This window comes from Grampus griseus, assembly GCF_964374135.1.
Source record: "Grampus griseus genome assembly, chromosome: 1".
Classification (NCBI taxonomy): domain Eukaryota; kingdom Metazoa; phylum Chordata; class Mammalia; order Artiodactyla; family Delphinidae; genus Grampus; species Grampus griseus.
In genome coordinates this window covers 157537807-157676885 of record NC_139017.1, presented here as the reverse complement: position 1 = coordinate 157676885, position 139079 = coordinate 157537807, and the positions used below count along the sequence as shown (strand labels likewise).

General features: G+C 46.9%; 4 protein-coding genes across 8 annotated transcripts; 2 read left to right on the top strand and 2 right to left on the bottom strand.

The window, feature by feature from the left end:
* Nucleotides 1–424: 424 nt before the first annotated feature.
* Nucleotides 425–17131, bottom strand: SYNC (syncoilin, intermediate filament protein). Its single transcript, XM_082670641.1, has 4 exons — nucleotides 17064–17131; nucleotides 10825–11968; nucleotides 3058–3182; nucleotides 425–1442 (listed from the first exon to the last, which is right to left on the bottom strand). Exons 1-4 carry the CDS (start codon nucleotides 17114–17116, stop codon nucleotides 1382–1384), a joined length of 1383 nt encoding a protein of 460 aa, XP_082526767.1. The 5' UTR covers nucleotides 17117–17131; the 3' UTR covers nucleotides 425–1381.
* A 28480-nt stretch (nucleotides 17132–45611) lies between these two features.
* On the top strand, nucleotides 45612–74126 carry NHSL3 (NHS like 3; the record flags this gene model as incomplete). Its single annotated transcript, XM_082662077.1, has 7 exons — nucleotides 45612–45843; nucleotides 67394–67564; nucleotides 67650–67705; nucleotides 67998–68121; nucleotides 68680–68796; nucleotides 68882–71416; nucleotides 71840–74126. The coding sequence occupies 7 exons, from the start codon at nucleotides 45612–45614 to the stop codon at nucleotides 71860–71862; spliced, it is 3258 nt and encodes a 1085-aa protein (XP_082518203.1). The 3' UTR covers nucleotides 71863–74126.
* A 298-nt stretch (nucleotides 74127–74424) lies between these two features.
* YARS1 (tyrosyl-tRNA synthetase 1) lies at nucleotides 74425–105083 on the bottom strand. Of its 4 annotated transcripts, XM_082676918.1 has the most exons (14): nucleotides 104917–105083; nucleotides 101652–101798; nucleotides 101340–101515; nucleotides 93706–93835; nucleotides 90453–90533; nucleotides 86206–86298; nucleotides 83360–83495; nucleotides 82797–82882; nucleotides 79555–79690; nucleotides 78688–78785; nucleotides 77632–77825; nucleotides 76950–77091; nucleotides 76772–76814; nucleotides 75184–75275 (listed from the first exon to the last, which is right to left on the bottom strand). In XM_082676918.1, the coding sequence occupies exons 1-14, from the start codon at nucleotides 104971–104973 to the stop codon at nucleotides 75271–75273; spliced, it is 1524 nt and encodes a 507-aa protein (XP_082533044.1). In that variant the 5' UTR covers nucleotides 104974–105083; the 3' UTR covers nucleotides 75184–75270. The 4 variants fall into 4 exon arrangements, with proteins under 4 accessions (XP_082533043.1, XP_082533045.1, XP_082533046.1 ...); XM_082676917.1 differs by lacking the exon at nucleotides 76772–76814 and having other exon boundaries at nucleotides 74425–75275; XM_082676919.1 differs by lacking the exons at nucleotides 76772–76814; nucleotides 86206–86298 and having other exon boundaries at nucleotides 74425–75275.
* A 272-nt stretch (nucleotides 105084–105355) lies between these two features.
* S100PBP (S100P binding protein) lies at nucleotides 105356–137073 on the top strand. Of its 2 annotated transcripts, XM_082673222.1 has the most exons (8): nucleotides 105356–105428; nucleotides 108376–108417; nucleotides 111347–111463; nucleotides 112227–113068; nucleotides 113720–113805; nucleotides 115311–115414; nucleotides 132167–132254; nucleotides 134473–137073. In XM_082673222.1, the coding sequence occupies exons 4-8, from the start codon at nucleotides 112229–112231 to the stop codon at nucleotides 134612–134614; spliced, it is 1260 nt and encodes a 419-aa protein (XP_082529348.1). In that variant the 5' UTR covers nucleotides 105356–105428; nucleotides 108376–108417; nucleotides 111347–111463; nucleotides 112227–112228; the 3' UTR covers nucleotides 134615–137073. The 2 variants fall into 2 exon arrangements, with proteins under 2 accessions (XP_082529348.1, XP_082529349.1); XM_082673223.1 differs by lacking the exon at nucleotides 108376–108417 and having other exon boundaries at nucleotides 105358–105428.
* Nucleotides 137074–139079: the final 2006 nt, after the last annotated feature.

Genomic DNA, 139079 nt, shown 5'->3' with positions numbered 1-139079 from the left:
TATAGCAAAGAGCTTTACTCCTTCCCGGGGGAAGTGAAAGACATAAAATGCTGAATCAGAGGTACACAGATTAGTCTTTGATAAAATAACATCTTTTTGAAGTCTATCTCTGGAGAACTACATGAACTTTCAAGAATGTCAGAGGCAGTGTGGCAGAGAGAATTTAAGGCAAAATTTAAATTTGGAAAAGGTGTTTGACCTTTTCTCATAGAGAGGTTGAATCTCCCCAGTATTTTTTTCACTGGGGCCTGTACTTAGAGGTTAGAAAAATAGGCTCTTGAAAGCCAAGTGCCATAACCAGGTAAAATGCCGGGTTCTTCAACCACCCAATTTAACGGAGTAGATCACTCTGACCCAGAATCATTTTCATGAGGTGAAAAATCAAACTCATCTTTGGGGAAATCTGGATTGGTTCTTTATTCTAAGTCAGTAGTTCTTTTTTTTTTTTTTTTTTTTTTTTGCGGTACGCGGGCCTCTCACTGTTGTGGCCTCTCCCATTGCGGAGCACAGGCTCCGGACGCACAGGCTCAGCGGCCATGGCTCATGGGCCCAGCCGCTCCGCGGCACATGGGAACTTCCCGGACCGGGGCACGAACCCGTGTCCCCTGGATCGGCAGGCGGACTCTCAACCACTGCGCCACCAGGGAAGCCCAGTAGTTCTTTTAGAGTATAGTGAAAATTACCATGACACAAGAGTAAATCTACATGAATCAGCACAGACTTAAAGAAAAGTAAACTTTGTAAAGGAATTCAATTAAAGTCTAACATTCATGGCACAAAAGAATTCAAATTGTAAACCCATGTACAGTTGACCCTTGAACAACGTGGGTTTGAACTGCATAGGTCCACTTACAACATACTTTTCAATAGTAAATACCACAGTACTATACCTGCAGTGGTTGGTTGAGTCCGTGGATGTGGAGGAACCTCGGATACCGAGGGCCAACTAAGTTATGTGCAGATTAACCGCCACATTGTTCAGGGGTCAACTTGAATATAAGGAAAATCGTCTGCCTTTTTGACTCCACCTGTGTTGCTGAAAAACTTTTGGGTCAACAGAAGGTAAGATACATTCTTCACAATACAGCAAGGTGTGTCCATACATTCTTCCTTTACTTTGTGCGTGTGGAGGGTTGTTGATGGGTGACAGGAGACTTATTTTTCCATTTCTCAGTGCATCGAAATCAGTACCAGCAGCCTATGAAATAGAATCCAGCTAAGAGTTGACTGATAGTATTCTGCCTCCAGCCAGCCCTATGATCTTTTTAAACAGGTCAGCCAGTATTTGTAACTTTCCCAGAGTGAACTGCTTGCCAAATCCCTGGCACTCCCTTCTCTGTTTAGAAAAAAGTATGTCCAAAGGGTACTCAGTGATCCTTTGCTAAGAAGTTTTTTTTGTTGGTTCTTGGTTACAGATTCGGCCATATGTTTCTAAACAGCCCCTGTAAGGTTGAGAGAAAAAAGGATAAGTTTAAACTTTCTGCAACTTGAAATAATACAGTATAAAGTTTTTGTGGGGGTTTTTTGTTTGTTTTTTGGGGGTTTTTTGTTTGGGTGCGCTGCATGGCTTGTGGGATCTTAGTTCCCTGACCAGGGATTGAACCTGTGCCCACAGCAGTGAAAGCGCTGAGTCCTAACTGGACCACTAGGGAATTCCCAGTATAAAGTTTTTAATAATGAATTTCTGAAGCTTAGTGCAGGCCATATTGAGGAGAGATTGCTAGAGTGTGTTTTGCATCTAATCAAGGATGATTTTGGGAGGGGCTAGCTAAAAAGTTTTTCTGCCCACGTTAACTTTACACACAGGTATTACAAGGCCTGAAATTCTGTAATTTCGATTCTTTGGATTAATCATTGTCTTTTCCATGTACTTTTCATCTTATCCACACAAAGGTGTTTAGCAGATCATTTTCTTCGGTTACAAGGTTCTAGTAATCTCCCAAACAATGGGCATAGTCAGTTATTCCTGGATGAAACATGGTAAAAGAAAATCCTAGTATGGGAGTTCCCTGATGGTCTAGTGGTTAGGATTCAGCGCTTTCGCTGCTGTCGCCCGAGGTTCAATCCCTGATGGGGGAACTGCAAGCCATGCAGGCTGGCCAAAGGAAAAAAAAATCCTAGTAATTTAGGAAAAGCATCAGTAATAATAGTTATTTGTGAATTTGTATACAAAATGTAGGATTAACTAGGAAATTAATAAAAATTTATGGATATTTATCTAGTATCCAACTTGATCTTTTTTAATCCTTAGTTTCTTTATCCAAGAGAATCTAGCACTTTATAAAGAATGTGAGGACATATTGGTATGTAAAGAACTTAATGGATAGGTGTGTTGCTTGTTTCACAAATTAAGCAATAATCATGTCCTTTAGTCTACAAACAACACCCTCTTCAGCTTTGTAAATGACTGTTAACAGATTAATTTAGCCTTCTTGGCCTCCTTAGTCATAGTTTGAATTAGGTACCCTAACTGCCTTCTCTGCTATTCTAAGGAAACTTTATGAATAGCATATGGGGTCACGTAGGGTGAGGAAAGTAAGAATGCACAGAGCCTAGATGTTTTATCCTGTTCTGGATTTCCTGATGATAATCAGGACATATTTTAAGTCCTACTAGAAATTGAAACATTCCAAATGAAGCCTGAATGCTTGAACCAGGCAACCTGGAAGTATGTGTTATCCCTAAATGACTGACTTGTCATTAGACACACAATCTTTTTTTAAGGCACTAGTCTTGTTAGGTCAGGAAAGCAGCAACAATGCAGACACTGCTCTTATAACCTACAAGGATCACCTTGCAGCTGTGTCTGGATTCCACCTGCCTCAGAAGTGGGAGCATTAGCCTGTTCCAGGCTCTTGGGTAGCACAGGCGTTTAAAAAAAAAGAGCCATTTTCCATTTGTTCACGGATGAGCATAATTTGAAAAATTTCCCCCAGTTTTCTTTTTTTTTTTTTTTGCTTTTCACTGTCAAGAGAAATTTCTCCTGAGCAACATCTGCCCTCCCCACCATTCCCTCAGCCTTTGTTAGTTGAGATTTGGGTAGCAGCAAAAACTGACTTGTATGTTGCGAGCTCTTCAGCAAGGCTGATCTTTAGCTGCTCCATCTCTTTGTTCTTCTGTTGCTGGAGTTGCACCCCGCTTCTTAGCTGCCTCTGTTGTTCTTCCATTTCCTCCAGCTGTTCCTGCGTGAGGACCAAGAACATTTCTAATGCACCAAACAACAAAAACCTGACATTGTCCATAATAGTATATTTCCTTACACATTGTTTAATCTTCATAGCAGTATTGAGGTTGAGAAATAGATTCAGAGAATTTGTGTTTTGACAGTGATACTGTTTTTGACAGTGATACTGTTCTGAAAGGAGTCTTGTCTGTTAACCACAGCTTACATCTTAAAATCCTGCAAAGGGTGGACAGAGGGACTTTTCAGTTTCCCAATTTTAAGAAGTGTCGGGGGCTTCCCTGGAGGCGCAGTGGTTGAGAATATGCCTGCCCTGGTCCGGGAAGATCCCACGTGCCACGGAGCAACTAAGCCTGTGCGCCACAACTACTGAGCCTGCACTCTAGAGCCCGTGAGCCACAACTACTGAGCCCGTGTGCCACAACTACTGAGCCTGTGCACCTAGAGCCCGTGCGCCGCAACAAGAGAAGCCACCACAATAAGCCTGCCCACCGCAATGAAGAGTAGCCCCCACTCTCTGCAACTAGAGAAAGCCAGCAACGAAGTCAGCAACAAAGACCCAACGCAGCCAAAAATAAGTTAAAAAAGTGTCGGGGAGGATTTTGATTATCTAGTGGTGAACTAAGAATTTTATAGACCCCTTGCTCTATGTACAAGTTTGTTTCCGTTAATAATCAGTAGTCTTTATAATGCCCAACAACTTCAGCAATTTAAGTTGAAAGAAACCAAGTCTTTGTGTAAGCAATTATTCTTTTTTTTTTTTTTAAATCACTACATTTATTTATTTTTTTTGCGGTACGCGGGCTTCTCACTGTTGCGGCCTCTCCCATTGCAGAGCACAGGCTCCAGATGCACAGGCTCAGCGGCCATGGCTCACGGGCCCAGCCACTCCGTGGCCTGTGGGATCTTCCCGGACCGGGGCACGAACCAGCGTCCCCTGCATCGGCAGGCGGACTCAACCACTGCGCCACCAGGGAAGCCCTAAGCAATTATTCTTGAATATTATATTTGAATCTCCTTGAAGTCAGAGATATCTTTACTTAGTACTTGCCACAACATGGCATGCAGATAGATGCTTTATTATTGAGGGTATCAGAGTTGTTAATTTCCTATATCCTTTGCTTATTACATCAGGACAATTCGTTCTAAAGTTGGAAGATGAAGGCGCTATGCCCTGGAGGCCCTCAGGGGTCTTCAGATAACTATTTCCCATTCTGCCAAAACCAGGCGGGATGCATTCTGTAAATTGTGTCTGCCTAGGATTAATGCCTGACGAATGAAGATGTCAGCAAATCAGTCTGTGCCTTGGTTGCTAGCTGACATGGATCCTCAGGATCCATGGGGTAGCTGGGAAGGGAAGAGAGCGTTGAAATTGGAAGGCACATCTTTAAGGAGCAATGACTTTACCTCAGATTTTGAAGAATAATACAATAGGAATCCGGTTTAGGTGCATACTGTCATTAGAAGGATCTAAATAATTTGTTCACTGAGTCACCCTTAATATACTTGTGGCCTGTCAATCTGCAGTGTTTTGATACTCTGGCTGAATCTCAACTTTCATCAACATTGTCAAAGGTCTTTTTTTTAGTGCCTAGCCATGCTTTGATACCACACAGAGATGTAGCCTTACGATCTAAGAGCATGTTATCTAAAGAAAAGCATCTGCATACCTCTGTGCCCCAGTTTCCCAAGCCTCACCATCTAGCAAACCTGTTGTTTGCTGGATATACAAAAGACCTGCTTGTGAAGGCTGTCTGCACCATCACTGATAAGCTCTTGACAGGGAGAAACTGTCACAGAATGAAGGAAGTATTGTACAGTGACAGAAATTAAGGACAATCTCCATTCTTAATCCTGGGTAGCACCACTGGGTTAACTTTAAAAACTGCTTTATTGGGACTTCCCTGGCAGTCCAGGGGTTAAGACTCCATGCTTCCACTGCAGGGGGCACGGGTTCGATCCCTGGTTGGGGAGCTAAGATCCCACATGCCGCATGGCGTGACCAAAAAAAAAACTAAAACAACAAAACAAAACAAACCTGCTTCATCATCTCAATCTTTCATAGGCTTTCCATTTTCTTTAGTCTGGCATTCAGACTCCTGCTAGTTGGACCCTTACTTCTAACTAGAACCTCCATTATTCCTGTAGTCTGCACTGTCCAGTATGGAAGTCACTAGCCACATGTGGCTATTGAGTACTTGAAATATGGCTAGTCTGAACGGCGATGTGCTGTGAGTGTAAGATACATAGCAGATTTCTAAGACTTGACACCAAATATATATATATATGTGTGTATATATATATATATATCAAATTTTAATGTTGATTACATATTATAGTGGTAATATTTTTGCTATGCTGGGTTAAATGTATTATTTTCACCTGTTTCTTAATTTTTTTTTAATGTGGCTACTAGAATTTTTTTTCTTTTTTTGGCCACGCTGTGTGGCGTGTGGGATCTTAGTTCCTCAGCCAGAGATTGAACCCACGCCCCCTGCATTGGAAACGCAGAGGCTTAACCACTGGACCGCTAGGGAAGTTCCCCTAGAAATTTTTAAATGACATCTGTGGCTTGCATGATACTTCTGTTGGAGAGTGCTGCTCTAGTCTGAACAAGTCAGATTTCTGTGCCTTTACTCCTGCCATTTCTGTCACCTAGATAGCATCTGTTCCCTTATATTGAATTTTTTTTTTATTCATGTCTAACTCCCAACCAGATTGTAGGTTCCTGGTTCTTAGTATGTCCGGCACCCTACACATAATGCTTATTGAGGTGAAGCATGCAGATAGTAAGCATATTCCATCTTTTGGCATTAGAAGTCTACCAATTTCAAGCTAAAAACTTTGAGATCATTCTCAGCAAATTCCTCACCCTGCCCACTGCAACCAGTCACCAAATGCTACCCATTTAACTTCACATCTCTCATCTCTCCTCTAAGTGGTGTTTCCAGGCTCTTTCAATCTACCCTCCACACTGCCACTTAGAGTACGTAACTACGTGGCAGGCACCATTAGCAGCACTTTACAGATATTAACTAGTTCATTCCTTGCAACAGCCCTATTAATCCCATTTTACATGTGAGGAAGCTGAACCACAGAGGTTAAGTCATTTGTCCAAAGTTTCCCAGTTAGTAAGTGGTAGAGCCAGGATTTGCCACTGACTTACAGCTCATACTCTTAATTGCTTTATTGCCTTCATATAGATAGATATAAAAGTAGACATAGATGATAGATGATTGATAGATGATAGATAATAGATAGATGATAGATGAAAGATAGATGATAGATAACAGATGATAGGTAGATGATAGATGAAAGATAGATGATAGATGATAGATGATAGATAGATTGATAGATGATAGGTAGACAAATGATAGGTGATAGGTAGATAGATAGATGATAGATAAATAGATGAAAGATAGATGATAGGTAGATAATAGATAGATAGATAATAGATAGGCTCTTAAATGGTCTTCAAACTGTTTTCCAGGAAACCACAGGAGGAGGCCATGCTGGAGTGACCTTGTCACTCTTTAGTTAGAAAGTAGCTCTACTTTTACTTGTTTTACATGTTGGCATTCCATATAAAATTGTTTTGGGGAAAGGGTCTGTGGCTTTGAAGAAAACCTTTTTAGGAAAACCACTGACCTAAAGAATACATAAAGCCGGGCTTCCCTGGTGGCGCAGTGGTTGAGAGTCCGCCTGCCGATGCAGGGGACATGGGTTCGTGCCCCGGTCCAGGAAAATCCCACATGCCGCGGAGCGGCTGGGCCCGTGAGCCATGGCCGCTGAGCCTGCGCGTCCGGAGCCTGTGCTCCACAACGGAAGAGGCCACAACAGTGAGAGGCCCGCGTACCGCAAAAAAAAAGAATACATAAAGCCCTTTGCAATCTGGTCCCAATCTACCTCTCCAGCCTCATCTCTCTATTTCTCACATTCCTTATGTTCCAGCCACACTGAGCTTCTCACTTCCCATAACAACGTCTGTGTTTTCATGCTTTTGTATAAGCTGTTCCCTCTGCCTAGAATACCCTTCCCTTGTCTACACAGTGAATTCATTCTTTAAGGCTCAGCTCAAACACCCTGTAGTAGTTGAGTGTGGACTTGAACTAGATGGCACAGGGTTACATCCTTCCTTCATCACTTCCTAGCTGTGTAACCCTGGACAGATGACTTCTCTGACTCACCTGTTTTCTTGTTTTTCAAATGGTGACAGCAGTTATACCTATCTCAGATGTAAGAATTAAATGAATTATTACATGTAAAGAACTTCACGTACATGCTAGCTATTGTTAATCCTCTAATGAAATTTCCCCCTTTTCTCCCCAGGTGTAATTATACCTGCTTCAGTACAATGCTTTATTCCTACAACTATTACATTGTCTATCACACTGAAGCATATTAATTATTTCATTGATTCTAAAACTCACACTTTAACATCTTACTTTGATCAGGATGCATCTTACAATCAAGTGTATTAGATTTTATGAAATTTTATCTTGCATCCTTCCTGGACTATAAACTTTTATTTCTTCTTTTCTTTTTCTGTTTAATTTTTATTTTTTGTATTTTTTGTTCATTTTATTTATTATTATTATTATATTTTAATTGGACTATCAACTTTTTGAGGACAGGGGCTGCCCCCCACCTCCACCCTACACCACAGCGTCTCATCCCTTGCCAGCACATAGCTCATTGCCTGGCCCATAGAAAATAGGCACTTAGAAGATATTTGTCAAATGAATGGATGATGGTGATGAAAGAGGCAAAGTTTATAGTCGTAAGAGTGAAGCGTACCCTTGAAAAGTAATCAGATGCCATACATGGCCTTTGGCAAACAGTTTAGGAAGAAGTCATTTCAGAAAGAAGAATTGGGACTTCCCTGGTGGCGCAGTGGTTAAGAATCCGCCTGCCAATGCAGGAGATACGGGTTTGAGCCCTGGTCCGGGAAGGTCCCACATGCCGCAGAGCAACTAAGCCTGTGCGCCACAACTACTGAGCCTGCGCTCTAGAGCCCGCGAGCCACAACTACTGAAGCCCACGTGTGTGTGCTCCACAACAAGAGAAGCCACTGCAGTGAGAAGTCCGCGCACTGCTACGAAGAGTAGCCTGTGCTCGCCGCAACTAGAGGAAGCCCGCGCACAGCAACGAAGACCCAACGCGGCCTAAAATAAATAAATTTTTAAAAAAGAAAAGAAAGAGAAGAATTAGCTCTTTCATACCTTTATTCCTACTTTAATTATGGTATGGCGATAGGAGACACCCATCAAGATTGTTTTCTATAGAATGATCTTTGGAAAGGTGCACAGATCATCAAATCTGAAACAAATCCAGTACAGTGACGAAAATCACTGGGGAAAAAGTTCTACAACTCTAGCACTATGTCAGAAAATTCTAATCCTGAAGATTCCTTACTTAGAGCACCACCATCCTAGTTAGTCTTGCCTGAAATCTAAGCATCCTCTTTGACTTCTCACCTCTCTGCCCCACTCATTCTGTAGCCAAGTTTATTCTACATTTGTTCTTGTATCCTTCCCCTTCCTTTTATTCCTGCTACCATTGTTTCCTTTTACCAATAGTAGCTTCCTAATTAGTCTCCTTGCCTTTGGGTCTCTAGCCCATTTTACACACTGCCACCAATACTGTTTCTAAAAGGAGAGCAACGATCATGTTAATCCCTTGATTAAATACCTTTATGGGGGCTTCCCTGGTGGCGCAGTGGTTAAGAATCCGCCTGCCAATGCAGGGGACACGGGTTCAAGCCCTGGTCCGGGAAGATCCCACATGCGGCGGATCAACTAAGCCCTTGTGCCACAACTACTGAGCCTGTGTGCCACAACTACTGAAGCTTGCGTGCCTAGAGCCCACGCTCTGCAACAAGAGAAGCCACCACAATGAAAAGCCTGCACACCACAACAAAGAGTAGCCCCTGCTCAACACAACTAGAGAAAGCCCACGCACAGCAACGAAGACCCAACACAGCCAAAAATAAATTTTAATGAATAAATAATAAAATAAAAAGAAGCTCTTAAAAATAAAAAAACCTTTATGGATGCAACTGACCACTGAATAAAGTCCAAACTCCCTAGTTTGGATTTCAAAATCCAATGTGATCTGCCCCGATTTACCTTTACAGGTTCAACTCACCTCTCAGTTTTTCACCTTTCACATGCAGCCAAGTTACAAATTATATTTTAGATCTATTAGATTAAATAAAATATATTAAAATTACCTTCACCTATTTCTTTTTTTATGTGGTTATTAGAAAATTTCAAATTATATATGTGGCTTGCGTTATATTTCTGTTGGACAGCACTGCTCTAGATCTTACCTGTACTTCAACACTTAGCTCAAATAACATTGTCTTCCGTTATGGGTTCTCTGATTTAATCCACGACTGTTATCCCATAGCATTCTTATTTGTACCTCTCTTAAATCACGTTACTTCCTACCCTGGGTTACAATTGTTAATGTAACATTTGATTGAGTGTAAGCTGTTAAGGTTAGTATTTATTTATGCAAGGATAATTAGTGCCCTTTCACTAGATTGTGACCCAGTAAAAAAGCAGTGCAGTGAAGGCGGCGGGCAGTGTTGGGTGAGTGAGGGGAGTGCATATATGTATAGTTTGAAAACGTTCAATATTATGACCAAAAAAACCCCACCGTTTTCATAATACAACTACAGAAAGCTTGACAAAATCTTCAGTGAAGTAAATGCAGCCATTTTCAACAGAGGACATGTTCCCTTAAGGATACGTCAAAATCTCTGGCAGGGCATAAGATTAAGTTCATCCAAAAAAGGGGGGTTCCAAAAAAAAGTACTGCTCTGAAAAGCACCACACTGTGGTCTTCTCATGGTACCCAGCAGCTCTTAAGTCAGCGCTTAACTGATGCATACTCTGAGCCTGGTGGCAGAGATAAGTAAAACATACTCCCTACCTTCCGAAAGCTCACAGTCTGTGGGGGAGAGAGACTTGTTTATGCACTTAGTGTTCATCTCCCACTCTGTTCTAAAAGGGATTAGAACTGGCTCACGATCAGAAATAGCTTGAATACAAGTGAAATGGTGACAAATGCACAAAAAAGGAAAACGAGGAATTGAGATTTATAGATTTCATCCCAGTTTTTTAAGACTGGAAAAACTTCAAGGCAGAGATCAGATAGGTGGGGCTTGAGGGTGAATATGGGAGAGGGGAGAGAATGAATACTACCTAGCCTCATTCCCTCCTGCTCTATATAAACCCAAGTGTGATTCACTTAGAATTGGAAACTTGCGCTGTGGAAAGAGCACTGAAATATTTGGGGGTGGTCAGACTAGAGTTCAAATTACTCCAACTCACTGGGCCTCAGTTTCCTCATCTATGAAAAATGATAATAGTTGACTTGGAGGATTAATGAAGATCAAGTGAGATAATTGGTGTAAAAGTGCTGTGTAAATTAAGAGTGCAAGATAACTTTCAGCCCTAGCACAGGCCTGAATGAATGAAATGCAAAATGGCGTAAAGAAGTGAGTGAATGGCCCAAGGAACAAATTGTTCTTCCTACATATGCTAGTATCCTTCAGCCCAAAGACATTTGGCCCCGATCCCCTTTTCCTCCCCAGGCTAAAAGACTGTACTTCCTTTCATGCCAAGTGGGCCTACCCTGTACTGCTGCACATCCTCGTCTCGTTTTTGCCTCACAAGGGTGGTCTGGTCCTCCAGATTCCTGTTTTGCAGCTGGAGCTGAAGGGCCTCTGCTTGCAGGGGTCGCAGAGCCTCCTTCATCTCCTGGATCTCGGCCTGGGTTTTCTGCAGAGCTCTGGCCGCAGCTTCTTTCTTCTCTAGGAGCCGCAGCAGCTGAGGCTCATACTCCTGCTCCAGGCCCTGGCGGCTCTCCGCCATGAGGTTCTCGAACTGGGCAGAGAGCTGCCGGCTCTCCTGGAGAAAGTGCCCATCCCTCTGGCTTGGAGGTGCTTCTAGTTGTTGCCGTAACTGCTCCTTTTGCTTCTGATAGGCATCCCGAAGCTGGGCTAATTCCTCCGAGAGCTGGGCTGCCTGGGCGGTCAGCACTTCCCGGAACTCGGCAAACTGGGCCACGTCCTGCCGGCGGCACTCCAGCTGATATTGGTAGGACACACATTCCTTCGTCACCTTGAACAGCTTCTGCTTGACCAGTCGGATCTCCTCCCTCAGCCCATCCCTCTCCAGCTCTGCCTGGGCGTGCAGTTTGTAGGCAGCCAGGATGTCGTGGTGGACCCGTTGCACCTCCTGCAGGGCTGGTTCCCGGAGCAACACAAGCTCATGGATGAGCTGATCCCTCTCCTCTTCCAGCTGGGCCACGGCTTGGACACACTGCTGGAAACGCCCCTCCAGCAATTCCAGGTCCTCTGTGCTCAGGCTCCCCTCTGTGCTGGGACTCGGCCCAGCTCTGAGGCTCTCCTCGGGGTTAGGTTTCTCCTCGCTCGGGACAGTCTTTCCCCCATAAACCATCTGCTCTGGGCTTGTAGTCTTCCCCGGCTTCACGGGCTCTTCCACATATAGCATCTCCTCTGGCTTTCCTGGCTCCTCCACATACAGGGCCTCATCAGGCGTCCTGGTCTCCTCAATATGCAGCGTCTCCTCAGGCTTCTCGGTCTCTTCCACACACATAGCCACATCAAAGTCACCTGTGTCCCCCGGGTAGAGAATATCCTCTAAGTTCAAGGTCCCTTCCAAAGACAGAGTAACTTCTGGGTTCCAGGTCCCCACCTCATACGGGGATTCAGAGTTCTCCTCTTGCAGAGAAGTGGCCTCTGCTCTTGTGTTCCTGCAAGAGAAATGACAAGGTGAGAGGGCAGCCACAGTCCTGGGATGGTTTGTGACTGGAGCCAGTAGGACACAGGCCTAATTTATATCAAATTCTCACATCTCAGAGAGCACATGTCTGCCCCTTCCCTCCATTGATCCACCCCGACACAGCCCATTGCTTAGATCTGACACCATCCCCATGATGTCAGTGTCGAGTCTCTGCTTACATACCTTCAAGGACTGGAAACTCACACCTAAGCTACTATATGTTCTACCATCATAAGAAAATTCTAGTGTTGAGGTAAAACCTTCCCTGCAATTTTTCCCTGGCTTTGATTCTTCTTTCTAGAATCAGACAAATCTAATTTCTCTTCCATGTAAGTTCTTTGAACACTTAAAGAGAACTGATTTATCCTTCAATTATTCCATGCATGCCAAGGTTTCCAGTACCCACCTCATTTGGGTCACTTCTTTCTGACAGGCTCCAAGTTGACAGGCTCGCTATCCCTTGGGGATGGGTATAGGAAGCAATACCCAGGTGTACTCTGAGCAGTGATTCTCTGGACACTATACTCCTATTGTTGCAGTCAAGACACCCTTAGCATATAGGGCAGCTCCATCATATTCTGGATAAATGCTGAGTTTGACTAAAATCCTGAAGACTTTTTCACACCAAGTGCTTTTAAACCACATCTCTTGTTCCTATAAAACTTCATCTTGTTGGAATTGGCCCATCCTTCTAGCCTGTCAATGCTCTTGAATTCAGATTCTGTGATTCTAACAGATGAGCCCCTTAACCCAGCTGCCCGTTGCCTGCTAGCTTACTCAGTTCCTGTGGAGGAATGCTCTCCTGCTGCTTTGGCCCTCAAGTGGCTTTGGTCTTTCCTGTTTCAAATGCATCTTACCTGCCTTGGATCTCTGAGCAATTCTTTGAAAATATAAAATACCATGGAAATAATAATAAATTATACTTTTAAAGGTCTTATATACACCAGGCCCTGTTCTAAATGTTTTACATATATCGATTCATTTAATCCTCATAACAATTCTATGAGGTGGTTACATTTATTATTCCCATTTTACAGATCAGGAAATGGAGGTCAAAGAGATTAAGTAATTTGCTCAAGGAAACTCAGATACTCAGAGTGCACCACTTACAAAACAGACTAGATTTGAGTGTAGCTTTCAATAAACTTTTCTTTTTTAAGATATAAAGTATAAATGAAAAGCCTCACATATCAAACAAAGAATTTGATTTGTCTTGAAAAGGCTTACTTGTGTCCAGGTTTTCAGCTCTATTTCTCAGCTCCAAGTTCCTAATAAAGACTACTTTTATGCTAAATCGTCTTCTCAGTCCTCCTCTCTACACCCCAGGAATCCCTGGCTTCCCTTTTGTATCTCCTGATGGCCCTCTGGAAACCACAAAAGTGTGTCTTCACCAGGCCCCAAACATCACTGGCCTCATTCAACCCCAGCACCTGCACCAAAACCTAAAACTTAATGACAACTCAACAATCACCTAGTCCATTCATTTCACTTTACCAGAGATGGAGTGCTTTTTTTGTTTTGTATAAATGCATGTATTTATTTATTTTTGGCTGAGTTGGGTCTTTGTTGCTGGGCGCGGGCTTTCTCTAGTTGCGGCGAGTGTGGGCTACTCTTCGCTGTGGTACATGGGCTTCTCATTGCGGTGGCTTCTCTTGTTGCGGAGCACGGGCTCTAGGTGTGCAGGCTTCAGTAGTTGTGGCTCGCAGGCTCTAGAGCACAGGCTCAGTAGTTGTGGCGCACAGGCTTGGTTGCTCCACGGCATGTGGGATCTTCCCGGACCAGGGCTCGAACCCGTGTCCCCTGCATTGGCAGGCGGATTCTTAACCACTGTGCCACCAGGGAAGCCCTGGAGTGCTTTTTTAGATATCTTCATCTGATGTTACTTGGCACCTCAAACTCAACTGCCACCAAATTATCCTTCTCCCTGAGCTTGTTACACCTGTATTTTCCAGCTCAGAGAAATATATCACCATACACCAGGCTGATGAGACAAGCAGTCTTTTTTTTGTTTTTTAATTGGAGTACAGTTGATTTACAATGTTGTGTTAGTTTCTGCTGTACAGCAAAGTGAATCAGTTATACATATACATGTATCCACTCTAATCTTCTAGATTCTTTTCCCGTATAGGTCATTACAGAGTATTGAGTAGAGTTCCCTGTGCTGTGCAGTAAGTCCTTATTAGTTATCTATTGTATATATAGTACTGTGTATACGTCAATCCCAATCTCCCAATTTATCTCTTCCTCCCCTTTCCCCCCTGGTAACCATAACTTTGTGTTTTATATCTGTGACTCTATTTCTGTTTTGTAAATAAGTTCATTTGTACAATTTTTTAAAATATTTATTTATTTCTTCTTATTATTTATTTTGGCTGTGCTGGGTCTTAGCTGCAGCAATGTGGGATCTTTAGTTGCGGCATGCAGTTTTCTTAGTTGCAGCATGCATGTGGGATCTAGTTCCCTGACCAGGGATCAAACCCAGGTCCCCTGTATTGGGAGCGTGCAGTCTTACCCACTGGACCACCAGGGAAGTCCCTGTACCTTTTTTTTTTTTTTAGATTCCACATATAAGTGATATTATATGATATTTGTCTTTCTCTGTCTGACTTAACTTCACTCAGTATGACAGTCTCTAGGTCCATCCATATTGCTGCAAATGGCATTATTTCATTCTTTTTTATGGCTGAGTAATATTCCATTATATATATGTACCACATCTTCTTTATCCATCCCTCTGTTGATAGACAAGTGGTCTTTAAACAGCCAACTCACTAAGAACTGACGTTTCTATCTCAGAAAGTCTCCAGTCTCTATCTCCCTCTTCACCCCATTGCCAGGACCCTCGTCCAAGTCATCATCCCTCACCCGCACTTTCGTACCAGCCTTCCCATAAGCCTTCTTCCTTCTCATCCCAGTCTGTTCTTGACAGTGCTGCAGCTTGCTATAATATAAAGCAAACTATCTTGCTCCTCTTCACCATATATAGCCAACTGCTTAGCATAGATTTAAGGCCCTTAAAGATGTGACCTCAACATACCTCTTCAGCCTCATCTCACATTACTACCCATAGCCCACCCAATGCTTGACAACCCGTAACATGCGTTAACTTTTCTACCTCCTACTCCTACCCCACAATGTCTAAAGGGTCCAGCTGAGAAAATACAGTTCACTGTATACCACCTGACTAGAGAACAGTCCTACACTACCTGGAAAAGTAGAGTTCCTAATGCCAGGAAGGATGCACCTGCTCAGCTAGCCAGACCCACCCAGATCCTCAACAGAGTCCCTGCTTTGCCAGCAGACGGCCCTTACATCATGCTCCAGCTGAGTACTCCACCCTGGAATAACGTAATTGTGTTCAAGGAAGTATTCTAAGCGTTTCCCATAAATACTCATTTATCTGATGCTCGTCCATTATCCCCACTTTATAGATTAGGAAACCAAAGCACAGAGTAAAGAACTCACTCAAAGTTCTACAACTCGTACGTGGTGGAGCCTGGCGAAGGCCAGCAGTCTGGCTCCAGAGCCGGAGCTCCTTTTTACCACTCTCGTCTTAGAACAGGCATAAGATCTGAAAGAGGTAAAACAACTACGGCAGGTACAGAGCTCGGCCCTAGCATTCAAAATATATTTATATCTATTTACCTAACAAATTTCTACTCATCCTTCAAAGCCTGCTCAAACTCCACCTCCTCTGTTAAGCATTTCCCAGACAACTCCCATTCTTGTGTTCTCAAGGCACTTTGTAGGCAGCTCATCTTTGAACTAAGTGCTTTGTGTTACAGAAGAGCATGTATCTGTCTCCCCTGATGGTCCATTTCCTAACAACAAGTACAGTTATTCTCTCTATATCCCAGGGTGGGGCTCTGTAGAAGGTAGGCAGGCAGCAACCAACTGAGCTCCAGGGAGGAAACTTGCCCAAGGTCAAGTGGCAAAGCTGGAAGTAGATTCCAGGTCTCCTGACTTGCAGGCAGTGCTGTTACCACACACCACTCAGTCACCCCATCCACAGTGCCAGGCCTCTGCTAGGTGCTGCCCTCACACTGCTGTCTCTCTCTAAGGAGCTGGGGAAAAGTAGATTATGGGAGGCCTAGGGGCAAAGGGGCCAGCTTAACTGAGGCCCCTGACCTCAGGTTTCCTTGGGCTCCAAGCAGCCTCCCTCTCTGCCACTTTGTCCCTGTCCCTAGAGGATTCCATCAGCTCCCAACCCATCAGGGATGTGACTGGGAGTGTTTGTGATACTGTGCAGGCATGAGTTGGTGTGTGACTCTGTGTGTACCCCTATGTGTGTACAGGTGAGTGCACATGTAAAACAAGGCTCAGCTTTGTGCCCTTGGTGACAGGGGAGGGGTGTCAGGTATGTGTGTGTTTGCACCTCTACCTCTTGGTACAAGAGGAAGTCCAGGGCTACAGGCTGCCCTGGGGCAGAAATGCTCCCTACTCGCCCCAAATCCTTCAGCCACAGGTCCCTTCCCCGCTAACCAGTGGTGGAGCTGACCGTTGAATGTTGGAGAGGGCCTCCCCTCCAGGGCCCCTGCCAACCAAGGCCCTCTTGCTGGTCTGGGACAGTAGATTCTCCCCCCAACCCCGCCCCGTCTAACACCACCCCAAGCCCCAGACCAGAGAGAACCAGCTGCTTGAACACTCTCAACTCCAAGCTGGCAGCCGCCCAACCTTGCGCGAAGTCTCTTCCACACGGCAAATTCAGCAACTGGAGGCTTCCATCTCCAGCTGCATTTGGGGTGAGCAACGAAAGAAAACGGGTAGCGTCTTTGGCCACTGGGGGCCGAATGGCATCTCACGGTTGGTGCCCGCTAGTGTGAAGCGGTTAATCCTCGCACCGCCCGTGGGAGGGGGAGGGGTAATTATAAAAAGTCCCAGACAACCGGAGATGCCAGGCCGGGACGAGACGCCCCGATCTCCCTTCGCGGGTGGCTCCGCCCCGTGCCCCACCCAGACTGGACCCCCGCCCCCGCCCGGCGAAAGGCGCTCGCGGGGGGTGGGGATCCGTCCAGCACCCCTTCCCCAGGGGGGGGCGACGCGGCCCCGGGACGGTCCTTTCCTACCTCGCGGCCTCGGCGGCGCCGTCCCCGCCGCGCCGGGGCTCCGGGCTGGCCATGGCTGCGCGACCCGGGCTGGGCGGCCGCGGTATTAATAGCTGGCCCCCCGGGCAGCCCGCGCCCGTCCGCCGCACTGCCAGCTGCAGCCGACACCGGATCCCGCCGGCCCCGGGCCGGGCGCGCCCACTTGGCCCAGGCTCCCGCCGCGGGAGGAGGGAGCGGGCCGCTAGGCCCGGGGGCGGGGAGATGCCGCCCCTCCCGCCACCAGCGGAGGGTGTGGGGGGAGGTATGGGGAGGGGGTCGGCGTCTCCAAAACCAATCCCCCTGAGGTCTTCCCGAACCTTCTTTCTCTCCACCCTTCCCTTCCGAGGGTCCCGGTTTGGGCGGGGCGGGGGGGCAGTGGAGGAAGGTGGCTCCGCAGCCTCAGGAGAGCGCTTGCCCCGCCAGACCGGCCCGGGAGGGGGTCAGGGTGTGGGGTTGGGGACCTCGAGGGACCCCGCACCCTGCCCGCCGCCCGCAGGAGTTCGGGGGTGTCAGCCGCCGCCCGGCGCCCTGCGATGCCCCCTCGCCTGAGCGCTGTGCCCCGCAGCTGTCGCCGAGGGCTGGTGGAGGAGGGGGTAACACTACACCCCGTACGTTTGCGGACAGTCCGGAGCCTGGGGAAGGGCGGTGGGAGGACTGCGTGGGAGGGTTTAAGCCTCTAAGTTTCAGTCCATATTTAACACCGCTTTCTGCCCTCACGCTGCGAGGTTTCCAGGGGTCTCTCCGCTTGCTCCACCTGTCACCCCCCACCCGCCCTGCTTCTGCCCACTGCAAGGCGTGCCCCCTCCCCCAAGTCCTTAGGCCACCAGTGTCAGGATCAAACTCAACACTGAAGGCTGTCTCCCTAAGCGAGGAGCTGCCAGGCCCCTTCCCAGACCTGGGCCTCGGGCATTCTCCCTTCTGATGTCTTTTTTCCACTTAGCCCCTGTCTGGGGGAGGTCTTTGACTCAATCGCAGAAGAATGCTGTTCACTGTAACCAGCAGAGGGGCTGGATGTGTTTAATCAGAGAGGCCTTGAGTAAAGGGGTGGGGGGGGGGGCGGCCGTGCGGAACGCTTGTGGGCTGTGCGTTGTGATCTGTGTGCCCACTGCCAGCTGTGTGAACACCACGTGGTTGTGTGTGTGCTCTGTGGAGGGGGAGGCTGTGTGATGGTGTGTCAACGTGTGACTCTGTGATGACCGTGGAGTACCTGTCCGTGTGGATGTACCCCACACGGATATGTGACTGTATAATCATGGGGGAGTGATTGTGTGTGTGGTGATTGTGCTGGTGGTGGAGTGTCTGTGTGGCCGGCTGTTATGACTGTGTTGTGGGGCGTGTGTATAGTTGTGTGCGTGATTGTGTAGTTACAGGAGACTGGGGACTGAAGTGTGTGGGAGGGAGGGCTCATAAGCAGCTGTGTGGAGTGTCTTCTGTGTGTCACTGGGGCCTGAGTATGTCCTCCTTAATCCAAGTTTCTGAGTGTGCTGCCTTTGGCGTATATTTATATCTCTCTGTGTAGTGCAAGGGGGTGGGAGATTAACACCCAGGGCAGCCAAATATACCCTTGTAAGGTATGCATGAGAAAAAGTCGAGTTTTGGAGGCTGCTGGTCATTTTCTGACTTACCTCTAAAATATCCCAGGGGAGGAGGTTGGCAAAGCCTCCGGGGCTGGTCCTTTGACAGCCACTGCCAGTCAGAGGGGAGCCAAGGGAGCAAGGGCAGGGCCTGCCAGCAGCACTATTTGCTGTGGTGCTAGGCAACAGGCAGCAAGGGTGGCATTAAGAAGGGCTGTCCCTTCCCCTCCAACCCTCAGCCCAGGACCTGGCCCCGGGCCGCCCCCAAGACTGATTCCTTAACCGCTCTTAAACTCCCCCTAAGCCCTTCTTTAGGCTGAGACACTGAATCCCCCAGGGTCCCAGAAGCACCTACGGTCCTTTGTTTTTGCTGTTCCCTCTCCCTAGAACACCCTTCCAGCTCTTCATGTCCTCTCTTCTTCAGGTCTCAGCTTACATGTGATCTCCTCAGAAAGACCTTCCCTGACGTGCTCCTCTCCCACATAAATATCCATCCTTTTACTGTTTGTCTCATCATCTTGTTTATTTTCTGTACAGCACTTACTGCAATCTTTAATAATACTGTACATTTTCCATTCCTTCCTTTTCTGCTTCCCCCACTAGAATGGAAACCCCATGAAGGCAGGAACTTTGTGTGTCTTGTTCACTTCTGTGTCCCCAGGGCCCAGCACAGGGCCTGGCATATAGTAGGATCTCAAAAAGTTGTTGAATGAATGAAGGAAAGGAGTATGGTCCTCCCTAGGCCAATTTAGGCAACATTTGATGCCTGCTGTGTGCCTGGCCTGGGCCACTCGTCACCAAGGAACCCCTTTGTACTCAGGGAAACAGACATACACATGTGCCCAGGCTGTGTACACCAAGGCAGAGGGAGGTGGGTGAGGCCACAGGACTCCGTTCACTTGGCAAACATGGGCACTTGGCCTGCGCTGGGTCCTGTGTCAGAGCAAATGGCCTTCTTTGGCCCAGGGCCCTGCCTGCAAAGAGCTCACAGTGTAGAGGATGCTAGAACTGTCCCCTGGGGCGACAAACCCCTGCAGAGAATAATGCTAAATCACTGAGCTGAGTGATGGGCTAGGCACTGAGAACCAAGGAAGCCAGGAATGGGAGAGATTAACTCCAGGACTGGGGACAACCTCACGGACGAAGTAACGTGGGCCTGGAAGAGGAGAAAGGGCGTTCCGGCGTCAGGCACAGACTGCTTGGAGAGACAAGCACAGCCACTCTGTCTCTCAGCCCCTCCACAAAGCCGAGTCCACGAAGAGAGGAGAAGCCCCTGGGCTGGCTACTCTTTGCCTACCCTTCATTCTCTGTGCTTCTCTGCCCTGCCCTGTGTCCTGGGGCTGACTACCACTGACAGTCTCACCTGGGCTCCCTTGCCTTACGGTTTCAGGTAAAGTTTGGCCAGTAGGAGACATTGCCAGGAGATCAGAGGGAAGGAGGAGAGTGAGATCAGGATATTTATAATACTGTGATTTTGACAGTTACTATGTTCCCCCACTGAAAGGCACAGCTCCCGTTGGGTGGCCTGCAACCCCAGGGCACGACTCCTGCCAGGTTCCTTAACAAGGCTCCCTCCCTTGCCCCTTCAGGCACTGGGGCTAGTGACTCTATCCCACTGTTGTGAGCCCCAGGGTGCTTCACCATTCCTGCCAACGCCTCTGTAAATAGTTCCTTCATTAAACCCTCTTCTGGCAAATGCTTTGAGTTTTCTCCCCTGCTTCCTGCTAAGACCAATAAGGTAAGAACTAAACTTAGGGAAGATGAGTCTTTGGCAGAGAATTTGGGGAGACCCTCTTTCTAAATCACCACCCAAAACCAGAATCAGCAAATGTTGTGAACTACTACAAAGCTACAATAATCAAAACAGCATGGTATTGGCATAAAAACAGACACATAGATCAATGGAACAGAATAGAGAGCCCAGAAATAAACCCACATGCTTATGGTCAATTAATTTATGACAAAGAAGGCGAGAATATACAATGGAGAAAGGACAATCTCTTCAATAAGTACTGCTGGGAAAACTGGACAGCTACATGTAAAAGAATGAAATTAGGGCTTCGTTTGTGGCACAGTGGTTGAGAATATGTCTGCCAATGCAGGGGACATGGGTTCGAGCCCTGGTCCAGGAAGATCCCACATGCTGCATAGCAGCTAAGCCTGTGTGCCACAACTACTGAGCCCGTGCACCTAGAGCCTGTGCTCCGCAACAAGAGAAGCCACCGCAATGAGAAGCCTGCGCACCACAACAAAGAGTGGCTCCTGCTTGCCGCAACTAGAGAAAAGCCCGCGCGCAGCAATGAAGACCCAATGCAGCCAAAAATAAATAAATAAATCTATTTAAAAAAATAAAAATTAAAAAAGAATGAAATTAGAACATTTTCTCATACCATATACAAAAATAAACCCAAAATTGGGACTTCCCTGGTGGTCCAGTGGTAAAGAATCTGCCCTCTAATGCAGGGGACATGGGTTCAATCCCTGGTCAGGGAACTAAGATCCCACATGCTGAGGGGCAACTAAGCCCACGTGCTGCAAACTACAGAGCTCACGTGCTCTGGAGCCCCCACAACACAGCTAGAGAGAAGCCCGCGCACCGCAATGAAAGATCCCGCGTGCCTCAACAAAGATCCCTCGTGCTGCAACTAAGACCCGATGCAGCCAAAAAAAAAAAAAAAGCTCAAAATGGATTAAAGACCTAAATGTAAGACTGGAGGGGCTTCCCTGGTGGCACAGTGCTTAAGAATCTGCCTGCCAATGCAGGGGACACGGGTTCGAGCCCTGGTCTGGGAAGATCCTACATGCCGCAGAGCAGCTAAGCCCATGCGCCACAACTACTGAAGCCCGTGCGCCTGGAGCCTGTGTTCTGCAACAAGAGAAGCCACCGCAGTGAGAAGCCCTCAGCAACTAGAGAAAGCCCGTGCACAGCCACGGAAGATCCAACACAGCCAATAAATAAATAAATAAATAAAACAAAGCTATTAAAAATTTTTTTTAAAATAAAAGACTGGAGGTCATGAAACTCCTAGAGGAAAACATAGACAGCACACTATTTTACATAAATCATAGCAATATTTTCTTGGATCTGTCTTCTAAAGCAAAGGAAATAAAAGCAAAAATAAACAAATGGGACCTAGTTAGACTTCAAAGCTTTTGCACAGCAAAGGAAACTATCAATAAAACAGAAAGACAACCAGCTGAATTGGAGAAACTATTTGCTAATGATATGACCAATAAGGAGTCAATATCCAAAATATGTAAATAGCTCATACAACTCAACATCAAAAAAACAAACAATCTGATTTTAAAAATGGGCAGAAGACCTAAATAGACACTTTTCCAGGGAAGACATACAGATGGCCAACAGGCACATGAAAAGCTACTAAACATCATAAATCATCAGAGAAGTGCAAATTAAAACCACAGTGAGGGCTTCCCTGGTGGCGCAGTGGTTGAGAGTCTGCCTGCCGATGCAGGGGACATGGGCTCGTGCCCTAGTCCAGGAAGATCCCACATGCCGCGGAGCGGCTGGGCCCATGAGCCATGGCCGCTGAGCCTGCGCGTCCAGAGCCTGTGCTCCGCAACGGGAGAGGCCACAACAGTGAGAGCCCCGTGTACCGCAAAACAAAACAAAAATAAAAACAAAAACAAAAAAACCACAATGAGATATCACTTCACACCTGTCAGAATGGCTATCATCAAAAAGACCACAAGTAGCTCTTTCCCATCTTGCAAGATGGCAGATAAAAGAGCTGAGAAGCCAGATACTAAGGAGAAAAAACCTGAAGCCAAGAAGGCTGATGCTGGTGGCAAAGTTAAAAAACTTAAGAAGGTTAAGAAGGGGAAGCCCCACTGCAGCCAAAACACTGTCCTGATGAGAGGAATTGGCAGATATTGCCAATCGGCTATGTATTCCCAAAAGACCTTGTACCAGAGGAAGTATTCAGCAGCTAAATCCAAGGTTGAAAAGAAAAAGAAGGTGACGGTTCTTGCTACTGTCGCAAAAAAAGCTGGTGGTGACAAGAATGGTGGTACTGGGGCTTCCCTGGTGGTGCAGTGGTTGAGAGTCCGCCTGCCGATGCAGGGGACACGGGTTCGTGCCCCAATCTGGGAAGATCCCACATGCTGCGGAGCGGCTGGGCCCGTGAGCCATGGCCGCTGAGCCTGCGCGTCCGGAGCCTGTGCTCCGCAACCAGAGAGGCCACAACAGTGAGAGGCCCGCGTAACGCCAAAAAAAAAAAAAAAAAAAGAACCTAATTAAGTAACTGGTCCATTAAAAAGAAAAGACCACAAGTAACAAATGTTGGTGGATGTAGAAAGAAGGAAACCCTCAGGGAATTCCCTGGCAGTCCAGTGGTTAGGACTCCGCACTTTCACTGTTGAGGGCCTGGGGAACTAGGATCCCACAAGCCACTTGGCGTGGCCAAAAAATAAAAAATTAATTAATTAATTAATTAAAATAAAAAAGAAGGGGACTTCCCTGGTGGTCCAGTGGTTAAGAATCCGCCTTCCAAAGCAGGGGACACGGGTTCAATCCCTGGTCGGGGAACTAAGATCCCACGTGCCGCGGAGCAACTAAGCCCGTGCACCACAACTACAGAAAAGCCCGCGTGCTTCAACGAAGAGCCCCTGCGCCGCAACTAAGACCCAATGCAGCCAAAAAAATTAATAAATTAAATAAAATAAAATGTAACATGTATTAAGAAAAAAAAAGGGACCCCTTGTACCCTGTGGGTGGGAATGTAAATTGGTGCAGCCACTGTGCAAAATGGTAAGGAAGTGTCTCAAAAAACTAAAAATACAACTACCATATGACCCAGCAATTCCACTCTTGGTTATATATCAAAAAAAAAAAAAAATACATGCACCCTAATGTTCATAGCAGCATTATTTACGATTGCCAAGATATGGAATCACCAGATGAATGGGTAAAGAAGATGTGGTGTATATATATGATGGAATATTACTCAGCCATAAAAAAAATTAAATTCTGCCCTTTGCAACAACATGGATGGACTTGGAGGGTATTATGCTAAGTGAAATAAGTCAGACAGATAAGGACAAATACTATATGATATCACTTATATGTGTAATCTAAAAATTAAAACAAACTAGTGAATATAACAAAAAGGAAACAGACTCAGAGATATAGAGAACAAACTAGTAGTTACCAGTGGGAAGAGAGAATGGGGAAGGGGCAAGATAGGGGTAAGGGATTAAGAGGTACAAACTACTGTGTATAAAATAAATAAGCTACAAGGATATATTGTACAACACAGGAATATAGCCAATATTTTAAAACAACTATAAAAGGAGTATAAGCTTTAAAAACTGTGAATCACTATGTTGGACACCTGTAACTTAATATTGTACATCAACCATATCTCAATTTTTTTAAAAATTATTTATTTATATTTTTTTGGCTGTGTTGGGTCTTCGTTTCTGTGCGAGGGCTTTCTCTAGTTGCGGCAAGCCAGGGCCACCCTTCATCGCGGTGCACGGGCCTCTCACTATCGCAGCCTCTCGTTGCGGAGCACAGGCTCCAGACGCGCAGGCTCAGCGGCCATGGTTCACGGGCCTAGTTGCTCCGCGGCATGTGGGATCTTCCTGGACCAGGGCTCCAACCCGTGTCCCCTGCATTGGCAGGCGGACTCTCAACCACTGCGCCACCACGGAAGCCCAACTGTATCTCAATTTTAAAAAGATTTTTTAAGAAACCATTTTCTACTAAAAAAAAAAAGTTGCAAACAGATTAAAATCCCATTTTAGGTGAACAGTGACCTCCTGGCCACCACTCCAAGCAGGGTCCCAACCCAAGAGGTCCCTCTTAGCTCACCTTACTCGGGCTTAGGCCTCTAGTTACCCTGACCAAGAGAACGGGTCAGGGAGGGACTAAGAGTGTGGGGAGGACTGGGGGGATAACTGGCAGAGGGATGAGCTGGGAAGTAGAGAGGCTCCAGAGGGCAGCAGGGAGGGGAGCCTTGGCAACTGTCTCCACCAGACCCCAGAGCACACCCTACATAAGCTTGGGAAGGCAACCCTGAACCTCGGTTCCCTGCCTGTGAAATACGCGACTAATACCGTCTTCACAGGACTGTCATGAAAAGTAATTAAACATGAGGCTCAGCACAGGAGTAATTGGAAGTGAACTTGCTTCTTGGAAGCTCAGAGTAGCACATTCCCCATTATTACTGGTGCAGGTGGAGGCCATTCTGCTGAGTTTCTTTTGCATGCCAAGAGCTCCAGCAGACCAACTAGACATGGGGAGGTGGATGGTGAAAGATGCCCTAGCCGGGCCCTCCAGCCCACTGCTTCAAGGGAGCCTGGTACAAATCCAAGCTTTGGAGGCAGCAGACCCGAGCCTAACACCTGCCTCTGCACTTACTGTGTAACCTTAGGAAAAATCACTCTTATCTCACAGAGATTGTTTTCTTGTCTATAATCAGATAACACTTTTGACCTCATGGGTTTGCTGTGAGGACAAACTGAGAACACAAAAAGCATTTACTCGAGTACCCGATGCAATGTAAGTGCCCAAATAATAGTAGCTATTATTTAGAAAACTCTCTTTTCTCTCTCTTACTCTCCCTGAAACTGCAACCAGGGACTGACTTACTGCAATATGTCCATTCATTCATTCACCCCTTTATTAGTTCATTTATTCATTTCAACATTTATTAAGCCGGACAATGTGCTGGATCCTAGGAACACAAGACTAGGAAATCATTAAAGCAAGACAAATATCTGTATTTTTTCATTGCTGTATCCCTAGCCCCTAGGCTTTAAATAAATAATGGCCATATGAGCAAATGGTTTTAGCTATTTTCTTGAGCACCTATTACATGCCAGGTGCTAAGTTAAACCTTTTTCTTTTGGGGGGGAGGGGGCGCCATGCAGCTTGCGGTATCTTAGTTCCCCAACCAGGGATTGAACCCGCACCCTCGGCAGTGAAAATGAGGAGTCCTAACCACTGGACCTCCAGGGAATTCCTAAGCTAAGCATTTTGTCTGCATTATTGCCGTGTATCCTCAGAACAGTCCTAGAGCATAATGCCTGTAATAAAGCTCATTTACAGATGTTTATGTAAAACTGAGGCTCAGAGGGGTTAAGCAGGTTAGATGACCAAAGTCACAGGTAGGAAATGCTGGCACTCAAATTCAACGTACTGCCTCCACTAATGACTGAATTTATTTTTTATAATCGTTATCATTATGCCTGACCTCCAGAGGCTTATAGTTCAGTGAGGGTCCAATGGCCATTTCCTCCTTGGACTTACCCCAGAGGGGCCCTTGGCATGGCCACACACTTGGGCAGAGTTGGGTTCAAACCCAGCTTTTCATCTCTTGCGAGTTACTTAACCTCCCAGAACCTCAGCTTCCACTTCTGGGAAATGAGGTTGGGTGGGCGTTAAATGAGAAAATGTGTTGGAAATGCCCAGCGCTTTGCCCAGTGTACAAGAGTCACTTGATAAGTGTTATTCTCATTATTTCCTCCTTCCTCCCTGCCCCCTCGGATCGCTGTGTGGGAGCCTCCTGTCTGCAGCCAACCAAGGGTGCAGAGGACGCCGCACTGGCGGTCGTCCCTGGAGGCAACGCCGAGCACTGCCTCCAGGGGGCGCCACCACACCGACCACCCCATCCCCCCGCCCCCCGGGTCCCGGGGGTTGCTGTTCCCACCGCGGCCGCGCGGGGTCGTCTGGGCCCGTGGTTTTCAGGGGCCGAGGGCGCGCAGGCGGCGGGGAGGTCCGAGCCCGAGCTGAATCAAGGATGTTCTTCGGGAATCACAGGGATAATAATAGGCAAAAATAATAGTGACGGCACCGGATCCAGCAGTCATCAGCTGTTACCGATTTAAGAGGCGCATTCGAGTGCTGGGAGGGAGGTTGTGAGACTCAAGGGAAGGAGCCAGGCTTAGTCTCGGGCTGCGTTCTAATCCAGACAGCCCACTTTCGCGTTCCGCTCTCTAGCCTTGGGCCTCTCTCAGCCTGCTTCGTCAGCATTTAAATGGGACCATAATAATATAGTTCTTGAGAGGAATAAATGAGCTCCTGGAGAGCTCATCCGAGAGCGACTTGGGAACGTGCATTTATTGTCATTCTCACCTCTACCCTGTGAGGGAGCTATTATTAAATACCCTTTACAGCTGAGGATCCTTTGGGGGCCTTTCCCAGGCTCCCTGCGCTGGGTCTCTCTCCTAGCACAGCCCACAGGCCAGTCCAGGAGCTCACCACCTAAACCCACCACTCAGGAGTGTCTCCTCTCCTCTCTGGAGGTGCGGGTTCTACCTCAGACCCTCAAGCTCCTCTGGACACTGCCTTTTCATGCCTAGGTAACGGCTCAGGCAAGTAGACTTCCTCTGGCTGGTCCCGCTACAAGCCCCCTCTCCATACCTACCTACCTCTTCCAAAACGCCATCCAGTCACCTCCTCCAGAAAACCTTTCCTGGGCTCTCTCCCCCCAGGTCCACAGCCTTTGCACGTGCTGTTGTCTCTAGCAGGAACATCCTTTCCCTCAGCCCTAAAGCCTGTTAGGGCACAGCTTAAATATCACTTCTTCCAGGAAGTCCACTTCCCCTGTGCTACTGCAGCCCCCTGTGCTTCTAAACAGGTTGCAGCATAGGGGACTGCTTATTCTGTGCTTCCTCTACCACCCTTACATAGTGATGCCTCCGAAAGCAGAAACCACACCTATTGAAGGCTCAGCAAATGGGACAAAATCAATGTTCAGTGAATGCATGTCCATTGAATGAGTGCTTAGACCCAACTGGGTCCACTCGCTGAGTGGAGTCTCAGCTCAGAGGCACATGCCTGGTCACAGAAACAGAGGCGACAGTCATGCAGAGTCACATGCGAGCATAGAGTCACAGTCAGACACAAGAGGCACGTGCACAAAGCCGCATTCATCTGTGCTCATTTCTGCTTCTCTGTGTCTGGGTACCTTTGTGTCCTAGGTATGTATTCAGTCTCTTCTATTGTGACTTGGGGTCCCTGAGAACAAGAATTGTGTCTCCTTTCCTAGCCTGGTAGCCCCTAGGGAGAGTGAATTGCCTCCCTCGGACTGGGAATCCCAGGGGAAGTGTACGTCTCCCCAGGTAGTTTGAGGAGCTGGGCCAGGGAGTGTCTTCCCTACCAGCCTGGGTGCTCTTGGATTAGGCTGTCTCCCACATCAGACTTGGAGCCGTTGGGACAGGGCCATAGCCGCCCCCCCCCCACCCCCGCACTAGCTATTCTTGGGCCCTCAGGACAGACTGGGTCTGATTAAGCTGGGTACTCCAGGAGCAGAGCTGGATCTTCCGCATCAGACTGGTGGCTCCTACGGGCATGGCTGTGTCCTCCCAACCCCTCTCCACCCCTGCCACCTGCCCATTCGCCAGGCCCTCCTCCCACCATGGTACAGTGATTGGGGCTGGATTGGGCTGCTGGGGCTTTGGAAGCAGCAGCAAAACTAACAGCAAACCTGGGAGAGGCTGGTCGTACAGGATCCCCCAGGAGGTGACGGGATCAGGGAGGCTTCAGCAGTGGGGGACCTGGCCCAGTGCAGGGTATCTGGGCAAGTCCTTCACGTGTCTTCCATTCATTCACCAAGCCTGTCCCAAGTCCCTGGGCCTGGCCCTGCAGCCACCACGTCTATTATCTTGTTTAATTCTCTCACCGGTCCAATCCTGGGAGGTAGGTGTGATCATCACCACGTTTCTAGGTGAGGAAACTGAGGCTCAGAGAAAAGCAGTGACTTGCCCTAAGTCACATAGCTGGGAAGTAGCAGAGGTGGGCTTCCCACCGCACAGGCTGCTTCCTTCCAGCCCAGGTTTGAGGAACACTGGGGAGGTAGAGTCAGCAGGGTGCAGTGACTGTGTGTGTGTTTCTGGCTTGGGCCTGTGGAGCTGGCTACGGAGATGGGACTGCCAGAAGTGGGAGTGCCTGGTAGGGAGACCGGCAACAGTGAGGAGAGGCAGGTTCCACAGACAGCCAACCAGGGCAGGCAGGAGACAGGCCAGGCCTGGAACCCAGTCTTCCCAGTTCCCAGCACCAGCATCCCCTCCCCAGTCAGCTCCTGGCACTGGAGTCCTGGTTTCAAGTCCCATTCATCATCTGACCCCTCTCTGGGCCTCACTTTTCCCATCAGAGGAACCAGGGCAGAGACCTGGTGGGGACTGTGGCCGGCACTCCTGCTTCTTTAAGCCCTTATCGGAGGAGGGTGCGGCCGGATGCAGGTGAGCAGAGTTGCCACATCAGCAGGGTGAGCCCCGCCCCATTCCCTCCCCCAGCTCCAGAGGGAGCCCCAGAGGACGGTGGGAAGTGGGTGGAGAGAGAGCGCTGAGCCTAGCTGGCTGGAAGGGGGTGAGGTTGGCCGCACGGGTGAGTAGGGGAGACGGCGTGTGCATGTACCTGACCGTGCTCTACCTGACGGAATGTCTGTGAATGCTTCAGATCATACAGGAGTGTGTACACAACGTGTGTGGCTTTGACTGTGAGCATGTACTCAAGTGTGCAGGATTGTGTGCAAGAATGTATGCGTGTCCCTGAGCGCGTCTTTGTGTGCCCGTGTCTGCGCGAATAGCTCTGGGTCTGCCCTCTTGTCTGTGTGGATGTTGTGGACAGGAGCTCGTGTGAATATGTCTGAAGGTGTGGATATACTTGAAGGTAAAAACGTGTGTGGATGAGTTTGTGAGTGTCTCTGAGTGTGTCTTTGTGTCTGGGGGTGACTCTGTGAATGTCCTGAGTGTACAGGAGTATGTGAATGTTTCCAGGGTGCCTTCGTGTGACCACGTGGACAAGGGTGTGTGTGACTCCGTGTGTCGCTAGCAGAGTCCTCTCAGATTAGGTCTGAACCTTTGTGAGTCCACATTGAGCAGCCTCCTCCCACTGACCCCTGATCCTTCAGAAAAGCCCGGCCTCTGTGCCTCACTCCTTCATGGTGACTCACCTCCCTGCCACCCCTGCTCCCCACCCATCAACCTCCTGCCTTGAAGGGCAGTCCCTCTCTTGTCCAGTTTCCCTTCTTCCCACCCAAAGCCTTCTGTGACCAGAAAAGGAGCCCTAACGTTAGCAAAGCAGTTGTACCTCCACTTGACAAATGAAAATGTGGGCTCAAAGCACTGCAGTGACCTGCTGCAGGTCCCATAGAGGGCACATGAATTTGACCCCATGACTCCTACAACTCAGGGTAGGACCCCTGGCCTCCTCCAGACCCATCAATGGTCCCAGTCCAGGGCTCTGAGAAGGAGAAAGGGAACTGACATTCAGGGACCCCTAGCCACTTGCTTGGCTGTTCTCGTGTTGTCATTTCATTCACTCCAGTCTTTTGTTGTTGTTGTTGTTTGTTTTGTTTTTGTTTTTTTTCTGTGGTACCGGGCCTCTCACTGCTGTGGCCTCTCCCATTGCGGAGCACAGGCTCCGGACGCGCAGGCTCAGCGGACATGGCTCACGGGCCCAGCTGCTCCGCGGCATGTGGGATCCTCCCGGACCGGGGCACGAACCCATGTCCCCTGCATCGGCAGGCGGACTCTCAACCACTGTGCCACCAGGGAAGCCCCTCATTCACTCCAGTCTTGCTCAGAGAGGTGAGGCAGCTTGCCCAGGTCACAGTGAGGGAGTAGCTGAGTCAGGATTTGAACCCAGGTCTCTCAAGCTCCGGAGCTCATACCTTTAGGGACAGTGTTGACGGGTGAGGGGTCAGTCTGGGGCTGACTGGCCATTAGTCCCTGAGAGAAAAGCACAAAGGTGATGAGACATGAGTAGAAATGATGAAGGTGGCTTGAGATGGTTCCCATGTGGCATCACGCCCAGAGCCGAGATGACACAGTCTCACATGAGCCCTGGGGGCTGAGCCGGACTTCCTGTTCTAACCCGAGTCTGGCTCCCTGTCTCGGGGCCCCCTCCCCTGGACGGAGCCCCTGGGTTGAGGGAAAACGTGACTAAGTGGGTCCGCTTGAGCAACCTCCCTGCTGGCTGGTCACAAGTGTTTGAAATTCCACTGCTCCTCTGACCTCTGTCCCCTGGAGGCTCCCCTTTTAGACCAGAAGCCCCGGCTCCAGCGGAGGCATCTGCAGCCACCTCGCAGACTGAGGGAGGCTGACTGCAGTGAGGGTCTCAGATTGATGGAAGTCCTGGATGCCCATCTGGAACAGGGATGGGAGCAGTGAGACAGGACAAGGGCCCAGAGGGAGTGTGGAGGGTGGACCCCTGGGGAGGCTGAAATGGGCTCTTCACCACAGCCTCATTTCACTCCCCCCAGCAGCTCCTGGGGTAGGCTTTACTCCCCTATTTCTAAGGAGAAAACTGAGACTCTGAGAGGCAGATACCTGGTAAAACTGGACTCAAATCTCATCTTTGGAATTCAAGTCCGGGGCTCTTGTTACCATTTGTGGCTCACTCTGGATCAGCTGGGAGGAGGCCAGAGAGGCAGGGACGGAGAGGCTGTGTCCCTTTGGTTCGTTTGGATGAGAAGGACCAGGGAAACGCTCACCCTGTGCTTCAGGAGACGGGGCTGAAGGAAGACAGGGGGAGGTGCCCCTCACCTGGGGCCTCACATGTCTCCACAGGTGTTCAGGAAGCAAACGGCTCCCCTGACCTGGAGTCTTGTCTTGGCCACAGCTGCAGGCTCCCAAGTCTGGCCCTGAGAGTCACAGAGGCTCGGTCCTCCTGGGACTCCACTGCTGTCTTTCCTGCACGTCTTGCCTGCGAGACTCCTTGCTGGGCTTGGCTCCTGCGGCCTCATGATACTGCACCTGGCTCTCTCTGGGTCACCCGCTTACTCCCTGAGAGAGGATCTGCTTCGTTCAGTGAATCTGACTCCTGGAGGGCAGTTTCCAGCCAGACCACTTCATGGGCCCCCGGCCAACTGAGTGAGGGCCAGGCCCACCTCTGGTCCAGTTAGGGGCAGGGCAGTTGGGCCACTCGGTTCAGAGTATAGTGACCGAAGAAATCCTTAGAAAGGACTGTGGGTGAGCCAGGCATCTAGAGCATAAACTAATCCCTTGAGTCCAGACCCTGATTTCAACCGCTTCTATGAAGTTGGGGACAGTGCCTTGTCATCTCTTTGCTCCTAGGGCCCCACACAGGGCTGGCAGGGCTGAGTTGTGGCGACTGTGCTGAGGCACAAGTGAGTGAAGTCAACCGAGGAGCCTTGGGGCTCTGGCCAAGGCTGTGGCTGTGCAGTGGGGCCTGCGATTCCTGTGCCCTTGTCCAGGGCACTCAGGATCACCATCACCTCCAACCGCCCTGGACTTGGGTCTCCCTCCCATGGGTCTGTTTCTCTGTGTCCTGGAGACGCCTGGAACACCCGGTGGCCACCCCTGCCACTCCAGACTCAGGGCTGTAAGCCACAGCCTCTCTGCCTGTAGGTCTGACTCTGTGTCCCTGACCCTGGAGCTCACAGCCTTTCTCCCTTGCCCCCTCGCTGCCTGGGTGTCCTTCTGTTTCCGGCCTCCATGTGTGGCCCTGCCCGACCCTGGCCTGGCCTGAGGGGAGGGGTGGAGGGGGTGGGAGGGTGTGCACAGTGCAGCTTTGTTCAGGGGATTGGGCTGGGACCGATGCCTGCTCTTCTGTTCCAGCGCCTGGCCTGAGTCTTGGCAAGCCAGAGGGGGAGCTGCCTCTCTGCAGCAGCAGTATCTCAACATCCGTGCCACTGGCAGAACGGGCCCAGAGCCACCATGGAAGCTGACCAAGAAGGCCCTTAGCTGGGCTCTCCTTCCAGGCTATTATTGATCCCTTGCCTCTGGCTCCTCCATCTCACGACCTGGGCCCTGGGCCAGGACAAAGCCAAGGATGTGGCTGAAATGGGTATACCAGAGACTGGGTAGACGCAACACTGGTCTGAGGGCTGCAGTTTGCAGTGGCTCATCCAGGAAACGAAGGTTTACCAACAAGCCTCCATTAGGGAGATAAGGAATCAGTGAGCGGTTGGGGCTCAGTTGGGGGGATGGGGGGGTCTCAGTGAAGGGATGAGGGTCTCAGTGAGGGGGATGGGGCTCAGTGAGGGGATGGGGGCTCAGTGAGGGGCCTGGGGGCTCAGTGAGGGGATGGGGGCTCAGTGAGGGGGATGGGGCTCAGTGAGGGGAATGGGGGGGTCTCAGTGAAGGGATGGGGCTCAGTGAGGGGATGGGGGCTCAGTGAGGGGCCTGGGGGCTCAGTGAGGGGCCTGGGGGCTCAGTGAGGGGGATGGGGGCTCAGTGAGGGGGATGGGGGCTCAGTGAGGGGCCTGGGGGCTCAGTGGGGAGGACGGGGCTCAGTGAGTGAGATGGGGCCTCAGGCAGGCAACACCAAACAGTCCTCAGCAACAAACTGTGAGGCCTTAGGGGCTAGGGAGCCAGGGCCGAGAGCAGGCCCTAGAAGCCAGTGAGAGGGCTTCCCCAGAGGAAGCCAGGATCTGGAACAGAAAGTAGAATGAAAAGGGGGAAAGGTTCTTAGGATGTTAAAAACTGAGGTGGCTCTTAGGGATTTCTTAGACTCTACACAATGGCTACACAGGGTACATATACTACCACTGCTCCATTCTGCATCCCCTGCGTCCATGGCAGACATGATTAATTGATCACGGCACTGTGAACCCAGAGCCATTTGAGGCAGCAGTTAGCATATGAAATTAAATCTATTTGTCTCCCCTGATTACTTCAACGCTTTTCTTTCCAGACAGGGAACCGGAGGCCCAGAGAGGATGCAGAAAATGCAGATTTATCCACCCATCCTCCCTGGAAGCACATGGGTCATTCTCTTGGAGGGTGAGGGAGGGCAACTCCACTCTGTGTAAGAAAATCATCACAAAAGGTGCTTCTGGGTGGAATTACAGGTGATTTTGATTTACAACTTTGTACTTTTCTGCATTTCCCAGATTCTCTTTGAGCATGAATTCAGTTTGTAATCAGATATCTCCCAATAATACTAAGTATCTCTCTTTTTTCTCTTTTAAACACTATGTGGTACCTGCTTTAGGCATTATCTAAATCAACCCCGACAACCACTCTCGTAGGGAGGTGTTATTATTGCTATTCCTGTTTTAAAGAGGAAGAAACCGAGACTCAGGGAAGTCTAGAAATTTGCCCAAGGTCACACAGCAAGTGGCACATCTGTGACTCTAGCCACATTAAATGCAATTGAATCAATCAAAAGTTAATATCAAGGATGGTCCAGGTCTATGGGAGAATGCTGATTGGCTTGCTTTTCTGTATAATCTACATAGGCTGCCCCATTCAGGAGGAGGGAAGTAACTTGCCCAATGTCACTCTCAAACTCAGTGTTTGTCCACTGTTGTGTGGACAAACAGCCTGGGCCCCAGAGAAGGCTGCTGAGCAGCCTGAGGAGAGAGTAGAGGCCTGGCATGATCCCCCGCTCCTCCCCAGGACCTGGACACCTCTCACTGCTCAAGACAATGGGAACACTGTGCCCTGGCAGAGTGCAGAATGGTAGGACACCGCCTGCCAAGGTCCTTGCTATTCCTCTCAGCATGGCACGGTGAGGAGAGGATGGAAGATGCTGAGGAATGAGATAGGGGTGCCTCAGAGCTGAGCCAACAACAGCAAGGGCAGAGCAGGGAGTGGGGGGGAAGGAGGGTCTGCCTTCCACTGGGGCTTGGGAAAGGGGCCATTTTGGCAGGACCATGGGCCTAGTGCCTCCCTCCACCCAGCTTTTGCAGGCGTCACCCACTGGTATGCCTGAGCCCCTCAGCCCCCTTGTCCACTGTCTCCAAACACCATCCCTTCCTGTGTGCCCAGAGCACGGGATGAGGACACCAATGGACCAGCCCTCCAATCTGTGTGACCCTGCCCAAGTCACTTTGTCTCTCTGAGCTTCCTCACCTGTGAAAGGGAGGTGACAGGTCCTACTTTTCAGGCAAGACCCTACTTTTTTTTTTTTTTTAAAGAAGATGTTGGGGGTAGGAGTTTATTAATTTATTTAAATTTTTGCTGTGTTGGGTCTTCGTTTCTGTGCGAGGGCTTTCTCTAGTTGTGGCAAGCGGGGGCCACTCTTCATCGCGCTGCGCAGGCCACTCACTATCACGGCCTCTCATTGCAGAGCACAGGCTCCAGATGCACAGGCTCAGTAGTTGTGGCTCACGGGCCTGGTTGCTCCGCGGCATGTGGGATCCTCCCAGACAAGGGCTCGAACCCGTGTGTCCCGCACTAGCAGGCAGACTCTCAACCACTGCGCCACCAGGGAAGCCCAAGACCCTACTTTTTAAAGGCAAGCATAGAAGCAAAGGACCCCAGCTGGAGTGGGTGAAGCAGCTCAGCAAATGCTGGCTGTTAATGTGACAAGGGCTCTCCTCTCCCAGCCTGCCCCACTCAGCTGGCAAAGTGAGGACTGGCCAGGAGAGCTTGCTGGGGAGGAGCCCTCTTCCTTCCTGCCCCTTTCAGCTGGGTATCAAGATCTGAGACCAGATGTGTGGCCGAGTGACTCAGCCCTTTCCTGCCTGGAAGCTCCTCCCTGCCTGCCTCACCAGGCTGGGCCAGGGAGGGTGAGACAGCAGATTGGAAGTGGGGATGGCTGGTCCTGAACAACCTCAGGGGAGCGGTGAGGACAGGGTGGGGGAGGGAGAGGAAAGGATGAATGAGGCTAGTGTAGCTTGGCCTGCAAGATGGGGATGGGATGGAGGAGAGGGTTTGATCGTGGGGCTGTCAAGGAAGAGACTGAGGGTGTCCTTGAGGCTAGTTGCTGACTCAACCCACAGTGCTCATATGCTCACCCCCCCCCACCTGCTTGCATCCCTTCCCCAGTATTTCCAGGCCAGCCCCAACCTGTTTGCCCCGCCCTCCTAGGCCTGCATACCGATGGGATGCTCCCTTTCTTCCCTGTTCTCTCCTTCTCTTTCTAGCCAACCGCCTCCACTTTCTCACCTCCCACTCAGGCAGGTCCTATTATGGACTCCCTGAAACACGTGGAAGCAGCTCTCTGGAAGGTTGCCTCTCAGTTGCTAAATCCCTTGCCCAACCTTGATCTCTCAGGGACAGTAGGCACTGTTGACCTGACCCTTCTTGGAGCTCTTTTCTTGGCCTCAAACACCACCCTGCTGGTTTCCCTTCTATCTCTTGAATGGTTCCCTCTCTGATCTCAGCTTCCTACTCTCTCCCTTAAAGGTATGTGTTCTATAAACTCAATCCTCCATAGTCTCCATATGGAGGCAGGATTAAGTGCGTGGACTTTGGCATCTTGTGGATCTGGGCTCAAATCCTGCCTCTGCCTTTTATTAGCAATGCAACTTTGGAAAACTACTTCTCTGAGCCTCAACTTCCTCCTCCATCAAATGAGTTGATATTACCTATCTCTTGGGGATCAAATGGGATAAGGCACATAAAGCTTTCAGCACTGAGGGACTTCCCTGGTGGTCCAGTGGTTAGGACTCCAAGCTTCCACTGCAGGGGGCATGGGCTCCTCCCTGGTCTGGGAGCTAAGATCCCAATGCTGCAGGGCGTGGCCAAAAAAAAAGTTTTCAGCACTGGGTCTGGCACTAGTCAGTATTCAGTTACTGGCGGTTGCTGTTAATATCTTTTCTTCCTGGTCAATTTTCCTCCGCACCCCACCCCAACTCCTACCTAGTAGGTATATCCAGCTGAATGTCCTAGTAGCACTTCAGACTCCAAATGGCCAAAAGCAAAATCCCATCCCTTCTTTTTCCTCCCTAAATACTAGCTTCTCTTCTTTTTTTTTTTTTTTTTTGGATAAAAATAATAACAAATGTTTATTAATAGCTTCTCTTCTTGATGCCCCTATTTCTTTTTTTTTCTTTTTAATTAATTAATTTATTTGGTTGTGCCAGGTCTTATTTGTGGCACGCAGGATCTTCTTTACTGCGTGTGGGATCTTCCATTGCGGCATGTGGGCTCTTAGTTGCGGCATGTGGGATCTAGTTCCCTGACCATGTGTCGAACTGGGCCCCCTGCATTGGGAGTGTGGAGTCTTAACCACTGGAACACCAGGGAAGAAGTCCCAATGTCCCTATTTCTGTTAGAGCCCTTGGGATGTCATTCATTCATTCAATGAAAAGCTATGTGCAGGGAAGACAGACTTGAAAAATCATTGTCTTTGCCCTTAAGGAGCTCATAGTCTGAGGAGGGAGACAAGCAATTTAATACAATAAGATCTATTAGAGGTTTGTATGGAGAAATCCATACAAACAAATCCTTACAATCCAGGAAGCCTTCCTAGAGAAGGGAGCATTTGAGTTGGCACTCGCAGGCTGAGTAGGAGCTTGGAAGGTGAATGAGTCAGGGAGAGCTAAGGAACCAGCCATGGGCAAAGGTGCGGCAGTAAGAGGTATGAGAGAGCAGAGAATGGCCAGGCCCTTAGAGCTGGAGGCTCATGGTTGGGTTTATTTATTTAAATTAAATTATTAATTAAGTTAAAAAAATTTTTAAAATTGATTTATTTTTAATTTATTTTTGGCTGTGTTGGGTCTTTGTTGCTGCGCTTGGGCTTTCTCTAGTTATAGCGAGCGGGGGCTACTCTTTGTTGGGGTGCGCGGGCTTCTCATTGCGGTGGCTTCTCTTGTTGCGGAGCATGGGCTCTAGGCATGTGGGCTTCAGGAGCTGTGGCACGTGGGCTCAGTAGTTGTGGCTCGCGGGCTCTAGAGCACAGGCTCGGTAGTTGTGGCGTATGGGCTTAGTTGCTCCGTGGCATGTGGGATCTTCCTGGATCAGGGCTCGAACCCATGTCCCCTGCATTGGCAGGCGGATGCTTAACCACTGAGCCACCAGGGAAGTCCCTAAATTAATTATTTTATTTTGGGCCACACCATGTGGCTTGTGGGATCTTAGTTCCCTCACCAGGGATTGAACCCAGGCCCTCAGCAGCGAAAGCACAGAGTCCTAACCACTGGACCGCCAGGGAATTGCCCACGGTTCGGTTTAGAGAGCTCACTTGGGGCAGCAAGGAGGACTGCTGGGAGGAGGCAGAAGTGGAGGCAGCAGGGAGACACAGGAGGAGGGGTAGGGTCTGAAAGTTTACCCCTGCTTTGCTCTGCATGCTCTGTGCAAACTTGGGAAAGTCACTTGACCTCACGGAGCCTCCATCCCTCATCTGTCAAATGGAGATAATAATAGGCACCCGAGGGGATGTTGGGGAGGGCTGGATGAGCTAATGGAAGGGAAAGTGCTGGACAAAGGCAAGCTATTGTTGTAAAATGTCCACCAGGGCAGGCTGGGTTCCAGCCACGCCCCACCTCAAAAATGGCCTCCTTGAGTCTTGTCTGAGTCAGCCCACATCCTCCCTGGCTCTGAGGTGGGGGGTAGGATGCAGGGGCACAGATGCCCACACAGCTGACTCTGGATCTTGGCTCACTGGCTGTGTGACCTTGAACCAGTGTCTTCCCTACTCTGAGCCTCATTTCTCCAGCTGCAAAAATAGGATTGAGAGCCTAACTGCAGGGCTGTTGGGAGGATTCCATGGCACCTGGTAGGTGATCATTAACTGTATAGTTCCCTGTTCCCTGTTCTCTGGTCCCCTTGTCCAGGGCCTGGCACCAAGCTGAGCAGAGTGGGAAACAGTAAATATTTAATAACAGATTGGCTGAGAGCTCCTGACGGGAGGGACGTTTGGAGGAGCCAGAGGACACCTGCTCCCCTAGCAGGGTCTGCACAGATGTCCCTGAGATCTAGGGGCAGACACATCCCAATCTTGAGGGAACTCTTGCCTTCAGTGACTTCCTGGGGAATCCCATCTAGCAGGGGTCCTCCCAGGGTACCCCAGTGTCTCCTCTCCTATCCTCTCTTATTCTGTCGCAGCAAATGGATGGGGACCTCATTCAACAACCGTTCACTGAGCCCCTCCCCACTGTCCAAGCCTGTGCCAGCACCAGAGGTTCAGAGACGAAGGAGGCCAGGAAGAGATGAGGAAACCTGCTCTCCAGGGCTTCTAGCTGGGAGGGCAATGGAAACATGTTTGCTATAATGTGGTTGTATGTGATGTGGCCAAGGACTGACTTTTGAGAAAATCAGACCTTAAAGAAGGGACTCAACCTCTCTGGGCCTCCATTTAACCATCTGTAAAATGGGGACAATACTTCTTATCTCTTTAGGGCTGTTGTAAAGATTACAATTATAAGCACTTAGTGCTTTTTATATAAGCACTTAGGGCAAGCCCTGGAAGCTGGTCAGTCCATCAGCGGAGATGCTTTGACAGTGATGATTGTAAGTCATGGCGGGTGTCTGCTGAGCGCACTGTGGGGCCGGGGTGAATCTGCACGGGGGAGTCAGTGAAGGCTCAACAAGAGGAGCATTTGGGCTGGTCCTGAAGGACAAGTACTTTGCCAAATGCAAAAATGGGGAGAGGGGGCTTCCCTGGTGGCGCAATGGTTGAGAGTCCGCCTGCCAATGCACGGGACACGGGTTCGTGCCCTGGTCCAGGAAGATCCCACATGCCGCAGAGCGGCTGGGCCTGTGAGCCATGGCCGCTGAGCCTGCGCGTCCGGAGCCTGTGCTCCGCAACAGGAGAGGCCACAACAGTGAGAGGCCCGCGTACCGCACAAAAAAAAAAAAAAAAAAATGGGGAGAGGGAGGTCAGGCTGGAGAGTGAAGGGCCCTAGGTGTCCAAGAGGCTGGGATTTACACTGGAGTCAACAGGAAGGGATTTAAGCTGCCAGAGGGACAAGATCCAGATATAGCATCAGAAAAGGTGCGTCTGGGGTGTGTGGAGAAGGGATTGAGAGGTTAGGAGACTGGGGGGAGCTGGGGTTGGAGCTGTGCCTGCATCACTTAGTCACCTGCCTGGTGCTCACCTGGGGTCAATGATTCAAAGGTTCCTATCCCAGGAAGACATCTGCCCCTTAACAGGAATTTATAGGGGCAACGCCTTTAGCCAGAAGAACAACCCGGGGAACCCAGAGCAATCAGACAGAAAGCCTGTTGGGCCAGCCCTGAGGTGCAGCCCCTCCCCCTGCCCTGGGCCTCCCCTTTGTGAATTTGTGTCTCTGTGGTTGTCTGTGGGCTGAGGCAGCAGAAAGAGTATTTTGGAGTGAGCCAGAGCTACATCCAAATCCTGATTCTGCTAACTGGCTCTATGACCTTGGTCACATTTCTTAACCACTCTGAGTTGCTTTTGTGGGAAGTGTTCAGACTTGTAATATTTTTAAATGCTTGTATGTAAACGCGTAGAAAAAATATATGCATACTGCCCACTACCACTAACCGTGGTGAGGTGGAGGTGGGGAACATGCGTAAAGAGGCACTTTCACATTTTACCCTGTTTATTGCTGCATGGCTTGGGCATTTTATAGATACATATATTCTACATTATCGCATTTGTAAAAAGAGGGGATAACAATGCCAACTTCACAGATTGTTGGAAGGATTTTAAGAAGATCCTACAGATATAATCCCTTTCACACTGCCTATGCAGAATTGACCCTCACCAAGTATTAGTTCCCTTCACTTCCTCTTGCCTGAATGTGTGTTGGGTTTTGTGCATCGGTGCTGCCATCTGTAACTGTTTGTTTATATTTATGTGACTAGGCCTTCTGTATATCTCTCTCTGATTTATGGGCCAGTGGGTATCTGTGTGTGTTGTTTTTGTATCAGTGGATGACAGTATGAGTGTCTGTGCATCTGGGAATGTGAGCATTTGTGTATATATGTGTGTGTGTCAGCATGTCTGTGTATAATGGGGTATGTTTCTGTACCTGTGTGTGTTTACATGTGTTTAGATATCAGGCTGTCTCAGTGTACCTGGGTGTTTATGGGTACTCAGAGGTATCAGTGTGTATCTGGGTTTGTGTCTTGGTGTGTGTCCATGTATCTGAGTATGCCAGGGTAAACTGGTGTGCATGTGGGTCTGTCAAGCTGTGTTTGTGTCTCGGCGTGTTTGTGTAGGCCCTGTGTGTGATCATGGGCCCCAAACATCTTGACCCCTCTCCCAGCTTCCAGAAGGCCCTGAGTGTGGGCACTTCCTTCCTAGCCCTGCCCTTGGGCACAGGGCCAGCCTTGCTGCCCAGGACTGGTGGAGTGGGTGTCTGCAAACACCTGGAGGCCCCACCCAGCAGCTCCCTACAGGAAGCCTTATCAACTGGCAGACCAGGCTGGTCATGCCCCTGTTTCGGGGGTGAGAACTGAGAACTGACCGCCCTCCTTGGACAGCAGTGAGCCCTGTGGATCTGGGGGTCAGGAAATCCTGGCTCTCTCAGCCTAGGTCAGTGTCCATCTGGCCAGCTTTTGTGCTTGTCAGATGCAGCCAGACAGTTGGGAAACAAAGCACATCTCCATGGCAACTCGCCTCTGCCTTTGAACTTGGGCAGTTCAGTGGTTTTGTGGCTCCTTCTTCAGGTCTGGCACTGGGATGGGGGTGGGCGGTGAGGATGAGTAATGAAGTTTCCATATATGCTCAATGCATCACCCCACACACCCCAACCCACTCCAGTACCTCCACTCACACTCTCCTTTTCTAGGTGAAATCAGATATTCAGATGGGGTAACTGGTGCCCAGAGAGGGCAAGTGTCTTACCCAAGGACACCAAGTTAGTGGCAGGACCGAGATGAGAAACTTGTTAGGCTAACTTTTAACAAGCCATTAGGCTGGGCTGGCTGGATAACTCATTTCGGTGCAGACCTCAGATAAAGCTTCTCCTGACATTTCTACCAAGATGCTAAAACTCTTACCATTTGCCCTTGCTTGTCTATGAAGTGTAGTATTTTCTAATTACTGACTAAGAGAAACTGTTGCAGAAATAAACTGAACGCTGGCTCTCTGTTAAAACAATAACCACACCTGTAACTCAGGATTTCAAATTTTTAGTCCATCAAAATGTTGGCATTGTTCCTGCTGATTTATTTTGTGTTAAGTAAATGTTATACATTTTGATTTATAAAAATAAATTCATATGTATAAAGCATTGCTTTTATCTGTTTTATCTGTCAGATAAAATTCAGGGGGCTTTTGTTTGCAGGGAAAAATAAAAGTTCCACTGCTAAAAGAAAAAGGTTGAAACCCACTTTTTTACACTGTGTACAGCTCAGAGAGTGACAGTCTGATCACAGAATAGCTGGTCAGTCTGGAAGCCTTGGAGCACAGAGCTGGTGCTCAGGAGATAGTGGCTGAAAGAATGCAAGGAATCAGAATTCATTCCACAATGGAGACTGGGCAGTGGCAACAGCAACCTTTCCTTTCTCTCTGTCTCCCCCTCCTCTCTCTCTTTCCTTCCCTCCCTCAGCCTCCTAGGAGCTGGCAGCAACTCAGAGCTGAGAGCCCACAGGACTCCATCTCCATTCCACACACATCACCAACACCTTGGGCATTATTTCACCTCTCAACCCAGCAGGGAAAATGGATGGAATTAGGCTTGGGGCCTGATTCTAAGAGATGCTGGGAGGATCAAAGAAGACCTCAGCAGGGAGGTTGTTTGAAACGTTGATACGCTGCCACAGATGCCAGGAGCCACAGAGTAGGGGCCACAGGAGTGTCCACTGTGGGGATGAGACCTGCAGGGTCTCCCCACGCCCCCAGGTTAGGGAGGAAAGAGGTAGAGGGCAACAGATACAAGGAGCCCGTTTCTATCTTCTCCCACTGAAAAGGATCAAAGTGTAGATTCTTAGTTCATTCTGAAACAGGAACCCCTTTGAGAATCTGTTAAAGCTGTGGACCCTTTCCCCAGAAAAAATGCATACAGGTGCATTTGAAGTTAAGCAGAACATTTCTGGAGGTTCCTGGAGGGCCAGCTGCGGCCCCAGGATAAATACTTTGCTTTTCCAGGGTCTTAACTGCCCACCCTTGAAAGCAGCAGGGGTGGGGCAGGGGCACAAAGCAAGTGATCAATTAGAACCCCCCCCCCCCGCCTCCCCCCCCACGAACACAAATCAGTTTTAAATTCCACCTCTGCCCAGAGGTAGCTGTGTGCCTGTTGGCAAGTCACTCCCCCTCTATTTACGCTTTCTTATCTATGGAATACGAGGACTATTAATCTCTCAACATCCTCGACTTTGCAGAACTGCTCTGCCCTCCAACTGGTCTAAGAACTGAGGGAAGCCAAAGGTGCTCCCACCCACAGCTGCATGATTTACAGACTCTGTCCCTTCCTGGTGTTCCCGGTAAAACGAGGGAGGCTCAGCCATACCTTGGCGTGGCTGCTTAGTCTGGAGTCTGTAGGTGGAGGCCAGGCCTAGCAGCGGACAAAGCTGGAGCCTATGGGAGGCAGGTCTCCCAAGGGTGGGGGGTCAGGAAGTGTAGGATGGGTGTGAGGGCAACATGGGGTGGTCCTGGGTTTTCCAAAAACAGAGGGAGCAGGGAATTCCCTGGCGTTCCAGTGGTTAGGACTCTGCACTTCTAAGATCCTGAAAGCCATGTGGCACAGCCAGAAAAAGGAAAAAAAGAAAGACAAAAACAGAGGCAGCAAAGCTGGATGGCCTCAGGGGCTGTAGCCCCAAGCTTGGTTATTGCTGGTTCCTCCCTGGGGACAGGCTGGCAGCTTCCTTCCTGGTCAGGTGACAGCCTGGCTCCAGGATGGACTTTGGGCCCTGCCGACAGTGACTGCTGGGAAGTCAGTTTCCTTAGCTGCCCAGAGGGCCAGCAAAGAAATGTAGCTGAGCTGAGCAATCATGAATCCAGAGAGCAGTGTTGCAGGCTAGCCCTTCCCAGCTAGCCCTGAGGGTCTCAGAAGCAGGCCAGTCCATTAGGCCAGGGGACAAGCAGTAAGGCTGGGCTGCTGGTCTGAGGGGTGGCTGGAGATGGGAGGTGAGAATGTCTGGGTGTTAAGAGTTAGGAGCAGTGAGGGGAACACAGACCTGACCTCTCCCCACTCCCCTTTCCTCTCCTCTTCTCCTAATCAGGGGACCCAATCTGTGAGTTGACTCCTCGGGGTTGTGTTTCTAGGGGACCTTTCGCTGAGGAATTATATGAGCCACTGGCAGGGCCAACTTCGTGGGCGTAGTCCACACGGCCCTGCTCTTAGAAAGGCCCCATGTTTGGTTGAATGCTCTGCCGTTGCCTTCTTGAAATTTTTAATATATTTTGAATAAAGGCCCTGCATTTTCATTTTGCACTGGCCTCTGCAAACTGTGTAACCAGTCTGGCCACCAGGAAGAAAGGAGGTGCTGAAAGGGTTGGTGGGGGGCAAGATTGCCCAACATTCCTCTCCTGATCGCCACTTCCAAAAGCCAGAGCATGTTTGCTTTCCTCTTTCCTCCCTACCAATGCATCCAGACTCTCCAACAGGCCAAGGCCCTGTGCATCGCTCGCTCTCCAAGTCTCAGCCCTGCCTATAACAATTTTCCTCTGATACTCACCAATGGAAGGAGAGGTAGGGTCCTTAGGGATAGTGCTAGGCTGGGCAGAAACCAAATGAATGGTGGTTAGATGGGAAACTGAGGCCCAGCAAGGACAGTAATCTGCCCCAGGTCCCCCAGGTGGTAGGGGGGAGGTGTCAGTGATGGCCCAAGTTTGCCACAGCTGAGCCGCTGGGGGCACTCGGGGGCTAAGGCAGGTTAGAGAGGTCACAATGCACACTCTAATCCTTCTATAATATAGTGAGTGTTGTCTATACTACAGCAGGGCTGACTGGGCTGGGTGGGGACCAGGAGAAAGCTATTTGACCAGGGTCAGGTTGGGCGATGAAGACAAATTCTAACCGGTGGGGTAATCATGATGCCCTTCTGGGGACCCAGTGAGGGAGTCTAAGAGCCCTGAACCCACAGCTGGACCCTAGGGCAATTTCTAGCTCCTGGGGACCAGGCAGAGACAAGACCTAGGTTGTCGATCTTAGCTCCTCTGCTGCTGACCACCTCTGTGCTCTTGGGCAATCACTGTCCTCTTCTGGCCTCAGTTTCCTTTCTGTACTATGGGGGTATCACTCCCTGCCCTGCTTCCCTCAGAGCTTGTTGTGGGATCAGATGATATGAAAGTGCTTGATCAGCTATAATAAAGAGCCAGAGGTCTGGAGGAAACAAGCACAGCATTTTAATGATTCTTAAAGGCTTCCTTTCCCTACCAGCTTCCTCAGTCACACTTGTCACCTGCAGAGGATCTCAAAGCACCTTATAAAGTTGTGAGTTTAATCCAAGATCAGCTCTAATCAGTGTTGAGCATCTCAGTGGAAAATTCAGACCCAGGCAGGAGTGCTCTGGGGACTCCCTGCCTGGCCCAAGGGTAAACTGAGGCACGGCTCTCCTCACCCCAGTCACCCAAGGATGAAGCAGGAACCCAGGAGGCATGGGTCCCAGCTCCACATCGAGGACAGATGGAGGCTGGGGGAAGATGGGGTGAGGAAAGGTGAAGGTGGGGTGAGGAAGGGGAAAGGAGCGAAGGGACGACTCCCAGTCGCCAGATGGGAGAGGAAGACCCACTGTCGGTCACAGGTCTCGGGTGGGTCTGACGTCTGTCTCTAGAGCAAAACCTCCAGTACTGCCCGGGTCCTGGAAAACATTCTCAGAATTCCCTTATTGCAGAAGAATTCCAGAATCCCCCATCTCGTCCCGGACCAAACTCAGGGCACCAGGTTCTCTTGGGGTCCAACCCCAACACCTCTCTCCCCCCTTTCCCTGCGCATCCCCATCATCGCCCCGTACTTCTCTGTTCGAACCCAGCTCTCCTCAGTGCCCCCGCAGAAACGGAACCTCGGTACCGCCCCCTCCCGGACCCGCCCCGCCCCGCGACCCCGCCCTCTCGGCCCCAGCCCGCAGTCGCGGCTTGGGGGCGCGGGACCACCCTCCCTCTGCACCGGACCTCGCCCTCCCCGAGTCCCCGACCTCCCGGACCCGGGCCGGAGGGCCGGAGGAGGCGGGGAGGGGCCAAAGGCAGCACCGCCCCCGCCCCGCGGCCTCTCCCTCCCGGCTCTGTCCCTCCCGGCCGGCCTCCGCGCCCCGCCCGCCGCCCCGCGGCCCCTCCCGCGCCGCTCCCGCCGCCCGCCCCGCTCCTCGCCCTCTCTGCCTCCGCCGCCCAAACTTTTCTGCGGGCGCGTCTCCGCGCGGCGGCCGCCTGCCCGCCCCCGGCCCATGGGCGCCCCGCCGCAGGGGGCCTGACCCTCGCGCCGGGTCCCCCGGCCGAGCCATGGCGGCCCGCGCGCCCCCCGCCGCACCTGCGGCCGAAGAGCCGGGGGGCCCGGGCGGCCCCCCGCGCAGGAAGAAGTCTCGCTCCGGCGTGTCCGGCCTCCGCCGTGCCTTCAGCTGGCTGCGGGGCAAGCGGCGCAAGAAGGCGGCAGGGACAGAGGGCGCCGAACCGGCCGCCCCCCGGGCCAAGAAGGCGGACGACAAGGCCAGGAGGGCCAAGGGTAAAGGCCGAGGTAAGGCGACCGGGCACCTGGGCAGGCGCCGGGCGGCGCCGAGGGTGCGGCCTGGGTGGCTCCTCTGGGGGTCCGCGGCGTGTCGGAGGTGGTGACTCCCTAGGCGCCGTTGCTTGGGGAGCGAAGAGCCCAGGGCTCAGCCCCGCTCGAGATGGAGAGGACCCCCCGAAGGGGGCAGGAATCCCCTGGCTTAAGCAGGAAGTGCTGGCCGCCCGGCTCTTGGGACGGTGAGGCGGTGCCCCCTTCCCCCAGTCTCACTCAGGTTCTGCCCTCTGCTGCTGAGTCAGGGGGTCAGAGTCTTGACTCTGGCCTGGGGCCAATGGGAGAGGCACGTGACCTTACATCTCTGGTGGGGGGGTCCCTCTGGGTCTGGAAAGCCAACTGCACTCAAAAGGTGTTTCAGTCGTCGAGGTGGATCCGGGTTTCCAGCCCCACAGAGGACCCAGCACGGAGCATAACATGCTTTAGGTTCTTAGCAGTGTTAGCTTTTCCTACCTGGTCCCCCTCACCACTCACCTGGGCCAAACCGCAAACATCCACCTCCTGGGGTGGTGAGCTCAGGATCTGAGCCAACTGCCCCACCCACCACTCCTTCCCCCCGCCTTGGTAGAAACGGTCTTGTGTTGGAAGTGTGCTTGCAGATGGGGGAAACAGGCCCAAGTTAATGGAGAGGCTGTACCTGGGGCAGCGGTGGTTACCTGATGTACTACAGCTAATTCCTTGCCTCTAGGCTCCCTCTGGCCTGATGGATGGGCAGCCTGACGGGAGGGGTGGCTGATCTGGCCCATCCCTACTGGAATCACTTTTCTTTTGGCCGCTTGCTTTGTTCTTCCCTCATCTTCCTCTCTGTTTCTGTCTCCTGATTGAGGTGGAGGGCATGAGTCTCTGCAAGAGGGTGGGGCTCCCTTGGGGCCAGCCGTCCTAGGAAGTCTACCTTTCCTGTGCTCCTGCTTCAGTGCTAGAGGTGAGGAAATGGCGGTGTGTGCAGGCCCATCCCATTCTGCCTGTGTTTACCCGCCCAGTGTCCTTTAACCACCTCCTCTGGAGGATAATTAGATGGAACACTTTAGGGGTCAGGAAGAGGGTGAAAGGCCTCTTGTGTGATTGCTTCCGGCCTGATCTTCCTTTTGGATATGGGCCCTGCTCCCCTGCAGCCCAGCCACAAACAGAAGTTGGGTGCTGGGGCTGAGATGACTGGGCCAGGCCCCATGGGAAGGTTTGCATGAGGGGTGTTTCCAAGGGCTCTGCAGTCCCCACAATATATGAAGTCTGTCCCAGGGCTGCCCCACTGGGATTCAATCTGAAGTCATCCCTATCACACTCGAGGAGGCATGGGTCAGAATTGCAGCAGGATGGTTTGTGGTCAGACTGTCAGGATTAGAGATAGAAGGCTAGTGGCATACCCCAGGGCAGTGGACACTTTTCCCCTGGGAGATCAGCCTGGGTGCAGGGGCTGGAAAAGCTGACTCTGTAGGTCCTTGCTCGGACAGTCTGGGTTAAGGGTCATTGGGTCAGTGGCAGGCCTCCCCCTGCCTCGTGTTTGGTATTGGGTAGCACTGGGCTTTCTGGGCAGCAGGTCGACCTGATTTGGGACCACGTGCATGGGCAACACCTCCCTGCCCCTGGCTGTTGTTTCCCCAGGTCTGAGGGTGGCCGTAGGTATGTCTGGAGGAAGTCCTGCTTCCTTTTGCTCCAACCTCCTATTATTCCAATTGTTTCCTTGTCACCTGCCTGGCCAAACTTCTTTTCTGTTTATTAAGAGAAATAAATCCAATCTCTCTAATCTCCACTGGCACTGCTGGTCAGGAAGGGGAAGCCCAAAGAAGGCTTAACTCTTTCTGGGGAAAATGTTTAGAATGAAGATTGGGGGAGATGGGGAGGAGGCACACACAAAAAATTCCTGGGAGGTCAGGGGCCTTTGCTAGGGAGGTCATTATCTCCCTGCTCCCAGTTGCTGAACCAAAGACCCATAGATGCAGGTCTTGGCTTCTTTAATCTGAGTCCCCTACTATAAAAGGGAAAACTGAGCTTGGGATAGATTTTGAGCCTCTGTTTTCCAGAACCCCCGTGCTCCCCGCACTGCCCTGCACAGACTTAGAAAGGAAAGAGAGGAAGTCTGACATTTATTTATTATTCTGAATGTGCCAGAACGCCCCCCCCCACCTCCCCGCCCCACATCCATTACCTCCATTATCATTTACGACCATTTGAAGATGGAAAAACTGAGGCTCAGGGACAGTTTTGAGCGATTGATTTGGCCACCTGGGATTTGAACTCAAATCATCTGACTTCCAAAACTGGTCCTGCTTTCATGATTCTCCCAAGGACATAGACCAGGGGGTAAGGCTTAAAGATCTTCTCATCCAACCCATTGTACAGATGGGAAGAGGCCCAGAGAAAAGTGAGGGAACTTGATAAAGTAGGAGGAGTATCAGAGTCAGGCAAGTTAATGAGAGTTCACATCCTGGCCCAGCGGTTAGCAAGCCCTGTGACACTGGGCAAGCAACTTCTCTGTGGCCTCACTGTTTCCATTACTGTCTCTTGAAGAGAGGGGACCTTCTCACTGGGCTAACCTTCCGGCTAGACATATCCTTGATGGGTCTGTGAGCTTTCCAAGATTCTTACAAAAGAGGATGTGAAAATTATTTGAAAGTGAAGTCACCATAGAAATGTAAGGGGTCGCTGTTATTGTGTTTGTGAGTTTATTCACCTGAGTTGTAAGGACCCAGTCTGGAAGGAATGGGCTTTGAAGCCGACAGGACAATTCTGTCCTGGGCCCTGGTCTGCCCCTCTCGGGCCATGTGACCCCGGCAGGTTATTAACCCCTCCAAGCCTCAGTTCTGCTACCTGTAAAATAGAGATAACAAATCCTGGCTTTACAGGGGTGTTTCAAGGATCAAATTAGAAAACAGACATGCAAGTGCATTGTGAATTGTGGAGCATGGTCCAGATGTCAGCGGGTTGCTGCTGCTGTGATGCTGAGGACTTGAGCATTAGCTAAGTTTATCCTGATTCATGTTTGGAAAACAACTCATTGGTTACACCTCAGATACCCGTGATGATGATGATTATTGAGGGGGGATCCACGGAAGGTGGAGTCTTACCTTTGTCCAGCGGAGGATTCAGGCACAGAAAAAGTAACAGACAAACAAACAAGCAGACATCCATATATTTCAGAAATATCATGTGGACTCTAGACAAGTGTGTGGGGAGAAAGTGTTTCTGGGATGGATGCCAGGACTGGAGGCTGGCAGATAATCGGGGGAGGCTTCCTGGAGGAGGTGAGCAGAGTGTGGAAGGAGGGCAGGGTGCTGACTAATTTGAAGGGGAACATGAAGGCTGCTATGTGCCAGACCCTGACCAGGCATTTTCATGAATGTTTTCCCTTGTCCTCAACAACCTGGGAGGTGGTCAGTTACAACCATTTATAGGTGAGAAAATAGGCCCAGAGGGTGAAAGTAAGTTGGTCAAGGTCATTCAGCTTCATTCATTTGAAAAAGACATATTCCTTACTAGATAGTGTCATGTACTGGTCAGGGTAATGCAAATATTTGGGACAAGACGGGCAAGGTTCTTACTTGCATGGACATGATGAACATAGCGTAGCACTGACAGAGCCACTCAATCTGTCTCCAGAGGCCATACTCCAAACAAGATAATATGAGGTTGGATGTGTTTCTGACTCGAGGGGAGTAACTGCTGTAGAGCTTAGGATCAACTTCGGGGAAAGGAGTATACAGCCCTCCCGAAGGTTTCTCTCAGGCAGTGGGCAGTGGCTGGGGGGGTGGGTGCTGGGGATGGCTCCGATACTGATAGTGAGAATTTAGGAGCTACCCTGCCAGGCTCAGCAGATTTAACCCCATGAACGTTGGCCACTCACTCAGGGAGAGCTGTGCTGGGCATGGGGTTATGGAGAGAATCCTGCGTTTGAGTTCTGCTTTGCCAAGTCCTGCCCCATTCTTGGCAAGACACTGTCTGTCTTAATAAAGATGGGGTTTAATGACCTCTGACCATTAGTGGCCCTTTCTCATTCTAGAATTCTATGAGTTTGAGAATGGTCTGGAGGAGCAAGCTGGAAGGGGGAACTGGGGGTGGGAGCTATGTTCAGGGAAGGAGAGCCTACCTTTGGCCAGTCAGATGGACACGACATCGGGACCCAGTGGTCTGGATGTCATAGGAAGGTGGGTGAGGATGCAGGGTGAATAATGCCAACTCTCCCTGCTGAGGAAGGGGCCTGTGTAGCTCTAAAGCAAAGTGAGGACCCAAAGGCACTTTGGTTAGTGGTCACTTTGCCTCTCTGAGGTCCGGGTGGTATCTGTTTGCCTTTCAATAAACACTCCATGTATTTCCACATTCTGTGCCATTGCATGTGCTGTTCCCCACCTAGTATGTGTTTCCCTTCCCTTTTCTATCCAGTACTTCTATTCATCCTCGAGGCCTGGTCCAGTGTCATCATCTCTGTGATACTCCTGGGGAAATTATTGCCCCCAGACTCTAGAGCAGGGTGCTCAAGAGATTTGGAGTTGAACAGCATATGCTTTTCTTTCTTTTTTTAATATTTTATTTATTCGTTTATTTATTTGGCTGTGTCGGGTCTTAGCTGCGGCATGCGGGATCTTTTGTTGCAGTGCGCGGGCTTCTCTAGTTGGCGCACGGGCTCTAGAGCACACAGGCTCAGTAGTTGCGGTGCGTGGGCTTAGTTGCCCTGCAGCCTGTGGGATTTTAGTTCCATGACCAGGGATTGAACCCTTGTCCCTTGCATCGGAAGGGGATTCTTTTTTATTTTTTTGGCTGCAATGGGTCTTTGTTGCTGTGCTCAGGCTTTCTCTAGTTGCGGCGAGCAGGGGCTACTCTTTGTTGTGGCGTGTGGGCTTCTCACTGCAGTGGCCTATCTTGTCGCAGAGCACAGTCTCTAGGCGTGCGGGCTTCAGTAGTTGTGGCTTGTGGGCTCTAGAGCGCAGGCTCAGTAGTTGTGGCGCACAGGCTTAGTTGCTCCGCGGCATGTGGGATCTTCCCGGACCAGGGCTCGAACCCGTGTCTCCTGCATTGGCAGGCAGATTCTTAACCACTGCACCACCAGGGAAGCCCAGAAGGTGGATTCTTAACCACTGGACCACCAGGGAAGTCCCAGGATATGCTTTTCTGGTCACCTTCTTCTTGGGGAGGGGCATCTCAGTGTCCTTAGCCTGGGGCCTTGGCTGATGTGATATGGGCAGGGCTCCCTCTGCTGTGGGATACATCAGTGGGGGAGTGGTTTCCATAAAGGAGTCTGGGTCCACCTTCTCCAAGCCCCTCTGAAGTGATGAGCATTGTCTGCCTTGGGTCCAGATGGGAGAGGGGGTCTCACTAATTTATTTCACAAATACTTATTAAGTATTTAATATTAGGTAATAAGTACCTACTATGTGCCAGACTCTGTCCTGAGGATGAATGAAAGACAAGGTCCCAGTCCTCGTGAACCTCACAGTTTGAGGGGGGTAGTAGACATTGAACAGGTAATTAAGGGTCAAGAAGTGTGACTAAGGAGGGAACAGAGTGATCTTCCCCGAGAGGTGATGCGAGCTAAAATGGAAGAATGAGGGGAAGCTGGGGTTGAGGGATTTGCAGAGCTGGAACCAGGCAAGGCTTCTGTTGGGGGTTGGGACCAGCTGGCTGTCGCATTCCGTGGGCACAGGCATCACCATACCTTACTGTTCTGAACATCCTGAGGGCAGGCCCTGGGCTGACTGTCTTTTTCCTCTGCCCTGCCCAGCACAGGGCCTGGCATTAAGTGGCTTTGGGTGATAGGTGGGTAATCTGATATGGGCCCCCAGAGCACGGGTATCTCCAGATCCTGGGCGCTCAGAGCTGATAGCCTGAGATGTCACAGGGAGCCCTCACGGCACATACAGATGGGCAACTGAGGCCCAGAGGAGGAAGTGACTTGCTCAAGGTCATACAGCCAACCAGTGTTGGAGGCAGAACAGGAGCCCACACCTGCCAGGCTGACCTCAGCTTCCCCACTCCTTTGTTCTGACTTCAAATGGAAAATCCCATCCCAGAAAGGGCCCTCGAGCAGGGGTGGGATGAAAGGAGCAGGAAGCCGAGGAGGCCGAGAAGGCCTCATCCATCCCCTCCCTTACCTCTGACACCTTCAGAAGGGGCCGGGTCCAGCTGCCTCTCCCCCTCCCTCCTCAACGGAGGCCCTGGATCCGCACCGGTGGCACAGGGCCCAGGTTCTCCTGGAAATCCCCTTCAGGCTGGGGGGCCCTCCCCCCACCACTCTCCCTTTCCCTGTGGCCAGAAAAATCTCTAATCTGTTGTCGGCAGAGGGCAGTGGGAGCGCCTCCCCTCCCCCACCCGCCCCTCGGAAATTCCCCTCACCCCGAACCCTCAAAGCTGTCTCAGCTGCTCCTGGCCTGTCACATGCTGAAGAAAACTAATGAGAGGCGGCATTGTATATTGTTTAGGCCGCAGTGAATGTGGCGGGGTGGGGAGAGCAGGTATACACACCTCTGCCTCCCATCTGGAGAACCCATGGACGGCCACCTCCAGTCCTGTGGCTGACTTGGGGGAGGAAGTGGGTGGAAGCAGCTTCCTTGGGCAGCAGGGATGAACTCGTTGTCCACCTCCCCCATGACTATACTCCCCAGGACTCTGTGCTCTAGTGTTCCGCTGTCCTGGGGGCCGGTTCACCAAAGGCTGTCAGCTGCACTCCCAGGGTGCTCTGTGCTGGCATGGAGGGGAGATGGAGACAGCTCAGCCTGCCAAGGGTTTAAACCCTGAATCTTCTGGCAAAGTGCATGCTTCCCAGGAGGCTGCTGATGGGGTCTGTTCCGAGTAGGACCTCCTGCCTGCTTTAAGATACCCTCTCCTCTAAGCCCCTAGCCAGCCGAGGCCTTTAATACTATCCTCCAGGAGGGTCACGAGACACTCAAGCCCTGCCTTGTGGTTCCAGGAGTTCTGGTCCATATGCCTACCATATCACCTACTTCTTCCCACCAGTCCTATCCCAGGCTCTCCCAGGCTCTCCCATGCACTTGACTCGTTGGTAGTACTCTTCCTCCTGGATCCGGGAGCAAGCACAGCCTTTGTAGTGAAAGAAGGTAAGACTGGGAGAGTGCCTTGGACTCTCTTGCCTGTGCCTCTTCACCTCCATTAGTGCTCAAGGTGCCATCATCACCACCTTTGCCAGTTTCTGTTCAACACGTAGGGATACCTACTGTGTGCCAGACACTGTGCTGAGCCTGGGGCTACTAGGAGGAGTGAGAGGATCAGTGTCCTTGAGGAACTTGTTTTCTGGTTGGAAAGGGACATACCAAAGCAAACTGTTGCCTTGAGACAAGTGCTGGGTTGGTGTTACACAGGGTGCTGGGGAGCCCTGAGGTGTGTGATCAGTTCTGTATCAGCGGACAGCATTAATGCCTGTGGGAGCCCCAAGAACTGGGCTGGGGGAGGGGGGGGGTCAAGGAAGACATGGAGGAGGACACTGTCTAGCAGGGCCTTGAGGACAGGCAAAGGTGGAAGAGGAAGGAGCTTTGAGAATGAGAGGGGTGTGGTCAGAGATGAGGCTGAACTGGTGAGCGGGGGCAGCTCCTGCAAGGTCTCCTGTGAAGGCCAAGTTACCTGCTACACTCCAGACATCCTTCTAAGCTCTTTGCATGCCTGTCCTCACTGAATGTATGCCAAGGGATTTGGACTTTACCCTTGAGTGTTCTCTCTGCCCCCCCATACCACCTTTCCCCTTTATGGGCCTCAGGTTCCCCACCTGTAAATTAAGGGAATTGGGCCAGCAAATCTCTGAGGTCTCATCGAGCTCTGCCACTAGGACCCTCTTCTCTGTGCAAGGCAGGGAGCCAGCTGCACACAGCATGGTATACAGTGTATACTCAACAAGTATTTTCTGCGTGGATATATAAAATACCAGCCCCTCAGGGACTACACTGTTGTCAACCTCAGTCTCTTAACAAGAGATGGGCCTCAGGGAGGGTGTGGTTCAGCTTTAACTCTCCCATTTTGCAGGGAGGGAACAGGGTGTCTTGGAGCCACTGGGCATGAGAGGCAGCGAGGTGTAGTGGAGGGGCTTGCTGCGGTGGCAGAAAGGATGAACCTTAAGGGGATTAGAACTGAGGGCCGTGGGCTTCCAGCCCAGTGCTCTTTCTCTGTCTATACCATGCTGCCCCTGGTTGGAGAGATGGCAGAGTGATCGTAAAGGAGAGTCCTTGCCCAGTATGTGGGCTCCTGGGCAGGTCCCTGGACACAGGGCACTTGTGAGAACATGAAGATGGGGGGGCCTTGGGCAACCTGGAAGGCTTTCAGAAGAGGTGAACCTTGGCCTGGGCTTTGAAAAACAAAGACTTATTTAACGGGAGATGAGAGAGAGTTAGGGTTAGATGCACACAGACATGTGCTTCCATGTATGTTTACCTATATGCTCCATTACTTACACATACCCCGCCCCCCAATGGTAGATAGATATGGGTATATCAGCAGACAATTGCACAGTCATATTGATACAGAAAAGCACATGCAATTACAGTCTTATAGACAAACGTTTTTACTTATATGCACTCAAGCAGACTATTACACACTCAAATACACAAAAAGCAGGGATATTCAGCCAGCTTGAGGGAGTCACAATTATATAGGCAAATACACAAAAGCACACATCCAGACCTATGTAAACAGACTCAATTATATGGATACAGGCATGCAGTCACAGATGATGACACAGAGAGGAACCCACATGTTCAGGGTCACAGATGCACAACTACACAGCCACATTCAAGAACGCAAATACAAATGCCCAATTACATGCCCTCCTTCAAGGTCATGGAGAGGCACAGATAAAGTGGTGGGGTAGGTAGCCTGGAGCAGTGGGTATTGGACTCAGTCTGGGTTTGAGTACTGGCTCTGTAGCTTAATGCTGTTTGACTTTGGGCTAATCATTTGATTTCATGGAACCTCAATTTTCCCATCTGTAAAATGGAGATGATAAAAGTACCTACCTTACGGAATTGTTTTGTGCATGAAATTAAGTAATGCATGAAAGCAGTTATCACAGTGCCTGGCACATAGGAAGCGCTATATAAAAGGGTTCTATTGTTATTTTGAACACCATTACTACAGAAATACAGTCAGATAGATGTATTTGTACAAACAAGCAGAGACAGGAGATACACAGACACGTGACACTCACGGGGTGGTGGTTGGTGGGCCCTAGCAGCAGCAAGGCTCCAGACCCCGCCTGTCTGGAGCCTGGGCCCCTAGTTCTCTTGGTTCAACTGCAGTCCTCAGAGGCAGCCCCTGGCCTGGGAGAGCGAGCGATCCGTCGGCCCCACCTGGACAGGCCCGGCCTTTCCCAGAGCACTGGGCGGGGCGGCTCAGCAGGTCTCCCAGGTCCTCAGAGGGGTGGAGCTTACGGGATGTGCGCCAGGCCCCGCCCCCTGCCGGCCCCTCCCTCACCCCGGCCATTGGCCGCAGAGCCCGGGGGCGTGGCCGAGCTGGGGCTGGGGGCGCCTGCGGTGGCCGCCCGCGCTTCTCTCTGCCTCCCTCCTGTGGCTGCGGGCCCGGCTGCCGGGCTGGTAGGGCTGCGCTAGGGTTCCCGCGCCGGCTCCCGCGCCCACCATGGGCAACTCACACCACAAGAGGAAGGCCCCAAGCGGCCCCCGGGCCCGCAGCTTCTGGCGGTTCGGGCGGTCGGCGAAGCGGCCGGCAGGTAGGGGCTGGGGGTGGGGGCGGGGCAGGCGGGGAGGAGGGTCTTCCTGCCGCAGCCGCCGCCGCCGCTGCTGCCCCCTCCTGGGGCTTGTTGGGTGTGAGTTTGGGGGGCCGGGAATCCCCCGCACAGACCCCACCCCTCACATGCAGACAGAGACACATGTACGCACGAATACCCGCGGGCGGGCACATGTACATGTTCACAATTTACAGTCACATACACAACACCCACTCAGATGTATGGACATGCAGACACAAAATCACATACACATTCACACCCACACGATCGCTGTGGGAGGCACAGATCCTGAGATACAGGTACATATACCTATGTATACGGTTTACCCAGCCACACGAACACCACCACAGTCGCAGATTCAGACACATTCGTGTAGGTACAGTTGCCCAACGTCTTAGGCACACGTAGGTACACACAGGTTCAAAACTGCACAACCAGCCAGACCCCAAAGCACTTATACATACACACACACACATACACACGCAACGCACGCACATTTGTTCCCCAGGCTTTAGCCCGCACAGGCTGAAAGTTTGCAGGAAGGAGGGGAGACAAAGGTTGAGGGGAGAAGCAGGAAACCAGGGGCTGGAGACTCGAGCCGCCTCCATCTGGCTTGATCGGGAGTCGGACTGGTTCTCTGGGCTCCCTCCCCACCCCCATCCGCACCGCCGCTGCCTCTCTCTGTCCCCCTTCCCCCCCCCCACCCGCGGTCCCCATGGTCGCTGCCGCATCTCCCCCTTTCAGTGCAGCCACCGAGCTGGAACGCAGCCCTTCCCAGCGTGCTGCAGGATCTGTCCGCGGGTCACATTCCATCCTCCAAGTCGGGGGGAGGGGGCAGAATGGGAAGGCCTCCAACCCCAAGGCTGGGAGCCAGGATTCCTGGTTCCCCCCAGTGGGTGTGGCGGTTCAGGGTATCCCCGGGTCCCAAGAGGTGTTGGAGGAGGGACTGTCTAAAGTGCCTAGTTCCTCCGCCTGGTGAATCCAGACATGGGGTAGGGGCAGGGTGGGGATCCACCCCCCACCCCGCAAGATAAGGGGTCTCCAACAGAGTCGGGTATCTGCTGGTTTTGGGGAATGAAAAAATCCTGGAGAAGGTGGCTTGGGGGGCCTCCCTCCTGTGGTGGGAGAATCCACCCATGACTTCCCAGGATGGCCTACATTCCTAGAGGTTCTGAATTGAGCCTGATGATCTCATCCCTCCATGCAGGGGGCAATAGAAAGGGCCTAGGCTGGGATTTAGGGTGTCTGGGTTCTCAGTGTTCCTCTGGTATGGGCTCTGTGACCTTGAGCAGATTGCTTTCACTTCTCTGGACCTTCCTGGCTCCTAGAGGGAGGTCTGTCTGTGAAATTAGGGCAGCTTAGCTTCGGTGACTTCTTGGGACCCTTACAGTTCTGGCTGGCTATTTCGTCGTGAAAGAGACTGATAGAGAAGGTGGGCTTGTCCAAGGTCATTGCCTGCAGTGGTTTGAAGAATAATCATGATTATTAAGAAAAGAATTAATTAAATTCTGGTACGCTCTCTGAGGTTCCTCAGAAGCTGGGTTGATGAGAGACTCCTGGACCTTCCAGTAGTCTCCCTGTCCCAGTAATCCTGAAATCTAGGTTGTGCCCACCTGTCTCTCCTCTTGGAATCGGCACCAAGGGGCTGGGGCTGGGGCTGGTGAATCTTCATCTGCCCTCGTATGGCCACTCTAATCTGATGGTTTCCTGAGAACCAACTGTGGATCCAGACTTGTGACCATTTGTGGTGGGGGAGAGAGAGATTAAGAGGGCTGTTTACAATCTCCTGCCCGCCAACCCTTACAGAAGAGGCCTGGGGCTTCTAGCATCTCTTGTGCTCTTCCAGTTCCTGCTGCAACTCAAGGGTCAACCAGGCTTTAAAGGTGTTCCTAAAAGCCCAGAAAGCAATGTCAAGGCAACATAGAAGAAAGCGTGGGGGGCTAGGGAATATTCTAGGCTATATGTTAAAAGGCTTTTGGGTTGCGGTCAGTTTTAGAAAACTGGGGAGCTGGTATTAAAGAAGTAACTGTAGGGTTGGAATTAGTCCTGAATTGTTGATTAGACAAGAGAACCTGCCCAGGGATGCATTTCAGCTCTGGGGTATGGTCGTGAGCAAAGGCATGGGGTTGAGACTGAGTGTGGAGGCTGGAAAGCAAAGTAGTTGAGGTTTCTTCCTTGTGCCTGGGAGGAGAAAAAGTGAATGTAAACCTCAATCTCTTTGTTTTTACTTGTGCTGAGGATTCTAAGGCTTCCCTGGCTTCAGCCTCTGCTGACACAGGTCCAGGTATGGGACTGGGGCTTGAGTGCTTACTCCTTTGATTAGTCTGTGAAAGGATGGGGGAAAGAACGCAAGGCAAGCAGAGAGGGCTGGAGTCTACAGGCCAAAGGGAGCCAGTGAAAGTGTTTGAGCAATTGAGGAGCCAATGAAAGTGGTATGTTAGGAAGATGGCAGGTGCAGGCAGGACAGGTTGGGGGGTGGGGTGGTGAGAGTGGAAGCTCATAGAACGGTCTGGAGGCTGTTGCAGTAATCCAGGGGAGAGGCTGATGAAGTGAGGGCTGGGGACATGTTGAGGGCTGTGGGAGTGGAGAGGAGTGGCAGCTGCAGAGACACTGCAGAGGAGGTGGCAGAAGTGATAGGAAGGACCTGGGATTAATCAGATGTTGAGAGTATGGGCCAGAGAGTGCTGTGAAGGCTCTATGCGTGAGGCTGCTTGGCTGGGGGTGGCAGCAGAGCTAAATGCTATGCTAAACCCTTTACTTTGATTAATTCATTTGTCCTCCAACGGTCTTACAAGCTGTAAGCTATTATTCCCATTTTACAGATGAGAAAGCTGGAGCTCAGAGAAGTTAAGTCACTTGTCCAAGGCTACTCAGCAAGGAGGTTGCTGAACAGGGATTCAAACCCAAGCCTGTCAGATTCCAAAGCCTGTGCTCTTAATTATTTTAGGTGTAGATGGATATCCTCTTATGACGGAGGGGCCTGCATGTCCTCCGGGTGAAGAAAGCCTGAGGCCCTGGGGGATTTGGACTCCGTATGGTGCACAGGTGGAGGAAGCACTGTGGAGGAAGGGCAGGGGTTGAGGACTAAGCATTGAAGCCGCCAAGAGCTCAGAGAGGGAGCTGGTTGGCAGTGGGAGGGGAAACTGAGTTTCAAGGAAGGGTTGGTCCCATGTTACAAATGCCCTTGGACCATAGAGAAGGGTGAGGGTGAATAGGGAGAGGCCTCCTCACTGCTGCAAAACATTGTAACCTGCTGGGATTGTTTGGCCTTGGTTCTCAGGAATCCAACTCAACCCTCCCAGCCCCAGGCCATCTAGACACTTGGTCCTGGGAGGTACGGAGAATTGGTGAAGGATGTGAATTGGGAGCTCAAGGAGCACCCCCAGCACTCTGTCCTCTTCCTGTTCCCATGCATTATACTGTCAGGCTTACACACATGGCCCTCCTCCTGATAGGGTTTATTGTTCCCACTTTGCAGATGAGATTGAGGGAAGGGACTAAGTCATTGGTGGAGTCAGACTCCGCCCTGCCTCTGGACCTAGAGCACCAGTGGCCGCAGCTGGGAGAAGACCTGCTCCTGTTACCTCTCTTGCCCCCTTTCTTCCTGTTTCCTCTCCCTTACTGGGGTGGGGAGACTTGTGACCAACTGTATGTCTAGACTTGCTTGTGGGAGCCCTGGGCTTCCAGATAAGGGGCTGGCCCAGCCCTCTCTGGTCTGAGGGATCTGAGATAAGCTGAACCCCCTTGCTGCCCCAGGTCCTGACCCAAAGTGAGGGACCATTCCCCTCCTTCTAGCGGCAGAGTCATACATGCCAAGGGCTCCTTAGAGATCATCTCCCCAACCGTCCCACCTCACAGATGAAGAAACTGAGGCCCAGAAGATGGCAGTGCCTGATTCAGGATCATGCTTCAACTGAGGGGCAGTGAGAGCTCAGGCCTAGGACATCTGACTCCCGGGGCAATGGGATATCTGGTGTGGGCTCCGAATTCCCTTTCCTCCCAAACAGGGGGCAGTTAGGGCTGCTAGGTAGGGCTAGGTCACTGAGGAGCTGATAGGAAGCTGATGTTAAGTGTCCCTTATCAGACCTTATCTTAATAATGGTTCTCAACTCCACTTGAGATTTGAAGAGAGCTCCAGAAGTGGATGGGAGAGGAGGCCTCTAGAGGCATGGGAAGAACAGCAGCCAATGTGAGCTGGGCTCACATCCTGATTCTGCCATTATTAGCTGTGTGACCTTGGGCAAGTCACTAACCCTAGGGGAGTGCCTCTGTATGGTGAGGAGGATTTAGTGAGAGACCATGTGTGTCTCAGTCAATTGGCACTCAGTAAATGCTGGCTTATGATTGGCGAAAGTGAAAAGGCCCCCATGCCTGGATAGGCAGAGGCTCCCTCTGATGACAACACTGTGTTTACACTTGGTTGCGTGGCTTTAACTTTCCCAGGCACTCTGTGAGGTGGGTGTTAGTCCCACTTTACAGATGAGACTGCAGCCCTGAGAGGCTGATTCATTTGTCCAAAGCCTGGAATCCAGACCTTCCGACTCCCAGCCTTTTTCTCTCCTGGCTTCATGGTGGCTGCCTCTCTGGCATCTATGAAATGAGGATAATCATGCCTTGAAGGAACAAAGGAAAGGGCTTTGGAAAGTCAGGATCTCACCCTGGCCGAAAAAGATTATTATGTTACTGTCGGCAGCAGATACTGACCCGGAAACTCATTATGACATTTACTAATATTATGGTAGCTAATTCCTCCCTGTGTTACTGCCTGTTCCCCCAGGCGCCTGTAGGACGGGATCCTCCCCTTTCTGTCCCAGGCGCTCCCTACCCACCAATATTTACCGTAGAACCGGCCTGTCAGCTCTGCCCTGGCTAGGCTGGGGCTTCGCACTGAGAAGAGGAAGGAGGGAGATTCCCCTCGTGCAGAAGTGGGGTGCAGAGCTCCCCCACTTTGGGCAGTGACTGAGGCTATGGCCCCCTCCCTCCCACGCCGACCCCTTAACTTCCTGAGACTTAGGGTCACTAAGGCGTTTGCAGTGAGACCCAGGTTCTGGGCTCTGCCACTTCCTGTTTGGGTGACCTTGAGCAAGTCACTGTCCCTCCAGCCTTGTGCTCATTTGTAAGAAGGGAACTCACACCTACCTTTCATGTTTCTCATTCGCTTTCTTCGAGACAGAAGAGGAAAGTGTTTTGAGAGAACCTAAAGCACCTTCACCTGAGAGTTGTGTTCACTTCCTTTTGTCTTGCCTCTAAGAGAATAAAATCTACGCATGCTCTGGATTCTGCTCCTATGGGAAGGCCCGGGTCCCCTCTGGGCCTTGGTTTGCCCACCAGTACAAAAGTGAGGGGCTGAGACTTAGGGGCCTCCAAACACCCTGAATCCTGGCTCCAGAGCAAGGCCACCTGGGCAGCTGTGCCCTCCCACTTCATTCCTCTCCCCTGAGTCAGGCCAGCCTGGCTGCGGGGCATGCCGCAGCCCCCGCCCCTTGCTCTGGAATGGGGCAGGTTGAGGCCTCACCCCGTGGAGGATGTTGCCAAGACAGTACATACGCATGCGCACAGGTGCACGTGGCCTTGGGGGGCGGGGGCAGGGGCTCCCTTTCCTATTCCTCTCTGTTTCCAGGCTCAGGGGGGCCCCAGAGCAGCGGGTACATACATCTGCCCTCGTGTACACGCAGCCACCCAGCAAGACCCTGCATGAATCTGCGCAGTGGCGCTCGGGTGTGGGGAGGGCGTGGACTAGGGAGGCGTGGGTGTGCTTTGTGGACGTGGTGGTGAGAGCACCCGCCTGTGAGGGATGGCCCCAGTGAGGCTTTTTGGAGGTGCGGTCTGCACACTTCTGCTGGTGGTCTGTATCTCAGCTCCTTCCGGAACTTGCAGGTGTGCTTCCTGGTGTGCGTGGCCTGGAGCAAGGTGTCTTCTCAGATCCAGGAAGCCTCCTCACCTGGGCAGGTAGGGGAGGCAGAGGCTGCGTGGTGAGCCTCAGTCCCAGGCTGCACCTCTGGACTGTGCTGAGGCTGAAGGTCCTGGAACACGGACTCCAAGTGTGGCCTTAGGCAAGGTCCTTCTGCTCTCTGGGCCTTAGTTTCCTTGCGAGGTGCATGCTCTCCATCCGAGGCTCGGGTTGCTGAGCCTCTCCCCAAACAAGCTACAGGTGTGTAGACCTGCGCCTGGGGTGGCTCAGAGGGACCTCAGGCTCTGGCCAAGGCGTGGGTGGGGGTCGGGGGGATGGGTGTTGCTGGGGGAACCAGATGTTATCAAGTGTGAGAGCCTTGGATCCTGCTGGGGAATTTGCAGCTGTGACCCTGACTGCAAGCTATGGGCCTGGGACCTTGATGAGCTGATGTTTCCCCACCCCTGACTTAGCAGAGCTCAGCCCTTAGTTTCCCTGGTTGGGAGAAGCTGAGCATGTCTTTGTCCTGCATGGTTGAAGGCTCCAGTTTTGGAACCAGCCAGAGCTTGGGAAGTCACCTGGCTCTGTGAGCCTCACAGGTCAGTTACCAGGAGAGTATCTTTGAGTACCTGCTTCGAAGGACTGTTGTCAGATCTGTGAGGGTAGAGACTGCCTTCCACCAGCACCTGGCATGGTGCCTGGCACGAATTAATCACCCTACAAGTGTCGGTCTACTGCTCTTTTCTGTTTGAGTGGGACTAATAAGAGGGATGGATGGGTATGGCCTAAGAGAGAGGGAAGAGGGGAGGATGTGGTCAAGAAACCTCAAATTTTGCGGGATGGTAGGGTCATCCAAACCTTCTTCAGAGGGAGATCAGGTTTGTAGCTGGCACAGTGGGCAGAACGTGGCTTTTGGATTCAAGTGGTCTTGAGTGTGAATGCTGTCCCGCCACTTACCAGCTTTATAATGCTTGCCCTCTCTGGTGTCCATTTCCTCATCTGTAAAACGGAGATAAAAGTGCTTACTGGGCTTCCCTGGTGGCGCAATGGTTGAGAGTCCGCCTGCCAATGCAGGGGACATGGGTTCGTGCCCCGGTCCGGGAAGATCCCACATGCCGCGGAGCTGCTGAGCCCGCGAGCCATGGCCGCTGAGCCTGCGCGTCCGGAGCCTGTGCTCCGCAACGGGAGAGGCCACAACAGTGAGAGGCCCGTGTACCACAAAAAAAAAAAAAAAAAAAGAAAAAAAAAGTGCTTACTTCTTGGGAATTCCCAGGCGGTCCAGTGGTTAGGACTCGGTACTGTCGCTGCGGGGGCCTGGGTTCAACCCCTGGTTGGGGAAATAAGATTCTGCAAGCCGCACAGCACAGCCAAGAAAAAAAACGTGCCTACTTCTTAAGGGTGTTGTTTAGATTTCAGTGATCTGAGGATATATACTATCTAGCCCCACAGAATTTTGTTCTCTAGAGAGCAAAGGCTCAGGTATCTGCATGAGTGGTCCCTGAGAAGTGGCACAGCAAATGGGGAAGGACCAGTAGGAGGATCTTGCAGCATGGGAGCCATTGTGAATTCTTAGATCCCTAGAGACTCAGAGAGAGAGAGGTGCTGTGAGAGAGGGGTGTCCTCAGAGTCTGGGGGACAGCACTTTATAGTTCACAGACCTTCTCTTCCACAGTCTCAGCTACTCTTTGTTTTTTTTTTTTTTTCTGGCTGCAGCGTGAGGCATGGCATGCAGGCTCTTAGTTCCCTGACAAGGGATGGAACCCATGCCCCCCTGCAGTGGAAGCACGGAGTCTTAACCATGGGACCACCAGGGAAGTCCCTCAACTACTCTTTTTGGAGTTGCCAGGGGGAATCTCTTTTAACACCGTCAATACTCAGCTGAACCTTTAGTACTGACCTCTTGGGGTTCTTTGAATAAAATCCTGACTCTGCCAAGGCCTCTGGGGCCCAACCTGACCTGGCTCCTGCCTTTTCTCACCTGCCATTCTCTCCCTTGCTCATCATATTCCAGCCACACTGGCCTCCTCTCTGTTCTGGGAAAACCACCCCACCACACCTGCCTCAAGACACCTTTATGCTTGCTGTTGCCTCTTTCTTTTCTTCCTTTTTTTTTTTTTAATATTTATTTACTTATTTGACTGCGCCAGGTCTTAGTTGCAGCACACAGGATCTTCGTTGCTGCGTACGGGGTCTTCATCGCGGCATGCAGAATCTTTAGTTGTGGCATGCAGACTCTTAGTTGCAGCATGTGAGATCTAGTTCCATTACCAGGGATCAAACCCGGGCCCCCTGCATTGGGAGCGTGGAGTCTTAGCCACTGGACCACCAGGGAAGTCCCTGCTGTTGCCTTTTTCTAGAAGGTTCTATGCCCAGCACTTGCCCTGGTTGGCTTCTTCTTTAGGTCTCAGTTCCAATAGCCTTTCCTTGATGCCCCCTAAAGTCACCCACTTCCTGTCACATCTCCTCAGCCCTCACTATCTAAAATTATTTTGCTAGTTTACCTCATTCGTATTCATCAAATATTTATTTATTTATTTATAAAAATTTATTTATTTATTTATTTATTGGCTGTGTCAGGTCTTTGTTGCTGCGTGTGGGCTTCGTCACGGTGCATGGGCTTCTCATTGTGGTGGCTTCTCTTGTTGCGAAGCACGGGCTTTCGGCACGCGGGCTCAGTAGCTGTGGCTCGTGGGCTCTAGAGCTCAGGCTCAGTAGTTGTGGTGCATGGGCTTAGTTGCTCTGCGGCATGTGGGATCTTCCCAGACCGGGGCTCGAACCCATGTCCCCTGCATTGGCAGGCGGATTCTTAACCACTGTGCCACCAGGGAAGCCCCTCATTGAATATTTATTGAACTCATAGTATGTGCCAGACACTAGAGATATACTGGTGAACAAGATAAAAGTTTTCCAATAGCTGTAGCCCCTAGTACTAGTTTAATAAATATTTGCTGATTAAATGAATGGATACAACAATCTTATAAAGAGGAGTTCTTAGCCTTGTTTCCATGTGAGGTCATGACTTGTATGTGATGGAGCTGGATTTGAACCTGGACCTGACTTCCCTCCAAGTACCTTCCCTCCTGCCCCCCACTCTTACTGCCCTCACCTGTAACTAATTCTGTTCTCCCCCCTGCCTGGTGATCCAAGAGAGTCGCTGAGTCACAGAGTGAGACCAGTGAGAAGAATCCTGGGCTGGAGGAGGGAGAGGTCTGTGTTGAAGGCCTGCCTCTGTTTGTGTGACCTTGGCGAGTTAGTGCTTTTCTGGCTGTTGATGTTACATTACTGAAGTGGGAAGATAATCCTTTGGAACGTCTGGGGCTGGACAGACACGTGAGGGGTTGTTAGCACCAGCCACTGTGATTCCGCTCTGGGCATCTCCCCGGCTTCCCAGCACTGTGTCCTGGGCTGGCTCCTGCTCCTCCAGGGACCTCTGCCAGTGTGTCCTTGCCATCCGCCCAGGCAGTCCTGGGCTTCTGCCTGGCTGCTGCATGCTGTGAGCCCCTTCCCCAGGGAATCACCCTCAGCAGCCAGGAGGACTTGGGGGTGGGCACCATGCCAAGTCTAGTCTAGTGGCTCTTCCACCCACCATCTGGCAGCCGGCACCCTTGCCTTAGCTCTGGCTCGTGACCGTTTAGAAAAGGACTTGGAGACAGGGGTAGTGGGCTGCCCCTGGAATTGAGTATCTTTGGCCCTCCTAGTCATCCTTTGCACAAGAGCCGAGCACCCAGAGACTCCGTGCCTCAGTTTCCCTGTCGGAGTCTGGGAAGGTGCCTGCTCCTGCCCTGCACTCGAGGGGCGGGGTCGGTGGATGGGCGGGAGCAGTGGTGAAGGTGGGAGGAGGACCTGGAGAGTAGCCCCTCCCCCTCCTCTGCCTGGAGCCGGCGCTCTGCGGCTGGGCGGGCAGACTCATCCCCTCCGCGCTGGGTTATGGTGAAGGCATCGCCCGGCGTTCTGGAGAGGTCAACGTAGGGGACGGTCCGAGTGGCGTCGGCAGTCATGGTGGTGTTCCTGGGCCGCCACCTCCCGGCGCTCCTCGGGCTCTTCAAGAAGAAGGGTGAGTGGGTGTGGCTGTGGGGGAGATAAGAGATCTCCGACACCCCCATTTGCCAGACCCTTACGTAGAATGGGGGATCAAGGCCGGGGAAGGCAGTGGGGTGGGGGATGCGGGCTGGTAATGAGGCCAGACTCCCCTGTCCGCCACGGTGCCTTTGTCCAGCAGCTTTCCTACTGCCTTTGTTTGATTTCTGCTTGTGTTTCAGAGGATGGCTCTAGGTGTCTCTGACCTTGAAGCCCGCAGTCCTCGGGCAAGATTGCCTTCCTCCAGGGGTACTCACGCTTTACTGGGTACATCCCAATACCTCAGTTCCAAGAGGTAGTGCACCCCCTCCCGGGTCAACTCAGTGTGTGTGTGTGAGGATGGGATGTGGGGAGCAGAGTAGAAAGGAAAGTAGTGCCCCTGGAAGTTGGGGAGCAGATCAGGAAAATCGTGTTTAGAGGCCTGGGGGTGAAGTTTTGAGGGGAGGGGCCTATCCCCTCCTCCTCCTAGGAACTGGGCTTTCAGGCCTGGATTAAGATGTGGGGGCCAGAGGGCCCCCAGTTTGAGTGTGATTCAGGAGTCTCCTCGGGAAACCTGGAGTTTAGTCTTGGCTCTGACTCCGATTTGCTGGGTGACCTTAGGCAAGACCTTTCCTCTTTGAGCCTCTTTGTGGACTTGTAAAATCAGGAGGTCGGGGAGAGGAGGGTCACCGAGAGACCTCCTAGCTCTGACCTTGTGGGATTCCTGAGGATTCCCTGGGCGGGAGCTTGGCTGTTGAAGAGTGCGCTGAGGAAGGCGGAATGGGCAGTTCAGGTGTCTGAATTGAAGATCCTGATCTTGGGGCGTGGCCCTTTAAAGGGCTTGTTTTGTTCCTGTCCCTCCACAAGGTGCTGCCAAGGTCACATGACCCTGCCAGAGCTTTTGCTTATGTTGTGGGTTCCGTTTAAAGGGGGGCTGGGGCTGCAAAGTGCTGACACAGCCCCTATTCCCAGGATTAGATGCCCAGCTCCTCCATGGGCAGGGCCTGTAACAATATCCTTTGTAATGGACCCCAGGCTCCTCTGCACCAGGGCCCTGGGCCTCCAGGAGAGGGGGATACCTGGGACTGTTCCCCAAAGAGAGGCTGGAGCTGCCTCAGGGGGAGTGGAGTGGCTGGGGTCCCTCTTCTCCCCTCCCCAGCCTATCCTTCCACGAAGGGACAGCTGCGTGGGTGATTAGGGGACCCAAGTGGCCATATCCTTGGCTTAGCCCACACCCCAGGACTTCCTGGGAATCTGGTTATGACCTTTGCTAGTGCCCACCCCCTTCCTAGTGTCCCATGTGTCTTTTTCTTGGGGTGTACAAAGAGGTGGTTTGTCTTCCTGTAAAGTGGAGCTCAGGATCTGGAGACAAGAGAAATGTATTTGCTATGGGCTGTGTGTACACTGGAGTGTCTTGCATGGGGCCCTGAGTGACAGTTGTGTGTATATTTGGGTACTGTTTGTGTATATACAGACTGGGGACTGTGGGTGTCATGTGTGTATGTGGTGGCTGGGTGTGCTCTTGGTTTTACTTGGATGCTATGTGCTCGTATACATACTGAATGAAGCCTGTGGGTGTTGTGTGCATATATGGTGGGCATGTGTGCCTTGGATATGGTGCCCTATATGGGGCCCTTTGTGTGGTGTGGGTGCTCAGGTATATGTACACTTGGATTATAGCTTGTGTATGTACTTGGGGGCTGTGTATATTGAGTGTATACCCCAGGACTGTGGGTTGTGAGTACAGACTGGGGGAAGTAGGCACTGCATGTATGTGCAGGTGCCCTGTGCACTCTGGGGACTGTGGGCGCCCTTGTTGCAGTGCCTGTGCCTTCCCAGGGCCCAGATACCTTTGGGCCTCACTTTCCTTCCTCCTCCATTCCCCGCAGGCTCTGCCAAGGCTGAGGGTGACAAACGACTAAGTGTGGGGCCAGGCCAGGGGCTAGGGTCTGCAGTGGATGAGCACCAGGACAATGTCTTCTTCCCCAGTGGGCGACCGCCTCACCTGGAAGAGCTGCACACGCAGGCCCAGGAGGGGCTCCGTTCCCTCCAGCACCAAGGTAACCTCCTCCTCTTCTCTCCAGCGCTACTTTCAGCTCCCAAAGTCAGGGGCCTAGCTCAACATACCTTTCTGATGCCTTTCAGAAAAACAGAAACTGAACAAGGGTACCTGGGACCATGGAGACACACAGAGCATCCAGGTGAGCCCTGCCCCCAGCTCAGTCTTGATGTATTCCTCTCTCCCTGCTTGACCTCTGACAAGTATGTCTTTGAACCCTTCTGGATCTGTTTCCTTTCTGTATCATGAAAGGCTAGACGAGATGCCCCCGAGGGCTGGTCCAGGGTAGCTCTAGCTGATGCCTGCTCAGTACTAGGTGATGCTGGGGCAGGTCGGTGGGGGGTGAATCTGAGTCAGAAGTTACAAAGGGGAGCCTGAGGAGGCAAAGGTAAGCCCCACTCACGCCTCTGGGCTGATCCTTCTTCCCCCAATAGTCCTCCCGGACCGGACCAGATGACGATAGCATCTCCTTCTGCAGCCAGACCACGTCCTACACAGCTGAGAGCTCCACGGCAGAGGATGCTCTCTCCGTCCGCTCTGAGATGATCCAGCGCAAAGGTATCCACTCACCAGCCAGGATTGTTGGGCAGGAGAGGGGGTGGTGGGCACCCAGCACCTGCAGCTTTCCCTTTTCCTCCTAATCTAGTGTTTCCCAAGACTGTGATTCAGTGGATTCAGTAAACATAGTACCCTGTGTCCTCTTGGAGGTTCATAATGAGCATTAACTGAAAAGCAGGACAGTGAAGAGTTGAGAAACCTGGTTTTGAGCCTAGTGTTGCTATTTACAGCTGTGTGATCTTGGACCAACCCTTTACCTCTCTGTTTGATGTTCTAGAAAAATGAGGATAAGAATACGTACCTTATTGGAATGAATGCCAAGTGTTTAGCATGCTAACACATTTAATAAGTGTTCGCTAAATGGAAATCATCATTATTGACCTAGTAAAGCCTTCCAGAAGGCTTGCAGAAAAGTGTCTAGCTTTGTTTGTTGCCCATGCCTACTTGACTGTGGAAGTCTTTTCTCAGAGTTCTTATTAATATTCTATAAAAGGTGTGCTCTGCAGAATGTGCCCCAGACCTGCTCTAACAGTTTCTCTCCCTGGACTCTGCCCACAGGCTCCACCTTCCGACCGCATGACTCATTTCCCAAATCATCTGGAAAGTCAGGGCGTCGGCGGCGGGAGCGGCGGAGCACGGTGCTGGGACTTCCACAGCACGTGCAGAAGGAACTCGGTGAGCGCCTGATGAGGAGGCTGTGGGCGGGCAGCCCTGGCCGCCCCCTCTGCTGACCATCCCACACCCTCCTTGTCCATTCCAGGCCTGCGGAATGAACGTGAGGCACCAGGTACTCCTCGGCCTCCCGGTCCACGGGACGTTGTACGCATCCCCACGGTGGATGGCCATCCGGCAGGCCCGGCCTCAGGGCCAGGGGCCAGGGTGTCCCTGCAGGCGCTGGAGGCAGAGGCTGAAGCCGGTGCCCAGGCAGAGGCCATGCTGCAGCGCCACATCGACCGCATCTACCGGGATGACACGCTCGTTGGCCGGTCCACGGGGGCCCGGCCCTTGCCGCTGACCCGGCCCATGTCCCTAGCAGTGCCCGGACTGACCGGAGGGGCAGGGCCTCCAGAACCCCTGAGCCCGGCCATGTCCATCTCGCCCCAGGCCACCTACTTGTCGAAGCTGATCCCGCACGCCGTGCTGCCGCCCACAGTGGACGTGGTGGCCTTGGGCCGCTGCAGCCTGCGCACGCTGAGCCGCTGCAGCCTGCTCTCATCCAGCCCGGCCTCCATCCGCTCGCTGGGCCACTTTTCCTCGGTCTCCAGCCCGCGGCCCCGCAGCCGCCACCCTTCCTCCTCCAGTGACACCTGGAGCCACTCTCAGTCCTCTGAGACCATTGTGTCTGACGGCTCTACCCTCTCCTCTAAGGGTGGCTCAGAGGGCCGGCCAGAGAGCTCTGTGGCCAACAGTAACGTGGCGCCCCCTCCCCTGGGGGGCAGCGGGAGGGGCTCTCCCAGCGGGGGCAGCACTGCCGAGGCCTCGGACACTGTTAGCATTCGGAGCGGTGGCCAGTTGTCCAGCCGGAGTGTGTCCCTACGGAAGCTGAAGCGGCCCCCGCCACCTCCCCGCCGGACCCATTCGCTCCATCAGCGCAGCTCAGCAGCACATGATGGGCCCCTGGGGCTGCCTCCCAAGCCCGAGCGGAAGCAGCAGCAACAGCTGCCCCGGCCGCCCACCACTGGCGGCGGGTCAGAAGGGATGGGGGCAGCACCCTGTCCATCCAGCTCAGCAGGCAGCTGGGTGCCTGGCTTGTCTCCAGGTGGCTCCCGGCGTCCCCCACGCTCCCCAGAACGGACACTCTCACCCTCCAGTGGATACTCGAGCCAAAGTGGTACCCCTACCCTCCCTCCCAAGGGTCTAACAGGGGCCCCTGCTTCCCCAGGCAAGGCCCAACCCCCTAAACCAGAGCGTGTCACTTCACTTCGATCTCCCGGGGCCTCAGTCTCCTCCTCCCTCACGTCTCTATGTTCCTCCTCCTCTGATCCGGCGCCCTCAGACCGCTCTGGTCCGCACGTGTCGACCGCCCTGGGTGACAGGTTTGTCATACCTCCTCACCCCAAGGTGCCTGCCCCCTTCTCCCCACCTCCCTCTAAGCCCAAGAGCCCAAACCAAGCTGCCCCTGCTCCAGCTGCCCCTGCTGTGGTCCCTGGGCCCATCTCTACCACTGCTGCCAGCCCTGAGACCCCACCTACTCCCCAGACATCCCTAACCCCGCCTCAGGCAGCTCCCGGTGCCTCCAAAGACCAGTCGCCCCCACCATCCCCACCCCCATCTTATCACCCGCCCCCGCCACCCACTAAGAAGCCAGAGGTGGTTGAGGAGGCCCTGTCTGCCCCAGAGACTGCTGAGGAGGCCCTCCAAGATCCCACCTGGCCCCCACCCCCGCCTCCTGCACCGGAGGAGCAGGACCTGTCCATGGCTGACTTCCCTCCACCCGAGGAGGCCTTTTTCTCTGTGGCCGGCCCTGAGCCTGCAGACCCTTCACAGCCCCCGGAGCCCTCCTTAGCTACTGTCTCTTTCCAGAGCCAGCCCTGTGGTACCCCAGATCTTCCTCCAGCTCTGCCAGCCCCATCTGTTGCTGGTTCTGTCCCAGGGCTTCAGGCCAAGGTCCCTCGGAGGGAACCAGGGGGCTGCAGCAAGGGTGGCGGCCTTCCCAGGGAGGATGCTGGTGCACCCCTGGTCACACCCTCACTCCTGCAGATGGTTCGGCTGCGCTCTGTAGGCACTGCCACAGTGGCTCCGACTCCAGCGTCAGGGCCGTCGGCCCCCCAGAAGCCACTGCGAAGGGCCCTGTCAGGGCGGGCCAGCCCAGCGCCTGCCTCTTCAGGGCTCCACGCTGCTGTTCGGCTCAAGGCCTCCAATCTGGCTGCCAGCGTGGGCCCTGTGAGTGACCAGCCCAATGGACCACCTGAGGCAGAGCCGCGGTCCCCTGCCTCTACGGCCAGCTTCATCTTCTCCAAGGGCACCAAGAAGCTGCAGCTGGAGCGGCCCGTGTCCCCTGAGACCCAGGCTGACCTCCAGCGGAACCTGATAGCTGAACTTCGGAGCGTCTCAGAGCAACGGCCACCCCAGGCCCCAAAGAAGCCACCTAAGGCCCCCCCGCCTGTGGCCCGCAAGCCTTCTGGGGGAGTTGCCCCCCCCACCTCCCCCAGCTTTCCTCCGGCTGAGCCCCTTCCTGCTCCTCCCACCAACGGGCTCCCCCATGCCGAGGACAGGACTAAGGAGGAGCTGGCAGAGAATGGAGGTGTGCTGCAGCGGGTGGGTCCAGAGGAGAAGCTGGGCCTGCCTGGCACAGGTACGGTGGGCAGGGAGGGGTGGGGTGTGGGTCCCATCACTGGTAATGGCAAACAGGTATCAGAAGTCCTGCCATTAGGGATTTGCTCTTGGATTCTGGTCTCGGGGTGCCTGGGAAGGGTGACCTGTCACCTCTGATGAGCTGCACTGAAGGAGCATGGATGGTGGGGCTTTGGAGTCAGACCTACTGAAATTTGAATTCCAACTTTGCCATTTTATCTACCCATCCTAGCCTCGGGTTCCTCACTGTAAAGTGTGAGGCAACGATACATTATAGTGGCAGAGGGAACGTTTGTAAAATGTCCAGCCCAGTGCTGCTGTCGTGGTCAGTAAAGTGAGGGGGTGAGGATGTGCCCTGGGCTCTCAGTGGTCAGAACCAAGCTAGGGGGTCCCTTGCTGAGTATCCCTTCTTTTCTCTCCACAGACCCACAGAAAGAGCTGGTCTGACCACCAGGCACCTTGCTGGCACTGCTGACCCATCCCAGGAATACAATCTCAGGGACCTGAGCGGCTCCAAGGATGAGAGGATACGGCAGACACTTAACCTAATAGGGAGGACGCCTGCAGCCTTAACCTCCACGGCCTTCAATATTTACACAAGCCTGGTGTGGCTCCTGTCCTCCAAGTCATCCGGCTCTCATGCCTTTTCCTGAATGGATTCACCTCTGGCAGCTGCCGCTTCAGTCGTGGCCTTAGCCTCATCTTGAAGGAGGTAGCTGGTGGGAGTGGGTGTTTGTGCCCCCTGCTGGCCTCAAGGCCACAGAATTGGGAACAGAACACCTCACTTGAGGTTTTTTTTTTTTTCCTTTTTTTTTAAATGTCCAAATCATGCACATGCTGTAGTCCAGAATCAAAGCACTTTTGAAAAGTGGCTGCATGTCCATCCTCCAGGGCCCGCGAAGCCACATTCCAGGGGCCTGTTTACATGGCAGCAGCATCAGTCCCCAGTAGCCAGCCCATGGCTGGGACTAATCTGTCCCCCTCCTCCGATCCAGTTTGCAACTTTTCTTAGTTCTTGGAGGTAGGCAAGTCGTTGTATTCCCACAGGCTTCTCCAGGCTGGAGGCAGGAGTGGGGCTGTGGAATTCCAAAGCACAAAAGGTGCAGTGGGGGTTAGCCCTCCTGTGCCTCAACTTACCACCAACCAGCCTCCTACCTTCTGGTTCTGCCAGGTGCTCCATGCAGGGGACAGGAAGTGGGAGACTGCCAGGGCCCAAATGGGTGGGGGAGAAAGAACCAGAGGGGAGGTCCACAGGCTCTCTCTGTCCTGAGAGAGTGGGAGAACAGAGTAGAGAGTCACGTCATGGGGCACTTGGCCCTGTTTTACTTGATCAGGTTGGGGTGGGTGGGCACGACTCTTCAGAGGCCGGAGCCGCAGGCCATGGCAAAGCTGGGTTCCTGTCAGCTCGACAGGAAGTACTGAGGACATGGATGGAGGGGTGGGTCTGGCAGGGAAGAGCCTATTTGGGCAGTGGGCCCAGACCCGGCCCTATGGATTATATCCTCTGACCTTTACTCTGCTCTGAGCATGTCCTTTCTGCAGCTGCCTTTCAGCACAGGTGGTTCCACTGGGGAGAGCTGACGCTGAGTGACAGGATGGGAAGCCAAAGAGGTGCATTCTATGACAGACTCTTCCCTAGTCAATGAGGGGGAACTTAGCGCTCCTAGCGGCGGGCTGGGTGGTTCCCCCCTAGACATCAGCCTCTGCTACTGATCTCTCCTCCAGGAATTTTGCTGACCTTCCCACTTTCAACCTGTGCCACCTATCTCGGTAAGCTGGTTTCCTCACTGGCCCCGGTGGCTCCACGGGGGTGGCCCTAGTGCCTCCTTCCACTGCAGCATGGCTGTCACCAGGTCACCCCTTCTGTCTTGATCCTCTTTCCTCAACGGTGACTCAGGCTTGAGCCGGGCAAGGGACCTTGCTTTTAGCTGCTTCTCCTCCACCCAGGAGAGAGGTTGACCCCCTCCCAGAAAAAGAGCTGGGAACACAGGGGATGTGGTCTGAGATCCCAGGTTCCTATGGCCCTCTCTCACTATTCTCTTCTCTCTGTAGCTATAAACCAATGTTCTTCCCTGCCCTTTGGGTAATGGAGAGCTGCTGCTGGGTATGTGTTGTGCCTGCCCAGTGAGTTGGGGAAAGAGGACAGTCAGTAAGCCCTCCTCTGCTCAGAGCTCCTGATTCAACCCCCCGGGAACTGGGAACCAGAAACCAGGACCAGGCCAAAGCTTCCATGACACCAGGCCCTGGCAGCAGCCTCGGAGCTGCTGGAGGTAGGAGGGAGCCCACCTTCTGTGTTTCTTTCCCTCCCCTTCCTATGTTACTGGAGCCCCTTGTCTTTAGTTAAGACTCCTCTGAGCTTGTTTTCCCACTGGGTGGAACAGAGTAGAAAGGAGAAGGGAGGACCTCCAAGAGGCAAATCCTTTTGTCCTCTTGGGTAAATGAGCTTGCCCTAGTGCACATGGAGACCAAAAGCCTCTGATTTTTAATTTCCATAAAAATGTTAGAGAAGTGTGAGTGTGTGTGTGTGTGTGTGTGTATACACATATATATATATGTATATACACACACATATATATATATATTTCTTTAAGTTTCTGAGTCTTTGATATGTCTATACAAACAATCTATTCCCTCTGCTCTGAAGCTGGAGTGATACACATGGAAAAAGCTCTGTGTGGGTTTCATTCGAAGATGTTAATTAATTAAATGATTAAAACTTGGCTGTGGCTGCTGCTTCTTAATGGGGTGGGTCAAGGTCGTGGTCTGGGCCCACATTTAGAAGGGACAATGTTCTGGACCCTAAAATGAGCCTCTTCTTTTTAACACTGCTAAAGGGGAAGTCAAGGTGTCTGCCATCCAGCCTAGTCCACCCCCGCTCCCATTACAGGGTCAAAAGTCCAAGATACAAACAGCCCGAGGCTGGGTGAGGGGCCCAGAAGCTGCTACACACTGTGTTCTCCTTTCCTGAGATGGTGCAGCTCACAGACAGGTCCTGTCCAGACACCCTTGTTCAGACATTTTATTTGAATTTATGACAATGATGCTTAGTGGTCCTGATTGAGATGCCTTATGGAGAAGCACCGCACCCTCCCTGAAGAAAGAACCAGGCTGTGCCGTCTAATAACACGCAGCTGGTTTAGGGAGTGTCCCCCCCAGCAGGATCAAAGGGCAATCCAGGAGTCCTGGGGCAGGCTCTGCCCCCAGCGACAAGCCTCAGGGTTGGCAAGCATTCGGGAAAGGTGCCAACCACTTGGTAGACCACTAGGTTCTCTGTTTTCCCTTCCCTTCCCTTTTCAAACCCACAGTTTCCTGTTGGGGAGAGGCTGTAATTAGCCCAGTTCAGGCACCAGATCCCAGCCAGAGGCATAGCTGCTGGGATAACGCTAAGAAAACTGGAAACCAATATTTTTCCAGTTACAAGGATTATGGCATAAACTTTTTCTGAGTTAACATCATATTGAAACCAGATTTGTCAGGTCAGCTGCCAAGGGAAGAAGGTAGGGCTGCACTCCCTGCATTGCCCCGTGCTCATCACTACCCGGGAGGTCAGCCTTTCCCTGCAGCCAGACAGGATGATCCTGGATCCTGGGGAGGCTGAGCTGCACCTCACCAAGTCTTGTACCTCACAGAGTCCCAAACTTCCTGCTTCAGTGTCCTGGGAGATGGGTAAGCAGATGATGGATGGAGCAAATTAAGGAGACAGCAGATGACTCAGGATGATGAGAGAAGGAAGGAAGACGCCAGGTTGGCTAGCTGATGTTCCCCCCTTTCAGTGATTTACAGGAGATGTACCCTAGCTTGGTCATGAAGTTGGTTTGCTTCCACTGTGCGATGCACTCCTCAGAAATTTTGAAGTCAGCCTGGACAAGAAAAACAACAACAAAAGTGATAATAGTGATGGTGGCAAGACTACAAGAAAACAAAGACTCTTATACTACTAGTAGTGTAAATTGACTTAACTTCTCTAAGAGGGCAGTTTGCGAAAAGCTTTCATTTCAAGGTATTTCTATCTTTTGCCTAAGGTAAGTCCATTTTAGGGATTTAGTTGTAGAAAATAATCATGAATAAATACAAAGAACTAGGTACCAGGACATCCATCGTAGTATTCTAAGAGTGAAAAACTGAAAACCACCTCAATGTCTAATAAGGTTTGGGGTTAATTATGATCATTATGATATAATACTGTATATATGTATGTATATGTGTGTGCGTGTGTGTGTGTGTGTATGGTTCTCCCCCGCCCCTCAGTATTTAAGAAGATGGGGAAATCTTTGAGGCCTAAAGTTAAATTAAAAAAAAAAAAAAAAGAAGAAGAGGGACTTCCCTGGTGGTCCGGTGGTAAAGAATCTGCATTCCAGTGCAGGGGATGCAGGTTCGATCTCTGGTCAGGGAACTAAGATCCCACATGCTGCGGGGCAACTAAGCCTGCGCGCCACAACTACTGAGTTCACGTGCCTCAACTAGAGCCCGCGTACCGCAAACCATAGAGCCCACGTGCTCTGGAGCCCGTGCCACAACTAGAGAAGAGAAAACCCGCAGGCCACAACTAGAGAGAAGCCCGCACTGCAGCAAAGAGCAACAAGCAGATCCCACATGCCGCAAGGAAGACCCGACACAGCCAAATAAATAAATATTTTTTTAAAAAAGAAAAATAAACATGGTATGACTCAAACTATAAATATATTATCACTATGCATAGAGAAATTCCAGAAGGAAATAATCACTAATGACATTTTTCAGCATCTCTAGGTAGCAGGACTATGGATGTTTTATTTTCATTTTCCCCTACATTTTAGCCACTTCTACAATGAAAATTTATTTTATAGCTAGAAAAAAAAGTGGATTCAAAAAACTGGCCTGGAAAACTAGGAAAGGAGGGAGGGGACAAAGCCATTTGCCACTTGCAGGAGGATGGAGAGGTAGAAACCACTCTAAACACCCTCCAGAAATACTGTCTAGTTGAGGAAACAAGGAACTAACTAGGAAAAGTCACACGTGTAGTGTTAGTTCCACGAGGAGAGTGAATCTCTGCTGCTTTACTCAATGATGTAGCCCAAGCACCTAGAACAGTGCCGGACACATACATTAGGGTGCTGAATGAATGAATGAATTCTGGGCAGGCCATGTGAGTCAATGCCCCTGAAGCAAAGAGAATGAGTGCTCTCAGATCAAGGTGGGCAGGAGGGATCCCGGGAGGGCTCTGATCCTGGCTCCATCATTTCTGGTGACCCTGTGTGGCCTTGGCAGGTATCCTGCCAGATAAATTGGGGATCATCTATCACAGACGGAAGGTCAAATGAGGAAATGTCTCAAGTCCCTGACACAGTGCCTCAAACAGTCTGTCAGTGCTCAGTACCTGCGAAGGCCCACAGGCTCCTCAGGCACCTCATTTGACAGGTCTGGAATGAAGAAGGAAGAGGGGCTTAGACGCAGGAAGGCCCAGCTGGGAAAAGGGCAGGTGTGGACTCAGTAACAGAGCAATCTGGAGACAGTCCAGGCAGCCCTGGTATGAGGGAAAAAGTGCAGATTGTTACCTGCAATTTCTCAAAGACTTTCTTCTTGGGCTTAAGCTCTTCATCTGGTTGGCCTTTCTCATAGCCCTTCACAAACACTCGCTCACCAGGAGCAGAGCCGGCAGGAGGGTCCAGAGGCTCAACCTTGCGGCTTGCCCCTTCTCTGGGAAGACACACAGGACAAGATAAGAGTGAGGCTATGGACTGTCTCCAGCTGCCATGGAGGCCAAAGCACTGGGGCCTTTTCCTAGGGGCCTAATGGGATTTAGGGAACCCTCAATGCCAGGGCCCTAGGAGTACTTCACGGCTGTACTACGTCTCTGGATATCACCCGCATTGGGTTAACCAGGGATGAACTGAAATTCTGTCAGGAGAGACTCCAAAATCTGGGCTTTTAGGGGAGGGAGTATATGACATAACAGCCAGCGAACTGGGTCTGAATCCTGGTTTCACCTCTTACTAGTAGAGAGACCTGAGCATGCACACAGCTTAGAATCTTCAATTCCTGTTTTAATAAAGTTAACTTTAGGTAAAGTGCTTCATCCACGGCTCTTGTACAATAAATAATCCCTCCATGCATCATCTTTTGGGTAGTGTTCTCAGGGCCTCCACCTGGCATGTGGAAGGGCAGCATGTGGGCTAATCCCCCCTCTTCCGGGCCTCCCCAGGCCCTGTGCTCCCCACCCCCCAAGTCCGCACTCACATAGAAGCACACAGAAGCATGCCTTTGGACTCGATTCCTCTCATCTTCTGGGGTTTCAGATTGCACAGCACCACCACCAGCCTGTCCTGCAGTTCCTCCCTGGGCGCAAACTGCACCAGGCCACTCACCACAGTCCGTGGTTCAGCTTCCCCCACATCAATCTTCTCCACATACAGGCTGTCTGCATCCGGGTGCTGCCAGCAAGAGATGTCAGGCTCAGAGAACATCATAATGGAATAGATCATGGGGCCTAGTGAACCCTCTGACTCCAGAAACGGGCATCCACTCCTTACTGAGGCCCTGGAGGAACCCTCTTAGCGCTAACTCTCCAGGTCCCAGGCAGCAGACATGAGAAGGGGCCCCAAAGAGGCAGATTTGAGTAACATGAGCCTAATTACTTGTGTTAGAAGTGGAAGGAACCTCTAACAGAGATTAAAATGGCCTGAACTGCCTGGGTGGCCACCATTATGGCCATGTGTGCACCAGATCAATCCCAGTCCTGGGGGGACTGGAAGACAAGAGGCAGCTGCTGGCTTCACCATCCGAAACAAGAGCATCAGCTATTTCAAGGTAGTTTTGGTGGTTAGTCTAATATGGTGAAAAGCAAATCAATACTGGGAGAAAAAAATACCCAGACCACTGGTCCCAGGCCACTGGTTGCATAGCCATCTGCCTCTGGAAAAAGGAAGTCCTCCCTTCACCATTTCCTGGGGTGGGGAGAGGGAAGGACAAAGCAGCTGATCCAAGATAAGGCCTGTGGCTAGTCCAGACAAGCTGGGAGAGACCAGGTGAGTCAATCAGACTGGATTTGGTAGATAAACAAGCTCCTTCTGACTAACATCCCTCCGTATTCTGAGTTCCTGGCTGTGTTTGTTTGAATAAGGTCCAGAGATAGCAAAGGGAAAAAGCCTGATGCCTGGAATTAGATGCCTGGGTTCTGACTCGCAATATGACCTCAGGGATGTTACTTCCCATCCCAGGCCAGGTTTCCTCCAGATGGAAGCAGACAAACCTGACCCCCGTCTGCCTCTCCGGGACGTGGTGGAAAATGAGTACCTTGTCCACACTTATGACTCTCCCCACACGGATATCCAGGCGGGATGGGATGACCTCCTCTGGTTCTGAATTCTTGGCTGGGCCTTTGGCAACTGGCTCTGGAGATGAGAAGAACCCAAGGCTCAGAACTCTCCTCCTTCCCATGACAGGTCAGCTGCTGATCCCCCCAAATGACACTAGCAGGACTTAGTGCAGAATCCCCAGAATCTACCCACTGAATTATACCTTCTTTAAAACAGAGCCAGCAGCCTTTGAGAAGTGACATGCCAGATTTCATCTCTCTCTCCTTCAGGTATTGGGCTGGAGGGGAGGGGAGGGGCCCAGTGTAGCTTTGCCACCATTCGGGCATTTCACATATATTCAGCCATTCCTCCTTTTCTGGCAGGGCCACACAAGACTCTCAATGTTATCTCAGCATCGTTGATGCGTGGCTGGCCAACTAAGAACCAGTCAGGAGCACGTGGAAGGGAACTGGGCAAATCTAGAGATGAGCTTCCCTGAGATGCTGCGCAGACCCTGCCCAAGCAGCTGTTACCCTCATGGTCTAACCCAATTGGTCTCCTTAACTGAAGAAGCGGATTTTGTGAAAGGATCAAAGTACATGTCTCAAACCAGCACTCACAGCAGTGTTGGTAGAGCAGGATGTAATCACTTCATAGTACCCACCAAACCAAATTCAAGATGACTGGAGTTCCATTCCACCAGTCACGGGGCATGACATTCCTGCACTTCAGACCATGCCCCCACCACCGGCTTCTTGGGCCTGAATTGAAGACAGACCCTTTTCTGAGGCCCACTGACAGGCTCTCTACCTGATGATGTCACACCCAACCCCCCCAAGCCCGACCCCTCCCCAGCTGGCCTTACTCTGCTTCGAGGGATCTGGGTAGGCAGCGCTGGACAGTTTCTTTAGTGCAGGGGTATTAAACTTTTCCCGGATGGGATCCAGCAACTTGTTGAGGGCGACTTCAACAGAATTCTTTAGGTCTCCAGGGTGCACAACCTGCAAGTGTTCAAGGCCAGGTGAGAAGGGGCACTGGAACAGGTGAACTGGGCACAGGACACCTGAATCTACTAAGAATAATGTGCATATAGGATGCAGGGTGTTTTCTGAGCAGAGTCTTATTTGAACCTCAGAACAAGCTTGTGAAGCTGGTAGAGCAGAGAAGGGGAAATAGGTTCAAAAGGTTATCTAATACGTCCAAGACCCAGGTCTTTTGACACTGAATTCCACACTAACGTGGGGGTTTTTAGAGGCTGAATGTTTTTAATTGACTTCTTCTAGTCCCTCCATTTATGCTCAGAGTAGTGGCGTAAAGCACATGTTATTTACAGGTAGGGAAACATTCACATAGGGAAGCTAGGAGCTAGAGACAGCCTGAGAGGGGAGCTGGGTGAGCATGAAGGAAGAACAGGGCTTTGGAGTTAGAGCCTGGGGTGAGTCCCAGCTAGCTGGCTGACCCCCAACCAGGCACTTAATCCCTCTGAGCTTTGGATTCTTCACTTAAAAAATGAAAATAACAATACCTTTACCTGCTAGAGTCAGAATAAGGATTAAATCACTTAACATGGGTAAAAATGGTGAGTAGTGCTAGTACATGGTAGGAGCTCAGTAATTCCATTTTTTCTTCTCATGTCCTGTGACTACCACTTTTACATCCAAATCTGGCCCCAAAGGATCTTCTAAGATATTCTGAGGGGACGTCCCCTAGGTATGAATACATGTAATAAAACAATGCCTATGTTTTTGTTTCTGAGATTATTCCTTCGTTTCCTCGGGAATGTTTCATTTTTTTTTTTAAATAAATTTAGTTATTTTAGGCTGCATTGGGTCTTCGTTGCTGCACATGGGCTTTCTCTAGTTGCGGCGAGCGGGGGCTACTCTTCGTTGCAGTAGGCATGCTTCTCATCGCAGTGGCTTCTCTTGTTGTGGAGTGTGGGCTCTAGGTGTGAGGGCTTCAATAGTTGTGGCACGTGGGGTCAGTAGTTGTGGCGCACGGGCTTAGTTGCTCCGCGGCGTGTGGGATCTTCCCGGACCAGGGCTTGAACCCGTGTTCCCTGCACTGGCAGGAGGATTCTTAACCACTGTGCCATCCAGAAAAGTCCTGAATGTTTCTTTCTTTTTTTTTTTTTGCGGTACACGGGCCTCTCGCTGTTGTGGCGTCTCCGTTTGGAGCACAGGCTCCAGACGCGCAGGCTCAGCGTCCATGGCTCATGGGCCCAGCCACTCCGCGGCATGTGGGATCTTCCCGGACCGGGGCATGAACCCGTGTCCCCGGCAGGCGGACTCCCAACCACTGCGCCACCAGGGAAGCCCCCGAATGTTTCATTTTTAATAGAAAAGCTTTAGACCTGCACTGTCCAATATGGTAGCCACAAGCCTCATGTGCATATTTAAATGTAAGTTAAAATTCAGTTCCTCAGTTTACTGGTCACATTGTGAGGTTCAACAGACACATGTGGCCAGTGGCGACTGTGTTAGTACAGACAGAACATGTCCACCATCACAGAAAGTGCTGCTGGTTACGCTGTCAGACTCTTTCTTCAGAAGCGTTTCTTCTATTCCGTCTCATCAGTCCCACAAAGGACTGTTCACAGGGTTGAGGAATGGGGTGTGGGTTCTGTGGCTGCCTCAGATGGCAGACAGAAGGGTTTCAGAGCAATTAGCTGCCAAATGTCCAAAAAATGGGCCTTAAGGGCCCTCAGACCTCAGAGCTCATTGAGTCTCTTCTTCCACTTGATGCTCAAACCCTCATACAGCCTTGCCTCCAGTGGTCCTCTGGCCTCTGCCTGAACACCTCAGTGATGGGGAATGCCAGGTCAGGCCAGGCAGCCCTACCCACCACCACATCATTGAGGCCACTAGAAAGTTCTTCAAGCCTAAACAAGCCTCCCTGTGGTTCCCCACCCGCAGCCCTAGTTCAACCGTCTGGTGCCACTAGAAGGAACCTCACCCCTCTCCCAGGAAAGCCCTTCCTGTGTTCAAGGATGGGTGAACACATACTTGCTTCCCAGCTCAACACGCCCAGTTCTTTCAGCTGTGCTTTGTGACACAGTTTGCAGTCTGTTCCCTATCATGGCATCCTTCCTCTCCCCACCAACACACCCCAGATTGTCAAATAAACCTCACACAATTGAAGTCCAGGGCTGAATGCACAACCCCAAAGGTACTCAGAACAATGTAGAACTGAACGGACGATCAACTCCCTGGTTCCAGACTCTACATTTCTGATGGCTGAGGCCAAGACCTCATGAACATTTCTGACAGCCCCGTCACATTGCTGATTCAGCCCAAATTCAGTCAGTCAAGACCCCTCCTTTCATTCCCCATACACACTGTTATCACTCCTTCCCTTCATGATCTGGCCCTGCCTCCCTCTCCCGCAGTGCCCCCCCATCACCTTGTAGACTCTAGTCAGACGAAAGCACTTGTGATTCCTTAGACACCGTGCTGTTTTCATCTTACCACATCTGTGCACAATGCATTCCCTCACAGGCTTCCTCATGAACTCCTAATCCTCAAGTGAAACCGTGTTTGGATGTTGTCCCCTCCATAAAGCTTTCCCAGACAGCCAGGTAATCACTTCCTCCTGTTCTATTTCTGGACCATGTATACTTGGTACAGTAACCAGTAAATGATTATTTATTTACACGTCTGCCTCTCCTAGGGACTATGAGCTTCATGAGGATTTAATCCTCTTTGTAATGCCAGCCCCTAGCATGGTGCCAAACACATGCGAACCTAGTGAGTCTTTTGTTAAATTGTTTGTCGAAATGAGTAGTATTCTCTATTCTGTTCTTTAATAGTTGTGTCTCTTTTCTGAACCTTGATTTTGTACCTGTCTCTGAAATGCTTCATCTTGTCGAGTTTGTCGGCCCTTCATTCCAGGTTAAGTCCTTTGGAGTGTGATTAGGACACCAATATATTAGTTTTGTGCCATTGCTAATCTAATCCATGAACCACGTGAATCTAAGCCATTAATACAAAATATATGGACCCAACAGCATGATGACAGAGCCCTGTGGCACGTAACAAGAAACCTGGCGAGGCCACGTGGAGAGATTTGTCAGAATGAGTTCAGTGGAGATTACGCCTCCTCTGGTATTACCTCATCAGCAAAGTCCTTTTCCAGGTCCAAGTAAGCTGTGTAGGTTTTGTTTCCACCCCATTTTTCATCTCGAAGGATCACGAACTCTGTAAGAAAAAGGATCCATGCCAACAAACTCACTGATAATGGCAAGTCAGCATTCCTGGCCCAAATGTATGGGTATCTGTAGTTTCTGCCATGTATCTTGAACTTCATCATATGGCATTTTATTGTTTTTAAATTGGATGAGTGGCGATGTCGTATACCCAGCTAGCATCCAAGCTCGGGGGAACGATCGTGTCTTACATCTCTTTTGTATTCCTCTAGTCCACTTGCCTGACCCCTTCATTTCTACCACCCCTGCTCACCCTGACACCCCACTTAGAACCTACCCTGTTAACAAACACACAGATAACTCAACGATATCCCCACTTCAATCACACATTAATATATGAGAAATCAGAGCAGAGATTCGGGGAAGCCAGCCCCTGGAGGAAGACTCTGTGACAAACCGCAAGTATGATCACAGCACTGGTTTTGCTTTTTCAGCCTGGCCTCCGAGAAGAAAACAGGCAGTATCTTACCAGACTTGAGGGGAAAGAGGACGTGCTTGATGAAGGACAGAACGCCGTTGTTGTCCACATTCCCCGGCTCACAGAAGGCCTTCTTCAGTTTTTTCTTCACATCCTCTTTCCGATCCAGGAGATCTATCTTGGACTCCTAGAAGCCAGGGAGGAAAGGAGGACCTCTTGTGGTTGAAAATGAGAATATGCTCAACTAATCTGTATTTTAATTTTTTTGGACAAAGATTTAAACATTAAATGACTTTAACAAAAGCAGAATTAATCGGAGTGAAGGACCACTCACAATACTAAATAAAAATATTTTAATTTTTCTCTCTTCTTCCCAGGCCTTATTTGCAGCATATGGAATCGTTACAAATTTGTAGCTGGAGAATAAACCTCCTGTGTTTTTTCTCTTGAGACTGTATCATAAGTACTTTTGAGTGGCTACCTAGTCTTCGCTTGTAATTTTTATGCTGTATTATATTCCCAATTATTAGTGACAACATAATTTATTTGGCAATTTCTAAACTGTTGGATTATGTTCTCATTTTTACAAACTATATACAATGCTATGATGAACATCTCTGCAGAGGTCCTTTTGCCTTCTCTAGGATTATAGCTACCAAAAACTGCTAGGCCCCAAGCTGTTTTCTGACAGGCATATATCAAGTGACATTGCCATCAGCAGTGTGTCAGAATACTTGTTTCACAGCCATCACCAACACCAGGTATTACGTATTATCTAGAGCCATTTGTCCTTTTTAGGGTAACAGGCTTTGTTTCTTATTTTGGAGTGAGTGAACTCAATGCCCGTTTGTGTCCAGTGGTTACCAAGCTCTGGTCAACATACGACTGTATGTGAATCACCTGGGGTGCTTAAAATAACACAAATTACCAGCTCCACCCAAACCTAATAAATCAAAATTTCTTGGGGTTGGCCCAGGCATTTGCATTTTAAAAAGCTCTGCACGTGATTCTGCGGCAGTCACATTTAGGAACTGCTGCTGGCACTGATTTCCAGGATGAAGATATGGTGAACGTTACTAAATAGGGTGAGTGATAGACTTTGTCAGAGAAACAACTGACACATAGGGCATTTTAATGAGAGAAAAAGGAACGAGTCTATTCCGTTAAAAATAACAATAATGGTTTCTATGCCTATATTTACTAATTCATGATCAGACAAATATCTAGAAATCAGACTTAAAGCACTAGATGAGTGTCCAAAAATGATTCCAATCAGAATCAACTAGTAAGCTTTGAAAGAAAATACAGATTCCTGAGTTGTTTCCCAGAACCACTTTATCAGAATCTCTAAGGACAGGGCCTTAATCAACTCTCTCTCTCTCTCTCTCTTTTAAAAGTCCCCTAGCTGATTCTGAAGATCAGCCACATTTGGGAACTCAGAACCCAACCTTTCACATCTTTGAGTTCCACTAATTCTTCTATTCTGTGCCTTAGTGATCAGAACAAAACTGCACTTTCCCCAAGCAGGAGTTTTAAATGTTAAAAGACATCATATTTATCAAAATCATTATATTAAACATCACCCTAAGAATCAAGATGCTAACTGGTGTCAACAAGGACATACTGTATAGCACAGGGAACTCTACCCAATATTCTGTAATGATCTATATGGGAAAAGAATGTGAAAAAGAATGGATATATGTGTATGTATAACTGAATTACTTTGCTGTACACCTGAAACTAACACAACATTGTAAATCAACTATACTCTAATTTTTTATATAAAATTTTTATATAAAATAAAAATTAAATGAAAAATAAAAAGATGCTCAGGACTTTCCTGGTGGCGCAGTGGTTAAGACTCTGAGCTCCGGGCTTCCCTGGTGGCACAGTGGTTGACAGTCCACCTGCCGATGCAGGGGACAAGGGTTCGTGCCCTGGTCTGGGAGGATCCCACATGCCGCGGAGCGGCTGGGCCCGTGAGCCATGGCCGCTGAGCCTGCACGTCCGGAGCCTGTGCTCCGCAACGGGAGAGGCCACGGCAGTGAGAGGCCTGCGTACCGAAAAAAAAAAAAAAAAAAAAAAAAAGAGACTCTGAGCTCCCAATGCAGGGGGCCTGGGTTTGATCCCTGGTCAGGGAACTATATCCCACATGCATGCCGCAACTAAGAGTTCGCATGCCACAACTAAGGAGCCCGTGAGCCACAACTAAGGAACCTGCCGGCTGCAACTAAGACCCAGTGCAACCAAATAAATAAATAAATAAAATATTTTTTTAAAAAGATGCTAATTGGTGAAATGCAACCACAGCCTTCTCATTAATAAGGCTGACTTTTATCACAGTTCTATGGGTGAAGAAACTACTTTTGCTTGTACATTTTTTTTTTAATTTATTTTTGGCTGCGTTGGGTCTTTGTTGCTGTGCAGGGGCTTTTTCTAGTTGTGGCGAGCGGGGGGCTACTCTTCGTTGCGGTGCATGGGCTTCTCATTGCAGTGGCTTCTCTTGTTGCGGAGCACAGGCTCTAGGAGTGTGGGCTTCAGTAGTTGGGGCTCACGGGCTTAGGTGCTCTGTGGCACGTAGGATCTTCCCGGACCAGGGCTTGAACCCGTGTCCCCTGCATTGGCAGGCAGACTCTTGACCACTGCACCACCAGGGAAGTCCTTTTGCTCGTACTTTTTATCAGCAGCGGTAAAACTTAAAATTATGATTGGATCTCATCAGGACTGCTCCCCGGGTCCTTCAATACTCAAGAACCACTGGAATTAATTGGATAACTTAAGATTTCTTATAGCTCAGATATTTGAGAATTTTAGTTAGCCAGGTTACTGTTCTTTCTAGTCCTCAATTTCTTCATCTCTTGAAGATTTCTCAACTCAAGTCAGAGCTGGCAACCTACCTCTTCAGAAGAGCTCATTTTGCTGCCAGTTAATCCTGGAACCATAGGGTTCATCAGGTGGACCCGTTTTGAGTAGCCAAGTGCAGGGAGGTACTAGGGGGTTAGAAAGAAACACACGAAAGCAGATATTAGTATGCATTCCTCCTCGGTGCCCTGATCTCATCTAACCTGGCCTGCCACATAACAGTTTGATATATTCGTGCCAATCTTTTTTTTCTACTGAATATATAACTTTTCAGTGGTGATCATAATATTAACAAGGGTTTTTTTTCCCCACTGTTTTTCTATTAGTATTACATTGTGAGGCTATTGGACTTACCCTACCGCCATAAACAACTCTAAAAGCTGGAAATATAGAAATATTCCATTTCTATAAGCTGCAAATAACCATTTGCAGACATTAGACAGCAACAAGTGTAGGGCTACAAATCTTGAGAGAAGGGAGTTAGGTGACCCTACATCCACCCTGGCTTTCTCCTTGAGGGCATTTTTTTCAAACTGAGTGCTGAGAAAAAAGAGACCAAGCAGAGAGCAGCAGTCTGACTAAGCAGAGGAGATAGAGATTGGAATTCAAGGCTACCAGGAGGCTAGGATTTGGGGAGGGTTCCAGAGAGAAGGGAGCCCCCTCCAAAAATCTAGGTCAAAGTTCTCCATTGCTTTCTTGATTGACTCATAGCTGTGCGTTCATTCGGAGAGACAGCAGGAAGCCCAGCAGAGAACAGGCTCTGGGAGGCTGGAGACCTGAACAAATTTTAGGGGCTCCACAGTGCTGGGGAGACAGAAGTTGAAGTTTAGGTCCAATCAAAGCAGAGAGGGCTTTGTGAAATACCCTAAGATTTCAGTTTGAGACCCCAGAAAGGCCACATACTAAGATAAGGTCCATATTATAGGAGTAAGAGCAAACTGAAATAGACCTATTCTAACAAAGCCCAAAACCCACCCTTGACAGAATCAAGGTGACAAGTCAGTAATTAAACAGAAAACATGCACTCTATAAATATAATTCAGAGCCTCTACAGCATATCTACGGTGTCTCTGATATACTGAAAAGTACTAGAAATGGGAAGCAGAAAAAAAATGACTGATAGCCAAGAGGAAACAGTCAATAAAAGCAGATGCAGAAATAATCCAGATACTGGAATAAGGAGATCAGGATGTCAAAATAACTACGATTGGTGTGTTAAAGGAAACAGTGGAAAAGATGGACAAAATGGATAAAAGATGGAGAACTATAAAACAGAATTGGAATCTATAAAAAAGGATCAAATGGAAGTTCTAAAATGGCACAGTACAATACTGGATGGATTTAACAGAAGACAGGATTAATGAACATGAAGAAAAATCAATAGACAATAACCAAACTAAAGCACAGAGGGAAACAACAGAACAGGCTATGAGACATGTGGGACATGATCAAGAGGTCTAATGTGTGTAAAATTAGGGTCTCAAGAGGAGAGACAGAAGAGGACAGAAACAATAAAGGAAATAGTAGGGGACAATTTTCCAAATGTGATGAAAATATCAACCATTAGACTCAAGAAGCTCAGCAAAATCCAAGCAGGATAAATACAAAGAAAACTAAAGCTAAAAACACCATTGTCAAATTGCTAAAAATCAGAGGCAGAGAAAACATTAAAAGCAACCAGAGAAAAGATATACTATCTGCAAAGGAGAAACAATGATACTTACAGGTGACTTTTCAATGGAAACTATAAATGCCAGAGGCAACAGGACAACTCCTTAAAATGCTAAAAGAAAATAACTACAAACCTAGAATTTTTTACCCAATGAGAGCCAAGGGAAAAAAAAACAAAAAAGAAAGCAAAGGAAAGATGTTCTCAGACAAAAGAAAGCGGAAAGAACTCATTACCAAGAGACCTGCATTGCAAACATAAAACACAAAGGGGGTCTTTAGGCCAAAGGAAAATGATCCCAGAGGGAAGCACAGAGGCACAGAACCGCAGGAAGAAATCAAGAGTATCAGAAAGGGTAAGTGGAGGTAAATATACATGAAAATTGACTGTTTAAAAAACAATTATAGGGCCCCGGTCCGGGAAGATCCCACATGCTGCGGAGCGGCCATGGCTCATGGGCCCAGCCGTTCCACGGCATGTGGGACCCTCCCAGACCGGGGCACGAACCCGCGTCCCCTGCATTGACAGGCGGACTCTCAACCACTGCGCCACCAGGGAAGCCCTGGGATTTAAAATATATGTAAAAATGAAATATATGACAACAGCACAAAGGGCAGGAGGGCAATAAATGGGGTAAAACTGTTGTAGGTTCTTGCATTGTTGGGAAGTGGTAAAAATATCTAACAAACTGTAATAAATTATAAAGACAGATGTTGCAATCTCTAGGGCAGAGCTGAGCAAAACTTTTCTGTAAAAGGTCAGATAATAAATATTATAGGCTCTGTAGGCCACAAGTGGTCCCCACTGCATATTCGTTTTCATTTTTTTTTAATAGCCTTTAAAAAACATAAAAACCATTCTTAGAGCTTCTGAGTCATACAAAAACAGGCCATAGGCCATACCTTTGCTAGAATAATAAAAGGTTCAACTAAAAAGTTAATAGAGGAGATAAAATAGAATAAGCAATACTTGAATAATAATAAAAATACATGGACTGTAAACATTTCCCCATTTATTAAATATATCCAAAAAACATTTTGAAATATTATATGATATCCCACTGTTAGGGGACTTCCCTGGTGGCACAATGGTTAAGAATCCTCCTGCCAATGCAGGGGACACGGGTTTGAGCCCTGGTCCAGGAAGATCCCACGTGCCATGGAGCAACTAAGCCCATGCGCCACAACTACTGAGCTTGCACTCTAGAGCCCATGAGCCACAACTACTGAGCCCGTGAGCCACAACTACTGAAGCCCATGCACCTAGAGCCTGTGCTCCGCAACGAGAAGGCACTGCAATGAGAAGCCTGCGCACTGCAACGAAGAGTAGCCCCTGCTCGTCACTAGAGAAAGCCGGCGCATAGCAACGAAGACCCAACTCAGCCAAAAATAAATAAATGAATAAATTAATTTTTTAAAAATCCCACTGTGAGGATTTATCATAATGTATTTAACCAATCCCTTGCCATTGAATGTAAGTTTATTTCCTAGATTTTGATTTAATTTGATAAAATAACAAATACTTTTATACATAAGTCAAGCTGTACTTTAATTTTTTTGTAATTAAAAAAATTTTTTTAATTTTGGCTGTGCCACATGGCATGCGGGATCTGTTTCCCCACCAGGGATTGAACCTGGGCCACAGCACTGAAAGTGCCGAATACTAACCACTAGACCACCAGGGAACTCCGAAGTTGCACTTTTAAAATTATATCTTGGGGCTTCCCTGGTGGCGCAGTGGTTGAGAGTCCACCTGCCGATGCAGGGGACAAGGGTTCGTGCCCCGGTCCGGGAAGATCCACATGCCGCGGAGCGGCTGGGCCCGTGAGCCATGGCCGCTGAGCCTGCGCGTCCGGAGCCTGTGCTCCGCAATGGGAGAGGCCACAACAGTGAGAGGCCCACGTACCGCAAAAAAATAAATAAACAAAATAAAATTATATCTTGAGGACATATTTGTATACTTATTTGGACAAAGGGTAGAAACATTTTAGAGTCATCAAATCACCCATCAGGAATCTACTTTTTTACTAGCAGTGTTTTCTCTACTCCCTTACCAATAAGAGGTTTTGAGAAGCTTTCAAAAATACCAACCACTTCTCAATAGCCCCTTTCAACTTACTCAAGTTCTTTCCCAGAAAAGAAGTATTATGGGTTTGTGCTAATTTCCTCCTTTAAACCCTGTTAAACCTCATCTCAGAGATGAGTCGTTTATTTAAGATCCAGAGCAATATGGACCAAATGGTCTGGGAAAGAACAGTAGTTCTGACTGGTGTTAGCTTTCCCTGGAAACTGAGCTACTAGGAAAGAAGCAAAAAAGAAGAAGAAGAAAAAAAAAGAAGCAAATCCAGCAGCTTTGGGGGCAGCTTCCTGGTGGCGGCAGCAAGAGCACAGGCTTTTGAGTCAGACAGATCTGAATGCTAATTCCTGCTCAGTCACTAACTGTGTGATACCGGACACCTTTCTTACTCTCTCTATCCTCAGCTTTCTCATCTGCAAAACAAGGTGAATAATACCTACCATACCACATGATTGCTGGCACTGGCACATTCAAGAAACTTTAATGCACACCTCTGCGGGTCAAAAGAAAAAAAGATAGGAAAAAAAGGACTCTAACCTTCTCCGCAAAGGTGAAAATCTTTCTCTGGTCAACTCCTCCAAATTGGGCATCTACTTTCAAATACTCTTCATCCAAGGCCTGTGGAAAGAAACACATGAGCATAAACTCCTACTGTATTTCCTCTCTATGGGTCTAAGAAATCAGAAACTTTTGAAAACCACTAAAATTTTCCAAAGGTAGAACCAGGAAGCAAATAAGCAGCACTCAGCCTTCCTGTTGGCTTCAAGAGCTAGATACACATTTGCTGAGTGCCTGCAATGAACAATATTCGATGTGGATGTCATGGGGTAAAAAAATAAGAAGAGTCTCTGCTCTCAGGAAGCTCACAATCCAGTGAGGAAGGGAGAGAAGACATATCATAGTCATGTCAAAAGTACCTGTGAATAAGGCAGCCTGTGATAAGTGTCAAATAACTGGCATAAAAAGGAAGTCCTGTGAGAGCTCAGAAAAATGTGGCAAGACTGAACTAGTATAAACAGTTACTATCACTTATTAGATGTCAGGCCTAGTGCCAGTCCTGTGGACGCAGAGATGAATCAGACCCAGATTCTGCCTTCAAGAAGCCAATTAACTAGCTGGGGAGAGAGACGTGTGAATACGTAATTTCTATACAGCATGTCAAGGGCTAACTTACATGTTCATTTAAGGAACATGTTAACACGAAGAAAGAAATTATTATCTCTGTTCAGACTGGTGGTGGTGAAGGCTTCCTAGAATCAGATTGTGGGCTAAGCTTGGTTTTGAATATATAGATGCTTTTCACCATGCAGAGGAAACAGAATGTGAGAGGGCACAGAGGTGTGAAGTGTTTAGGCAAATTATGAGTGATTCAGTCTGCAAAAGCACAAACTCCAAGGGATGTGGGAAGTGGTGAGTGATGAGGTTAGAAAAGTTGGTAAAGGGCTTCCCTGGTGGCGCAGTGGTTAATAATCCGCCTGCCAATGCAGGGGACGTGGGTTCGAGCCCTGGTCTGGGAAGATCCCACATGCCGCGGAGCAACTAAGCCCGTGCTCCTGCGCTCTAGAACCCACGAGCCAAAACTACTGAGCTCGAATGCCACAACTACTGAAGCCTGCGCGCCTAGAGCCTGTGCTCCACAACAAGAGAAGCCACCGCAATGAGAAGCCCGCGCACCGCAATGAGGAGTAGCCCCCACTCACCGCAACTAGAGAAAGCCTGCGCAATGAAGACCCAACGCAGCCAAAAAATAAATAAATTAATTTTTTAAAAAAAGAAAAGTAAAGTTGGTAAGGACCCTGAATGTCATGTGAGGGTGCCTAGCAACATCCTGGCCAGTGAATGATTTTAAGGAGGGAAGAAACATGATTCACACACTGCAGAAAAATCACACCAGTAAGGCGGCAGAGTGTGGAGTGGTGGCCTGAGGACTAGAGATAAAGAAAACGGCCAGAAGGCTGCTGTGAGAGGCCAGGTGAGAAATAACAATGAACCAAGTCGGTGAGGACCTAGAGCAAGAATGAATTTAAGAGATTTTTAAGAAATAGAATTGATAGGGCTTCCCTGATGGCGCAGTGGTTGAGAAAAAAAAAAAAAAAGAAATAGAATTGATAACATTTAGTGTCTGACTGGATTCAGGGGGAGAGGAAGAGAAGGTGAGCAAGCAGTTAGAATGTGAGAACAGCATTGTCCAACAGAACTTTTTGTGAGGATGAATACGTTCCATATCTGTGCTGTCCAACAGGTTAGCCTCTAGCCACACAAGCAAACTGCAAACTGAAATAACAGCCAGTGTGATTGGAGAACTAAAAATTTTAATTTTAATTACTTCAATAGCCACATATGACTATGACAAGAGGCTACCATAGTGGACACTGTAGATCTAGAGTGCCTGGCCAAGGGAAGACTTGATTTTCTTTTCTTTCTTTCAACTTTTTTTTTTTTTTTTTTTTGCGGTATGCGGGCCTCTCACTGCTGTGGCCTCTCCCATTGCGGAGCACAGGCTCTGGATGCGCAGGCTCAGCGGCCATGGCTCACGGGCCCAGCTGCTCCACGGCATGTGGGATCTTCCCGGACCGGGGCACGAACCCGTGTCCCCTGCATCGGCAGGCGGACTCTCAACCACTGCGCCACCAGGGAAGCCCTCTTTCTTTCAACTTCAAAAAAAAAAAATTTATTTTTTAAATTAAAGAAAATTTTTTATTAAAGTTTAGTTAATTTAAATGTGTGTTAGTTTCTGGTGTATAGCAAAGTGATTCAGTTTTTTATATATGTATATAAAATATATATATATTCTACATATGTATATATCTATGTACATATATTCTATTACAGATCCTTTTCCGTTATAATTTAATATAAGACATTGAATCTGGTTCTCTGTGCTATACAGTAGGACCTCGTTTATTTTATATACAGTAGTTTGTATGACTTGATTTTCTTATACCAAACATTAGAGAAATATACAAAGGAAAAGCTAAGTCTATCGACATTTTCATCCTACCTTCCTGAGCTAATAACCAGTATCAATAGCTTGGTTTGAATTTTTCCATGCTTTCTCCATGCTCACACAAATATGCACACACAGGAAATATGATGTGTTTGTTTTGCTTAATGGGAAATAAGATCATGCTTAAAATTTATTTTCACTTATCACTCTGAAATTAATGTTCTTCAATTAAGGGATCATGATTACCCGTAAAGAAGACATGTGAGATTAGCAGTGTTTTAAAGGACAGACAGGTAGGGGAAGAAGGCAAAGAGTGGTTCAGGGGCTTCCCTGGTGGCACAGTGGTTAAGAATCTGCCTGCCAGTGCAGAGGACACAGGTTCGAGCCCTGGTCCGGGAAGATCCCACATGCTGCAGAGAAAGTAAGCCCGCAAGTTGTGGCTCTAGAGCCCACGAGCCACAACTACTGAGCCCGCGTGCCACGACTACTGAAGCCTGCACGCCTAGACCCCATGCTCTGCAACAAGAGGAGCCACTGCAATGAGAAGTCCTCACACTGCAATGAAGAGTAGCCCCTGCTCGCCGCAACTAGAGGAAGCCCGCGTGCAGCAACGAAGACCCAATGCAGCCAAAAATAACTAAAGAAAATAAATAAATTAAAAAAAAGAGTGGTCCAGGAAGCCTGGGGGAGGGGCAGTGGGAGAAAGGAAGACAGGAAGGAAGGCCTACGGCAAGGTGAAGGAACAGCCAGTATGTGGGTCTGACTGGGGCTGAGAGAGAGGTTTGTGACCAGTAGTAGTTAGAGTAAAAAAGGTCATCAGGCAACTCCATCCCTCCCAGGTACCTGCAGGCCTGGGTACAGCAGGCCACTCAGCAGAGGGTGCTCCACCTGCTTCACCACCTCAGCTCCTGCTTTCTTGGCATCGTGCTGTGTGACCACGGAGGAGAGGCGATACACATCTAGCGTGTACTCTCTGAGAAGAGACAAGAGGGGACAGCTGTAAGACAGGGCCCAGGCCTCAGTTTAATCCTGAAGGGTGGTGTTAATTTACTCTCTCAATCTTAAGACATTCAGAGAGCATACTGCCTGGTAATTTCTAAAACGTGAGCAGTCCATCCTCTCCTTTAAAATATGACTTTATCGGGACTTCGATGGCGGTCCAGTGGTTAAGACTCCGAGCTTCCACTGCAGGGGGCCCGGGTTTGATCCCTGGTTGGGGAACTAAGATCCCGCATGCCATGTGGCACAGCCAGAAAAAAGGATATTCTTTTAAAAAATAAATACTACTTTATTTTTTTTATTTTTCCTTTTTGAAGATGGCTTTAATTTAATCTTTTTCTTTGCTTATCTCTTGAAATAGGGCTTCTCTGCCATTCCCCTCTACTCTCTTCTTCTGGAATGCCTATTAAATAAACATCAGAATTTCTTCAGTCTATCTTCCTTGTCTTTTTTTATTTCTTTTAACTTAAACACATGTAAGGAATAATGAACAATATTAAGAATAGAATACCCATCACTCAGTTTAAGAAAAGGGACCTACACTTGTAAAGCTCCTGTGCACCCCTCCACAATCCCATTTCTTCCTTCTCCAGAGTAACCAACCACGAGCCTGAACTTTTGTATTTCTTTCCTGTTTTATACTATGTTTGTATCTCTAAACAATGTGCTATAAATATTCTCATATGTGTATCCTGGTGTACATGTGCAAGTTCCTTTATATATGCTTAGGAGTAGAATTTCTGGATCATAGGGAATTTGCATCTTGAACTTCAGTTCAAGATAATGTCAAACTATTTTACAGAGCGGCTTTTAATCAATTTTATTACTTAATACTCTCACTATTTTAAATTTTGCCAATTTGGTAAGCAGGAATGGTTTCTCACTGTAATTTTAACCTGTATTTCTTTGAATAATAACCAAGGGGGTTAAGCAAATGTACTCATTGTTTGGTTTCTTCTGTGAAATGCCTATTTAAGTTTTTCCCACTGGATTGATTCATTTTTGACAACTGATTTTGCAGTTTTTGACATATAATACTGGACATTACTCCTTTGTCAGTTATATATGTTATAAACATCTTCTCCCAGTTGGTGGCTTGTCTTTTTACTTTATCTTACTTTTGATGTACTGAAGGTCTTAACTGTAATGAAGGTAAATTCATCTATCTTTTCCTGTGATTTGTGCTTTTGGTGTGTCTGGTTTAATTTTCCCTGACCTGCAATCATAGGACAGCTTTATACATTGTCTTTTTTGTTTTTTTGCAGTACGTGGGCCTCTCACTGTTGCGGCCCCCGCTTCCGCCGCGGAGCACAGGCTCCGGACGCACAGGCCCAGCGGCCACGGCCCGCGGGCCCAGCCGCCCCGCGGCATGCGGGATCCTCCCGGATTGGGGCACGAACCCGCGTCCCCTGCATTGGCAGGTGGACCCCCAACCACTGTGCCACCAGGGAAGCCCTATACATTGTCTTTTATATGTTTTGTAGTTTGGCCTTTACAATTAAAATTTTAATCTACTTGGAATGAAGGGATCATCTTTTTCCCTATGTGGATAACCAATTGTGTCTGCACCATTTTTTCTTAAAAAGTTTATTCTTGCTCTGCTGACCTGCAATGCCAGCTCTGGCATATATCAGGCTTCCATATTTGTGAGGATCTATTTCTGAACTCTTTATTCTGTTCCAGTAGTTAATTCTCTATACTCATGCTATATAAATGAAAAAGGACTTGGTATATAGAACACACAAGGAACTCTTAAAAAAAAAGTTAAAAAATGGGCCAAAACACTTGCATAGATACTTGATTAACAGAAAAGGAAACACAAATAGCCAACAAAAACATGAAAATAATTTTTTTTCAATAAATATTTTCAGATATTTTATCACTACACTTGAAAGGTAGTTTGGGTGGGTACAGATTTTTAGGTTGGAAATTCCTCTCCTTCAGAATTTTAAAGGTTTTGCTTCAACCCCTTTTAGCTTTCACTATTCCTTTGGAGAAACGCAAAACCATCATGATTCCTGACATTTTGTATGTGACTTCTTTTGTCCCTTTGGAAGTTTGTATAATACTTTTTTTTTTGTCCCCAGTGCTTTAAAATGTCAAGATAATTCACTTTATTTATTAATTGATTTATTTTTCATGTGGGATCTTAGTTCGCAGACCAGGGACTGAACCTGTGTCCCCTGCAGTGGAAGTGCACAGTCCTAACTACTGGACCACCAGGGAAGTCCCAAGACAATGTACTTTAGTGTGGGTTTATTTTCATTCATTTTATTAGGCACTCAACAGGTCCTTTCAATCTGGAAACTCATGTCCTTTAATTGTCCTTAAATTAGTACTTCATTTCCTTTCCTCTGACTCTTTGTTCTCTTTTCTGGAACACTTATTACTCAAATATTGGACCTTTTGGCCTAGTACTCTAGTTTCATCTTTTCCTTTTTTTTTTTTCCCATTGTGGTCTGTGAGGCCACAAAAATCAAAATTCAAGCACATACAATTCAACCAGCTCCCTCAAGGTACATGTAGTCTTAAGTGTTCTTGTATTTTACAGATTCTAAGACACATTTTTTTAAACATTTAGCATCTCTGAAATCTAGGTGACTTTTTAAAATAAAGGCATGTCATAGATTAATTAGCAATGCTTTTTTTTGTTGTTTTTATTTTATTTTTTTGGCTGTGCCACATGGCATGTAGAATCTTAGTTCCCTGACAGGGATTGAACCCGTGCCCCCTGTAGTGGAAGTGCAGAGTCTTAACTGCTAGACTGCCAGGGAAGTCTCTAATTAGCAGTATTTTTGAAAGCATCTTAGATTAACTGAAATACAAATCTCTTTGTATTTCCACTTTCACTTGGTTTCTGGACACTGAGTATTCTTTTTTAAAAAAAATAAAAATAAACAAATTTATTTATTTTTGGCTGAGTTTGGTCTTTGTTGCTGTGCGCGGGCTTTCTCTAGTTGCAGCGAGTGGGGGCTACTCTTCATTGCAGTGAGCAGGCTTCTCGTTGTGGTGGCTTCCTTGATGTGGAGCACGGGCTCTAGGCACACGGGTTTCAGTAGTTGTGGCTCACTGGCTCTAGAGCACAGGCTCAGTAGTTGTGGCGCACAGGCTTTGTTACTCCGTGGCCTGTGGGATCTTCCCAGACCAGGGCTTGAACCCGTGTCCCCTGAACTGGCAGGAGGATTTTTAACCACTGTGCCACCAGGGAAGCCCGCCACTGAGTATTCTTGACTAATTTGCCAATTCATTTATTTGAAGCATCTAGGATACTTTAAAAATATTTTATCCAGCATTTTTTTTTTAATTTATTTGGCTGCATCAGGTCTTAGCTGCAGCACGCCAGCTTCTCTTTAGTTGTGGAGTGCATGCAGGCTCCATAGGGAGCGGGCTCAGTAGTTGCAGCATGCAGGCTCTAAAGTGCCGGCAGGCTTAGTTGCCCTGCAGCATATGGGATCTTAGTTCCCCAGCCAGGGATTGAACCCTCGTCTCCTGCATTGGAACGTGGATTCTTAACTACTGGACCACCAGGGAAGTCCCTTATGCAGCATTTTAAAAATGCTTTTCAGGGTCTCCCTGGTGGCATGGTGGTTAAGAATCCACCTGCCAATGCAGGGGACGTGGGTTCGAGCCCTGGTCCAGGAAGATCCCACATGCCACAGAGCAACTAAACCTGTACGCCACAACTACTGAGCCTGCGCTCTAGAGCCCATGAGCCACAACTACTGAAGCCCATGCGCCTAGAGCCCATGCTCTGCAACAAGAGAAGCCACCGCAATGAGAAGCTTGTGAACCGCAACAAAAGAGTAGCCCCCACTCGCTGCAACTAGAGAAAGCCCGTGCACAGCAACAAAGACCCAACACAGCCAAAAATAAATAAATTAAATAAATAAATTAAAAAAAATGTTTTTCAGCAGGAAGGTTGGTCAGAGTACCTAGTCTGCCAGATTGTTGGAAACAAAAGTTCTTATCCACATCTCAACCATGCTTACAGTTTTTTTGTCCATCTCTCTGGGCTGTATTCTGGGTGAATTTCTTAGTAGAGGCAGACCTCGTTTTACTGCACTTCACTTTATTGTGCCTTGCAAATACTGTGTTTGTTAAAAATTTAAGGTTTGTGGCAAACTCCTTTCATCAAGCAAGTCTATCGGCGCCATTTTTCCAACAGTGTTTGCTCACTTCATGTCTCTGTGTCGCATTTTGGTAACTTAAATATTTCAAACTTTTTCATTATTATTATATTTGTTATGGTGATCTGTGATCAGTGATCTTTCATATTGTAGGCATACCTTGGGGATATTGTGGGTTCAGTTTCAGACAACTGCAAGGAAATGAATATTGTAATAAAGTGAGTCACACAGATTTTTGGTTTCCCAGTGCATATACAAGTTATGTTTACACTATACTGTAGTCTATTAAGTTTGCAATAGCATTATGCCTAAAAAAATGTAATACCTTATTTAAAATGTAATACCTTAGTTAAAAAAATCTAATACCTTAATTAATAAATGTTAAAAAACACTAACCATCATCTGAGCCTTCAACAAGCTGAAATTTTTTGCCATAGTGAAATCAATAGTTTTGCGAGCTTCAGACTTCATGAGGTTTACGGAAAGAAGCCATCTCCATAACATAAAAGTGCAAGGTGAAGAAGCAGGTGCTGATGTAGAAGCTGTAGCAAGTCACCTGGAAGATCTAGGTAAAATAATTAATGAAGGTGGCTCCACTAAACAACAGATTTTCAATGAAGACGAAACCACGTTATATTGGAAGAAGATGCCACCTAGTACTTTCATAGCAAGAGAGAAGTCAGTGCCTGGCTTCAAAGCTTCAAGGACAGGCTGTTAGGGGCAAATATAGCTGGTAACTTTAACTTGAAGCCAGTGCTCATTCATCATTCCAAAAATCCTAGGGCCCTTAAGAATTATGCTAAATCTACTCTGCCTGTGATGTATACATGGAACAACAAAGCCTAGGTGACAGCACATTTGTTTATAACATGGTTTACTGAATATTTTAAGCCCACCATTGAGACTTACTACTCAGAAAAAGTTTCTTTTCAAAACATTACTGCTCATTGACAATGCATCTGGTCACCCAAGAGCTCTGACAGAGATGCACAATGACATTAATGTTGTTTTCATGCCTGTTAACACAACATCCATCCTGCAGCCTGTGGATCAAAGAGTAATTTCGACTTTTAAGTGTCATTATTTTAGAAATACATTTCGTAAGGCTATAGCTGTCATAGACAGTTATTCCTCTGATGGATCTGGGAAAAGTAAATTGAAAACCTTCTGGAAAGGATTCACCATTCTAGACAGCTATTCCTCTGATGGATCTGGGAAAAGTAAATTGAAAACCTTCTGGAAAGGATTCACCATTCTAGATGTCATTAAAAACATTTGTGATTCATGGGAAGGAGTCAAAACATCAACATGAACAGGATTTGGAAGAAGTTGATTCCAACCTTCAGGGGTGAAATTGAGGGGTTCAAAACTTCAGTGCCGGAAGTAACTGCAGATGTGGTGGAAACAGCAAGAGAACTAGAACTACAAGTGGAGCCTGAATTGCTGCAATTTCATGATAAAACTTAAACGGATGAGGAGTTGCTTCTTACGGATGAGAGGAGAAAGTGGCTTCTTGAGATATGGAAACTACTCCTGGTGAAGTTGCTATGAAGTGTAGAGAACAAACATATCGACACCAAGGGGGGAAAGTGGTGGTGGTGGGGGGTGGTGGGATGCATTGGGAGATTGGGATTGACATGTATACACTAATATGTATGAAATGGATAACTAATAAGAACCTGCTATATAAAAAAATAAATAAAATTTTAAAAAGATACTATGAAGACTGTTGAAATGACAACAAAAGACTTAGAAGATTACATAAACTTAGTTGATAAAGCAGTGGCAGGGTTTGAGAGGATTGACTCCAATTTTCAAAGAAGTTCTACGGAGGGTAGAATGCTGTGAAAATGTATTGCAAGTTATAGAGAAATTGTTTGTGAAAGAGTCAATTGATGTGACAAACTCCACTGTTGTCTTATTTTAAAAAACCGCCACGGCCACCCCAACCTTCAATAACCATCACCCTGATCAGTCAGCAGTCATCAACACCAAGGCAAGACCCTCCACCAGCAAAAAGATTATGACTTGCTGAAGGCTCAGATGATGGTCAGCATTTTTTTAACAACAAAGTGTTTTTATTTTTTAATTAATCTATTTTTAAAATTTATTTTATTTTTGGCTGTGTTAGGTCTTTTTTGTTGCATGCGGGCTTTTCTCTAATTGCAGCAAGCGGGGGCCACTCTTCATTGTGGTGCATGGGCTTCTCATTGCAGTGGCTTCTCTTTTTGCGGAGCACAGGCTCTTCGTGCGCAGGTTCAGTAGTTGTGGCTCGTGGGCTCTAGAGCACAGGCTCAGTAATTGTGGCGCATGGGCTTAGTTGCTCCACGGCAGGTGGGATCTTCCCGGACCAGGGCTCAAACCCATGTCCCCTGCATTGGCAGGTGGATTCCGAACCACTATGCCAAAAGGTAAGCCCATGACAAAGTATTTTTAAATTAAGGCACACACATTTTTTTTTTTAGACATAATGCTACTGCACACTTAACAGACTACAGTATAGTGTAAACATAACTTTTATATGCACTGGGAAATCAAAATATTCATATGACCCCCTTTATTGTGATATGTACTTTATTGAGGTGGTTTAGAACCAAACCTGCAATATCTCTGAGGTATATGCTTTATTTAAAACTCTAAATGTCCAACAGTGGGGAATGTAAAGAAAGTTAAGTTAGATGAAGTAAAAAAAGAAATCAACTTGTAAGCAAGATCTGGGTTCACATGATGGTCCTTCTACTTACTGGCTGCATGAACTTGGGAAAGTTACATCTGAATCTATTTCCTTATCTGTGAAATAGGATAGAACAATGCTTACCTTAACAAGTTGTTCTCAGGGTTTAAATGCAAAAGCGACCATTAGAGTGATACATGGCTTATTTGAGAGGTTAAAAAAATTAAAGAATGTGGAAACTATGAGGCAGCGGGCAGGGGATAGGGGGAGTGGGCGGCAGTTACTTAGGAAACTGTACATTAAAAAATTAGGACATAAAATTATATGTATGTTAATGTTACAAATATAAATTTTTCTTTCACATTTCTTTTATCATTATTTGCTGAGGCTGGAAGGAGAAAGTGAGACTGAGTTTTTCACCACTCTCCCATATGCTGTGAGGTCTGCAAGGCCAAGGACTTTGTTGTGGTTACACTTACATTTCCAGCAAACAGTATGGTACCGAGGCATTTACTAGTCAGTAGATTTTTGATGGATGAATTAAAAGGACAAAGTGTATACAATTTTTAATGGTTCTTAACAGGTAGAGCCCAACAACTTCTAATCCTTGACTCCCCAGGCCTGTAACTAGCTAGGAGCACCAGAGCCACAAGGAGGGTGGATGACTGAGCACTTACTTGCTGAGCTGGTAATCAGTGCCTTTGATGAACCTGAGCTTCTCCAAGGGTACCCCAATGCTCTCCAGCATTGCCTTGATCACATTCTCATAATAGCTGGTTCGGAGTTCTAGAAGTTCCCATGGGGCCTTCATGTTATCCAGGTACGCGTGAAGATCCGCAAACAGAATTGTTACCTGGGCATAAGAGATAAGGGGCCATCAAAATGTGAATTCGTCCAAGTACCTCCAAACAAGTGAGGTAAGTCTTATTAAGTCTCTCTTTTGGCCATTGCCCAAGGGCAACTGCTTGCTTTATAACATTAGTTCTTACCTCACATCCTGCTTTCAGGAAGTCCGCGATCTTAGACATAGGCACAAAGTAAGCCACATGTGGTTTGCCTGTGGTTGCTGTCCCCCAGTAAACTTTAAGTTCCCGCTCCTTCAGTATCTCCTTCACCTTCTCTTCCCCGAGAACCTCCTGTTGTGGAAGCAGAAGAGCTGGTTTAATGCCAGTGCCCCACCTTGCTCATCCTTTACCCTGTGACAAGGAAAACAAAGGTATGTTTCACTGAGGGTCCAGGCTCAGAGCCAGCAGGGAGGTCTAGCCAGGCTCTCAGTGCTGAGTGACAGCCAAATGAAGCCGGTGCTCTTGCCAGTACCACTCCAGTGCAGACACTGATGTTAGGGGAATGGAGCATGTCTCTAACCGTATCTTCCCCTCCGTCTACTTTTAGCTCATGCTCCTTCCTTTCACAGCCAATTTCTTGAAAGGTGTCTCTTATTCTGCTCTCCATTCCTTATCTCCCCTTCTAGTCTGAATTCTACACAGCATCACACCACTGAAAATGCTCTTGCTAAGATCACAGATGGCCTCCGTGTTGCTAAATTCAGTGAATACTTTTTAGTCCTCACTCCCCCCGAAACAATCTCCTCTTTTGGTTTTCTCTATTTTACTGTCTTAGTTTTCCTCCTACTTTTCTGGCTGCTGGGACTCAGATTTCTTTGCAGCTGTTCTTCTTCCTAATCATTTAAATAATAGCAATCCTTGGGGCCCTATCTCTTCTCTTCGTACTCTACATTCTCCCTAACTGATCCTCTTCAGTTGCTTCAATTACTACTTATGAGCTAGCAACTACCAAATCTCCTGCTCACACCTATATACATGTACTTGTTATCAACCCAGTTAATTCAAACACAACACGTGCAAAATTAAACTCAGGTTTTCACCTTCTTACCTCACTCCCCAACCATCTTTTTCACTTAGTTTCACCCCAGTGCAATAAATGGTACTATCATTCACTGAGTTGCATAAGTTACTCTGAAACAGCTCTTAAGTCCTCCTACTTCTTTCCACCTCTACACCACCAACCTAGTCTTGGCCATCATTAGAGATCACACCAAGATAACCGTAATAGCCTCTTAACAGGTCTCCCATATCTACTCTTGTTCTCTCCAATCCATGTCCCAAAAGGAAGCCAGAGAGGTCTTTAAAAACCAAAATTTGATTAACTCATTCACCTATTTAAATACTTTAATAATAATTTCCTTTTGCCCTAAGACAATATTGGAAAAATCCTAATAGGCTAGTATGCTGCTGATAAAAGATTTTAGTGTTTCTTCAGGTGATGGTTTGTGGGGGGCTGTTGGAAGCCATGAAAGACAAAAATTGTTTTGCTGGTTTGAATCACCTATTAGTAGGATTTGTTAAAATCTTGTGTTCCAAGCCAGCTGGAGGCTGATCCTCTGAGCCGCTGACTATTTGGATACTTGGAGAGTTTCCACTACTCAAGGAAAGGTCATATCACTTACCCTTTAAAACCTGAGTAAGTCAATGCCACTAGCTTTGTGTGCCATTTCTTCCCAACCTCTCTTTATTTTATGGAGAGAGATTAGGAAACAAAGGATCTGCCTAAGGGGAAGCATGCAAGAATCTCTGGTTAAGATCAAATTATGAGTGAAAATAACCCAAATGTCCATCAACTGACAAATGCAGAAACAAAATATAGTATATTCATATAATGGAATATTATTCAGCCGTCATAAGGAATAGAGTTCTGGTAAGTGCAACAACATGGATGAAACTTGAAAACATTATGCTAAGTGAAATAAGCCAGACACAAAAGGCCACATATTATGATTCCATTTATACGAAATGTTTAGAACAGGCAAATTAGAGACAGAAAGCAGATTCATGTTTCCCTAGGGCTGGGGAGGAATGGGCAGTGATTGCTAATGGGTACAGGTTATTTTTGATGATGAAAATGTTCTGGAATTAAATAATGGTGATAATTGAACAACCTTGTTGCTACATCAAAACCCACTGAATTGGGCTTCCCTGGTGGCGCAGTGGTTGTGAGTCCGCCTGTCGATGCAGGGTACATGGGTTCGTGCCCCAGTCCGGGAGGATCCCACATGCCGCAGAGCGCCTGGGCCCGTGGGCCGTGGCCGCTGGGCCTGCACGTTCGGAGCCTGTGCTCCGCAGCAGGAGAGGCCACAACAGTGAGAGGCCCGTGTACCACAAAAAAAAAAAAAAAAAAAAAACCACTGAATTGCACACTTTAAAAGGGTGGATTTTATGATATGTTACTTGTATCTCATAAAAAAAGAAAAGCAAGCTGTGGCCCAACTAATGTAACCACTGCCCTTTCTAAAACCCCAATGTTAAACATAGCTTACAAGGCCTTCATGACCTGGTCCCTGCCTGTGCCTCCTAAACAAACACGTAAAATGTACAGGATGTCAGATGGTGGTAAGTTCTATGGAGAAACAACAAAAGGCAGAGCAAGGGATGTGGCAGTTCTGGTGGCAGCGGTTTGTTATTTAAATAACGTGGCCAAGAAAGGCCTTCCAGGCAGCGTGACAGTAGAGGCCTGAGTCAAGGGAATGAGCAACATAAATATTTCCTAGCGCTTGGTCTGCATTTTGCTTCCTCTACTCCAGCCAAGTTAGACTTCTCTCTGAACCACAGGGTTCTTTCTTCCCTCTGGATCTTGACCTGGGTTCCTTCTACCTGACACGTTTTTAGCCCCCAGTATTCTGGTTAACTTCTACTCCTTCAGTGCCTGGAACCAGCAGGAACACATGTGGAGTGAAGAAGTGATCCGCATCCTTCAGGGCGCAGTTTAGAGGTCACTTCCTCAGCTTTCCCTGACACTGCCCCCGGCCCTCCCCCGAAACTTCCTTTCAAGAAAGATCTCCGCGTAATGTACCTTCCAGTACTTGTTTCGACTGTAATTAAATGTTTGGATTATGGGTCATTTTAAACGTCTGATTTCCTCCAGACATGCTCTGGGAGCGCAGGGTCCGCCCGACGTATCCCCCAGCGCCTAGCACCGCGCCTGGCACATAATAGGGTGGGTGGGGTGGGAGCCCTGGATTCGAAGCCTGGCTCAACACAAGTAACTGCACACTGGAGGTGAGCCTACTGTGATTTCTGTGGGACTGACCGACGGGCAGTGAGGACTGCAATCTCTCTCAGAGCGGCCTCGGCGCGGAGTCCCCGGCCTCACACACTTATGACCCCGTAGCGGGGCTCAGGATCACTGGACCTCCGGCCCCCAGTCCCCAACGGCGCACTTCCAACCCCGAGGCCCAACCTGCAGGTTCCGGGTGATAAGGTGCAGCTTCTCTTCAGGGCTCAGAGCGTCCCCCATGGCTCTGTCCCCTCCGTCTCCCGCCCTGAGCCCAGCACTCGCGCCCCTTTCTCGGTCGCCGCCGCCGCCGCCGCGTGCCGGGAACTGTCACGCAGGTCCAGTTAGGTTGCATCAGCTGAACTCGTCGCTCGGCTTGCTCGGCCTGGACCCTTGTCCTCCTACCAGCAGCCAGGAAAGAGTCAGGAGCAGCGAAAAGTCGAGCCGGTCGATGAGACGAAAAGGGGTGGAGCCAGTAGGTGGGGTAAGCGGTGCGGAGGGCGGAGCTGCGGCGCCTGCGCGGGGCACAACCTTCTGAGAGGCGGGGCGGTTTCCTGCCAATCACTGCCTGTTTGCCCTCCCCCTGGCGCTGGCCCGGCAGCCTCGCGGTGGGGGAAGTCGGGGAGGGGGCGATAAAATGGCGCAGGGGGCGGAGTGAGGTGCAGTCGTTCACCTAGGCTTGGGCCCGGCTTCTGGAGGTGAACAGCTGAGGGACGAGGGGGTCGGCGTTCCTCGGCTGGGAGGGGGATGGGGTCGCCTGTTGCTTCTCCAGAGGGCCGCGCAAGCCGTCCGCCCCGTTGAGGGGTTGAGAGGCCCTCACCCTGGCGGGAGAGGGGCTTGTTGTCGTTTCTGAGGTGATGGCGGTGGGGGGGGGAGTGTCTCTGCCCCCCACCTCCACGTCGGCGGGCGATAGATGCCCCTCACCCTGCCGAGGCAAAGGGAGGCCGTCTGGTTACCCGAGAGGGGGAGTGAGGTCCGTTCTCCCTACCCAGGGGGGGCGGGGGGGCTGGAGGTGGAGATGGAGGGAGTGCTTCTGCCCTCTACCCCACGGGGCCGGGAGGGTGTCGGTAGGCAGAAGATCGCGGTCTTTCTGGCCGCGCCTTGCGAGCGGGGGGTTGGGGGGTGGAGAGGCTGAGCCGCCCCAGGGGGGAGCGGAGGCCCGGGTCCTGCTGAGGTGTGGGGTGGGCAGCCATCCGCAGGGTGAGGGTGCACTGCGCTGGCCTGCTGGCGGGCCGCTTTTGCTCCTGCTGGGGGAGGGGTGGGCAGCAAGCCCCGCGCTTCTCCCGCCTTTCCCGGGAGGCGGGAACTCTTGGTCTTTTGGGAGGAGGGGAGCCGGAGGCGGGAAGTGCGAAGGCCCAGCCCCGAGGGCGATGCCGTGTCGCAGCGCTTCTGAGGGAGAGCTGGGGGCGGACAAGCCGTATCCTACGAAGGGTGAACTGCGATTCCCCTTCCTCCTAGCGCTGTAGGACTGGAGGCGGCACCGGTTCCTTCCTGGGCTGGAGGGCGGGCAGTTGGCACTGCCGGGTGGGCCCCGGAGAGGAAGTGATTGAGTTGCGTTCCTGCTGCCCCAACCTGACCTCGTTTCCTGTGGATTTGTTAGAGGCTTCAAGCTTTAGCAAACCTATCTAAATCATTTAAAAGACATTTTCTTTTTAAAAAGAAACCTGTTGCTGCAGCTGGGAAGTATTTTGTCTTTATGCCCATGTGGGATGATGTCCTGGCACCCTTATCTAAGCGAAACGTTACCTCAAGCAGAGATTTCCAGTCCTGGGTCGTTTTTCTGTCCTGCAGTGTTTACGGCAAAGGGCATTGCAGAATTCTCAGATAATTTCAGTTCAGTTTGATTTTGATTAAACTTTATGGCCGTTTTATGGAGTGATAAAGCCTACTGAGTGCCTTTAGTGCTGTATGTCTCACATGCATTGCATGTAGGAAAGGTTGGAAATTAAAGGTCATTGGGGAAGTCCGGTCTCTTGGAAATAATCCTTTCCCTTGGCCATACCTGTCAGATCCAGCTTGGTAATGGTCTTGGCTTTAGAGCCTTGAAAGAGGGATGTGGGGTTGTGTCTGGTGTTGCAGTTTTCGTGGCCTTAATAAAATAAGGCTTTGTGCGTTAAGGCAGTAGGTTTTCTTAGGTACGATAAAAATAGAAGGGGAGCCAGTTTCTGAAGTTGCAACCAGGAGGTTAGAGAACAGAGGGAGGGGGTGGTAAACTGAAGTGTGAAGAGGGGGGTGGACAGGTGAGAGAGACATGGAAGGACAGAATAGGGTCACAGAAGGGATGGGGAGCAGAGAATTAAGAGATAGACTTGGGAGATGGTGAAAATATTTTTCCTTTAAAAATAAGGAGATCCTCATATTTCAGATCACTACAAAGCAAGTGCCAAGAAAGGCAGGTGATGGTGGAATGGCAGACAGGGAAGTACTAAGGCTGTCTTGTGGAACTTCACTTTAGAACTTCAGTTTTATCCGGGATTATTTTTCCTCCCTTGCAGATTTATTAAATATCAACTTTCATTAGTATAAGGCTTTTAGGTTTAGAATGCTTTCATAAACATCCCCTCATTTGATCCTCATGATAATCTGTGTTTGAAGTTAACAGTGACTAATTATCCCCCATTTTTCAGAATGGTGTTCTCATCTGTATTGAGGTTCAGAGACTTCAAGTGAAATACAGAGGTCTCTGAATTTTAGTCCAGTGTCTCACTTCAGTGACCGTTAATTTGCAGAATTTGCCTGATATTTCAAATGTCCATACGGCCTCATCTTTAACCAATTTATTGTGACAGTGTGGTTGACAAGATGCTGGGTTAAATTAGAAGGGATTAGAGCATACTGAATAATTTCTTAACAAGCAGGGACCAGGGGAAGTTTCCTATCGGTTTAACAATCTTTTCCTACCATTACTGTGCTTATCTTAAGACTGACTGACTCTTCAGGGGTCAGGAAGATGATGATGGTGGGGTAAAATAATAACCAGCCACTACTAATTTAACTTTTACGTTGTGCCTGTAGTATGCTAAGTACTTTGATGTTCATGATCTCATTAATTCTTGCAACAGCCTTATGAGGTAGGTACTGTGATGGTCCCTATTTTACAAGGGAAGACATTTGAAACTTCAGAATATAATCATTGTATCTTTCCCCACTGACTTCTTAATTTTAAAATGTTTTTATTATTAAATATTTCAAGCATATAAAAATTATAGTTATACCATGTAACAATAACGAATACTGTTATACCCACCACCTAGCTTTATTGTTTTAGGTCTTTTCTTATTAATGTTTTTTAAAGAAATAAAACATTACAGATAGAATTGAACCTCCTCACACCCCCTTGCCATTCCTCTTCCCTCCCCACCACCAGAGGTAGTCACTATCCTGAACTTGGTGTTCCTTATTTCTATTTAATGATGTATATATGTGTATCCATACACAATTTATGTTATTGTTTAACAAATAAATTGTAAGAAAAAAAAGATGGGAATCTGTAGATTAAAAAACTCACAAGACCTATCAGCCGATTGCAATATATGGCCTTTATTTGGAAACTGGTTTTTTTTTATCTTAAAAAATATGACATTTATAAAATAGCGGGAAATATGAACTGGATATTTTATGATGAGGAATTCTTGTTATTTACAGATGAAATGATGTGATTCCTGGGACTTGCTTCAAAATAATCTGGTAAAGGGGGAAGTGGATGGGGCAAGGTTAGCTATGGGTCGATAGTTGTTGGAGCTGTGTGATGCGTATGTGGGAATTCATTATACTATTACGCTGTTTTTGTATATGTTTTAAATTATAATAAAAAGTATTTTTTAAAATGAGGAAATAAAATTGTGAAGAGAATGATTTGTGAAAGTTAAATATTATATGTATATGGTATTCTGCATGCTTTTGCTCCTAGACCTATTGGAACATTCTATGAGAGAAGCTCAGAAGAGCCAGCTCTGTGCCTGTGGATGTCATGTGGCATAGGAATTGATGCTTTCAGTGGTTATGAAGAATAGTGGTCCTTTGTGTGCACAGTAAAGTTTGCAAGTAGTGATGTTTTTCTTCCAATGAGGTTTGGCCACATTCACAGTTATTTCTCATGTTATTCCATTCCACTTAGGAAATCAAGGGAAGCCTGTGCAAAATAAGGTGGCTTAAATTATTTTTGCCAAGAGACCAAAAGCCCTCTTTGATGTCTGCATCCTTCGTAGTATATTAGAGAGTGTACTGAATGTAGAAGGCTCTGCCATTTGCTTACTGATCCAGGGCAAGTCTATCACAAGGGTGGTAGAAAAAAACAAGAAAAAACATTGTCTTTGGAATTAGACTTGGGTTTGGATCCTTGTTCTAGCATATTAGCTCTGTATACTTGGTATACTAAATGCCTCTGAACTTTAGTTTCCCAAAAGTGAAAATGTATTGAACTCTTCATTTGATTAAGCAAGTGCTTGGACTAGACCTTTTGTTTGTTTGTTTCATTTTTCTTTTTGGCGGCACCATGCTGCATTTGGGATCCCGTGCCCCCTGCAGTGGAAGTGCGGAATCATAACCACTGGACTGCCTGGGAACTCCCAGGACTAGACCTTTTGGAAAGAGTTGGAGAGTGGGGGTGGTGGCTCAGAAAGAGCTTCTCTCGGAAATGTGGCTGCTTAACCCCTGTGCCTGTGATACTTGTGCTTGACACCCACAAACTTCGTTAAGTAAAAGAAAAATTTTTCCAAAAGTAAACTTTTTTCTTACTGCTGCCTAAAGAAATAACTTCACTTTATAATATAACCCAGTCACTGGGCAGAGAAATTACTTTTCATAGAGACACCTGCTTCAGTGCCTAGAACTGTCTCCCAATTGCTGAAATATTGGTAAAATAAGATAAAAAGCCATGGCAACTCTTAAGTTTAATTATAACAGCTTAGTTTCTTTGATAAGGTCTGTGTTATAGAGTTATATTGAGGGGTTAGAGTTGTAAAATGTGTCTCACAGTGCGTAGTTTATAACAGGTGCTTAATATTTCTTCCCTTTTTGTCCCATCTCATCTCTAAGATGGACAAGCCTTTTTCTTTAACTTGTTTTTCCCCCAGTTTTTTTGAGATATAATTGCCATATAACATTGTATTAGTTTAAGTTATACAACGTGATTTGATATATGTACATAATGCAAGATGGTTGCCACAATAAGTTTAGTTAACATACATTACCTCACACAGGAATTTTTTTTCTAATGATGAGAACTTTTAAGATCTCTCTTAGCAACTTTAAAATAAAAAATACACTATTGTTAACTATAGTCACCATGCTATACATTACATAGGTCCCTTCTAATTCTAAAATTCTATAATCCTTCCCATTTCCTTCTAACTTTCTCTAGTACTTCCCCCCACCCCGCTCCACCCCGCTGTGCTGCGCCCCGCCCCGCGGCTTGTTGTATCTTAGTTTCCCGACCAGGGATTGAAACTGGGCCTTAGGCGGTGAGAGTATGGAGGCCTAACCACTGGACCACCAGGGAATTCCCTCTTTCTATAGTACTTTATTGTCCATAGCATTTTGTATTTTCTCATATTGGTACGTAACTTTCAGTGTTGTCTCTGTAGGAAGATTATACATTCCTTGAGGGTGGAAATCGTATCTTTATTTCTTAGAAAACTTATAGAGACAAATTATCTAGCTCAGTGCTGTGTGAGGATAGTAGCTCAGAAAATGTTTCCTGAAAGAGTGCATGAACCAAAACTAAAATTCAGGGAGGGAAGTGGGGTGGGGGAGAATTCACAGTTAAAAGGCTACAAGAATTTTCCAAATTATTGAGTTTGGTGATTAAGTGTTTCTTATAGCTTCTTAGCTGTTGACATGTGATATGTAAATATCAGCTTTCTATCACCTTTGCCATCTAGAAAATAATTAGAGATTAGGTCCGTCATTAGCTATTTAAGAACTAGGTTTTAATTATACAAGTAATATATAAATATTCAAGTAAAAAAGTAAAATACTAAAGTCTCCCCTTGTCCTCTCAGGATTCCCCCGCAGGTTATGACAGTCATCAATTTTGCATTGTATTTTTCCAGACCTGTTCTTTGTGTTTATATATGTATTGAAAATGTATGGTCATAATTATATATGTATATATGTATGGTCATAATACATATATCGTATGTATTATGTATGGTCATAATTATAGCTTTTATATGTATGGTCATAATAATAACTTTTAGATCTTGGGGGAATCTTAGACATCACCTAATCCCTGTTCTCCATCCCTTCCCTATTTTGTAAATGAGGAAACAAGTCCCTGGTTAAGTGGCTTGCCCAAATTATCACAGCTGGTTATTGACAGAACCAGGACAACAACCCAGGTCTTTGGACTCAAGACAGTACTCATCTTACTAGAGCAAATGATATTCTTAAGAAAGTATTGTTGGGAGGAGGAAAATTAGTTCCTTAGTTGCATAATTTTTCCTCTAAAGGTTTTTCTTTGATGTTCTTGACTCGAAATCCAACTTCGTGGTATTTAAAAAAAATCAAGATCAAAATTAATAGATGGAGCACCTTAAAGCATAATGCAGTTGACTTTGTAATTAGCAGAGTTGAAAGTGATGAGAAGATCCTCTAATTTTCTTTGTGCCTGCAGGAAGGTGGGAGTCAATCATTTTGACAAGTCTCCTGAAAAGAACAGCTAGCAGGAGCTGAACCCTTTTTCCATTTGGTCTCGTGGCAAAGGCAGAGATCACACCAGCAGCTCCACACAGTATGAAACACAATTCTTTATCTTATTGTATGCTTAAAGTTTTTTTTGTTTTTCATTTTCAGAAGTAATACATGTTTGCTTTCTAAAAAGTGTAAACTGTGAAAATCCAAACATTTTACATACATATTTATTTTGTTTGTATGTTATAGATATTATTCCATGATAGTATATACAGATCCACTTCATTGTGTTTTTAAATAATTGTAAAGTATATACAGATCCACTTCATTGTGTTTTTAAATAATTGTAAAGTATTCTATAACATGAGTGTACCATGATTTTACTGAACAGTTCTGGTGATGGACATTCAGGTTGTTTCCAATACTTGGATGTTTTGAATAATGCTGCTTTGAACATCTTTGTAAATGTATCTGTGTGCCTTTGTACAGGTACTTCTGCAAGATAAATTTCCAGAAGTGAAATTGCTGGGTCAAATGCTGTTGCCAAATTTCTCTCCACAAAATATTGTACTGACTTACACTGTCACTGATAGTGTGTGAGGATCCTTGTTTCTCACATTCTCACCAAACTAGATTACTGTGTCATCTTAATTTTTGCCATTTTGATAGGAAAAAAAGTATCTCATTGTTCTGATATATATTTCCATGATTCTGGTAAGCTTAAATATCTTAAAACTTTCTCATGTTACAAGTCATAGTGCAAAGAATTTGAAATACTAAGACACCACCACTCTCTAGAGCAGATTGGAATTGATATAAGGGTATTTCCTGTTCCTCAGCGAAACTGCCTTTTATTTCTCCAGATATGCCGTGCTCACTAGTGCCCTCTGAACAGTCTTCTGGTACCTCTCTTTTGCCTAAAGACAATGCCCCATTTTCTTGGGATTCCTTGGATGAGGACGGATTGGATGACTCCTTGCTGGAGCTGTCCGATGGGGAAGATGATGGCCATTTCAGTTTCACGGAGGAAGAGATTCAGGAACTCTTGAAGGATGATGACCTGTCAAATGAGCACTTTTCTTGGGGAGGAGGCTTGCCTAACCATGACAGCAGGAATGTTGAGAAGGGAGGGAAAGGGAGTCAAATTCCACTTGATACTCCCCAAGAGAAAAATTCATTGTACAGCTTGGGACCAGAAGCTGAGACCACTAGCCTCTTCAAACTACCTCAACTAAATACATCAGTTGGTCATGGACCAACTCCTCCTAAACCATTGAACAGACGCTTTGCACTAGAAAAGAATCTTATAAAAGTTACAGTTGCACCATTTGATCCAACAGTTTGTAATGTTGTACTTGATAAGGACAAGACTGATACATCCAAAGTTACTGAAAAACCCTCCTCCCTTGGAGAAGAGATGAGAGAAGATGGTCTTAGCCTAAATGAGAGCACAATTTGCACAGAATCTGAAGGGATCAGCCTCAGTAACTCTGCCTATGATGGGTCCCCACTCCCTTTTTCAAACAGTAACTTTCAACAAACTGTCTCTGATAAAAATATGTCTGACAGTAAGAAACCTACACCTGTATTCTCTCAGATCTTGGACCATTCAGAAACTCCTAATACAGGGTCAGCCTGGAGAAATGGATCACATAAATCAAGTTTTGAAATGAGGTTTCCGGTTGTTTCCAGTTCATCAAACAAAGTAAGTATATTTTTCAAGGTGAAGAGCAGAATGAAATTATTTTCATTCAGAAGCTGTATAGCAGAGCTTTGTATTCAAATAAATTGGGGTTTGAATCCTGACTAGCACTGTGACCCTGGGCAAATTATTTAGCTTCTCTGTTTCCTCACAATTTCTTACCTATAAATTGGAGTAAATGATACTTTATAGTAAAGATTAATTAAATAATTTATTAACAGTAACTGGTACATAGTACTAAATTAACCATTTACTGAATAGACTAAGATGATGATGATTTTATTATTTCTCCTTTCTTTGGGTTTCAGCCTAAGCCTCAATCTTTGGTTGCCACGCTGTATATATTAGATAAAACAGCTCTGAGTCAGCCACTGAAGAGCTGAAATCTTGGACAATTTACCTAACCTCTTTGAGCCTGATTCCCTATCTGTCAAATGGGTGTAACAGTCCATACCGCTTAGGGTTTTTTTTTTTTTTTTCTTGAGAGTACTGTCATTATCTCATTTAAAGCACCTCCCTTAGTGCCCAGTACACACTAGGGTTCACGAGTATGCCTATGTAGCCATTAGTTCAAGAATATTTCCATAAATGATGTTTTGTTATAACTAAGGGCCATCTTTGCTTCTTCATTCTTTCTGCTCTGAAAAAACGCAGGATGTTCTTGACAAGGATTCTGGGAAGCTGAAGGTCCATGAAAAAAGACTAGGCAAAGTCATTCCTGTTCTGCAAACCAAAACAAGGTAATGGTATAGTGAAGTATTCTGGTTTCTGTTGGTTCTCTTCATTTGCTTTCTTCCTCTCCTGAGTTTCTCCTTAGTGTGGGGAAAAAGCCCTGCACCAGAAGTAAGCATACTTGAAGTTCTGGGACTACCAATGACTGTGTGACCTTGAACAAGTCAAATATTCTCTGACCTTGGTTTCTTTGTCAATAAAATGAGGCTAATGATGCCTTCCCTGCTGCCTCACAGGGTTATTTTGAAGAGAAAAAAAGACATATTAATGAAAGCACTGTATAAATGTAAGATTTCTTTCCCTGCGTGTGGAGAAACTTGGTCACAGATATAGGAAGTTAGAATAATTTTTACAAAAATGTTAAGATATAACTATGTAGAAAATCATTTAGCCATCTCTCCCAACTTGCATATAACTGTCCTTGGGGAGAAAATTTTATAGAGTTTGCAGATCTGGGTCACCTTTTCAATCTGTTCTCTTGTTGCCAGGAGATGGCAGTATCTCTACATGGGCCTTTTCAATTAGCAAAGCTGTTTTTTTAGGTTGACTCAGATTGGCTTCCTTACAACGAGATTCTTTTAAAATTTTTGATTACACAGATACTAAATTTATTCCTACCACCCCTAATCCCAGTTTTCTGGGGTTTTTTTCTTGTTTTGCTTTGGTGACTTGAAGGAACTTTGTGAATTGTATACAGTGGAAATTAAGGCTACTTGGAGCAGTAATAAACTCACTATCTCATCCACAGACTCCTTAGTACAGTGTAATCAGCATGAGTGAGGGCCAGAAATTGTTCTTGCCAAGGTCACCAATGTTTTAATTGCCAGATCCAGCTGGTTCTTTTTGGTCTTTATCTTATTCAGTTTTTCTGTGGCTCTATGAAGTTAACTATTTCCTGACTAACCTTGAATTACTCAACAAATGCTTTCTGTCTCTATGGAGTAGGCAGTCTTTGCTTTGCTATGCCTTGTTTTGGTTTTTTAATTAATTAATTATTTATTTTTGGCTGCGTTGGGTCTTCGTTGCCGTGCGCGGGATTTCTCTAGTTGTAGCGAGTGGGGGCTATTCATTGTTGCGGTGCATGGGCTTCTCATTGGGGTGACTTCTCTTGTTGCGGAGCTCGGGCTCTAGGCGCGCGGGCTTCAGTAGTTGTGGCACGCGGGCTCAGTAGTTGTGGCGCACGGTCTTAGTTGCACTGCGGCATGCGGGATCTTCCCAGACCAGGGCTTAAACCCCTGTCCCCTGCACTGGCAAGCAGATTCTTAACCACTGCACCACCAAGGAAGTCCCTATGCCTTGTTAACAGGAGGTTATATCTATTTTTTTTCTCTCAACTCCATACTTGGTTGCAGCTTCATATTACGTGACTAACACTGTCTTTTGTCATTGGATCTTAGAGAGTGTTTTGAGAGTTAGTTGTTCTAATCCATCAGCTGTATATGTCTTCTCTGTACAAAGCACTATATTCATGGTTCTAACTGATTGTTTTTCCTCCTGGTTTGCTTTGTTCAAGGACTAATATTCCGACGTTTTCACCATCAGATCTAGAAAAGCAGAAGCAGAGTTATCTCAGGAATGTCATTGCTCATATAGAAGACCCAGTGGACTCTAACCAAGGTAACACAGTAATCAAAGAATGGCATATAAAAAATGTGATGAGACTTTTTTTTTTCCAGTGTAATATAGCTTAAACTGAGAGATTGTCTTGAATTTTTGTAAATTGGTGAGAAAGATAACTTCTTTTCCAAAGATTTTTACTTCAAGGGATTGCCTAACCAGATAATCCTCAAAGTGGTTTGGCTAACCAGTATTAGAGAGGGGTCCAAGGAGACTCATACCAGTACATGAAAAGTGTCTCCCCCATGGCTGAGGGCTGTAACCAGACCTTTTTTGCTAGGGATTTTTTTGCTTCGGATTTTTTGGTCTAAAAATTAGTAGAAAAAAATAATAAAAAATAAAAATTAGTAGTGGACGACCAGGCACTGCTTGGTAATCATTGGTTTTTTATTTGGAATTATTTTCCCTGTTGCCTTCAGCATTTAAATGTAAAAAGCAGGCATTTCAAATACCATCTTGCATCTTGGCATCTGAATAAAAGCTCTTGAAAGGCTTTGACTATCTTCCAGATCCTTCAGTCTGAGTTCTCCCTAGTTCATTAAAAGCTGTTGCAAACCAAAACGGCTGAATTCTTTCTCCAGCCCTCAAGAGACTATAGTCCATGTTTTCATTCATTCATCCTAAACTATTGGCTGATGGGGAAATTCCTAAAGTGAAGCTTGTGAACTGTACTGAAGGTGTAGATATTAGAAAATACTGGTAAAACAGTTCCTTCTTATAAAGATCACTCCATATTCTATCATCTTTAGCTTTTTTCTCTATTCATTCAGCACACCTTTCTTGAGTACTTTCAGTGGTGCTCAGTTTGAAGATTAGGGATTGGAAATGTAAAGACTAAGATAGGGTCTCAGACCTCTGGGAATTGATAATCCAGAGAGGAAAAGATAATTACACTGCAGTATTGATTAGTGCTCTAGTAGAATTATGTATAAAATGCAGTAGGAGCAGGGAAGGAGCCCTTCTGTTTGTGCTTGGGCAGAGCGGAAGATGGGGAAGGAGGATGCCCTTGGTAGGCTCCACAGAGAAGATGATGTAGTTCAGTTACTCTAAGATCTATTGTAAATCAGTAGGGAGGGTTTTAGAAGAATTTTTGGCTGAAGATCAAAGGAGAACTCCCCTTTCTTTGACAAATCTTGAATTACTTAGTAGTTTTTTTTTCTTTTTATAAGGCTGTGAGTGAAAGGTTTAGAACTCTGAGACATCAGCCAGAAGAATTTTATATTCCGGGGTCCTTTTATTTTTTACCCAGAGATTTCATTAAGCAGTCAAATACTGCTCATACTGATTACTTGGCCTTACGTGTGAGATCACTTTGCTTGAACTCAAGGACTTGTGGAACTAGAGACATCCCCACTCCCACCCCCCGCTGTCACTAGAGGGGCAAATTAAAAGAATTTCGTCTATATTCAACCTCTGTGGAAGAGACTTGATCATTGCTTTCCCTCTATGAGGTGACTTACTTTCTTTTGTATCCTAGGCAGTTGACAATGATGATATCCAATCACATTTTTCTTTCTCATTTGGGGCATTTAGAAAAGAAAATTTCACAAGAAGAGCAGTGAGCAGCTGCTCATATTATTGCATCTTTTCCAGTCTCTTCCTCATTCAGCAGTCCCTCTTCCACTTTATCACAACAATCTATATGCCATAAGGAACGGCTAGAATAACTAGAATAGAGAAAAGTCAGCTTGCTTTAGTGGTCGGGAAAACAAAGTCTGGGCTAGAGTTAACTTCTGGGTTCATATCCTTGCACCACTGCTTACTGGCTTTGTGACCTTGAGCCAGTAAAAACTCAGTTTTCTCATTTATAAAATGGAGATAACAATGAGGCTTAGTTTATGGAAAAATTATACGTGAAAGTAGTAGTATAATGCATAGAACAGTACCTAGCCATAGCAACTAACATTTATTAAATATTTAGTATTATTAGCAAGGAAGTGTATCTTCTCATACTGAAGTTTTTATAGGTAAAAATAGTGTGATGTCAGGTGTTTGCTTTTAAATCTAAAAACAAAACAAAATGAAAAAACTCAACCTGAAAGATTAGAGAAAACAGCCTTACAAAAATGTTGATAAATGAAGCTGAGTGATGGGGGGGGGAGGCTTATTATACTATTCTCTACTTTTGTGTATATTTGAAATTTTCCATAATAAAAGGTTGGTTTTTGTTTGTTTGGTTGGTTGGTTTTTTAAGTGCATCTTTTGGGGGATTTCTTTTTTACATCTAAGAATTTTCAACATTACCAGTTACTCTAAAACCTTCATAGGCCTCCAGTGCTTGCTTCTGCCTTTCAGGAACCGAATGTGATACTAAATGCTGTGTCACTTTCCACTGCCTAATAGTCATACATCCAACATTTAAAGATTTTATAAACCATATTGCAGGGGGGGTGTGGGCATATTCTTTCTCTCCTCTCTTTATGTATGAATTACTGGGCAGCTAGAAGCAAAAAGAAGGAGCAGAGCGTCTCCTGCCCTTCTTCTTTGAGATGTTTAGTGCTATTTCACTATTTCACTTCAGGTTCCTTATTAGACACAGAGAAATTAATAGGGGGCAGGTTCAAAATTAGTTCCTATCAATTCAGTTTGAATCCTCTCCATTAGGTTAATCAATCATCTTCTTTTACTTTATCAATAATGTATATATTATTGATAACAGAATAGAATAATGTAAATCATTCTTCAACTCTATTATTGTAATATAGGTATAATCTCTTTTTAGTTTAGTGCCACATGGGTCTTTAATAGCATTTATAAAGAAATACCAACCACTTCCTTTCTGACATCCCAGCTAATGGATAACTTTATATGGGATTATAAATTCTTAGAGTAGGAAAGGACCATTAAGATCTCCTTAATCTCCTAACATATAAATCTGTTCTGTATTATCTTTGCCAAGTGACCCTTCAGCCTTTGCTTAGAGTCTAATAGTGCAGAACTCATCACCTCATGAAGCAGGCCATTCATTGCTTAGAAAATTCTTTTTTTTTTTTTAAATTACAGTATAGTTGATTTACAATGTTGTATTAGTTTCAGGTGTACAGCAAAGTGATTCACTTATACATACACATATGTTCATTCTTTTTTAGATTCTTTTCAGAAAATTCTAATTGTTAGAAAATTAGTCCTTACATTGAGCCAAACTGTGCTTCCTTATAATTTCCAATGGTAGTTCCTAGTTCTGCCCTCTAAGATCCCAAAATATAACTACTCTCTTCCATTTACTTAATGTATTAGGGACCTTTCCATGTTAAATATCTCAAATTAAGATTTTTTAATGATTATGAAGTATCATTTATTATTCCATCTTGATAATTAGCTTATGTCCATTTTCATTAGTAATGCTGCAGTGAACATTCTGGTTCATAAATGTTTATGTACAACTCTTATTTCTATAGGATGAATGCCTAGAAGTGGAATTGCTGGGTAGAGTATATAAACATTTTTAAAACTTTCATTACACGTTACCAGATTGTCCTGCCCAAAAAAATTGTATTAATTTTTGTCACCAATTTGACAGGTAAATTTTAACATTTTTTTAAATAATTAATGAGGTTAAACATTTTTCACATGTTTCTTGGCAATTTATATTTAATCATAATTTCTTAAAATTATCTAATATCTAGTCCATATTCCAGTTTCCCCTGTTTTCCCAAAAATGTCTTCTTGTAAATTGTTCAAACAAGATCTAATCAAGGTTCATGTGTTTAGTTATTGTCTCTTTAGTCTCTCTTAATCTAGGTCACTTGGTTTGTAGTTTGTCCCACCTTCTGAATTGCGTCTGATTGTTTCCTCGTGGCGTTGTTTAACTTGTTCTCCATCCCCTATATTTCCTGTAAACTGGAAGTTGGGTCTAGAGGAGGGATTAGATTCAGACTAAGCCTTTAAAATAAGCTGGAATAATTCATAGGTACCATTGTGTGTTCATCCCATATCAGATAAGGAGGCACCACCTAATGACAGATTGTTCTACTAATAGTGATGCTAAGTTTGATCACTTTGTTAAAGTGTTAACTGCCATATCTTTCCATTCTAAGGTACATTTTCCCCTTTGTAATTAGTAAGTCATCTGTGGGGTGATTCCTTGGTACCATTTGAATATCCTGTTCCACAACAATTGTTCACCTAATGGTTTGAGCATTCATTGGTGATCTCTGCTGGAATCAGCTACTACACAGAGTTGCATAGAAAATGTTTGTTTTCTAAATATATCGTTTCTTCTACAAGTACTAGCTAGCATACTTGTATGAAGATTTCAATTTTTTTTTTAGTATCACTATTATCTCATGAATTAAAAAAAATCAATGTCTTCTAATCAATTATAGTCAGTATTCTTTTTGATGCTCAATTTGTCCCAGTTTTGACCAATGAGAAATCCTTCAAGCGGGCTCATGTGTTTTCTGACATGACCCGTTAGTCTTTTTTTTTTAATTGTGGTAAAAAAAAGTAACATAAAATTTACCATCTTAACCATTTTTAAGTGTATAGTTTAGTAGTGTTAAGTTTATTCACATTGTTGTGAAACAGATCTCTAGAACTTTTTTATCTTGCAAATCTCAAACTCTATACCCGTTAAAAAATAACTAGCCTTCCCCTGCCACTCCCCCAAAGCCCCTGGTAATCACCATTCTACTTTTTTTTGAAAAATAAATTTATTTATTTAATTTATTTTTGGCTGCATTGGGTCTTCATTGCTGTGTGCGGGCTTTCTCTAGTTGTGGTGAGTGGGGGCTACTCTTCGTTGTGGTGCGCGGGCTTCTCACTGCGGTGGCTTCTCTTGTTGCAGAGCATGGGCTCTAGGCTCGCGGGCTTCAGTAGTTGTGGCACACAGGCTCTAGAGCACAGGCTCAGTAGTTGTGGCGCACGGGCTTAGTTGCTCTGCAGCATGTGGGATCGTCCCAGACCAGGGCTGGAACCCGTGTCCCCTGCATTGGCAGAGGGATTCTTAACCACTGCACCACCAGGAGGTCCTCAGTGGGCCTTTTTAATTTGGATATATATTTCTCAGTTCTGAGAATTTCTTATATTTCTTTGATAATTGTTTCTTCTCTGTATAATCTACTCTCACTTTAAGAAATTCCTAATAGTTAGATATTGAACTTCCAAGGATTGATCTTCTATGTCTCTTACTTTTTCTTTCCCTTTTCTGTCTCTGTCTCTTTATTCTATTTTCTGGGATATTTTCTATTCTTACTAACTTCTTTATTTTTACATTCACATTTATGACTTCTAAGAATTCTTTCCTGTTTTGTTCTTTTTTTTATGTTCTTATTTTATGAATTTCTTACCTCTCTCAAGATATTTTTTCTCTCTTGAGTTTTAATTGAAATACAATAAACTGCACAAACTTAAAGTATACAGTTTGTTGAATTTTGACATATGTAAACACCCATGAAACTATCACTGCAATCAAGAAAAACATACTGTAACACCCCAAAATTTCTTCGTGCCCTTTTGTGATTCCTTCATCCTGCCTTTCCTTGCTCCCTCCACTCCCCAGGCAACTGCTGAGCTGCTGTCACTGTATACTCTTTTTTGAGCCTGGCTTCTTTCTTAAAACATAATTATTTTGCAGTTAATCATTTTCTTGGTAGTTTATTCCTTTTTATTGCTGAGTAGTATTCCATTATATAGATATACCACAATTTGTTTATCCATTCATCTAATGATGGGCATTTGGATTGTTTCCAATTTTTGGCTATTTAAATAAAGCTGTTATAAACATTCATGTACAAATCTTTGTATGGATATGCTTTCAAATGACTGGGTCATACAGTAGGTATGTTTAACTTTTTGAGAACCTACCAAACTGTTTTCCAAAGTGGTACCATTTTATATACCCACCAGCAGTGTATGAATTCCAGTTACTCCCATCTTTACCAAGATTGTTGCTAGTATATGGAAATTCAGTTGATATTTGTACATTTTTATTAGAAACAGGTATTGGGTTTTATTAAATACTTTCTCTGCATCTACTGAGATAATCATATAATGTTAGAGAATTGTATTATTTGATTTTCCAGTATTAAACCAATCTTGCATTCCTGGTCTTAAGCATTCTGCACTTGGTCTTAAAGTATTATCCTTGTACTAATAGTGTTGGGTTGATTTGCTAAAATTTTGTTATGAATCTATCTTCATAAGGGATATGGTCTGTACTTTTCTTGTAATTTCTTTGTGTCGTCTTGGTAGCAGAGTAATGGTGGCCTCACAGAGTGAATTGGGAAGTATTTCCACCTCTTCAATTTTTTGGAAGAATTTGTATAATAGAAGAACTGGTATCTCTTTTTGGGTGAGCTTTGGTAGTCTTTCAAGGAATTTGTTTATTTCATCTAAGTTATTAAATTTATTGGCATTAAGGTTAATAATACTCTGTTATTAACCTTTTATATAGTATCTAGTGATACCATCTTTCCCATTTTTAGTATTGGTCATTTGTGTTTTCTCTCTTCCAATCAGTCTGGCTAAAACTTTATCAACATTATTATTTTTCTTTTTTAAAAAAACAGCTTTTTCATTGATTTTTCTCTGTTTTTCTGTTTCATTAATTTCCATTCTGATATATTTTTGTGTGTGTGGTACGTGGGCCTCTCACCACTGTGGCCTCTCCCGTTGTGGAGCACAGGCTCCGGACGCGCAGGCTCAGCGGCCATGGCTCACGGGCCTAGCTGCTCCACGTCATGTGGGATATTCCCGGGTGGGGGCACGAACCTGTGTCCCCTGCATCAGCAGGCGGACTCCCAACCACTGTGCCACCAGGGAAGCCCCCATTCTGATATTTATTACTTCCCTTTTTCTGCTTACTCAGAGTTTCATTTGCTCTTCTTTTTCTAGTTTCTGTAGACGGTTGCTAAGATCATTCATTTGAGACCTTTCTTTTCCAATTTAGTGAGGGATGTTAGGAGCAAGAAGAGATAAACTCATGCAGTCAACCTGTTATATTTATCTGGAAGTATGCATTAACTTTTTTTCTTTTTTTAAATCAACTTTAATGTGGTATGTTTTACATGCAATAAAATGTACCCATTTTAAGTGTACTTGGTGAGTTTTGACAGAACTATGCACTTGTGAGATCATCACAGCAATCAAGCTTGATAGAACATTCCCACCACCCTAAAAATTTCCCTTGTGTTCCATCCCAGTCAATCTGTCCCTGCCTCCACTTCAGCTCTAGGAAAGCACTGATTTCTTTTTGGTCATTATAGATTAGATTTGTCTTTTCTAGAGTTACATATAAATGGAATCATGCATTATGTGCTCTTTTGTGTTTGGTTTCTTTTACTTGGAGTAGTTTTTTAAAACAACAAGAAACAACTCCATGTTGTTGCATGTATGTTCTATACATCCACTGCTGAATTTTTCCTTGTATGAATATACCACAGTTTAATCATTTGTTGATGGACATTTCTGTTTCTAGCTTTTGATTATTATGAATAAAGCATCTATAAACATTCATATATGGGTTTTTTGTGTGAACATGTGTTCATTTCTCTAGGGAAAATAATTAGGAGTGAAATTGCTGAGTCATTTAGTATGTGTTTTTTTAACTGTATTGGAAACTTCCAAACTGTTTTCCAAAGTGATTATACTATTTTATGGCTTTTTTAAGGCAAAGGTTAGGTTCTCTTTTTTTAATATGAATATCTAAGTGTTCTAACACCATTTATTGAAAAAATTATTCTTTCCATGTGTTTATTTCTGACTTCTCTATTCTGTTCCATTAATATATGTGTATTTTCTTATGTCAATATTACACTGTCTTGATTACTGTAACTTTATAGTAAGTCTTAAAATTGTTTGGTCCTTTGGATTTCCATAATTTTTTAAAATCAATTTCATCTTGTCAATTTGTTAAAAAAAATACCTGTTGGGTATTTCACTGGGATTGTGTTGAATCTGTAGAACAATTTGGGGAAAGTTGATATCATAACAATATTGAGCCTTCCAGTCCATGAACAGGATATAGTTCTCAATTTATTTATGTCTTTAATTTCTCAGCAGTTTTTTGTACAGGTCTTGTACATATTTTGTTAAATTAATTCATAAGTATCTTATGCTTTTTTATGGTATTGTAAGTGATACTTTTTAATTTTCAATTTCTAGCTGGTCATTGCTAGCATATAGATATACAGTTGATTTTTTATGTTGACCTTGTGTCCTACAACCATGCTAAGTTTTTCTATTACTTTTGGTAACTTTTTAATAGACCCCTTAGAAGTTTCTTTGTTAACATGACTTTATCTGCAAATAAGGACAGTGTATTTCTTCCTTTCCAATCTATAAGCCTTTTTTATTTCTTGCCTTACAGCACTGACTAGGATCTCTAGTACATTAAGTATGATATTAGATGTAGATTCATCATAGATGCTCTTTATCAGGTGAGGAAGTTCCCCTTCTATTTGTAGTTTGGTGGGAGTTTTTATCATGAATGAATGATGAACTTTGTCAAATGAATTTGACAAAGTTTATTTGGATCATATTGTGTTTCTCCTTTATTTTGTAACACAGTGTACTACATTTATTACTTTTTTTGACTGTTAGGCCAACTTTGCATTCCTGGGGTAAAGTCACTGGGTCTTGATGAATTATCCTTTAGTCAATTTGCTAGTATTTTTAAGGGTTTTTATGTCTTGTTTATGAGGAATATTGGTCTTCAATTTTTCTTGTATGTACTGTCTTCCTCTGGTTTAAGTATCATGGTGATGCTGGCTTCATAAATTTAGTTGGGAGTTGTTTTCTCCTCAGTTTCTCAGTTTGTGCAGGATTGGTATTGTTTCTTCCTTTAAATGTTTGGTAGAATTTACCAATAAAGCCTAGAGTTTTCTTTTTGGCAAGGTTTGTAACTACAGATGTAATAGATACCGGGCTTTTCAGAATTTCTTTATCTTGGTAATTTGTGTCTTACAAGGAATTTGTCCATTTTATCTAAGTTGATGAATTTATTGGCATAAAATTATTCATTAAAAATTTCCTTATTATTCCTTTAATTACTGTAAGATCTGTAGTGATGTTCACTGTTTCATTTCTAATATTGGTAATTTGTCTTTTTTTTCTTAAACAAATCTAGTTAAAGGTTTATCAATTTTACTAATTTTTTCCCCAAAGTAAGTTTTTAGTTTCATATTTCTATGTTGTTGGCTATTTTCTTTTCTTCTCTTTATTATTTCTTTTCCATTTACTTTGGCTTTAATTTGTTCTTGTTCTCTAGATTTTTTTTTTTTTCGTGGTATGCGGGCCTCTCACTGTTGTGGCCTCTCCTGTTGCAGAGCACAGGTTCCAGACATGCAGGCTCAGCAGCCATGGCTCACAGGCACAGCCGCTCCGTGGCATGTGGGATCCTCCCGGACCTGGGCACGAACCCACGTCCCCTGCATCGGCAGGCGGACTCTCAACCACGGCGCCACCAGGGAAGCCCCTCTCTAGATTTTTAATGTGGAAACTTATGTCATTGATTTGAGACCTTTCTAAGTCTCAAGTTTCCCTTTAAGTGCTACTTAGGTGCATGTCACAAATTTGATGTGTTTTCATTTTCATTTGGTTCAAAGCAATTTCTAATTTCCCTTGTGATTTCTTGTTTGACCTGTGGGTTATTTAGAAGTGTGTTGCTTAATTTCCAAATATTTAGGAGTTTTCAGCTATCTTCCTATTATTAATTTCTAGTTTAATTCTGTTGTGGTTATACTTGGTGTGATTTCAATCCTTTTAAATATACTGGGGCTTACTTTATAGGCCAGCATATGGTCTATCTTGGTGAATGGTCCATGTGTACTTGAAAATGTATATTCTGATGTTGGTAGAGTGTTCTATAAATTTCAATAAGGTTTTGTTGGTTGATGGTAGTTATCAATTCTATATCTTTACAGATTTTCTCATTAAAAGAAGAGTTCATATCTTCAACCCTAGTTGTGGATGTTTTTGTTCCTCCTTTCAGTTCTGTCATTTTTGCCTCATGTATTTTGAAACGCTGCCATTAGATGCATATACATTTAGCAATACTATGTCCTCGTGAAGAATTGACCCCTTTATCATTATGAACTGTCTCTTTTTACTCTTAGTAATATTCCTTGTTTTAGAGTTTAATTTGTCTGATTTAAATAGCCATTCAAGCTTTCTTTTGACTAGTGTTTGCATGATATGTTTTTTTCATCCTTTTACTTTTAAACTATCTATATGTTTAAAGTGGATGTCTTGTAGACAGCATATAGTTGAGTCTTGTTTCCCCCTGGTCTCACAATCTGTCTTTTAATTCAAGTGTTAGTCCAGTCACATTTAATGTAATTATCGGTTGGATTTAAATCTACCATCTTACTACTTGTTTTCTATTTGTCTATATGTTCGTTGTTTCTTCTTTCATCTTTTCCTGGTTTTTTTTTTTTTTGAGTATTTTTTTAGTATTCTGTTTTATCTCCATGCTTGACTTATTACCTATACCTCTTTGTTTTATTTTCAGTGGTTGTTCTAGGGTAGTAGTTCTCACAGTTTCTGGTCTCAGGACTTGTTTACACTCTTCCAGATCATTCATACTCTTAAAAATTGAGGACCCCAAAATGTTTTTGTTTGTTTGCATTGTATCTATCTATATGCAACCATATTAAAAGTTATAACTGGTAAATTGTTAAAATATTTATTAATATATTTTAAGATAATTCATTGCATGTTAACAATGTTTTTATTAAAAATAACTATAATTTTCAAAACAAAACCAAAAGTTTAGGGAGAAGAATGCATTGATTTACATTTTTGCAGATTTTTTTTAACATCTAGCTTAATAGAAAACTACCAGATTCTCATATGTGAATCTGCATTCCATATCATGTTGTGTAGCCTCTTGAAAACTCCCCAGTACACTTTTGAGAGATTGCAAGTAGTAAAAACAAATAACATCTTAGTGCTGTTATGAAAATAATTTTGATCTTGTGAAGCCTCAGAAGGGTGTTGAGGACTCCCACAGATCCTGGGACATACTTTGAGAACTGTTGCTCTATAGTTTACAATACAGATCTTTAACTTTAATCAGTCTACCTTCAAATAATATACCACTTAACATATACTGTAAGGCCCTAACAATAGTACCCTTACAAATCTCCATTTTTTGTTACTGTTTTTATACATATATTATAAACTCTTCAATACATTATTGCTTTTACTTTATTTTTTTGTTTTCTTAAAATATTTATTTATTGATTTTGGCTGCTCCAGGTCTTAGTTGTGGCACGTGGGATCTTCACTGCGGCATGCAGACTCTTAGTTGCAGCATGTAGACTCTTAGTTGCGGCATACACGTGGGATCTAGTTCCCTGACCAGGGATCGAACCCGGGCCCCCTGCATTGGGGGCACGGAACCTTACCCACTGGAACACCAGGGCAGTCCCTGATTATTGCTTTTACTTTAAACAGTTATCTTTTAAAGACACTTTTTAAATGAGAAAAGGGCTTTTGTATTTACTCACATATTTACCATTTCCAGTGCTCTTGATTCCTTTCCATCTCATATTTTCTTTTTTCCTGATGAACTCCTTTTACTGTCTTATAGTGCAGGTCTGCTGTTGTGAAGCCTCTCTGCTTTTGTTTACTTATTTTATATTTGTTTTGCCTTCATTAAAAAAAAACTTTTTATTTTGAAAAATTATAAACTCATAGACTCATAAGAAGTTTTGAGTCTCACCTCAATTGTTTCCTTTCCCTTAGGGATTACAGTTCTGAGCAGTCTGAATATAGTTGTTTCATACATTTTGCCCAGTCTCTAGTTGCTTACAGTGGAGGTATGCCCATTCATTATGATTAGAAGTGGAAGTCTGCTTTGATTTTTACTGAAGACCATAAGCAGCAGTGATTATGTAAATTCTGTTTCTACATTTGCCATTACTGTTGAGAACATTCATACATTGTTCAATATCCCCTGTACAATACAACACTGCAGAAATGAGTTATATAATAATTCCTGTTTCTTTCTTTTGTTTTTTGCCTTGTATGCATGGAAAAAATCAGTCAAGATTTGTACTAGATCATCACACTTTTGTTGGCCTGGATGTTTGCATTCTGGCTTTCTACTTAATCTTTTTTTCCTTTTTTTTTGACCACACTATGCGACTTGTGGGATGTGGGATCTTAGTTCCCCGACCAGATATTGAACCCGGCCCATCAGCAGTGAGAGCATGGAGACCTAACCACTGGGCAGCCAGGGAATTCCCTATTCCTATTCTATTAATCTTTTTGTAAAAGCAATAGCCTATACCCCTGTAGCACATTTTTTTTTCTTTCCTTCCCTCTTCATTCCCTCCCCTGTATTAGGTAGTTTTTTGATTGCATTGACTAAAGACATTGTGATTGCCTTTAAGTAACTGAGTTTAAGGATTTACAGGAAAAGATGAAGATTAGAGGCTCAGCTACATAGCTTGGCCTCATAATAAAAAGAATCAACCATAGAGCCAGGCCCCTTCAGAAATGGATGCCTTTGTTTCCTTTTCAATAGGTTTTCCCTGCTGAGTTAGTGATTCTGGTACTTCTAATCTTATCTATCTCTATGACTAGTGCTTCTGCTGCTCTCTATTAGCTATCTCAAGTGTCTGTCCTCTCCTAGAGCCCTACCTCTGTGTGCTGTTCCCTCTCTTGTTCTCATTATTAAAGCTCACATTCACATTCCAAGGGAGAGTATCTGATTGATTCACTTAATGACCTGTTGGTGCCAGGCCAGATCTTAGGTCATTAGCCAGCAGAGAGAGTCTCTGTTCTTGGTCATGTGGTACAAAGTATGGTGATGTATAAGACCTGTCAGAAGGGCCATTGGCATAGCAAGCATTCAGCATTATTATTACTCCTCCTTTATAACAGCTGCATATTTATAGATTGTTTCGGTGAACCGCTGATCTCATCTCTGAAATGTTGAGGTTTTTTCCTCCTAATTTCATTCTTAGATGAATTTCATTCTTAGCCACAAAACAAAGGACAGTCTTCACCACCTTTTAGCCACAACTTAAAATAAACCCATCGTACTGATTGTTGGTCCAAGAAAGCCCATCTGTTGGAAACTATGAAAAGAGAAAATTTAAATGTTTCTATTCTTGTTAGCATCTCTAAATTTGGAGGAAGAAGAGATTGAAGCTATGAGCTGAAATAAGGTTTTTGGATTAATAGCCCCACATGGGTTTGAATCCTGGCTTTCCCATTTACTAGATGATAGATGAGTATCTTTTCTAAGCTTCAGTTTATTCATGAATAAAATGGAGATAATGGTATTTGCCTCATGTGGTTGTTAGGATTAAGTGATAAGATACATGGAAAGCAGTTAGCAAAGTGCCTGGCACATAATAAATGCTTGATAAATATTAGCTCCCATTATCTCTAGATCATTAACCCTTATTAATAATAAAGGTTACCCTGGTACATCAGTTAAGTTCTTAGTGCTAATGAAAACTAACATTTCTTGGTACATAAGCCGAGACAATAGTTATTGAGCCTTTGTTTACTCAGCGCTGTGCTGAGGTACCAACTGGATATACAAGACATATTGCAATGTGATTCTTGCTTTCTAATCCCCACAGTGAAATGTCAGTCCTAGAAAATTTTTCAGGAAACTCAACCCTATGATGGTATTCTGTTATTGGAATTTGGACTCTGTCACTAGCTGTGTAACCTTGGACCAATTACTTCTCTGTGCCTCTTCATCTGTAAATTGGGGGAAATACCTCATAGGATTATTGTAAGGAATAAATATGTTAATATATGTAAAGCACATAGGATACTGCCTGATACATGGTAAATGCTGTATGTAAGTTGCTGCTGCTAGATTATGACGCCTAGCAGTTGAATACTTGAAGCCTCATTGGGCCTAATTGATCAGTCTTTTTCTTCTTTTAGTTTAAAGTGAATAGGTTTCTTTGTAGGAGGTTTATAGGTATATCTTTAGTCTCCATCGTCAGGACAGTTTTATAGAGTCTACGTGGTAAGAGATGAGTAAGCTGAAGGACATGGTCTACAGATAATCTTGTCCCATTTGAGACTGGACACCAGACTTTCCATATCTTGCCAGCCCTCCTTTGGTGATGCTTTGGCAAGAAAAATGTATCTTGAAATTCTTGGAAAGCTGATTTCTCACCATTGAAATGTCCTTTTTGTGGGGGCTAGAGGGAGGGGGATGCTAGTGATATGAAAGTATGGTAAAGGAAAAGCAATTTGAGTAGAGACCTTTGATTTTAGCTTAACAAATCAAACAGGCAAGGGATTTTCTAATCAAAAGCTACTTCTCTCTTAAAGGGAAAACTCATTTCTTTCTTTTTTTTTTTTTTGGTGGTACGCGGGCCTCTCACTGTTGTGGCCTCTCCCGCTGCGGAGCACAGGCTCCGGACGCGCAGGCTCAGCGGCCATGGCTCACGGGCCCAGCCGCTCCGCGGCATGTGGGATCTTCCCGCACCAAGGCACGAACCCGTGTCCCCTGCATCGGCAGGCGGACTTTCAACTACTGCACCACCAGGGAAGCCCAGGAAAACCCATTTCTGATTTGTATTTCCTTTTCAAGAAGTGAGATAATATGTTTTATTTCCATATTAGTGAGATTGAGCATCTTTTCATTACATTTATTGATTACTTGTATTAGTTTTGAGAATTACCTATTCATGTCCTTGACCTCTTTTGTTTTGTTTGATGAGGAGACTTATCTTTGCAGAATAAGGACAGTAAACCCTTGCAAATACGTTTCAGGTACATTTTTCATTTTGTCAGTTGTCTTCTTTTACCCTTGGTTGTGCTTTTTTATTTTAACTGCATAGAAACATTTAATGTAATGAATCTATAAATTTTTGCTGAAAAGTATCATCTCATTATGGTTAGAGAATTTCTGCTGAGTGTTATAAAGCATGTCATAGTTTATATGTAGACTGATCCACTTAATAAGCATTTTTTCCTTATAAATAGGTGATTGATTGTCACAGGCTTTGAAGAGTCTTTGCAAACTAACATAGTCCCGAGGCTGTAACACCATAATAATAATAGCTACCACTTACTGCACACTGCCTGAGTGCCAGAAGATATGCTAGGTCTTTTATGTACTATATCCCTAATATTTAAGTTCAAGCAAAATATTATTATTGTCCACATTTCATAGATAAGAGGAATGATTTACCCAGGGTTACAGAGCTAGTTAGTGGCTGGATTGGAATTTTAACTCAAGTCTGCCTAAACTCCAAAGTATATACTTTTTCTACAGAGTTGGGCTTCTTGAGGCTTCAAATAAATTATACTGGTCCTAAAAGTTAAGTAAATATCTTCTACCAGAACATGAAAAGATGGTCTGTCGCCTAGTTTGACAGCTCTTGGTTCCTGAGAGCAGGGTAGATACGATAATGAGAAGTATGTAAACCAGCTGAAAGAAGGGTCTCCACTGTCTAGGGCAGAGGTTTTCAAAATGTGGTTCCCAGACCAGCAGCAGCAGTAGCATCACTTGGGCGTTTGTTACAAAAGCAAATTCCCATGTCCCACTCCAGACCTACAGAATCAGAAACTGGGGTTGAGGCCCAGCAACCTGTTTCATATTTGCAGCTGATTATGATGCATGTTAAAATTTGAGAGCCACTGGTCTAGGGGAATTATTCTCTCTAACCATAATTTTGGGCTTTGTGAGCTTCAGCCGAATTCTCAGCCCTTAAGTGCAAAATAAGCATTATCAAATAGTGGCAAAAGCATGGAATCTAAAAAGAGCCAGTTTTTAGTCCAGTTTAATAATCATTTAAGGCAAGTTCACCTCCCTGAGCCATAGTTTCCCATCTCTAAAATGATTTTAATAAAAATCTATCTCCCGGGCTTCCCTGGTGGCGCAGTGGTTGAGAGCCGATGCAGGGGACACGGGTTCGTGCCCTGGTCTGGGAAGATCCCACATGCCGCGGAGCGGCTGGGCCCATGAGCCATGGCCGCTGAGCCTGCGCGTCCGGAGCCTGTGCTCCGCAGCGGGAGAGGCCACAACAGTGAGAGGCCCGTGTACCGCAAAAAAAAAAAAAAAAAAAAAAATCTATCTCCCTACAAGATATTTTTTTCAGAATTAGTAAGATAACATGTATAGTGCCTAGCACCTTGCCTGGCTCCCAGGTGTTTGAGAAATTGCCTCCAGTTATTTTTCTTGCTAAGCAAAAAGCCCCTACCCGCCTTCTATTCTCAACTTCTCTTGTTTCTTGAATGTATTTTGCTGTCTTGTGTCTCTGGGCCTTTATATTAGCTATTTCTACTGGATATCCCTACCTCCCACCCCTCCCACTAACGTCTATACATCCTTTAGATCCCTGCTTATAATTTACTTCCCCTGGAGGGGACTTTCTCTAACCCCCACTCCCCAGTCTCTGTACTCATAGCAGCATGTATTTCTCCTGTCACTACATATCAAAGTTTTTGGAAACTGGTTTTTGCCCAGTTTTGCAAAGTTTTTGCCCGTCTTCTGTATAAACTTCATTGGGCAGGTCCAGTGTCTTGTCTGTACCATATTCTAGGACCCAGTAAAGTTTCTCACACATTATAGGAGCTAATAAATTAATGTTGAATGAATGAATGGTGGCTGTCATTATTGCTGCTGCTTCATCATCATATCATCCAAGAGCAAGCTCTCTTCTCTGGCTTATAGTTTCTGTGCTGACTGCTTGTGATAATCATAAATAGATAGTATTAGGACCAGTGCCTGTTTTCTCCTTCCCTGAAAGTACATGTTTTGACCTAGGCTGACACGGTAGTTCACTGAGCTGCTTCCTAACCACTGATCTCTCTGTATCACAGGTACCTTGGGGGAGCTGTGTGCCTTGATGGGTCAAGTTCATCACATGCAGAACCCAAAATGGCAGCATCCTTCGGACCTCACCAGGCGGTGAGTGGGTGTTTAGAAGAAGGAAGAAAAGGGTAGAATTTTGCTACAGGAGAAATGTGGTAGGGCTTTGGTAGGGCTGTAATTATTGTTTAATTCCAGAGGTAGAAAAAGAAGTGATATAGTATAATAGAATAAGAATTGGACTGAAATTCAGGAAACCTGGGATCTAATACTGGCTTTGCACTTTTTAACTAGCTATGTGATTTTGATCAAATCACTTCATTTCTCTGGTCCTCACAACAGTAAAATTAAGATATTGGACTAATTGATGTCAAAGAGCCTTTCTAGTCCTGAAATCTTCTGGTTTCTTGATGTAGTGTGGTTTTACAGATTTATTCAGTTACTTGATCCAATTATTCAGAGACCTTGGAGTCATCTGTGATTCCTTTCTCTCTTACTCCATAGTCAGTGCATTAGCAAATTCTATAAGCTCTACGTATAATATATCCAAAACCTGATCATTTCTCAATCATTTTCACTTGGATTGTTGCAAGTCTCCTAAATGGTCTCCCTACTTCTGCCCTTGCCTGTCTACTGTTCTCAACTCAAGCAGCCAGAGAAATTCTTTTAAAGCATAAGTCAGATTCTCTCTTCTTTGCACAGAGTTTTCCAGTGGCTTCCCATCTCCATGATCACAAGTGCCTATATGTTTTGGTCTAGGCTGACTTGGTTAGCTCACCACCCTCATCTCCTCTACTATTCACTTTGCTCACTCTGCTCTAGTCACACTGGATTCCTTGCTATTTCTGTTTTTCATACTGTTTAGTTTATTTATTTATTTATTTTTGGCTGCATTGGGTCTTCGTTGCTGTGCGCGGGCTTTCTCTAGTTGCAGCGAGCGGGGGCTACTCTTCATTGCGGTGCTTGGGCTTCTCATTGCGGTGGCTTCTCTTGTCATGGTGCACAGGCTCTAGGCGCACGGGCTTCAGTAGTTGTGGCTCACGGGCTCTAGAGCGCAGGCTCAATAGTTGTGGTACACAGGCTTAGTTGCTCTGCAGCATGTGGGATCTTCCTGGACCAGGGATCGAACCGGTGTCCCCTGCATTGGCAGGTGGATTCTTAACCACTGCGCCACCAGGGAAGTCTCTCCTTGCTATTTTTCAAGTATGTCAGACGTACTCCCACATCAGGGCCTTTAAACTTAGTGTTTTCTTTATAGTTGCCAAAATGACAGCAGTACTCGGAAAGGCAGTGTTGTGTAATAGTTATTAAATTCTGCAGTCAGATGTGAATTCAAATCCAGGCTCTTCTACTTACTCCACTCTACGACCTTGGGGAAGTTATTTTACCTGAGGCTTAGTTTCCTATCCTGTATAAGGAGTTAATGAGAGTACTTTTCTGGTAGGATTGTCATCAGGATTAAATGGTGTGAGATGTTTAAAGAATTCAGCAAGTATTTGCATATAGGGCTAGATAAGTACCAAGTACTGTTAAAATTATTTTCAACCTGGGCTATTCCCCATAATCACCTATGGAGATGTCTAAAAATACAGATGTCCAGGGCTTGACTCAAGGGATTCTAAGTTATTAAGTCTAAGGGTGGAGAGAGGGGCCAAGAATCTATATCTTTACATTAAAGCTTCCCAGGTGGTTATTAGGACAAGCTGGAGTTGAGAATGGGGTGAAATTATCTCAGAGGGTCCTGCTCAGAACCCCAGCCCAGTACACAACTAAAGGAGGCTCTCAAGAAACTTTGAGTCTGTTCAGTTTCTAAACTTGCAGTGTGATTCTCACGTGATGCTTACCTTCTCTGGGAATTTTATTCTAATTTTAACTGCTGTGTCCTGAGCAACCTTGAGCTGTGTCAGACAGTGAAGTCCTGTTGGAGGTACAGGTCTGATGCAAGCAATAAAATATAGATCCTGTTCTAAATGTTTCCAGAGGGAGAAAATGGGTTTTTCCTGCTTAAACATTATTATACATTATACATTGGGTTTTCTTAGAACATTCATGTATATGGACCATATCACCATAATACCTGTATGGGAATTAGGTGGCTTTGGAAATTGGAAGGAAATAGAACTTATAGTGTGACTTTCATATAAGGAAAATAATATAAAATTTCTAAAATTATGAGAATCGAAATACAAAATGAATATCCAATTTCCAAAAGTAACAGTATTCTTTAAATAGTTTTCTTGGCCTTTTTTGTATACAAATAACCATTCCAGCTGAAACCCTCATCTGTCCTCTTTTTATTTTCCCTCTCTGCTGATAGAAACTACGCCCGGTTCCGACAGAAGTCTCTGCAAAGATACAGTCTGACTCAGTGGGTTGACCAGAACATGCGAAGCCACCATCGGTTCCAGCGTCTACCAGATTTCCCGTATAGTCCATTTGTCTCCTCCCATCAGCAGTGAAGGTCCCTATCCAGGGTCCTGTCCAGAGCAGCGTCTCATCTTCTGCTGTTTTGTGCTTTGTAGATTTTGAAATTTATTTTTCACAACATTTTAATTTAAAGAACTCGTCACCTTTTGGAAATGCCCATTGCTGACTTGAAATTTTTTGTATAAGGTCCTTCCTGTTTATGTGTGTGTATGCATTTAAGCAGTGTTGAGTTGATAATAGTTTTAATTTTTTAATTTAAATTGAAGGTGGCTGCCGCCTGAAAGCCGGCATTAAGTCAAAACACCCAGGATCAAGCAAAACACCCACCTCTATGCAGAGGTGAAGTCTACTTCTGGTGCCCAAAAGAAATCATCTTTTAATCTCCTATGAGGAAGAGATTCTTTATCAGGCTGCAAGCCAGTGTTAATTATTGCTGATGACTTATAAATGGATACAAGTCACTTTTAACAACGCCTCTTACCTTTTTTATTTGAATCTCCGAATACCTGTCAGTATTTTAAAGTTGGTAATCCAGGACATCTGAAGTAGTTGAAAGGACAAATTAGAAGTGTAAATCTTTTCTTCTTTTTGTACCTACTAGCTGCCTTTATTTTTTGGCTTTTTTTTTTCATTCTTCATTAAATTTATTTTGCACAATAGTGTTTACAAATTTTGTACATCTTAACTCTAACAGAAGACTGGTGACTAACAACCCCTGTTGATTTGTGATCTTGTGACTGTCTGCCTTCTCTGCCTTTCTTCAAGGATATTCCTTCTTTTTTCCCCAGTGAACTTAGGGCTCTACTGGCATATTCCTGTATCCTGTTAGACATAGATATGCCTCTTAAGAACAGCCTTACTGTGCTTTTTATTGAAGAGCCACCCACCCAGAGTCTTGACTCTAGGACAGGCCAGAAAGCAGTGCTATTGAGAGGTGTCAGTTGGTCTTCAGTTTCATCTGCTGAACTCCAGTTCAAGTATGAGTTGACGTGTTAGTGAGCTTCCATCCTGTGGGAGAGACTTTGGAGAAGCTGTCTTTTGTCTCCATTATTAGTTAATAAGAGGTGCCTTTTGATCCAGGATCTCCTTACTTGGTCAAACCTCTGATGTACAGTTTTACAAAACTACTAAAGTGAATCTAAAATAGTTTTGATTAAGCCTGTGCACAAAGCATTACCGGATCTTAAGGGTAATGCTATATGCAGCTATCTTAATGGATGTCTTAGTAGTTTGTTATTCTCTTTACAGACAGCTCTAGACATCTATTGGGAGATGCAGTCTGGCATTTGTGCTGTTGTTCACTCTGTGTGACGGTTGTACCTAGTTGCTATAGCACACAGCCTGTGATACTGGGCTCATTGCCTCTGTCTGGTTTTGTTGTTCCATCAGCCCCATCTTTGTATGCAAGTAACCCATCTTAAACATCCTACCCTGCTTTAGAAACTGATTTGGGAGAAACTTGGTCATAGTTACCAGTAAACTTAGATGGATATCCCTAAGTGTTAACTATTTCTATCCAGTCAAGGATTCTCTTTTCCTTCGACATCTGGTTTAGAGTCTGGGACCAAAATGCAAAGGAGAAGTTCTGTTCAAAGGCAAGAGTCAAAATCTGTTATTTCAGTTGGCATTTCCTATATCAGTCACTTCTCCAGGTTTCCGTAAATTAGTATGATGGAGTGGGACAAACATCCACCTTTGGAACTATAGCATAGTTAGAATTAATTGTTGCTGGAATAATTAGCATTGCAGCTGTCTTGTTCCCCACAGATAGCCAAGGAGTAAAGGGACAGCCTTTTGCTTAGGCAAAAGTCTAAGACTCATGTTCCTGCCTCCCTGGTACAGGAGGGTTTAAGACTGATGTGTAATGGGAGCATCGCCTTTGCCAAATCAAATGAGTGATGGGTTAACGAGAAAATGTGACAATCACATTTCCTCTTTGCTCAGATAATTCTGTTTTTCAAGCTTTAGCAGCTTAATTAAATCTGTTGGACTGGGGGAGGAGAGAACTGTTCCCTAGCGGTTAACATGGTATTCTTTAAGAAGAAAAACAAAGCCAAAGAAAACTCATTATCAGGCATGTTCGCCTTAAAGACGGTAGTGGGTAGAATCTGGAGTTTTAATCTGTTTTTAAAAGCTACATATCTCACATTTAGTGTTGGCCTCTAAGTCTGATTTTCATGTAGAATTCTTGCCGTGTTTTATTTACATAAGCGTTGTGTGCATTTAACTGCCTACCTAGCTTTCTTTATCTGTGATGACATTCTCGCCACGGGGGTCTTGACAATGCAGAGTAGGAATGTGCTGTTTACATAGTTTACTTGTATATAAAGAGCCTGAAATAACCTTAGTTTTGTATCTAATGCAGGCCCCAGTTTACTTTGGTTGTTGTCAGGATCAATTATGAAAGTGAAGTTTGGTGCCTCCTCTTTATCATGTATTTCTCCTTGTAGCAGTTGTATTTAATGTCATTGCAAAGAAATAAAAGTTCTTGTCGGTGGCTTATGTACCGTGGCCGTCTATTGCGGGCTCTGAAGGAGGGCTTCTTCCTTCTTTGTGCAGGTAGGTTAGTGGGGTGTGGGAGGGGCGGCAGTTAGTAGAATGTGGTACCGGGGAGGCGAGGGTGTGTGCTCCCTGTTCTTTTGAGGGTAAATTACAGTGTTAAGAAAGGCGTTCCAGCAGTTAAGAAATGTTGAAATTGATTGGGATTAGCAGCTACATATAGTGCACATCAGGAGCGTGACATAGGGAGAGCCTTAAATATCACTGTGCTGCTGTTTTTGCAGAGGGGGAAAATGGCTCAGCCCCATCACACAGACACTGCCTCGCATTCCTTCCTGTGGCTGATGGCTGACCCCGTGTCTCTCTGCCTCTCCAGAGCCAGCACTGATAAGGAAGAAACTGAGCTACCTGGGGCATTCTGCCTTTGAAAGGGATGTGAGAAACCAGAATTGATAGTTGTTCTTAAACCCAACTTCTCCAGAAATTGTTCCTAGAACCTGGGGTGAAGGTTGGATAAGTGTGGGTAGATGTGGGAGACAGCGTTAGATCACTTTTGTGAACCGAAGCTTCTTAGACTCACCCCAGGAGCAAAGATGAAAAGGAAGGCAGTAAGAGCTTGTCACCTGTATTAGCCAATGCTTTACAGTCTCAGCTTGTGCTGAGACATTAAGTAGCAACATACTTGGATAGGCTTCTCTGTCCTGCTGTCCTGTAAGTTTTGTGGGGTTTTTTTGCGGTACGCGGGCCTCTCACTTTTGTGGCCTCTCCCTTTGCGGGGCACAGGCTCCGGACGCGCAGGCTCAGCGGCCATGGCTCACGGGCCCAGCGGCTCCGCGGCATGTGGGACCCTCCCAGACCAGGGCACGAACCCGTGTCCCCTGCATCGGCAGGCGGACTCTCAACCACTGCTCCACCAGGGAAGCCCTGTCCTGTAAGTTTTTAACATGTAGCCTACAGTCCAGGTGAAAGCCTCAATATAAATTTTCTAAATACTCAGCTGTTTAATATTCTTGTCTGAATCCGAGGGTCCCTTGACCTATACATACACATATCCATTTTGTCCTCTCAGGTGTAGGTGTTCCTTTGTCCGGTAATTGCTTATTTCCTTTTTAGCAATGTGTTATTGTAGGCCTCAAAGGTTTCAGAGACTAGGCTGGATTCTCTGAGCTGGTGGCGTCCTTTACCCTCAGTTCGTTTTATGTTGTGGAGAAGTGAGGAGGAGGAGAAATGGACCTTCTCTAAAAGCTCATTCTCTAAACAGCCTGTTGTGAACTTTTACGGGAAGAAAAAGTCCCAACCACCTAAAACTAGAAAGCAGAGTTTCCTGCTTTTCTAAGAGAAAACAATTATTCCTAAGCTGATTCTAGGGTATGCTTGTTTTGTAGGCCAGAGCACCTGTCAGGAAAAAAATGTCCACTTGTCACAGGAAGTATCAACTGGCCAACGGTGGAATTCCTTAATTAAAAGCTCCCGCCCTGTCACTCCTCCCCACCTGTCTTCCCCCTATGACAACTGGAACATGCCACAGACAGAAAAATCTGACCCTCCCAGCACCCATTGGGAAGCGGTGGAATGTAATCTTTTGGACAACCTTTAAAGCCATCTAGTCCTGAAATGCTGTATCACTAAGGAATTATTTGTATACAAAGATCTCCTTCAATTCGGCTTCAAATAACATTTGAGGGTTTGGGAGTATTGTACCGATGGAGCTTGGGGGGTGGGGTGTCCCATTTACAAAAGCATTTTGTTCTTGGAGGCTACTTTTTAAAAGCAAAATCCAAAATCTGTCAAATAGGTTTATAGAGGGTGAGAAAGTAGAAGTCTGAAACGTTACGTGACTGGGGTGGTGAGATGTTAAATATTTCTGTAAAGGGTTGAACTAGAGATCATACAAGTGGGTTCGAAAGGAGGCCTACGCTGAAAAGCTGGGGTTGAGGGGACGACTGGAGAGAGGAAAGACTCGTGCCTCATAGAAACACCAGTCCTCCTTCCTTTCCG

Coding starts and splice junctions, on each gene's coding strand:
- SYNC (XM_082670641.1), bottom strand. CDS start 17,116: ATGGCCAGCCCGGAGCCCCGGCGCGGCGGGGACGGCGCCGCCGAGGCC. Junction 11,969..17,063: donor GGCGCCGCCGAGGCCGCGAG/GTAGGAAAGGAC, acceptor TTTCTCTTGCAG/GAACACAAGAGCAGAGGCCA. Junction 1,443..3,057: donor GAAGAGCTCGCAACATACAA/GTCAGTTTTTGC, acceptor TCAACCTTACAG/GGGCTGTTTAGAAACATATG.
- S100PBP (XM_082673222.1), top strand. CDS start 112,229: ATGCCGTGCTCACTAGTGCCCTCTGAACAGTCTTCTGGTACCTCTCTT. Junction 113,069..113,719: donor TTTCCAGTTCATCAAACAAA/GTAAGTATATTT, acceptor GAAAAAACGCAG/GATGTTCTTGACAAGGATTC. Junction 113,806..115,310: donor GTTCTGCAAACCAAAACAAG/GTAATGGTATAG, acceptor GCTTTGTTCAAG/GACTAATATTCCGACGTTTT.
- YARS1 (XM_082676917.1), bottom strand. CDS start 104,973: ATGGGGGACGCTCTGAGCCCTGAAGAGAAGCTGCACCTTATCACCCGG. Junction 101,799..104,916: donor TTATCACCCGGAACCTGCAG/GTTGGGCCTCGG, acceptor CTTCCACAACAG/GAGGTTCTCGGGGAAGAGAA. Junction 86,299..90,452: donor TTTTCACCTTTGCGGAGAAG/GTTAGAGTCCTT, acceptor CTAACCCCCTAG/TACCTCCCTGCACTTGGCTA.